Source organism: Amphibalanus amphitrite, unplaced genomic scaffold, assembly GCF_019059575.1.
Source record: "Amphibalanus amphitrite isolate SeventyFive unplaced genomic scaffold, NRLGWU_Aamphi_draft 000073F_arrow, whole genome shotgun sequence".
NCBI classification, from domain to species: domain Eukaryota; kingdom Metazoa; phylum Arthropoda; class Thecostraca; order Balanomorpha; family Balanidae; genus Amphibalanus; species Amphibalanus amphitrite.
In genome coordinates this window covers 643,290-781,456 of record NW_024881569.1, presented here as the reverse complement: position 1 = coordinate 781,456, position 138,167 = coordinate 643,290, and the positions used below count along the sequence as shown (strand labels likewise).

Genomic DNA, 138,167 nt, shown 5'->3' with positions numbered 1-138,167 from the left:
TCGCCACTTTCTTCTGCACAAGACAACGCCTAGTTTGGCTGCCGAAACTTGCCTGAACACGGAATATTCACATTAGAGTATCTTAACACCCCACTCGAAGAGCGCTAGGGCAAACAGCACGATATAGGTATGTTCCGGACATAGGCGAATAATTTTACTTCGTGATTTATATGATGCATATTTTCTGAGACACATTCATTAGGAATAGGATGACAAGCGTAAATTATACATACCGTAACCTTATTAACCATCGCAGTTGTGGGGAGGGGGAGGGGGAAGGGGTCGGATAAAACCCCATGGTTTTCCGCAAATTACTCGCGCAAAAAGCGGCCGATCGCGCCGAAACTTTCGGTACCCTCGAGATCATCAATTTTACATCTAACCTAAAATTTCATGACTCTGACCCAACTGACCTTTGACCTGTGGCATATTTCTCGAGACCATGTTTGGCCGGAATCGCGATTCGGCGTACTTGCCAGCTCACATTATCCGCGGTTTCCAGTCTTTTTGTGGTTTTAAACGTTCAAATATGTGAAATGATGTTGGTGCCATGCATAATGGTGGGTGTCAAGGTCACGTGAAGGTCAAGTCAAGGTCATTGACCTTTTGATGACCTTGGTTCACTTTTTCGAGTTTTACTTGTTTCTAGGGTAGTTTTTGGTGCTGATTTCGATTTTAGCAGCCATTTGAATATTTACGAAGTAGTTCTGGTGCCTTCGTACCATGTTACGAATCTATCAGTAGTAGGTGACACTTCTATGGATGGCCGGCAGGACGCCTACTAATTGATCTAACCTGACCTGACCCGACCTGGCCTAAATGCATAAAGACATCGTCTGTGATCAAAATTAACATGAAATTCGTGATCAGCACCCCAAAATACCCCGTAACACCCTAACTTTGCGAAGTTTCAAGAGGTCTCGATTTCCCAACTTTAGTTGGGTCATTAAACTGACTTGGAAAGTCAGCTTATGACCTTGGACTTTGAAATTGGATATATTCGGCCTAATTTCGTCATAGGCAGCACGCTTGACTTTTCCGCGAAGCTCTAGCTTGATCAGGGGCCAAACGGCTGAGCGGGGGGGGGGGTCCAATTGAACCCCCTATACTATGTTGATTATGCACATTTACAGGTAAAATTCTCACCAGGACACACCAGCCAACATCTGTGCACAATCTGGCTACAATTCTACCTATGGTTTGCCCTCTACGAATAAATACGTGCTAGATCGGAAAAATCCCCACTGTGCGCTGGGCCGTCTTACCCCACCTTCCCCTACCTATGCATGCATTTAGGCCAGGTCGGGTGAGGTCAGGCCAAAAAGAAGACGTCCTGCCAGATAGGTATTCTATTAGGTGTCAACCACCTCTGACAGCTCTGTAACATGCTACGAAAGCACCAAAAGTACTTCGTAAATGTTCAAATGGGTGCTAAATACAAAATATCCTGAAAAAACTCCTCTCCTCTCCTAAAAAAGGAACGTGTAAATGTAATACTCGATAAAGTGAACCAAGGACACCAAAGATCAATGACCTGACCTAGCCTTCACGTGACCTTGACACTCCCCATAATGCATTAACCGACATCATTTCACATATCTGAACGTTTAAAACCACAAAGACTGCAAAACGCGCGGATAATGTGAGCTGACATGCGCCGAATCGCGATTCCCACCACAAATTGTCTCAATAAATAGGTCACTGGTCATAGGTCAAAGGTCATTGGGGTCGGGTCCTGAAATTTTCAGGGGATGTGCAAAATTGAATAAATCGAAGGTACTGAAAGTTTCGTCGCGATCGACCGCTTTTTGCGCGAGATACTTCGCGAAACACCGAGGGGGGCCGTTCGACCCCCCCCCTAAATCTGGAAAGAAGAAGACCACATGAATAAAAATCACGAGAGCATTAAGTCCGATTAAAATTCAAGATGCTGCACGTGCACGAACGAGTTGGTGCACGAGGTGCACGAAAAATATCGAAGTTGGCGCAAGGCCCTAAATACAGGCGCGAGCAAGGCCGGCGCGAGTGTCAGGGCGCCGTGAATCAGGCGGAATTGATTCCCGTCCGTCCTTCAGAATATTTTTGCATTAACAATTGAAGTTGGTATCTGAATACTTTGCTTGAGCTTCATAGTAATAACAGCGGTAACTGCAAGAAACGGATACCCGCTGCCGCCGTGAAGTTGAAAACATTTCCGAGAATATGAACGGTGGGAAGAAAGTCAGCCGTTCTCAGTCGCTAGTCTGTGCGGCACAGAGGAATTCCGAAGACATTCCGGAAGCCGAAAACACGGAGAAGAAAGCTGGCAATGGCGATTTAGTCACAGGAATGACAGAACTTCAACTGTCGAAGGAAAAGGCCGCTGCGGAGGACCGCAAGCGACGCGAGGCCTGGGAGCGCGGGCAGATGGACTACATGGGCTCGGACAGTTTTGAAAACATTTTGCGCAAGATTAATCAGACACTGGCCCGGAAGATTCCCATTGGTAATGGAGACAAAGAGTGAGTCAGGCATGAACTGAAGAATGGCGGTGGTGACAATCGACAAACGATGTCACGCTTTGCAGAATGAGGTCGAGTTGCATAATAAGTGAGGCCGTCACAGCTAGCGTGACGGACTGGCGAACAAGGAAGACGCTGTCCTTTGTGAAACTGAGTGAATTCTTGGAGTTATCTGAGGCGATAAGCGGCAAGTTGATGGACCACTGCGCCAGTCAACCTGTGATCGGTGTCAGCATTTGACCGCACTCAGGAGTCAACGCCGTGGCTCGTGGTTGGCACTGTTGCCACACATGGCTGATGAGCGCTGTAGCCTGGTGTAGGTGCGAGCGATGCACCCGTTGCGTAGCCTTTTACCGGAAATGAAAGCCAATCTAAGGTTTTCTGTGAGAGTACGAACTGTTTTTCCACTTCTGACACGACATAAAACGGTGAAGTGGCTTTGTGCAATGATTTCATGTCCGCAATTGTTCTCACTACAAAATGAACCATAACGATTTTCGTGGAAAGGCATTAAAGATTAGCAAGGCTTAACAGCTAAAAATCACATTCAACAATAGTTGCAACTGGCTATCATGGCCCTTAGAACATAACAATCACTTTTACTACTTCCGGATTTAAGTTCATAGATTCTGAGCCTCAGCTTGTCAGTTGTCTTGTCTAGTTTTCAGAAAGCGCACGTCTTTCATGCATGAGGCATGAGCCAAGGGCATTGCGGCACAGCATAGTTGCAGGCGTTCTGTTACTGCCATCTAGCGGCAAAATATGACAATAAGTCATTGCGGCACAGCATAGTTGCAGGCGTTTTGCTACTGCCATCTAGTGGCAATTCGTGAAGATAGCAGCACAGCGTAGTCTTGCCGCCGTTCCTACGAAAATGTTATCTGAACACAATGAGTAGCTGCATTAAGCCGCTCCACGTGAATACCAGACTGCAATAATTATTGCCCAAACACAACTTAAGAAATCCATTCGAAATTAACAACAATGCTGTGAGTGCCTGAACCGAAAGGACAAAGAATAAGACATTTCAACCTGAATCCTGAGAAGTGTGTCAGGTAACTTAGCACGTCTGTCTGGCCCCTTATGGGTTCAACAATGGCAATGCAACAATGAAAACAGCTCCAGAAATGAAATCCACATCATATGATTGATACCACAAGAAGGTAACTGCATTAAAGTATTCCTTCCCTCCAGTCGGCCCAATACCAGCCCTCAGTAGCTAAATCCACATCGAAAAAGTCAAATGGCAATGTCTTTTTTATATAAATATCCGATACACAGCTAGGAAACTTGGGCATGGCACAGCTCACAGTAGCAAGAAAGCACCCAAAAACTGGCTTTGCCGTCTTGCGCGCTACGGTACGGTGGTTATCCGTATTAAGTACGGGATATATTGCTCGTCACTCCAAGTACGGACCGTGTTATATCTACTGAGAAAGTCATGTCCCGAAACTCGGAACCGCGTGACTGCGTCCCACTGAGAAGGGTAGCTACGATAGACTAGCAAATCATTCGCAGACGCGCGTTTGGTTTCTGGGAAGGTAGGCAATCAATCCAGGGCATTTGTCTATCGCCTTACACTTAACCCGCGCCGTGCTGGGGGGGGGGGGCGTTTTTACGCCCCCCCTCAGGTTTTTCGCGAATATCTCAAAAACGGCGGCGCGCAGCGCCGCCGTTTTTGGTACACGTGTTCCTACATCATTTCCGCACATGTTGTGAAAATTTCAGACCTAGGCCGTTCAAGGTCAGGTCACCAGGTCACGTCAAGTGACCTTACCTCAGAAAAAGTTCAAAGGCTCGCTATAGCTACACCGACTGAACGATCACTTTGAAACTTTCAGCGATTGATATGAGTAACAGTATGTATAAAATGTATATCTCGGATTTTTGATATCTGTGACCTAAGGTCAGGTCAATTTTGCGACCTCTCCATTATAAGTCAATGGGAGAAAATTGAAATGCGCCTCTTTTGGACGAATGTCGTTCAAAACGCTCTCAAACATCGGTTCATAGGTAAACATGACACACTGAATAGGAAAAATGCACCTGTGACCCCTCTGTGTGCCCCTGAGGTCATCTCAGGTCATGAACGGTCGCCAGCAGTTTTTTGGCTATAACTTTTGATAGAGACGTGCTAGAGCGGTGAAAACACGTCAGATGTGTTCAGCTCGACGATACGGATCGACTGATATGCAACATGACCCTTTTCGGTCAGGTCATGACCTTGACCTGAGGTCAAATTTTCAAAATGACCTTTCAAGGTCAACGAATAGTTCATTCGACGCGTCTCGACGAAAGGAACACGATGCTGGCAAAAGTAATGTCATGGCGCTTATGAGTCAAAAGTTATTGACGAAAAAACGTTTTTCGTAAAAACGGCTATTTTTGGAGTTTTTGCCCTCTGGAGGCTAAACCGTTGACCTGAGGTCAAATCTGAGAACATTACTCAGAAAGGTCTGTAAAAGGGCTATCGAATGCGCTTTTCCGCGGCGCTGTAGCTCTATCGGTTCCCGAGATAGCCGTTGGCAGTTTCCAAAGTGTTGAAATAGTCAACATTTTACCTTTGGTGACCTCTGGTGACCTGACCTTTGACCTGACCCAAAAAATGACCGAAGTGTTTTCGTCCTTATTTTTGACGCTCTTTCGATTGCCGCTTTTCGCGTGTCGCTACGTGGCCCAGGAGCCGAGTTAGACGGGGGGGGGGGGCGTGAAAACGCCCCCCCCCCCAGCACTCGGCGGAAAGTTCAGGCCACCAGCACGGCGCGGGTTAACAAGGCAGAAGCTGCGCAGTTGGTTTTGTTCTAAAAAAATAAAATATCATGTTTACTCCCAGGGTAACGTCGGATGTTACTATTTAACAAATAACAGATGAATTCGAAAGACGTGGACCTAGTTTCTCACTTGTAGCTGGCAAGCATATAGCAGAGTGCGCAAACCCACCGTGTAAAGCCACCATGACATTGCAAATCGGGCAACTACAGCCTGGCATCCTCCACAGCAAAGGCCACACGCCCTGCACTATCCTATCAGTCCAGCGCACTCCGCGGCATAAGATCTTCTCACTCTGGCTATAATCAGACGAGATGTGACAAAAGCGGCTAGCCGGTGTTGAAACTACGCCAGTAGCATCTGCACGCGGCTCACTGCGGCAGACAGCCACCCACCCCGCAGGACGGTACCGTGTGAGCTGCTCGCCGGCCGGTGCTCTGGGTCCATCAGGAGTCGAGCACCTCCCTCCACAGCGGACGGAAGCAGAGCTCGCTCTGGGCGAGCACCACACTCTTCTGCCACAGTTCGTCCACCTCGGGCTCCATGTAGAACTCTCGCAGACCGGCGGTAAGCCGGAGTCGGCGGAACGCTCGCAGACAGAGCAGCGCACGGCCGCGCTGGGCGACGCCCTGCGGCCCGGGCGACAGACGGCGCAGCGCCGACTCCGCCTGGCGCGCCGCCTGGCGCAGCAGGTCAGACAGCTCCAGCTGGTAGTCTGCCGGCAGCTGTCTGACCAGCGGCAGCGGCTCCAGCTGCCGCACAGACAGCAGCAGCGGCTGCTCGGGCAGCTCCGGAACCAGCGAGAGCAGCGCGCCGGTGGCCGCGCGCGCCAGTAGAACGTCCTCGGAGAAAATGTTCATCTCGCCCTTGTCGAACACGCGCTCTTCGTCCTCCTGTAGGACAGGTGACGGGGAGGAGAAGGTTAGCGGAAGGTCAGACTGAGCTTGAGCGCGCAATCCCACAGCAGCTGAACTGGAGAACAAAACAGCCCCGCCGGGGCGCAGCTACCGAAAATTGTTGACAAAAAAAGCAGAAAACACAGGCACATAAACAAAACCATCGAACCTAGCCGTACAATCCCACCTCAAACCGTCACATTAAACCGTTACACGAGCTGTGATCCCATTGAACAGTTATATTCTAATGCTTCGCCAACGACTGACCTGCGCCCGACCCAGCTGTCCACCATCGTCGTCCGTGAAGATCCAGTGTAGCAGGGTGAGCACGGTGAGCTTCAGGTCCCGTGGCGCCATCCTCGCGCAGAATACGGCCACCGCGCGGTGCAGGACGCTGTCGATCTCCTCCTCCCAGCTATCCTGGTCGTGAGCGACGTGCCACTCCTCGTCTGTATCCAGAGCGTCTACCACCTCGGCAGCGGCGTCCCGCACGTCGGCCTCGTCATCAGCGAGAAGCGTCATCAGACAGCGCCAGAGGGTCATCTCCTGGCCCACTGTAACCGAGACAAGTCATCAGACAGAGGCAGAGACATCAGCCGTCAGAGAGCGCCACAGCGTCATTCCATGACCCACTGTAACAGAGACGCAGACAGCACACAGCGTTATCAGACATCAAACAGTCATTAGAATTATACAGAGGTACAGAAATCACACAGCGTTATGGGACAGAAGCATAATATCGATCAATTAATAATCAAGAATATCATGAAGCGGATAACTCCGATGGCTGCACCGGTTAGCACACTCACCCGACAGTTGCCTGGTGGGCCAGAGCAGCGCCGAGGCGGTGGCGTGGCAGGCGGCCTGTCGCAGCGTCACGGTGCCATCCACGGAGCAGCAGCGCTGCACCAGTCGGCACCAGTCGTCCAGCACCGCCGAACCAGCCGGCACCACACTCTCGTCCAGTATCTGCGGACTGAGGCGGTCCAACACACCGGCCGCCAGACGCACCAGGTCGGCCCGCACGTGCTCGTGAGACGCAGCCGCGCGGCATAGTGCGGAGACCTCGGGAGTGGGCGGACCCAGATCTGTGTCCTTCGCTGCTGATGATTCGTTTGATACGGTTCCCTGAGCGTTCGTAGTCACCTGAGTGTTGTTAAGCTCAGCCGTCACAGCCTCAGTTACCGTCTTCTCCACTGTTACCGTAACTCTATCCTTCTCCAACACAACTTCCTTCTCAATTTTTGCATCCGGATCATCCTTCTTCGGCTTCTGCTCGGCGTCTGTCGCGGCAGTGACTACAGCCAGTCGTCGTACCACCTGTAGAACTGTGCTATCCCAGACTGCGGCGGCTCCGTTCATCCTCGTCAGCACTCCCAGCACTGTCTGCAGACAGGGAGCCGGAAGGGGACGCGATGTGTCCGCCAGCCGCCGGAGGAGCGCTGCCGCCGTCTCCTCTAGCCACTCGTCCTCCCCGGCTCCGCTCGATCCAGCAGTCTCCTCCGGCTGTGGGGGCCGCTCCGGCTGCACGCCTAGGTCCGGTACGGGCGCCGGCCGAGTCACTGGGCTCAGCCTGCTAGGCGGGGTGGTCGGCTCGCCTCCACCTGCCTCCAGGACCAGTTTCTCCTTCAGTAGCTGTAGGTGACGTTGTAGAGCGTCGTATCCGTCCAGCCGGGCTACGTCTACACCCCGTTCGGCACCCAGCGTCCAGAGGAGACCCACGGCCGCCACGCGGGCGGTCTCCGTGCCATACAGCCCCGCTGATGGACGCGTTAGTAGCTCGCTGGCAGCGGCAACCACTGCCGGCGGTGGCGGCGGAGCTGAGAGTAGAGTTCCTAGTCTGACGGCGGCGGCCAGTGCGTCAGCAGCGGCCGCGGCAGTGACGGCGCACGGGTTCTGGGGTCCGAACAGACTGGCCAGCAGGAGCGCGCGGTCGGCCACCGGCCGCCAGCGCAGCAGGTCCGGTGCCGTGTACATGGATGTTTCCAGGACGCAGTGGCGCAGCATGTGTTGGACCTGTGAGAAAGAACACTCGGTTATACCACCGCACCCAGTCACAGATCGTGTCATCCTACGACAGCAAACTTACCACAACCAGGAGCACAATAAAAATAGAGCACGGTGTACAAATCCAAATGGTCACAGGTAAGCCAGTCGAAACCTCAGCAATTGTTATCAACAGAAATGTCACAATGCAGCAGCATGACTGTGCGTTTTATGACAGGCCACAGTCTGCACTGTGACCTGTCACACAGTCTGTCAGTATGACAGGCCACAGTCTGTACTTGATCTCAGCCCAACTACCCCTGCCCCTGCTCCCCGGTACGAACCTGCAGCAGCCTCCCATGCAGCTGGTTCTGCCGCTGTGTGCCGTCTCGTTCAATACTGTCCAGGAGAGCCAGCGTGGCCTCCGGGTATCCCGAGTAGGGCACCAGCGAGCAGATGGCACGTGCCGCCAGTTTTCGCGCCTGCAGTACCGGTGAGGCAGCCGCCCGCTCCAGGGAGGGCAGGAACGCGCGCAGCTGCGGGAAGGAAAGGCGGCCGGCGGTCAAGTCACAGCCATACGAATCACGGTCGGTATTCGGTCGGCACTACATACTCGGTACTTCGGTACTCGATATGGTAGCAACAAGGCACACAAAACGACCCACCGTCTGTCCCAATGAGCCTGTATTGATCATAACTCAATTGTGATTTTAAGTCGTAACATCATCCACTCACCGGGTACTGTGAGTCGGCGCCTTCCACCGGTGACGGGTACAGCCGGGCCAGCAGCAGCAGCACGGGGAACGGCTCGCGCGCCCGCGCCATCTCCTCCAGCAGGAAGGTGTACAGCTCCGGGTGGCGCAGGAAGAACAGCCGGCCCGTCATACAGTTCTTCTTGGCCAGCGTGTCGCGACTGCGCTGTACGCCGAACACGCGCGTCACCAGCGCCGAGAACAGCAGGGAGGCAGAGTTCCGCTCCTGTAGGGAGAAGAGGGTAATGTCAGCAACAATGAAGAAACGAATTCGCCACCTTCTTTGCTGTCAACGGACCCACTTAGCCCCCCCCCCCTCCATAAAGGAAAGCTCCTTTGTTACGCATCATCCACCCTGCCTCCATCAGCAATTCACCCGTGCGAGTGCGACCCCTATCGTTCCTCTAAAAATAGACACCGAAACGACCCATTCCATGCCTCTCCAGTAACTTAGATGATCAGTTCCGCCTCCTTCTCTGTAACACCAGCCCGACCTGTCCCCTTCGTCCCCTCTTACCCCCCCCTCCCCAACTTACCGACGACGTGGGAGCTTTAAAGCCGGTGATGGCCGCCTTGATTCCGGCCGTCACGTGCACGCCCACGCTGTCACCGAGACGGGCGTCTCGGAACAGAGCGCGCAGCACGTTCATGGCGTGTACCGCCGTCTTCCCGCCGGCCTCAGCCGCCGACAGCAGAGACACCATGGCGCGGCTGAAGTATGCCGAGCCGATCACAGATGGCTCTGAGGTCAGCAGCGCCTGCAAAGGAGAGTAAGTCATATATCCGCAGCTGGAGAGCTAGAGTGTTGGGGGGGGGGGATAACCAAGTGAGCTCTTCCACTGGGACTATCGTCAGCGCATCCGGCGTTGGAAAAGCATTGACTTTTAAGACGATCCATACACATTACACATTCCTTTTTACATTTTACTGTTTAATTGAAGTGGAGATGATTCGACAAAACAATGCACTCATGATGAACGGGAGTCGAGACCTCCCTCCCGTTGGACGAGTCCACACCTGCATGAGGAAGGGTAGTCCGGCGCTGCGCCGCGTGGAGCAGAGCGTCTGTCGCCCCTCCCCTCGGATGTCAGCAATGACCTCGTCCAGCCAGCGGGCAGGCATTTGATTCAGTTCCGGCAGCGGCGACCTGACGGAGAACGACGGTCAATGGCGAGGAACATAACGCAGAAATAGACAAGTCAGCTGCAGAAAAAAAAATAGGACACATGATAACAGGGCACATATATGAATTCAAAATTTGCACAACGTTGTGAAATATCGAAAAGAACCGTATTTTACCCTAACATACCCAGCACCCTATAGAGCCGTAATCCCATTCCCATTGTCCCCCAAGCCTCACCTCCAGAGAGTGGCACACACCCGACTGAAGCCGACGTGCGCCTGCTCGAAGGCCCCGCGGTGTTTGGTCTCAGCTAGCAGCGACATAAAGTGCCGACCAATGGCCAGCAGCTGCTGGGGTGTCAGCTGACCGCCGGCCGTTGGGGGGCCGGTGCCCGGCGCGGAGACCGGCATACGCTGGCCAACGTCGCCCAGAAGTAGACACAGCTGTAGGTAGGAAGACGGAGATAACACGTCAGGGCAGGGAACGGAGATAACCGGTCACGACAGGGTAGTGGCCAATCCAACATTACGGCATAGAGAAGCACTGACCAGCCACAGGCTACAGGCCGTGCACAAACTAAGCTGTTTAGATCGACAGCCAAATGTACGTTTCGATCGACATACATTTGGCCAAATACCCTTCGGGTGTTACATTCTCATTAAACTAAAGCATCGGCCCAAGCTAAGTTAACGATTGTTAGACAAGCTATGGGCAAGAGAAAAGTACAGGCATCCTTAGAAGTCAAGAGCCAATTATAACAATGATACGTCTTCCTACATGATAAAAAATCACGGTCAAAGTCAAACTACTTAGAAGATTTAGAACTTCAAGCAAAGAGCGAGCAAAACAGGTGTAGAGCACCTCAAGCAGCTCGTATTCTACAAGGTACAAGGTACAAGTTACTATGTTATAGACAATAGTCGTTGCCGAGGGCATAAGTTAAAGAGCCTCCACACTCCAAAGTCACCCGCAACGTCGAAGTCGCCGAGGAAGCGGCGGCAGACACGCCCCACTCACCTCCTTCATTGTTCGCCAGCAGCAGACGAGTAACATCTGCGAGGTAACGGCACGCGTCTTGCCCGGCTCGGCGGGCACTGGTGCGGGGGCCAGCGCGCGACTCAGTGCCGCGTCCACCTTCAGTACGACCTCCGACTGCAGGTCCATGGGCAGGTGTCCCTCGGGGGAGGAGCTGCTGACGACGGGAAGGACGACGGCCGAGGCGCGCCGGCAGAGCGACACCAGCCGGCCGCCAAGACCGCGCCAGCTCGGTACAGACCTGGCGACAGACAGCGACAGACAGCGATAAAGCCAGGTCATACAGAGGAACATAAGGGCTGTGTGTGAAACGAGCGAGCATCGTACGATGGGCACAGATTCAGGTAATACTTTGGGTAAAATTTTGACTTTGTGTAAAACGAACCAGCAAACGCCGGGAGAAACCACAGCGCCACTGGGATATCACGCTTCATTCAACAAAGACAAGCAGTTTCCTTTTTTAATAATAGCTAGTCGGCTAAGCGTCCTGTGCGGCTTGGCTCGCTCACTGTTCGCCGTTCCGACTCACGTTCCGTTGGCGCCGGCCCCCTGTTCCGCCGTCAACAGCAGTCTGACACACAGCAGCAGGCCATGCATGGGCGCCGTGGCTGCCGCCGCAGTCAGCGCTGACTCTGCCAGCGCCAGCTCCGACTCCAGTCGGCTCAGCAGCAGCCGCAGCAGCAGCCGGGCCGGCTCGTCAGCGCCCGCTTCTCCAGAGCTGGGTGTGTCTCGTGGTTCGCTGTCTGACCGAACATCTGCGTCAGACGCTACAGGCTCGATAGGCGCTTCAGTCTCGGCAGGCGCCACCGTCTCGCTGTTCGAAGCTGGAGTTTCGCCAACATCGGTGCTCGCCGGAGTGGTGTTAGCAGGGTTGGTGACTTCCTTCTCATCAGTCGAGCTGATCGAATTTGATCGCTCCGGGCAGATGATGGCATCACTTTGTGAGTCTCTGCCGGCATGAAAAATAATTATTACATTTAGGCATATTCACTTGCCTGTGATGAGATCGTTTCAAATGAACATCGCGACAAAAGCATTGGATGTCTTGGTTACGGTTATTTTCATAAAATATCGCACACATGTCTATGGATGGAAGAAACGTGCTGCGGTTAAATGGTTGTCGAACATATCACTTCCATTAATATTGACACTTTGACTTAGTGAACGAGCGCCGGTCAGCGGTCAAGCAGTATCCACAGCTCCTTCCCTCTCTCCCTTTCACCCTCTCTCCCTCACCTCCGCGGCGACTCCCTCTGCTGCTCGGCCAGTTTCCGCCTCAGGGCGTCGGCTGCCCCCGGCAGACGTACGAACGCCCTCAGCAGGTAGGCGGCGGTCTGGGAGTCTGGTGGCCGAGCACTACTGGCCAGAGAGAGGGCCGAGCTGAGCAGGCCGTCCAGGTCCTCTGGCTGCGGAACATAGGCGGTCAGAGGGTAAACAAAACAGCGTGGTTGGGTTGGTTGGTGACGATGCCTACCGATCGATTAGCACCTTCATTCGCTTATTATTGAAGTCTCAGGGCGCGCCAATTGCTATTTCTTATCTTTTTGCGTACATAAAACGTCCTACGGTCCCGTATTCATGCATATTGCATACAAAATTAGCCAAGGCTAAAGCTTGACAGCGGATTGTTTATTTCACTGAGACCGTACCCGTAGACAATTCAAAGTCCGTTATTATACATCAACACAAGCATACATTCGAGAAACGCCTTCCATGAAAGAAAGACGGTCAAGTTGAAACACCTCCCGATTACGTCTAGCAGCCCGCAATAGCGGACGAGCGTGGCTCATGCGCCCGTCACTCACCTGAAGGTTCAGCACGGTGAGGTCGTGAGAGCAGAGCAGCTGCAGCGCCAGCTCCTTGTTGTTCTCGTAGCAGTCGGTGAGGCAGTAGAGGAGGGCGAACATCTGGTCGGGACCCCACCAGCCGGCGGTGGTCATCACCGGTCTGTTCAGAGTGGGACAGCAGCGGCGGGTCAAGGAGCGAATCAGCCGACCGGAATCAGCACAGGTGACATACGAAGTTTTCACTCGCCGTGAGACATCATTAACAAGATACCAAGATTCGCTAAGCTTTTTACTGAATGTTCGTTCGGCAATATGTAAATGTCAATGAGTAGGCGACAGAATGATTCCTAAGATGTCGACATAAATGGGAAACAGACTGTTTAGCCGACCACATCTTGCCTTCTAGGTAAATTTCTATCCACATAAAAGAGGCATCTTGTGTTTCCGGACCAGACTGCCATGATCGGTGATCGTTATCGGAGCGCGGCGAAAGAAACTGGAGAGACCACGAGAGGAAGTATTCTGACCTGTCATGTCCGCCGAACAGCTCATCCACCAGGGTCAGTAGATGCAGACAGGTCGTGCGCCGCGGAAAGTTGGCTCCGGGGAACAGGCCGGTGAAGGGCAGTTTGAAGAGCCGCCGCAGGCACGACTGGTAGTGCTGCAGCCGCTCCAGGGCCGGTAGTTCAGTGGGAGCCGCCGCCGGCCCGCCGGCAGTCGGTGAAGAGGGCGACGCGGCGGTGGCGGGGGGCGCGGTGGGGCCCTCTGAAGGCTCGGCGGCGGGGGCGGGGGCGGGGGCGGGGGCGGGGGCGGGCGAGGCGGCCCCGATGGAGGCTCGCCGTTCGGCGCCGCCAACCTGCCTCAGCAGTGCCGCCGTGCCGTCAGAGAGACGCACCAGAATCTGCCGGCGACACAGGAAGAGAGTCAGAACACGTCGGCTGGAGAATACTCCACAACGAGCGCGGGCCCTGCCGAGCACAGCGGCCACAGGCTGGGGTAAGCTGTACTTTATGGACGCCATTTAATTGCGTCCCAGAAAAGCTATTTCTGGCACCTAAAAGCTGACACGCCCCAAAATTGGTCCTCAGCACCTATTTGGTGGATACCAGCACCAATCATGGAAAATGACCTTAATTAGCTGTTTCTGGCACCTATTCATCGGTACGCCTTACTCTTTTTTCTGAATCTGGCACCTAAATGCTGAGCGTAGCACCAATCTAGTAGAAAAATGAACTACTGGCTGGTAGAATCATGCCGTTCTGGTATAATGACCCCTGGAGTCTAGCCTAAAGGTTGCCAGTGCAGCTACACTCTAAGACAGCCCCGTAGTGATCTCAGCATTGTATATGACGTTTAAGTAAGCAAATAATATTGATTTGTTTGAAAAAACAATGTCATTTAAATATTTAAAAGTATTTATTTGTAATGCTTAAACGGAAACATTTTTGTGAGTAATTGTCTCGATTTTGACCATTAAAACGGGTATTGTATTTTTTGACGTCATCAAATACCTCCAAAAAAGAAATGTAGTGTTTTCATTCCGTTCAAGGCCGCTGAAGAAACGCGGGATCATGCGTGGGACATTGTCCGTTGTTTGCCGCGCAGAGTTGTGCCGTGGTTGTGCCTTTTCTTGCCTTTTTCATCCGTTTCTTACTTATGTCATATGTGTGCATGAAGCTTTGATTTTGTTTTTGGTTATTGTGTGGCCGGTCAGTCAAACGCCCCTGTAGAAACCGGATGCTGCGTTTGATCGAGATGGAGTCAGACGATGATTGCAGAAAGCTAATAATATTGAAAAGAGGGCCGGTTGCGTGGCATGTCTGTTCAGAGTTGACATTTTGCTTTACTCCAGTATATGACCTGAGAGCCTGGCTGGAAGTGACGGATCCAAACTTTTCACGTTAAAATGGCTGAGGGTGCAATAATCTCTAGTCTCTAAATAGCGGGCTGGTATAGGAGCGTCTTGCTATGCTGCACCATAGCTGGCTAGTGATTCTCTTTTGGCTAGAAATGGCATTAATCATTATCTCCACTGGCGAAAATGGCACTTGACATCACCGAATGCAACGTTCATGTCGTTAGGATACATAAAATCAGGAAGATTACGCGAATTAGGTAGGCAAACGTGGAAAAAATAGGTGCTGGATGTTTTGGTTTTGGTGCTGAATCAGCAAACAGCAAATACGGAGTTCAACTAGACGATCTGGCAACTTTAGGCTGTGTGGAAGCAATTAGGTGCCAGATTCAGATATTAGGGTCGAATAAGCATTTTGGGGCTGATCAGCAATTAGGTGCCAGAAACAGCTTTTTAGGGACCAGAAACAAATATTCCCCGTACTTTATTATCTACTGTATATATTTAAAGACGTATAAATGCATACATACCAGCCACGCAGTCATATTGAGCAATCACAAGGTGGGATAAGCTCTACTTAAATCCTCAAACCTCGGTACAAAACCTAAATAAACAAAACAATTATAAATATAATTATAACAACAAAAACTTATAAGTTACGCGCAAGAGTTTTTCCACTAAGGAAAGAGTGGGTGGCAGCCCAGACCAAAGAAATGGCGCTAGAACTCTCCAAAGGCTAATCTCATGTTAAAAGTAGCGACTTAAAGACCCCAACATGACACTTGTGATCCCGAGCATGAGTTATTCAGAGAATGCCTCTAGCTCTTCCGGAGCCTCTTTCTCGCCGATAATAGCACCATCGGCAGTTCACAAGCCCCATTTTACGGCTAACATACTGTCTGAGAGCAGGTGGGAAGCATCCTCATGCCGACTCTGCCTGGCTCATTCAAACACATATTCCTATTCCTTGAATATTGTGTAGCCAATAGCACCGCTAAGCTCCATTCCCAGAGACGCCCTCACAGCGGCTGAGCCCGCAGACCTTTTTCATGAGCGCTAGCAGCTGCTGGCGAAACGCCGGCGTCTGATTGGCCAGATTAGCGGCCACGAAGCGCACGATGAGCCGCAGCTCAACGGGCTCGAACAGCTCGGAGGTCTTCTTGCTGTCGGCGAGTACGGTGAGGGCTGCGATCCGCACCTGAAGAGCAGCGTGGAGGTCAGAGCATTGGTCAAACGGTAGCACGGGACACGAGACAGGTTACACAGCAGCAAAGGCTGGTCGCACACACCAGCAGCGTTCAAGGAGTAGGTGTTTCTAGAACTCCCTTGGCTCACAGGTGATTGCACTGTCGACCTCAGCCGGCTGCGCACCGCGGTAATACGCGACTAACTATACTCACAAGTGGAAATACCAATTAAGCACAGTCTAAAGGCTATTCCAATCAAACTTTTACCCCTTTCCAATTACTATACACAGGACTGCAGAGTCGGAGTCGGAGTCGGTCGGAGTCGACCATTCTGAACGGAGTCGGAGTCGATTTTGGAAACCGGAACCGGAGTCGGAGTCGAAGTCACCGAAAAATCCATCGACTCCACAGACATGGCAAGGCTACGGAGTCGGAGTCGGAGTTGGAGCCGGTCGGAGTCGATAGTTCTTCCCGGAGTCGGAGTTGGTTTTTGGAGGTCGGAGTCGGAGTCACTGAAAATCCATCGACTCCGCAGCCCTGACTATACGCTCTCGTCCTATTTCACTCCATTAATCACCTATGCATCCACCCCGTTCCCATTCCCCAATACCCACCTGATCATCTCTGTGCTGGAGCGCCTCTCGGAGCCGGGCGACCGGCAGCGCGTCCCTCCAGTTCTCGCCCGCCGCTCCCTGTCTGTGCGCGGCCTGCACAGCGGTGAGCAGTACCAGCCACAGGTGGCGCGGCAGCCGGCGCCGGCAGGCCACCCGCTGGGTCACGTAGGCCGCCGAGCCGGGCGCCAGCTGGGCGATCCGTCCGGTGATCTGGGCCAGCGCCGGCGGCGGCACGGCGTCCGACTCGAACAGCGGCTCCACCCACACCGAGAGCCAGGTGTCGGGGTCGGCGGCGCGCCGGTGCTCCGAGAGCAGCACGCAGTACAGCTCCACCGCCTGCGAGACGCGGGGAGGGGGGCGCCGGTCAGAGACTGAGCGCCTCTCACAGGGCGGCAGTGGTGGGCAGAAACGGTACAACAAAAACGCTGGAGACAACATGGAACACAAAAACTCAACAACCGTATCGTGCGAGTGGTAAAGCATACAACTATCACGGAATATATAGTCTACGACATGGAATGGACAAGATCGAGATTTCCTGTAACTGCCGAGTTTTTGGCGACCTGATGATTTAGTCGTGCGGATTCGCTGTGGTTACTTCCTTTACGAGGATGAAAGTATAGTTGCCAGACCTATAACTAATAGGGGAAGGTGGGGTACCGGGGTACCGGGGCAATATGAGAAGGTGCATTTTATTCTAATCAGGTATTGCTGTCTGGAATCACTTCTGACAATTTAAACTTCGCTCGTTTGCCGCCCTTTTCCGGTGGACGCCGGCGGGAGGCGGCGTTGCTGAGCATGGTGGGTAAGGGTTTTTTCATGGTGCTGATGTATTTTTCAACATTCGTTTGGTAACTTCCTAGGTGAAAATCCGATCGAGTAGGTTTGTCATAGTCAGTGAAAGCAATGACTCTCGTCCTAGCCAACCTTTCGCTGCGATAGAAAGTTGCCGGCTGTTTTGATAAACATGAACGATCCTGCTCTATTGCCAATGTCCTTCGGGGGTTAAAACGGGTTTCCGGTAGAGGCGATATGGGGTGGTGAATTTTACCACATTTTACCACATTTACCCCATTTACGTGCCCAGAAGTGCTTTTTTGTTACAGTTAAAACTAGTTGCCTTTATTGGCCCACTCACGTTTCATAAATGCATTTAGAGGAGGGGTTGTGTTAAACGTTTCAAACGTTGTCATAATGTCTCTTCATTATAAGTAGGTACACAGGCACCGTGTATGTGCCTAATATGTATTTTTGCCGAGATAAACTCTTTCATTTTCAGTAGCTTGGATCTTTGTTTAAGCGGCGAGTGCACAGGAACGTGCACCCAGCAGCCTGACACAACTGTCCCAGATTTTCACCACGCCTTTTATATCGTTTGTCGCAGTCCTCGAATGGAGTCGATGCTGGCGCCGCCACCGACCGTCCACCGCTGCAGCCAGGCGTCGCTCTCCTGAAGAAACTGCATGTGATCTCCCGCCGTTGCTGGATGGAGGCTGGATATCGCGCGTCGCTTTGAGCAGGGGTCGAACCGGGCGGAAGAGTTTAGCACATCGAGCAGGTCGTTGAGGCGCAGCAGGAGAGTAGCAGTCGGGAGTGCAGTGCGCGGGAGCTTGCCGTGAGTCGCATGCAATGTGATTGCTGCTGCTACTGTCCGGCTCATCACCTGTAGGACATAGCTGACTTTCATTTTTCAAAGCTGTTTGGCCTGATGTGTTTCTGGCTTAGTTTTGGAGCAGCCCGTGGGGAAGAAGCGCGTTCCAGTGCGTAGAGTGTTTCTAAATGACTCCAAGAGGCTTCTTCACCGTCTACTTCAATATCGTATTTCATTAATGCATTTCGTATGCATTTGAAGATGTGAGGCACGTCATACAGAGCAGCAACCTCGTGCCCGTCCACGGTGAACAAGCCGGTTTCCGCAGCTCCGAGCAGTCTGTAGATCGCCTGGTTGTTCTTTGACATGTCACAAGTTGTAGCTAGCACAGTGAATCCCGCTGTTGTTACACGTTGGACACACTGTGTTAACAGCTGCTGCTGCACAACGGCCTTGGTCGTTCCGGAACTCAGAAAGAAACCGATGGGCTGTTTCCAGCGTTTGGTGACACTGACGCCCCGCACCATCATGACCAAGGCGTGGTCGGCGCAGGCATTGGCGTGGTAGAGAGAGCCATGATCAATTGATCAGTGAAGCCCTCGATGACGTCATCACCCCGCTGGTAGGCCAACCTTGGTTTCAGCTGCATTTCGTCGAACGAAATGATGCACAGCTTGTCCTTGGCACTTGCTCCGGCGAACTTCTCTTTTATGAGAGCCAAGATAGCGTCATGAAAGCCAGGTCGCATCTGTATTTTTTCCATCTTCCTCCGCAGAGTTCGAGGATGGGGAAGGACGTACCGTTTTTGTAGGAACCGATACGCCCTGGGACCAGGGCCGGACTCTGAAAGTAGAGCGCGAGTGCTCGCACTTCCTCATCTTCATCAAATTTTAGACAAATTTCATCGAATTTCATTTAATGTTAGACCAATGTTAAAACTGTAATGCAATGAATATGTATAAGTGCTCCCGTAACAATGTGTGCTAAAAGTTTCCAATAAAATATACGGTTACCATTTCAAAGTCACAGTCACAACTTGGCCCTTGAACGCGAATCATTCGACGATTGTTAAGAAAAAATGTATGAAATGTTAAGAAAATATATGAAAATGTAAACCCACGTGGAAAGAAATTCATCCGCATCCTCCGGATCTCCGGATATTCATCCGGCAAAATCCTTGATTTTTGGTTACACACGTGGCAATGCTAATCGAAGCTCCTGTCCATTCCATGTCGTAGACTATATATTCCGTGCAACTATGCTCTAAAGTTAGTCAAAAATTGAAACATAGGCCCCAACAAATGCATCGTAATAAGAAAACAAAGCATTACTTTAATTTCTCCGGCGTCACCTCAATGCTTACAGACCACTCACCAGGTACAACCAGTGAAGAAAAAGAGCAAGTGTCTACACAAAAAGATAATCAATGTAGTCATACAACTCACACACAAGTGACAACAAAAACATGAGTAGACTGCAGATTCGCAACCTTGCAGTACTTAAAGTTTATTGCCATTACGATTTTGCAGTACATTAACCCCAACAAAATTTTGCAGTGATTTAACGCCTGTTCTGTCGTGTCGACATTTCTGGCGAACCTCACACAGTTTTCATGTTTCTATTTTGATTTTGAATGTTTTATCGTTTGGGGCCTTTGATAGTTGATAATATTTGTAAGGACTAATGAATTTAATTCTAAAAACGAATATCTTTTACCAAGGATATTAGAAAAGGTATGTATCAGTATGGTTATCTTGTTCCATGTTGATGTTAGGTTCTTGTTCTGACTCTGGTGAAGGCACTGGTCCATGGATCCCCAGTTCACATCATTTTTAGCAGCTCAGTAGGCGGAACTATGGTCAAGCGTACCCATTTTCGGGAACGCATTTTCGTTCCCATGTTTGGGAACGATAAACCCAAATATGGGAACGCCATGTAGGCATTATTTAAAACAAGAAAAAGAACCGTTAAATGACGTCCAAAAAATATAAAACGATCGTGAACCGCCTGATAGTTGTCTCAATATTGTTGGGAAAGAGTTTGATATTGTAAGGCCCATCGTAGTTTCAAATCGTTCCCCTATTTCTAAAGCAGTCCATCACCCGGGCCGGGAGCCCAAATTTGGGAACGCTCTCGTACACTGGCGCTGCAAGCGTTCCTTATTATGGGAACGGCGTACCCAAAATTGGGAACGATTTCACCGACGCCTTTCAGGGGCTCTTTTCATTAACAAGCATCACGTCCAACGCCGCAAATTATTGTTAACGCAACAATCATCAGATGACCTTTCCGGCAAGACCGTTGCACGTTTCGCCCGGTCTTCTGCGCTTTTATTCCCGTCGATCTCGCAGCGGGCACGCCCCCCTCTGCAGGATTACGTAATCCACAACGCTCAGCGATGTTCAACAAGGTCTTCCATACCTATATCCACCGTCCGCGCCGAGGGTGGAGACATGTCAAGCACCTGTCTGCTAATCACCGAGAGTTGACGAGCACAAGAAGTATCCAAAAATGGGAACGCTGAATATGTTACACCCTCAAAACACCTAGTCCCAATGAAAATCTAGTTTTTTCCTTTCTTAAAGGAAATAGTTCACTTTTTAACATGGGTTTTGAACTGGAATAGCAGTTCCGTAGCCTGGGCTGAGACGAGCATAAATCAGGAGCTTTTACAGCCCAACGATCACCCTAGGCAAAGATATTCTATTTCTCGTCCCGAAAAAGGTGTCTTGCGTTGAGGATGTGTGCCTTGCATATATTCGCATCCAGTATGAAAAGAGCATGGGTACCGAGAATTCTTCAGAAACTAGAGAAATTATCTACGAGAACTCTAGAGAAATTCTCGTACTGATCAATAAGGACATTCAGCAGCAGCAGATCGCCCAAATGCCGGTGGCCGCGATCATTTCTCTAGTTTCTGAAGAATTTTTGGGACCCATGCTCTTTTCATACTGGATCGCCTGTGCCTTACAGAAACTGAAAAGTTCTTCTTATTATCAAAATATAGAAAATAATCTTTTGTTATAAATAGGTTTTATTTTCTTTGCTGATCATTTTGAACATAAAAAATCATAAATCCATTGCAAAAAAAATAATTTCGTGAAAGTGAACTATTTCCTTTAATGAGTGTAAGTGGCAAAAGACCTGGTAGGATGGACACGAGGAATGATCGAAATCAGCATAAAAATTATAAATAAGCCACACAGAGCGACCTATATCAGAGAAATTCCCCCCAAACGATCATGCTTAGAAACGCCGAAGACAAAAACCACGCTCATGACGCTGCTTATAAAACAACGCTAAACAGCTAGCATCCAAATAAAATATGTCTTTCAGGGCTGATAAAATACAGCTGAATGATTTTAAACCACTGAAACTGAGTTTACAACAGTAGTTCGGTAAAATCACTGACGTTCCACGCGGTCGATCGCCCCGACACCAAAAGTCAACAACATTACCTCGGGACTGTCCGCGTGTTCGCTTGCATATGTCAGCATCTGGTGTCGCTAGAATGAAACTTCATTACCAGGCGAAAATTATTATACTTGACCTCAAAATGTAAAAAATGCTTCATTTTCCTTAAAATTGCATGTTAAATGTCATATAACCCATATTTCCACCATTCTGTCATTTTTTAAAAATCATTAAAAATATCATTCCACGGTCAATTTCCTTGTTCCACGGTCAGATTAAAGATAACTTTATGGAGATTTAGTAGATACTTAAATCAGCGTGCACTTTTTTGAGACGTGATGCACTTTTGAGTTTTAGTGGGCGAACGGCCGAAAAATTGCCTTCCGTTCTCATAAATGGGAACGCCCGTTCCCATATTTGGGAACTCCGTTCCCAAAAATGGGAACGTTCCTATATTTGGGTACTCATGACCATAGTTCCGCCTACTGAGCTGTAGTAAAAGTGGCTTAGGTTAGCATGAAATTCATTGGTCTACTTACTTCTTATATTCTTAAATATGACCTGAATCTGGTTCCAAAATACAAACTATGAAGCGAAGTGAAATGACCATGGCATGAGTTTTTTACTTTGCAACACAAGTATGCCCAATTGGAAAGAAACTATTTTCTTTTGCTATACCTACAACTGTACACAATTTTCATAATGAATTTCGGGAACGGGTCCATCTGGTTCCAACGCTGACTTAGACCGGGTCTGACCGGTTCCAGAAATGTGCCAGTCAGACCGGGTCCGGGTCCGGGTCCCAAAATTTTCCAGTTTTGCCACCTCTACTGCAGACCTACTATGTAAGTACAACAGCTGCATAAGAAGCAGCCAAAGAACGCGTCAGTCATCCTTACACGGACCACTCCACTTGCTGTTCCTTTACTTATTTAATCGTTAGCTGCAAATAACTACTCTTATTCTCCACTTTAGTTGAGTCACAAATGCACGCAGACAGCTGTGGAGGACAGACTGCGGAACCTGAGTCCGTAACTTAGATCCTGGTGGCGAAGGCCACCAAAATTCAATTCAAGTAGAAAATACGCCGAGTGCTTTGGTGTGCCATAAAAAGAACGTGGTGATGGATGTGCTTATCTTTTTAGTTAAATAAATTAGAGCAGGGCGATTCCATTATCTACATGCTGAACATTACGACTACTGAAAGCTACTTTGCGTAAGAACAGTAAAATTAGAAAAGGCGAGGCATGCATCTGAATTTGCTGCCTGTTGTTATGGTGCTGTCTTATCTTCTTGACATTGGTGACTCAACCAAAGATGCTCAATATAACTGTATTAAGTTTCGAACCGCTACACAGGGCTGTTGAAATCACAGCACCATCGGCTTGACTTATTTCTAAGAAGGAAGTACAATATTTCACGAGCAAGGTTCATTATTTCTGTTGCATTCATTCAGCCCGCAATCAACTTCGCATGCTCAAAATACGCTAATATTGTGGCTGCCTCTCAAAATAAGCACCATTTTCACAAATCGTCGAAAGGTGAGCAAAAGTGAAACGCTAAGACATCAGCCCATAACCAGCGCCTTATGAGGCTGAGCCTCAAATTTTGAAGGCGTTCCCTCCTCCCCCCCCCCCCCGTCACTCACGTGCGTGCTGACGGCCGGGTCGCCGATGACGCCCACCAGCTGTCTGGGCAGCGCCGGACAGGCGGCCAGCAGTCGGGTGACGCCCAGCGCCGGCAGCAGGCAGCGGAGCGCGCGGCACCGGCGGCGCAGGTGCAGCGGTAGTGCCAGCACACTGGTGGTCAGCTCACGCAGAAACGGACCGTCCGGGAAGCCTGGGAGACAGGGAGGGCGGTGCAGGTCAGTGGTGCCGCCGCCAGACTAGGTGCGTGGTAAGGTTAAGGAAACAAGTTCTCCCACCGCCGACAAAGATTCCCTTTTCTTAGTGTCTCGACCGTTTTTCAACGTCTGGTTTACTTTTGCATTCTTTCAATCAGTAGTTTACAATGGCCAGCTGCGCTGAAGAAGATGATGGTAGGTGGTCACCTCCTAGCACGGATGGGCGCATAATGACCTGCTGTTGACGCGCCCCTAGGCCGCAACAAAGTCGTGAATGATGAGGAAACCCTGACGTGGTTGATGTAAAAATTAGTAACAGCGAGGGAAAAGCTAAAAAGTGTTATCAAAATAAATACAATGTAAATAAAAAGTAATAAAAATAAAAATATAAATGCAAAAAATCAATATGTACCTAAAAAGTAATAAAATAGAATAAAATTATAATGCAAAAAATCAATATGTATCTAAAAAGTAATAAAATAGAATAAAAATGTAATCAAAATAATAGCAAAATAATGAGTCAGCTAAGCTGGCTTTCTAAGCAAAACATAAGCCCATTGATAAGCTTCTAAGCATTGTAGTTCCGAGAAGGAGAAAATAAATCATGAATGAAAACATTCATTAAACTCTTCTAAGTACAATTATCGTTCATGGATAAAAATAAATAGCAACGCGCGGTAGGATAACTAATGTCCGCATCAGGTAACGGGAAAGCCCCTCACCGCTGACTGGATGCAGCTGAGCATCTATAATCTATATTACTATTTGAGGTGACGTAGTTTCTGTCTGTAACCGAGGTCGCGACATGGTGCTACGTAGCGCGGGTTACAGATCACACCGTTGCACCTACCGCGCTGAAATTTGCGCAAGTTATAGAACAAGGATGGACAACGTGCCTTTGAGCGGTCTCGGCTCGATCGGATCGATAGCGAGCGCGTGGCGCGGGCCCAAAAAGTGCAAATTCGCGTCATAGACTTTACATGTATTAATCGGCTGGCAAAAGCGGGCGAAAATGGCTAAATTTGCCCGACACGGGTCCGGTTCCCGTGCAATATCTCGGTAGCCGTGCGCCCGATCGGCACGGGGAAAACAGCATCGTGTGGAGAATCGAACGGGCAATCGAATAGTGTGCGGTGCAGGGGGTGACACGCGCCACGTGCAAGTGTGAGGGCAATTTCATTTCAAAATGTGCCGTTTTAAACGGATTTTGGATTTTATTTTCTTTTCACGTGACCGTCAGACTGAAAGAGTTGAAACAACGCCTACTGATAAGAGAAATGTACCGTCTCTCATGGAAAAATTGTAAAAAGCTAATTGATCGAAAACAAGGTGGAACAGATCGCTGAAGAAAATGGTATTTGTCCATAATGTGCCACTAAATAATTACACGGGGTTTGCTGCTTAACCTGATACGTTTGACAATTGAAAATGCTATCATTAGAAAGAGCATTCAATTCTCTCCAAGATCCAACCATCACGTTTGCATGACAAGCAACAGTATTCTTAAAAATATAAATGTTTTAAACCTCTGCAAAACAATTTTTAGCGAACATTATCTACGCCTTCCATTTGTCTTAAAACTACGCACCTCAATTATAAAGCACATTTGACAGATTCTGAAGTGGAAAGCATGCTTATCAGACACGGGCACCTCGATGCGGTGGATATTTTTTCCACAAACCAAAACGTTTAGCCGTCAAAAAGCAATCGACCGAAATGGATAGATAACCCAACCGACACAAGAACAACCGAACACCCGCCGATCGGAAATATCCCTTTTCGCGTTGCGGAGCACGCGGGTCACCCTAGTGACCGCTATTTATAGTTGGATAAGCGACTGACCTGCAAACAGCGCCACCAGCGCAGAGAGCATATCTCCCGCCACACTCCGCACCGACTGGGCGTCATCGGCCATCAGTCGCCACACAAACTGCAGCAGGTCCTCGACCAGCACCTCGGGCAGCAGCGAGGCCAGCGAGGCGGGCGAGCCGGCCGGACCGTCCGGCGGGTCGGCCGGACCGTCCGGTGTCAGGTCCGGGAAGGTGGGCGACGCGTCCGTGCCGGACGGAGAGTCGCCCACGGCTGAGGAGAGCTCGGCAGAGGCCGAGGACGGTCCCGGGAGGGGTGCCGAGGGGTCCGGTGGGCCGGGGGAGGCCAGCGCGCCGCGACACGCCTCGGTGATGCGGCCCAGGGCGGAGAGCACGCCGCGGGAGAAACCGAGTAGGGTGGCCGTGTCCGAGACACTGGGGAGAGACGGCGGGGGCGGGGGATATTGACACAGGCACGGCTTCCATCTGACACAGAGACATATAACACGGTCACAGTCACAGCATAATCAATCACAATTATATCATACTTCTTTCTTCTTCTTTTTTTTGTCAAACAATTCAATTATTACAGTAACAAAAACAAACAGCTGTTCGGGATACGCCGAAAGTTCTAGTTAAAATCAAACTCAAATCCCAAGCCACATCTGTCGATAAACTGTGGTTGATCATTTCTCGTAAACCTGTCAGATATTCCTACTGCACTCCCGGCCGCCACAACACACAGACCTCATGCCGGTGTGCAGGAGCCAGCCGAGCAGCAGGCTGAGCAGCGCCCCGCCGCCGCCAGCCGGCAGCAGCAGCTGGTCAGAGGGCAGCGCGTGCACGCAGCCGGCCAGCAGGGCCAGCTGGGCAGCCAGCGGCCAGTCGGCCAGCGGCACCGGACCAGCGTCCGAGCCGCACAGCTCCGCAGACGGAAACGCCGCGTTCAACACCTGGGCACGGGCGGAGAGCGGTCAATGTCTGATATGGTTAGAGAGGACAGATTAGCGCGGACGGTAATTGGAGGACGGATTAGTACCTCGGGCAGTCATGTACAACAGCAAATTGTCTAGAAAAGAACGGAAGGACAGACCGCTGTCCAAGTTTTATCGCACGATGTTTAAAGGAACGAAGCGCGGTTCCTTCGTCCCCGCAGGTCACCCTAAACATTTCCCCAGCTACAACAATGAGTCGGAGTCAGCGAGTCAAATATATTGCTAGATAGAAGACATTCACCATGACGTCCCCTCCCCACCCTTGCCGCTTCTCCATTCCGTACCGTGGCGTGTAGGTCTCTGTCGCCTCCGATCAGACAGAGCAGTACGTAGGCCATGCCGCAGTTCCCTCGCAGGTCCCAGGGCAGCGCCGGCAGTGTGAGGAGCCGCTCCAGTGAGTCGCGCGCCGCCCGCACCGTCTCCAGATCGTACTCGGGCGACAGTGGCTGTAGAACCTGTGAGATACAGAACAAAGGTGATAACAGAGTAGAGAGCTGCCGTGGGGACTGAACATACCTACTGGGGCTAAACGGACGGAACAGCGGCTTAGCTGGTACAGAGAGAAAAGGGTGTCAGAGCCGTAAGGAACAGGGTGGGGGCGCGGACGTGGCAGTACAGTCGGGGCATTGAGGTTGCAGTGCGGAAACGATAAACGCCGAGGGTGGAAAACACGGTCTAAGGACATCGAAGCTGTTAGGAGACGGAGAAGGGGATGCTGGACTCGTGAAGGACACAACAACTAAGGATGTGAAGACCATGAGAACGAGTGACTAGGATCGTCATTGGTTTATTACGGAGCGAGCGAAGCGAGCGTAGTCTTTCCTTAGATTAACGGAAATTTCTGAGTATGAGCGGCCGGCCGGCCGGCCGGCCGTGGGGACGCTTTTGCGAGGCTTATATCTCAGCAACCACTTGACCGATTTACATGCGGTAAATTTTGTAGGGTAGCTTCATTCCTTCTACCAAGTATTGGACTATTCCCGATGCATGTGGGTGACCCCTTATGCGCGTGCCACGTGCAAAACGAAGAGGTGTCAGTTTTGTAATTGTTGCAATATCTCGGTAACTACTTGGCCGATTGCGCTGAAAGTTGGCATGTAGGTAGGCACCCACTAGGCACTGCATATCCATGTGCCAGAGTTGGGGTGCTGCTGCACGTGCGCACGTGCAGGGGTCGTTTCCAGATCTCGAGAACGGCTCGACCGATTGCGCTCAAATTTGGTACACAGTTAGGGACCGGTTAGTAGGGTGCCGTGCACAAGTCAGTTGGGACCCATTTTGCACGTGCGCACGTGCAGGGTGCCGCTTCCAGATCTCGAGAACGGCTGGGCCGATTGTGCCCAAATTTGGCACATCGCTAGAGACCGGTTAGTAGGGTGCGGTGCACAAGTCAGTTGGAGGTACCCCTCGCAATTTCGTACGTGCAAGGCCCACCCTCTCGCTCGCTCCGTTAGTCGCCCCAAAAGGCGTTATACTGGTACCATAGGTCTAGTCACATGCTCTGTCTGCTGTTAATCCACACTGACCTGAAGGGTGACCATCAGCAGTCGGACGGCCCGCTGCCCGGGACCGGCGGCCGCAGCCAGCTCCACCGGAGACACCATGGCGCTGAAACACAACGGGGAGTCAGGGTCCCTCGTACCTTACACGTTAAAAATAGCACGACAGCGGGCTGGCACGGGCGTCCTACACCTACACACGACATTACAGGAGGCGATTTGGGACAGATGACACTTCTGTACGCGTAATGACGGCAATAAAGGCGTTCACTGTGCCAGCTCGAATCACAAGAGATATGCGACCAAGACTAACAATCGCCTTCTTACGAGTGACCTTAGGAGCTCCCAGGCCATCCTGGACTCCTCATTCGAATAACTTCCTTGAGTAGCACGATGCACTCTCATACCCGCCCGCACGTCCACATCCCCAGCTCACCACATGGTCTGGCAGTGGAAGCCGAGCTCCTCCTTGAAGAACAGCATCAGCTGCGGCAGGCTGTCCAGCAGCAGGCGGCGGCCGAGCGGGTGGTCGGAGAGGAACTCCAGCAGCTGCAGGGTGGCCGGCGTGGCGGGCGCCGGCGCCGCCAGCTGAGCGCGCAGCCCGGCCTCCAGAGGCGGACAATGGTCGCCCAGAGACGCCTGGATCCTGACAGGACACACACAAACACCACTCAGCCGGGGATACAAGCGCTGGAGAGATATCCCGCGCCCCGCTGGGGGGGGGGGAGGGCAGAATCTGCCCCCTCCCCTCCCGTTTTTCGCCAATAACTTCTAAACGCGTTACGCCAGCGACGTCAAACTTTCAGTACCTTATCATACATCAATTTGACACGTTCCCTGAAAATTTGAGCGAAATCCGTCGGAATTTTTTTGAGAAAATGACGTTTTAGTGACGTCATGTTCGCCATTTTCGCCTCAAAAACGGCAAAATTTCAAACGCCGCTAACATCTTCATTTTTAAAGGAATCAAGACGTTACAAAAAAGGTTATACGTGATTCTACTTGGTCTATGAAATGGCTATCTTGGTTTTTTGAAAAAAAAATTGGATTTTGGCCCAATTTTTTTCTTTAAAAAAACTGACTTCTTAGGAAAATAATTATAAGATCCAAAATTTTGAGTGTATCGAAAACCGGAATATATGTCAGAGAAGTGGTCTATGTGCACCTACATACCAATTTTCAGAAGAATCGGTTCAAAAATGTGGGAGTTATTAAAAAACTTATGACGTCACGACACAAAATTTTGAAAATGATTTTTTGGAAGTTCTACACCTCGTACGGAAACGAAAATATCACCATTCGATTCGCCGTGAAAAACTACATCAGATAGACACCTTTTTAGGCCTTAAAGGGACCCTCCCACCTTCAAAAAAGTTAACGAATTGGCATGAAAGTGATGTCGCTCGGTTCAGAAAGAGCAAAAACGAATATCTACCAAATTTCATCGAAAAATATTCACCGGTTTTCAAGATATTAGACTTTTACTTTTGTTTACTTTTTGGGATCTCCGCTGTTCCTAGCGACTTTATTTGAAAGTGCGGCATTTGTTGCGCGCTAAGCAGCATATATCACCGCGTGCTACAAAACGTTTTAGTCAAACATTTAAAAATCGTTAGATATCTGCGCTGACGTCACACATTCAGAGGGGTATGCCTATGCATTAGCCCCTCTGAATCAAAATGCTGCAATTTTGAAATTCAATATTTCCGATTTAAGGCATTTCTCGATGTTGTAAGTGCCGAAACCGGTAATTGTGAGCCAGGGACCCCATTTTGGCTATCTCAACTCAAATCTAATGTTAAGGTGGGAGGGTCCCTTTAACAACCAACTTCAAAATTTGACCTCACTTGACCTGACCTTGATCTGACCTCGACCTGAAATTCATCCAGATGTGGTCCACATCACTAATTGAGTGTGCCTATTGAATTCTATGAATAAAATGACCCATTAAACATGTGTCGCACATGCCCTTTTCTATATTTTGTTTTTGGTGACCTGACCTGACCTTGACCTTTAAATGATATTGTATGCAACGAATATTGTCCTGGTAGCCTAAGAACACGTTTTGGGCAATCAGTCTCAGTCCATTCTTCGGCAACTACGATGCAAGGCCGATAATGTAGAAACTTGCATTTTGTACCCTTGACCTGACCTTGACCTGACCTCTGACCTACTTAAGCAAAAAAAAATTGAGCTCTTAAGATCCGCCTTGTTGAGAGCTTTCGATTGCCGTTTTCCCGGTCTTTCTACGACCATCGGTTCGGAAGTTAGACGGGGGGGGGGGGGCAGAATCTGTCCCCCCCCCCCACCCCCAGCAGGGCGCGTATGGCTGAATAGCCCAGCGGGGCGCGGGTTATATAACAACGAAGCAGACGCAACAGCGGGCTTGAGATACGGCTGCTTGGAGGCTGAATTGATCAGGAGACATACTGAGGCTGTCTGAAACATGGATGATTCGGGGAAAACGGTTCGACTTGTCTGCAAATCTGAATCTGGATCACATCACCCTGGACGTCCGGACCTTCTCCTCAATATGTTACACCCATTCAACGCAAACATTGTAGGAGTTGCGACTTACTTGATGATGACACTGCGCACTTGTTGCGAGGAGTCGGGGTTGAGCAGGAGCCATGCCAGTGCCTTTTGAAGGGCGTCTCGCTCGCCTTCGCTCAGAGCTGTGTCATCTTGGAGAACATACTTGTTTATCTGGATGCACGAAAATGGGAAAAGTGTTCAACTAGGTATACAGCGCATGAAACTAGCTGCTTTAGACGTGACATTGAGTATTTGTAGATCGTGACAGTAACTAGTAAGCAATGTGAAAGTGTCTCATTGGTAGTAAACATATGACAGCCAAAGACGAAACCTTAGACTCACCTCTTTCAAGCAGGCCAACTGTTGTTTGGAGCTATCAGCTGAGAAAAGCTTATCCCAGAGGCTCTGCAGTCCCGAAGACACCGGCGTTTTTGATAGTGAGTCATCCTCATCTCCTGAATACAGTAATATACGTTATGAAAGAAATAATGAGTACAGATAGATGCATTATTATTGTAGTCTGTCAAATCTAAAAATAACTGTGCGGAGTGCGGACAATAACAAAACGATGTTTCCGTACACAGCAGACATGCACAAGCATAGCTGATGTGACGGCCAGGTCAAGGTGTTATACACAGATGCGAATAAATCGGACGGAAAAGCCGACAGATATTTCAAGTAACTTCTAGAAAAAGAAAAGAAAAAAAAGATCCCGGACATCATATTACTGCCCAAATTTGGCCATCGGCTGAATCTGTGCCCAGACCCTCCGTATGAGTTTACGATGTACCACCAAGACCGCACGTCGTGCGATACTCCATTTATACCTACGCCTATACGGACCTCAGGGACCTTACCAATCTGAGTAGCAGGTCGGGAAATGTGGGGACTGGGTCAGAACTAGACCACTTATGCGGCCACTTGGGGTTAGCAAATCATTAAGGCATTTTTTTATTTTTTTTTATAAATTTTGTCCGAACCTTTTGATGGGAAGGATTCACAAGGACAGAGCCACCGCTAAGCGAAGCTTGTTGCGATGACCCTGCCCTCTACCCTCCGATCGCGCAATTCCGATTTATGGCAGAATTTAGAGTCCAAGGTTTAACGTGCGCACAAAGCCCTGCCGCGCACGGCCGGTCCCCTCGCTGACTTCACCTGGCTACGGCCTGCCACCAACCGCAACCATACCTGTCAGGAGGCCCATAAATGTCGAGCGCCCGTCGCGCTTCGAACCCGGACTGTTATAACCGGGAACGCGTGCTCTCACCACGCGGAGTCCAACGCTCTAACCAACTGAGCTACAGGACCGGCTACGTGACCGGCAGGCATTGTTCCTCACATGTAAATTTAAGTTACAGGTTTGTAAGTGAAATATATTGGTTGAGCAATGCTTGGTGCAAGATGGATGCATGATTTTCAAAGAAGAACCATTTGCAGCTGATAAAGAAACCTATCAGGCAAGCAGCAGACTCTTACCTTGAAGAAAATTCAAGGTGGCATATTCTAAAGGAAGTATCACCAGAGATGACAGTCGCCTTCTCCTTGTCTTCTTCCAGCCTGGCTGGGACATCATTCGAAATCTTTCTGAAAATAAGACAGGATGATAAGATTCACAATTGTATTATATGGATTATATACTTTGTGGTGATTACCTTTCTAACATGCAAAGGCAAAAACTACTATGTGAGGTCAGTGTCTGAATGACCTCACATAGTAGTTTTTGCCTTTGCATGGCAGCTTTGTCCAGGTGGTGGGGGAAGGCATGTTCAGCCACACAAGCCAGTTTTTTAAGTGTTAAGAAAACTTGTTTGTTTATTGGGGCTTTAGGGGTGGAAACTGTTAAAAAAATTGGTACCTTTACCTTGTCATGCATCAACATTGCATTGTTTTGAAAACAAATACCTGGACCCCAGGTCACCTGGGGTCCGGTCACCTGTTCAAATTGAATAACTATGCTTTAAAAACTTTGTGATCCTGTCATTCCTACAGCTTATCACCTAAAAGGTTGAAACTTGGTGTATTGCTTGAGGATATCAGTACTGATTATTTGTAAATCAGTTGGGCAAACTAGACTTTTGGAATCAAAATATGGAGGCATCAATAATTTGATTCTGGTGGGAGGAGCCATGACCAAATATGGGCATGGAATCAATTTTTTGATTCATTTGGGTACACTTTTGACTTCAAATGAATCGTTACGGTTGAAAAAAGGCCCATGACGGTGGCATATTTACGTCTGGACAACGAGTTGCGGGGAAAAGTGCTGATTTTGTTGCAGTTTTAGGAGCCGGTGATTAGGCTGGATTTTTGGGTTACTTTTTCGTTCCGATTCATGTATTTCATAGTGTTTGTCTTTTGAATATTTTAGTTCTTTCAGATAAATATTACTTGCCTTACAACTTTTGTAAAAACGTTTCATTTTTTATAAGCCGACGTTCAGAGTCCTAAAAATACATCAGCACTACAATCATTGTAAACAAACAAATGGAGCACCACTTGGCTCTGTTCCAAGGCCATTTTTAGTTTATCTGGTGGTTTTCTTACTCTCGTACGTCGTTTTGTTGGATGTTTTGAATATTGACTTATAGGTATCATATTTAAGAAGCATGTTGACTGAAAACAATCCGAAGTATCCAGGAGGCTGACAGAGGTCCTGACTCCTGAGCAATGATTGTTCAATACAATACAATGCAATACAAGTTGAACAAGTTATGAAATTTTGGTTGATAAACGCAAGGTGATCGGGCTCATAAATCAGCAAGAAAAAGTAAAATTAAAAGAGCTTATTGGCCAAAAACAAGCTATAATATTGCAGACCTTGGAACAATACCTACTGAAGAGCACGCTGAGCAGGATCATGCCAGAAAATGTTGACTGGTGAGCGCATATTGATGTATGGGTATGGATATAGAATGATAACTTCCAACAGCAAGATAAATTAGTGCTAACTTTCAAGTTAAAAATCTAGAATGAATGGACTTGGGCAGCTTAGATGCTTCATGCTATGCAGATTGTAATGTGCATCAGGTACTCAGTGTCTGGCAAATGAAACATGCGATCATTCTATTGCTACTGGAGGAGAAAGCTTGGATCACTAAATCCACTTTATGTTGATTTTGATGTTAATCATCACTGTATTTCTTGAAAAAAGGATTATAGTAGAATTGTCAATGTGACAATCCATGCAACGATGTGATCATATAATGTGTTCATAGTCATTTGTGATAGTGATTATTGGTCCAATATACAATGGCAAAGCTCTCAGTCTCAGCGTTTCTTCCTGTGGATGGCCAGCAGTGACTCAGAGCTTTGAAGTATTAGTTTTCTTCACAGGGCTGGGATAAAAAGTACTGAGGGTAATCTTCCACCAAGGAACTCTACTTTGACATGGTATGAGATGTATGCACAAGTAGGTAGGTGCTTAGTTCCTATAGTCAGTCTCAGTAGTTGTGTATGTTTAGTCGGGTTAGCTTAGATTAGATTGTTAGTTTTTTAATTTGCCAAGTGTCCATAAAAAATGTGACCTGAGCAATGATCATACTCCTGACTAGCCTGACAGCTGACCTAGCCTCAATCATCACACATATTTGCAGCCTACCCAAGACCTGCATAGCAGTAGCACCCAGTTATAGGTAGGTACTCACCCTAACTCAATCTTACCTGCTAACCTTCAACTTGCCAAAAGTTAGCTCACATTGCCAAGCTGCATCCAGGGAAACAGTCAACTGAGGAACTGGCTCATTGGGTGGCTGGTGTGAGGCTGTGCATTTAAAGTGTTTCTTCTCTGAAGCTGCTCTGCACTGCTGTATGTCATGTTAGATGCTCAGAAATGTGGGAAATGATTACTTAGCTACTTAAGTGCTTTGTTAATGCTCGAGACATGAACAAGTACAGATCCTGCAGGGTACAGCTATGAGTTAGGTGCTAGGTGAGTATGTTATGTGAATGTGCTGTTACCTGTTTGACCATAGTAAGTATACAAACAAGCACAGGGTCACAGTTATATTCAATCTCCGCATAAACATACAACAAAAACGGCCATATGGCCTAACTCAGAACACACCACATATAACTTGGGCCTTTGCAGGCACAAAAATGTTTTGATTAACAGGACAGGTATACAATATATCCTCTGTCCTTGGGGGATCTTGCTGCCAAGTTGAGGTATGATGACTTAACTTCAGGATTGATCAACCTTTTCTTAGCCACTGCTTATATACGAGAAAGACCAAATGCTTGTTTCTTTGATTTACAGGACATGTATACAATATATCCTCTGTCCTTGGGGGATCTTGCTGCCAAGTTGAGGTACGATGACTGAACTTCAGGATTGATCATCCTTTTCTTAGCCACTGCTTATATACGAGAAAGACCAAATGCTTGTTTGTAAACTGCGTTGAAAATTTAATGATCCGCCATCAATTCTGACATGAAGGCACAAATGAAATAGTTCCCTCTCCTTTTGGAATACATAAAGCAAAATATTTAATAAATTTTAGTGGATGGACAAGAGCAATTAGCATAGCTTCCCCTCAAGTTCTTAACTTCTGGCACTAATGAATTACACTGACGCTTGTTCGCGTCATATTTTGTAACAAACGCGCTAAAACTGCAATATAACGGCACTATATGCTTCTTGACAAAATGCAATACAAGCAAAAATTTAGCCCTGATGGCATTCATTCTTGGTGGAAACGTAATTACAAAATATTTTGTAGTAACTATTAAATTCCGGCTGAAAACAGTCCACGGTTTAAAAAAGAATCATTCCATGACGGTCCATTCTTGCGGTCCTGAAATCAAGATACCTATAAGAAACAGGTAGGTCCGATGTTTTGAGTAAAGCCACAGTAAAGCCCTGGTGACGTCACAGACGTTTCTTAAATGGAGAATTTCGCCTATAAGAAAAATATTTTACAAACGAAAATGTGTGTTCTATTAGGAAAAAATATAATCTTTCAATTTCATCATGAAACTTATATAAATTAATTACAAAACTTGAAATCCTGTGAGTGTTTGTCCCAACCCCCTGCTATACCTTTGGTCACGTGACTCCCATGATAAACTTTGCGTTTTGCAATGTTATGACTAAAACTTTAGTAATAAATGTTACACGTGTAATATTTATGATGTCTTAGGCAGTAATCGTGTAATTATATTCCTAAAATATATACAATCTGTTGAAAAGAGGTCACGTGATGTTACCAAATTGTGCTCGGACAGCATCTTCTTGAACTTCTATTTTGAGTACTTTGTACCTTCATTGAGGCCTAATAACTGACGTTTTTAGTTATGAAATGAAGCAATGAAGCTAACGAGGGCAAAATTTAATCATTTTTGCACTTTCAGGCCGGGCTATCCTGGAATGAACTTCAGCCAGTTTGTGTGTTAAGCCTATGGTGAAGGGAAAACTTCACGCCCGGCTGACGTCACAGACCTCGGCTACCAAATCGTGTCCGGTGGGGGTCGCCTGAAATCGCCACTATTTCCGGCCTCTCCAACGCAACTCGTTGTCCAGACGTAAATATGCATGACGGTGAGATTTTTCTTTTAAAAGGTAGAAAAATGTGGTAGGTTTGCAAAAAGTGTTACCTCAAAGCTAAGATATTGTCCCTTTGGCCTTGTGAATGGGAAAAAGACAGAGCCACTGTCCATCACGTAAAAGCTGTTTTGAGGAAATCACACTGTATGCTATTTTTGTATCATGAATCACATACTAACCAATCAGTATTTGTGTAAAATGGCAAAATGAAATTTTTAAACCCCCAATTATCATTGTTGTAGTGCTTTTATATTATTTATATGGTTTTTACCTGTTGCTTCAGTTTTTGTATTTTTGACATTTAAAAATTGTGAATTGTTATCAAATGTAGTGAAGGTAAAGTGCAACAATGCTATAGGTATCAGTTGTGGTGCTGAGGATACCACTAAATGAGAATAATAGCAAGATAAATGCTGTATTCTTGCAAGTCATTGTTGCCTATCTGTTAACATTACCTGTGAATCAAAATAATGATTAGCCAGCTGATGAGGAATCAATATTATGATTATCTGTTTAAAGTGAATCAATTCCTTAATTGCCTTTCACTACCTATATAATTCAAATTGTTATTGTGATAATGGATTCCGGCTGCATGTAATGTGGATGGTTTGTGCTGTGTGCCTGGGCATGCTCTGGTGGGATTGGGCCCCTGCATGGCGCTGCATGTGACGGGCGCTTGTGCATGTCTGCAGCTACTGATTTGGGGTCCCTGTTTCCAGGATAGCTTGAGCGTGCTGGGCTGCTAAGTAAATACAGTTCTTAGAAGAAGAGGTCTTTACTACATTGGTGGCAGCAAGAGCAGCCCAGCGGAACCCTTCGCCTTCGCCATGGTGAATGAAGACGACAAGGAGATAAGTGGGGTGAAGGAGAGGATGAAAGATGACGCAGATGGGCCAAAGAGTGAACAGCGTGGTGCTGTGTCAATGGCCCCGCCAATTGTGAGTATGGCTGGTGTCCGTCCAGATCGTTACGATGGTCTCGGGGACTGTGGACGTTTTTTGGACCACTTTAACATAGTTGCCAGGGCCAATGGATGGACAGATGAGGTGAAAGCCATGCAACTCCCTGCATATTTGTCAGGGGCGGCATTTGATTTCTTTCGGCGGCTACCAGATGCACACACGTTGAAGTTTTCTAGATTGGAGCAATTGTTGCTGGAAGAGTTTGCTGCGACTGGCGTTCCAACAGAATGTGCCAGGTCCCTTGCTACTCTAAAAAAGCAGCCAGAGGAAACAATCAGCTGTTTCAGTGACAGGGTACAAGAGGCAGTGAAGAGATCTTACCCAAAGTTCAGTTCAGCTGATAGAGAGGAAATCTGCAGGGTGCACTTCATCAATGGGCTTCCTGACGACCTGCGTCTGCAGGTAATGGTGGATCCGGGAATGGCTGATGAGGCCTACAGGAATGTAGTGAGAAGGTCTAGACAGCTGGAGCAGGTGATCAGGAGCTCATCAGGCGTAGCAGGGATCAGCTCTGGGTTGCCAGCTAGTGGTGTCCGAGCTGTGGGACACCAGAGCATTCCTTCTGGCCACCTGGAAGGGAAGGTCGACGAGCTGTCATCTACTGTCAAGGCCTTGAGCGAACAAGTTGCAGAACTTCTCAAAAGCAAATGTGAACGCAAGGTCACGCCTAATATCAACCAGAACTCGAAAGGAAAGAAGGTTCTCTGCTACAACTGTGGACAGGAAGGACATTTTGCTAGAGGCTGCGCCCTGCCCCGGAAGCCGGCGGCCTGACGCCTACGGCGCGGCGCGCCTGGCGTGGCCGCCGCCGGCGTGCTGGGCCAGAATTCCGGTGTGTCGTGGGGCGCGGCGCCGGGACTGCGCGCGGGTTTGTCGGGCGGTCCTCGCGTTCAGTCGGTGGCATGGGAGCCTACGGGAACGAGCGGCGCAGCCGGTCCGCCGAATCCGATTGTGGCTCCGTCGGCTGAGGGTGCCTTCGGCAAGTGGGCGTCGGCGGCGGTTGGTGGCTGGCCTGCTGCGGCGGCCGGCCAGACCGGCCTGATGGTGGCGCCGGGGCCTCCGGCGGCTGGAGACGCCTTCGGTGGGCGGCCGGCGGCGGCGGCTGGTGGCTGGCCTGCTGCGGCGGGCGGCCAGACTGGCCTGATGGTGGCGTCGAGACCTGCGGCGGCTGAGGACGACCTCGGTGGGCGGTCGGCGGCGGCGGTTGGTGGCTGGCCTGCTGCGGCGGGCGGCCAGACCGGCCTGATGGCGGCGCCGGGGCCTCCGGCGGCTGGAGACGCCTTCGGTGGGCGGCCCGCGGCGGCGGCTGGTGGCTGGCCTGCGGCGGCGGCCGGCCAGACCGGCCTGATGGTGGCGCCGGGGCCTCCGGCGGCTGGAGACGCCTTCAGTGGGCGGCCGGCGGCGGCGGCTGGTGGCTGGCCTGCTGTGGCGGGCGGCCAGACTGGCCTGATGGTGGCGTCGGGACCTGCGGCGGCTGTGGACGACCTCGATGGGCGGTCGGCGGCGGCGGTTGGTGGCTGGCCTGCTGCGGCGGGCGGCCAGACCGGCCTGATGGCGGCGTCGGGGCCTCCGGCGGCTGGAGACGCCTTCGGTGGGCGGCCCGCGGCGGCGGCTGGTGGTTGGTCCGCTGTGTCGGCTGGTGGCTGGCCTGCTGCGGCGGCCGGCCAGACCGGCCTGATGGTGGCGCCGGAGCCTCCGGCGGCTGGAGACGCCTTCGATGGGCGGCCGGCGGCGGCGGCTGGTGGCTGGCCTGCTGTGGCGGGCGGCCAGACTGGCCTGATGGTGGCGTCGGGACCTGCGGCGGCTGTGGACGACCTCGATGGGCGGTCGGCGGCGGCGGTTGGTGGCTGGCCTGCTGCGGCGGCCGGCCAGACCGGCCTGATGGCGGCGTCGGGGGCTCCGGCGGCTGGAGACGCTTGCGGTGGGCGGCCCGTGGCGGCGGCTGGTGGTTGGTCCGCTGTGTCTGGCGGCCCGACCGACACCTTCGCTGGGCGACCGGCGGCGGCGGTTGGTGGATGGGCTGCTGTGGCGGGCGGCCAAACCGACCTGATGGTGACGCCGGGACCCGCGGCGGCTGAAGACGACCTCGGTGGGCGGTCGGCGGCGGTGGCTGGTGGTTGGCCTGCTGCGGCGGGCTGCCAGACCGGCCACACCGGCCTGATGGTGGCGGCGGAGCCGCCGACGACTAAGGACACCTTCGGTGGGAGACCGTCTGCTGCGGCGATCGGTCCGCCTGTGGGACCTGTGGACGTCGGGACCTGTGGACGGGGAGGTGATCCGTGGACTTCCGTCGGGGCGGCTTTCCGAGGCAGAGCGTGGTGACCTGGTGGGTCTGCGGGTGAGTACAGCGACAGTGTCCGCTTCTTCGCCCCCGTCGTTCACTTTGGCGAGATGTGAACAGCCTCTAGTTGCCGAACCTGAGGACCGAGCGCCGGACTCAGTGAAGGATGCTCGTGATGGGTTGGGGGAAGAGCGGGTACATACCTCTGTGTCAGGGTCTGGCTCTAAAGCGGGGGGCGGAATCGCTCGTGTCATTGGGCTCAGGTCCTCGGCTGGGGCAGCAGGTGGCTGCCGGAGTGCGACGGCGGGATATGTGCCCTCTCAGACTGTCTCCGGTTCTTCGGGGTTGGGTTCAGTGGCTTGTAGCGGGGGACGGTCGGTTGGGGCACGAGCGGTGTGCGGCAGGGGAATTCTTCGTGTAGTGGGACTAAATTCATCAGTTGGCATGTGTGGGAATGAGTCCGACACGGCAGTGAAAGCGGGGACTGACTGCGAGATTTTTGTTACTGGCGCTCTGGCCCACAAATCGGTACAGTGGCTGCTGGACACGGGTGCTCAGTGCACCGTCGTGTCGGAGGATGTCGTGAGGGACCTAGATCTCGCGGAGGTGGTGCCAGAGCGCTCTCCGGTAACCGTGGACGGGAGTGCGATGCCGTTGGTAAAAGTGGTGTCATGCGACGTGACAGTGGGTGAAAAGACTGTGCGTGACCACCCCATCTATGTCGTTAGGAACTTAGACCCTCACTGCCTGTTAGGTATGGATGTGTTAGAGCGTATGGGATCACACGTGTCGATTGACTTGCGAAAAAAGGTTGCAACCGTGCGGCGTTGTCAGGTTTTGGCTGATGCTGGTCGTGTCAAAATGTCTCATTCGGTGTGCATTCCTCCTAAACATGAAGCCGTTCTATTGTGCTGTGTCCCCGATACGGTCGCAGTTGGAGATACTGTGGTAACTGAACACTCACCAGTGCTGTCAGATAAGTTTGGGATCATGTCGGCTGCCGGTGTCGCAGTGGTGGGTGAGTCACGCACTATACCCGTTAGAGTGGTGAACCCATCAGAGCGAGGAATCCTTCTTCCCGCTCAAACAGAGGTTGCGATGATAGCAGAGAACGCTGCGCTACGTGAGGTGGATCACATTACGAGTAAGGAGGATGCTAAAGTCAGGCTCCTGGGAGTCGATGATACTGCTGTCACTGCTTGGGTAGAGAGAATGGTGAGCAAATCTGATTTAGTGAGTGACGCAGACAAAAATGTGTTTCGAGACTTGTTGCTAAAGAATGTTCACGCTTTTTCACTGAACGGGGAGCTGGGACAATGTGATCTGGTGACACACTCGATTCCTCTAAAGGAGTCCGCTCGTCCGCTTACTCAGCCACCCAGACGGCTTTCCTACCACCAGCGCGGAGGGGTGGAAACTGCTGTGAGGGACATGTGGAAACAGGGGGTAATAAGACCCAGCTCTTCGCCGTGGTCTTCTCCCATCGTGCCCGTTCTTAAGAAGGATGGGTCACTAAGGCTTTGTGTGGACTATAGACGGCTAAATGATGTGACTCACGGAGACGCCCACCCAATCCCGCGGGTGGATGACTGCTTGGACTCTCTTTCTGGCGCAGTGTGGTTCCACACGTTAGATTTGCGATCCGGGTACTGGCAACAGGGGTTAGAGGAAGGGGACAAGGAGAAGACTGCCTTCTCCACTCACTTGGGGCTTTTTGAATTTAACAGGATGCCGTTCGGGCTGAAAGGGGCACCTGCTTCATTTCAGCGCCTGATGATGGCCGTGTTGGCCGGTCTCACGTGGAGAGAGTGCCTAGTTTATTTAGACGATATAGTGGTCTTTGGGAAGTCTTTCGGTGAGTCTCTGCAGCGTCTTGAGCATGTCCTCGAGGCGATAAGCGATAGCGGTCTTAAGCTTCACCCAGAGAAGTGTGTTATGTTTAAACGGGAAGTCAAATTTTTGGGGCATGTGATCAACGAAGGAGGAATAAGTACAGACCCAGAAAAGGTTAGGGTAGTGCAGGAGTATCCCCGTCCAGCCAGTGTCCATGAGGTCAGACAGTTCGTTGGACTTGCCAGCTACTTCCGTAAGTTTATTCCGTCTTTTTCGGAGGTAGCAAAGCCCTTATTGAGGCTGACAGAGGCGAAGGCACGCTTTCAATGGGACGATTCTTGCGAAGAGTCGTTCCTCGCGTTGAAGGGCTTTCTTATGAGTGCTCCGGTGCTCGCCTTTCCAGATTTCCAAAAGGATTTCGTTCTTACAACAGACGCCAGCACTGTCGGCATAGGAGCTGTGCTGAGTCAGCGGGTGGACGGGCTGGAGCGACCCGTGGCCTACGCCAGCAGGTGCCTGTCAAAGGCCGAGATGTCATACAGTGTGACTGAGAGGGAATGTTTGGCAGTTGTTTGGGCGGTCCGCCACTTCTCAGTTTATCTCCAAGGGAGATCATTTACGCTTATTACCGATCACTGTCCACTTACCTATCTCCGATCCTGCAAGGATCCTCGAGGGCGACTGGCTCGGTGGATCTTGGAACTGGAACAGTACTCGTATACCATGGTGTACAAAGCTGGACGGAAGATAAGTCATGCTGATGCTCTGTCTCGGGCCGTTCGTGAGGTACACTTACGCTCAGATACGCAGGACTTGTTGCGTCTCCAGATGTCAGACGCTGACTTCTTGATGATCGCATCGTGTCTTGCGAGCGGTGTCCCGTGTCCATCGGACGCCTCCTCGGTGGTAAAGTTCTATCTGAGTCGCCGTGACTCGTTGGAGGTTGATCGGGGGACGGGACTTCTGTTCACGACGCACGAGGGCCATCGCCAGTTGTTGGTGCCTCCGGCGGGTGTCCGCCAGGTGCTGCATGAGAGTCATGACACACAGTGCTCGGGACACTTGGGCATCGACAAGACGTTGTCCCGTCTTAGGGATCGATTTCATTGGCCATCCATGGCTCGGGATGTCGCGACGTACGTGAAGTCGTGCGTTCCATGTAGCCAGAGAAAGAGTCCGGCACCTCAACCCCGGGCGTCTTTTGGCAAGATGCCCGTGCCAAGTGGTCCCTGGCAGTGGGTGTCAGTCGATGTGACCGGACCTTTCCCTGTGACTGCAGATGGCAATCGATACATCCTGGTGGTGACATGTGGGTTCTCGAAGTGGGTGGAGGCGTTTTCTATGCCAAACCAGGAGGCTGGTACGGTGGCACGTATTCTGGTTGACCGCCTCTTCTGTAGGTACGGCTGCCCAGAAACCATTCATTCTGACCAAGGTCGGAACTTCGAATCTCGCTTGTTTCAGGCAGTGTGCAAACACATGGGTATTTCAAAAACAAGGACCTCGGCTTACCATCCCCAGGGGAATGGCCAGGTTGAAAGATTCAACCGTACGCTCTGTTCGATGCTTTCCATGTTCGTGAGTGAGGACCAGAGGAACTGGGATGAGGTCCTCCCAAAGGTTGTGTTCGCATACAACACGAGCGTACACAAGTCTACGAACATGACGCCCTTTTCAGTTTTCTTTGGTCGGTCAGCTCGTCTCCCGTTGGACGTCGTTTGTCATGCTGACAAATGTCCAGCAGCGCCAGTAGCGTGCGGTGTCGATCAGAACCAGATTCGAGAGAAGGTGGGCAAAGCAATCCAAGAGGCAGCAGCTTTGAGGGCAGCGAGTCGGACCGATCAGGTCAACCAGTTGACTTACCAGGTGGGTGATTTCATATGGGTCCACAAACCGGTTAGGACTGTCGGAAAGTCCCCCAAGCTGCAGCGGCCGTGGTCGGGCCCGTTCGTGGTTATGGAGATCTTGTCTCCCCAGTCCTATCGCGTTAAAGAAGAGGGCAGCCGGAAGTCGTTTGTTGTTCATCATGACCGTATGAAGCCATGCACGTGTAGGGAAGATGACGGCTACGTGGTCTTGGCACAGTCACCGGAGATCCCTCACGATGCCTCCACTGGTGGTGCTGGGCATTCATCGTTGTCGGATGGCCAGCCTGAGGTCCCTGGCGCTCAGTCGGATTCGGATGGTGAGATCCCTGGCGCTCGGTCGGATACCGGTGACACGCGTGCGCGTCCATCGGGGGCTGGACCGGCGCATGATAGCGACTTGGAGTTGACTGTCCCACAGTTGACTGTGATGGGTTCTGTGCCCTCAACTGCAGTCGGGGTGCCTGAAGACTCGACTGACGGTCGTGTTCAGGCTCTTGTGGACGCGGGGCGGACGGAGCTTCCTCGAGATGACGAAGGGACCGGTGGTTCGTCGCCTGTGACTGGAGCCACGCCGGTAGCTAGATGCGGGGGGTCTGATCACGACGAGCCCGGGTTAGCGTTGATTGGGGAGGGGGCTGTGATTAGGCGCGGAGAGGATAGTAGAGACGCTGCGGAGACTCAACCGGGGGAAGCTGAATCTGTGCCCGAAGCTGTAGGAGAGGCTGGAGGGACTGATTCTCACTCATCGGTGAGCGAATCCCGTCCCGTTACTGATGTACCAAGGAGGGGGACAAGGAGCAGGGCGTGTCCAGACCGGTTTGGAGAATGGATTTATTTCTGATTTTGGTGTGTTTGCTAGTGTTAAGTGTCCCAGTGTCCGATGTGAGAATGGGCCCGCGATTGTTTGCATAGCACAGGCCTTGAGCCGATCGCTGTGGGACGTTGTCCTTAAGCGTTTAGGATGTGCCACGCTCGTGGAGCGGGGGTTGGCGCGTGCACTGTGTTCACCCCGTCAATGTGCCTTGCCTTTGCTGCGGGGAGAAATGTGATAATGGATTCCGGCTGCATGTAATGTGGATGGTTTGTGCTGTGTGCCTGGGCATTAGGGTGTGTCATACTAAGGGTTTTTCTCTTTGATCTTGAGGAGACAGCGATTTTTTATGGCCTATGGTATTATGAAATTGATTTATTAGCACCAGAACACTTAGCATGCGTTAATTGAGTGCCGCGAACGATTTTTGGCGGATGGGCCCGAACCGACCTAATCTACCCCAGCGACATCTGTAATGACGGTTTTTGTTGGTGGCGCTACCTAGGACAACCGTATTTTTGATGTGACTGATAGTTGACGCCCTCGCGTTTGGCCCCTGATCGAGCTAGACCTTCGCTGAAAAAACGAGCGTGTTGCCCGTCACGAGAGGAAGCCGATGATACCCAATTTTAAGGTCCTAGGTCATCGGGTGACCTTCCAGGTCAGGTCAATGACCCGAAAACCGGGAAAATCGGGACCTGTTAGAAAGTCGTTAAGTTTGGCTTCTTTGTGGTTTTCCGGGGTGCTGATCACGAATATCGTGTTAGTTTTGATCAGAGATGATGCATTTAAGCATTTAGACCAGGTCGGGTCAGGTCAGGTCAGGTCAACCGGTAGGGGTTGTGACGGGTATTCGTAATACGTGTCAACCGCCTCTGACAGCTTCGTAACATGTTACGAAGGCACCAAACTACTTCGTAAATGTTCAAATGGTTGCTTAATTCCAATTCAGCTCCAAAAACTAGCCTAGAATCATGTAAAACTCGAAAAAGTGAACCGAGGTCACCCGAGGTCACCAAAGGTCAATGACCTGACGTGCCCTTCAGGTGACCTTGACACCCACCCTAATGTATGGGAGCAACATCAAATCACATGTTTGAACGTTTGAAACCACGAAAAGCTTGCAAACGCGCGGCTAATGCGAGCCGACATACGCCGAATCGCGATTCCGGCCAAACATGGTCTCGGAAAAGATGTCACATCACAGGTCAAAGGTCATTTGGGTCAGGGTAATGAAATTTTCAGGGTAGGTGTAAAATTGATTAATGCGAGGGTACTGAAAGTTTCGTTGCGATCGGCAGCTTTTTACGCGAGTTATTTGCGAAAAACCTTAGGGGGTTGCATCAACCCCCTGTACCGGCGAGGGTTAATGCAACTGGTAAATATCCTACTTTCTATTTTAATTACCTTCTTCTAAACGAATTTATTGCGTTGGCAGAAGCACGCAATAAACAAATATTGGATACAATATTAGTTCTGTGTGAGGGATATATGTGGAAAAAGGGTGCCGTTTTGCGTGTCTTATGACATAAGTACGGCACAGCTGATCTCCGATGCCGAAAACCCAATCTAAAACAACATTTTGTGTTGGGTCCCAGGTCGGGAGAGAGACCCTGAGACTGACAGAGGCCCTCAAGTCGGATAGAGGACCTCCCCAGGTGGGGAAACGCCCCCCCCCCCCGCCGATTGATGTAAGACCCCTTGGACGAACAAAGAGCCCCTCAGGCTGACGGAAGGCCCTCTCGGTCCAAAAAGGGCCCCTCGCGCAAATAACGGTTCTTTTACACTAGCAGAGGACCCTTCAGATGTTAGTCAGAGAACCCCATCATGTCATGAGCTCACCTCATAGGGCAGCTTGGAGCGCCCGACAACAAGCCTCGCTTCGTTGGGTGCTCTGGGAGCCCGGGCTACCTTGCTGCTGACATACGCTGAACTGAATCTGACCTGAGTTTGATGATGACTTGGCTATGACTGTGAATTCCCCTCTAACTAACCTGCCCCAGTGGACTTGGACACTTTCCCCAAACGTGTATGAATGTTATGAATGTAATGGATGTGTGAGTGTCCTGATAAATGGGGTGGGCTTTCAGTAGTGGGCAGTCACCACTGGGCCTCTTCACTAGCTCTGAAGAGGGTCCCTTGGACTTCAACCAAACTATAAGAAATAAATATAAAATAAAAATTGAAAAAGAGGCCGATCAAAAATAAAGTGGGTGAAGTCCGCCCTAAAAAATTGGGTAGGGTATACGTAGGTAAAGCCCCCATACCTAGGTACATGTGGGGTCCCCATTTGAAGCAGCCCAACCCGGAACTTTTGAAACGAAACTTCGAAGGGTCCTGCCGTCAGCTTCGGGGACAGGGGCCCATGGAAGGCCCAAGGAGGGTCCCTAGGGACCATTAGGCCATAGGGGCCCCCTTCGCTACGTTACTGGCCAGCTCACGAGTTGTGGGCGATGAGGCGCGGCACGGCCATATCACGGCAAGCTTCAAACACCGCAAAATCATCCCCGTATTCAACTCCAAGCGAGATGTGCTGACATAAGCTCGTCATCATGACTACACGCTGCAGCGCCAAGGCTTACCGTATACCACCATCCATGATCCAACTGTGCTATTGTCAAACTGCATTATATTGCGCAAACTTGCATTTGATTTATTCTGTTAAATAACCCGCTAAGCTGACTGTGCAACGTGCGTATTTGACAAACTTTCGTAGTGCCTATTCCACCACACGCGTCTTACACTGTTATATCGCTTCTAGCAACAAGCAAATCAGCATCCTGTCAGAATCGTTCGTGTGCGACTGCATTGCCTAATGCCTGGTCGACTATGGCGCCACCTATGTAACTAAAGCTTTCGGAACGGCCGCTACTGTATAAGCTGGGGGCGCTAGTATCGCCAGAAAGGGACCAAGTCGGCGAACAATTTTGCCTCGCGGGACTCAGTTTCTCATTTTTGACTGGTAATTTTCGAAGCAATCGTCTTGCCATGCTATTGGGCCATAAAATATAACTGTCTCCACTTGATTCTTTGTGGTCGACACACCCTACTGGGCATGCTCTGGTGGGATTGGGCCCCTGCATGGCGCTGCATGTGACGGGCGCTTGTGCATGTCTGCAGCTACTGATTTGGGGTCCCTGTTTCCAGGATAGCTTGAGCGTGCTGGGCTGCTAAGTAAATACAGTTCTTAGAAGAAGAGGTCTTTACTACATTATGATAGGAGCAATATTATTTTGCTTAGGAGATAGTTCAAGCATTTCTGTTCAAGATCAGGCATGCTCCTTCTTGAAACACTCTCTTATTTTTATGTGATTGGTAAGTTAGAAATGGTCTGCATTTATGCCCAAAAGGAATCAATCTTTTGATGCCTCCATATTTTGATTCAAAAGGTCTAGTTTGCCCAACTGAAATCTCTGTAAGGTAAGGTAAGGTAAGGTAAGGTAAGGTCAAGCACACAGTTTGAACATCATTTGACATGCAGAAAGGGCCCAGTCTGCAAAACGTGGCAGGCTTCGACGAGATCTCGTCGGGGCAGACACCACAGGTCGGGGCAGAAATAGGGGCAGGTTTCAGAAACATTGGGGCAGAAACAGGAAAATCTGGTGGAGAAGTTAAAAAAAAATTCACAGACCAGTCTGCAAAAGGTGGCAGGGAGCTTGACGAGATATTCGGGGCAGACAAAATTAGGGGTGGGAATTGGGCTGCCTCTGACTCAGCATTGATTCGGGGCAGGATTTTGTCTGCCCCGAAAATCTTGTCGAGCTCCCTGCCATGTTTTCCAGACTGGGAAAGGGCTACCTAGTCTTGGTCTGGGCCTTGGGTGGTGTTTCACGGCTGCTGCTAGCATACTGCCAGCAGATTATGTGAGCTGACGCCAGGACTGGGCAAATTCTGGTGCATGATTGCCGGAATATAGAGCAATGTCATCAGCCTAGAAGTAAAATTTGATGCTGTTGAGGACGTTCTGGCTTCAACCTTAACAACTTAACTGAGGATGTCCCTCAATATTGTGACAATCATGCACAAGAATTACCCAAGTGTGACATCACATCGTCTTGCAAAATACACTGGCACTGGCAGTGTGCTAGCAGTGGACCTGAAACACCATCTTGCCCTGGGACTGGCCATTGCACATTGATTGACTTACTAGATGGGTGAAAAGCACAAGATTGCATGATCAACATCAAGATCAAGATGCGGCCAAGGTATATAAAAACACTGGATGCGGCAAAAGGCAAAACACGTTTTCAATGTTGAAACTGGCTGAAACCATCACCAACCGTAAAAATGAAAAGTCACTGGACTTACCGAAAATAAGTTTCTCAGCAGCAGATTCGTATGCCCAAATCGAAATGGCTCACCCCGCGTTCGATGTCTCCCGGGCCCTGTTTCACCGGTGATAGCAGCAAGCTGCTATCACGTTTCGCGAGCTGACGTCATGTCGTGACGCCATACTGTTGTCGTAATGGGTAGTTCCGGCGCACGATTGCCGTGACCTTGGCGGCGGCATTAAGTGACGTATGAGCCTAAAAGTAAGAGTTTACGCAGTCATGATAGTAAATATATTTTTGATATATATTTTTTCAATATGATGTATTTAAAAGAAGTTGGGTTTAGGAAAAATTTGGACATTAACTTCGAACATTTAGCTGATGACGTTAAACAATATTGCGGCAATCGTGCGCCAGAATTGCCCCTTACGTCAGCAGTATGACGTCATCACATTACGTCAGCTCGCGCAATTTGAGAGCAGCGTGCTGCTATCACCGGTGAAACAGGGCCAGGGCCCAGAGCGCCAAAGACAAACTAACGGGAACCCTCGGACACCCTCGGGGCATAAACCGCGGAGTAGCATATTGAGCGAGTCTTATAAGGAAAATTCATATATTTTCGTTTCTCAAATGATAATCAGGGTGTCTCTTACCTTTTTACATATCATTTTGGCTTACTTAACACTTGAGTTGCCAAACATCTGCAATTTATTCAAGCGGAGGTATTTTCAGTAAATATCAATGCTATAGAACGAAATCTTTTGAATAAAAACTCCAATCAACAGAAATAAAAATAACTTAATTTATTCCAACCCTTTCCTCCAAATAAACAACGTAAAAACTCACTTTTACACACATCATAATAAAGCATACTAACACGCCGCTTTAGACAATTGCGGCGTCGAGTGGCGCGCTGCTAGCGCTCTTTTTCGATCGCAGAGACCCTGCACGCACGCGAGCACACTACGTCACGTCCGGGGGGCACAGGTATATGAAAAATCGCAGTGACGTAACACTTTTCTCGCTTCTCATTGGTCAATAGCCCGTTGCCGGGGTAACGTGCACGTATGTGAGCGCGGGCAAGAGTACTAGCCGGCCGCCGATCAGGGCTCAGATCAGTTGGGCAAACTAGACTTTTGGAATCAAAATATGGAGGCATCAATAATTTGATTCTGGTGGGAGGAGCCATGACCAAATATGGGCATGGAATCAATTTTTTGATTCATTTGGGTACACTTTTGACTTCAAATGAATCGTTACGGTTGAAAAAAGGCCCATGACGGTGAGATTTTTCTTTTAAAAGGTAGAAAAATGTGGTAGGTTTGCAAAAAGTGTTACCTCAAAGCTAAGAAATTGTCCCTTTGGCCTTGTGAATGGGAAAAAGACAGAGCCACTGTCCATCACGTAAAAGCTGTTTTGAGGAAATCACACTGTATGTTATTTTGGTACCGTAAAACGGGGTGTTAAGGGACAGTTTTGAGGTGTTTTGTTATATAACTCAAGAAGGGTTGGGGATAGAAGCATCAACTTGTAAGCATTTTATGTGGAATTTGGTGCTTTACATGCCTGCTACATTAAAGTTTTAAAAATATAAACATGCATATTATTTTTATTATTTTTCATCACTGTCCCTTAGCACCCCAATGTGGGGTGTTAAGGGACACCTATATTATTCCAAGAAATGGTCATCAAATGCCCACGATTGGGGTGTGAAAGGGCACACAATTTATTTATTGAAATGTTTTGCATATTCTGTCACAAAACAAGTCAGGTTCATTCACCACTAATGGCCTTTTTAGCCAATTATACGTAATGCAGTTTACGCTTCTGGAAAACGTGCTTATAATAAGGTAAACAGAACCAAAAAGTACCCTTCTGTTGTCAACAAAAACCCATTTTGAAGCTAGTCACTTGTCTTTAAGTGGCCCTCTTTGTTTTGGCCTTTTTATGATGATATCACATTTACCTACATCCAGAGCTGGGCAAGTGCGTTCCTTTAGTGCGTTCCTGCGTTCCTCCGTACGTACGCACCGCCCTTTTTAGGAACGCAAGAACGCAGGAACGCAAAGTTTTTCAAAGGAACGCAAGTAAGAGGAACGCACCACCCGAAATTTTGAAGCGTTCCTGCGTTCTTGCGGAACCACCCGAAAAATGATATTGCTGCCAATGACCTCTGTGTCAAATGTTTGAATCTCGAGTACGTGTGTTTGCCGGTAGAGGCGCCACTTGTCGGTCGAATCGAGGAAGGCTTGCTTAGATTTAGTGGTGATGTTTACTATTCGATTCGGTTTCAGGCATTAAATGTGTAAAGTAAATATGATAACTTTTACTAAGATACATCTTTTAACTTAACTATTGTTTTTAAGCAGGTCGTATTTTTGTTGAAAACCCTACGGATGATATTGGTAAAACGTATTTCAGATATTCGATTCGGAAAAGAGATGTCGAGTTGCTTTTCGGCCCCACGTCGCCATTCTGGGTATTCTGTGATCGATTCGCCCCGTGTTTGGTTGGGCCCGCGCCGCGTGGTTCGGCGGTATTTTTGAAGGAGGAACGCAGGAACGCAGGAACGCTAACGCACCGAGCGAAAAAAAATTGAGGAACGCTATTCCAAGAACGCACTAACCGCGGCCGGAGGAACGCAGGAACGCTAACGCACTACCGAAAATCGAGGAACGCGCCCAGCTCTGCCTACATCAGTCTTCATTGACCCATCATTGTAAAAGAGAGTGTTAAGCGAGTTTTGAGGTGTTTTGTTATACAACTTAAGATGTGTTAGAGATGAAAGCATGAACTTGCCAGCATTTTATGTGGAATGTGGTGTTTTCCATGCCTACTGAAAGCAAACTTTATGAAATTACATTAACATATTATTTTTTGTTTTTTCTTCCCTGTCCCTTAGCACCCCACATCCACCTCAAAATATGCATGTGTCCGGAAAAGAGGAAGAGGATGATGAATGAATGGGTGGATTTGTATAAGTTTTTCAGGAAACATGTGCAATACATGTGACAATACACCTATGCATTCATTTTACCTGTACACCTACTAGTTTATGTGGTACACGCAGAGTTTTGGAGATGTCTCAGTTTTGTGAAAATGTAGCATGATTTTCAAAACCATTTTTGAACCAAATTACTTGCATGAAAAACCATGCCATTTTGTCCTATAGCCAAGAACAAAACAGTGTCAACTACCACACTCAAGTTTTTATTTAACCTTCTCAAATTAGGAACTTAACATGACTCAAAGTTTTTCCCATGCAACTGTCCCTTATCACCCCACTGTCCCTTAACACCCCATTTTATGGTATCATGAATCACATACTAACCAATCAGTATTTGTGTAAAATGGCAAAATGAAATTTTTAAACCCCTAATTATCATTGTTGTAGTGCTTTTGTATTATTTATATGGTTTTTACCTGTTGCTTCAGTTTTTGTATTCTTGACATTTAAAAATTGTGAATTGTTATCAAATGTAGTGAAGGTGAAGTACAACAATGCTGTATGTATCAGTTGTGGTGCTGAGAATACCACTAAATGAGAATAATAGCAAGATAAATGCTGTATTCTTGCATGTAATTGTTGCCTATCTGTTAACATTACCTGTGAATCAAAATAATGATTAGCCAGCTGATGGGGAATCAATATTATGATTGTCTGTTTAAAGTGAATCAATTCCTTGATTGCCTTTCACTACCTATAGAATTCAAATTGTTATGATAGGAGCAATATTATTTTGCTTAGGAGATAGTTCAAGCATTTCTGTTCAAGATCAGGCATGCTCCTTCTTGAAACACGCTCTTATTTTTATGTGATTGGTAAGTTAGAAATGGTCTGCATTTATGCCCAAAAGGAATCAATCTTTTGATGCCTCCATATTTTGATTCCAAAGGTCTAGTTTGCCCAACTGAGATGTACCTAGGTACCCTTACACTTCACTCATCTCAAGCTGTTCAAACACCCTTGACAAAGTCGATTAAGATGAAACGTTGGGTATAATTTATACTGTATTTTCTCTGCATTATTAACATTCATCATATATACAATATACGGGCCACATGCTTTTTACAGGGAGACATGTCAGACAGTCCAGTAGGATGAGGCTTCGTCAAGCGTCATTTTTAGCAAAGCTTTTCTTGCTTAAAATCCAGTCTGCAAAACATGGCAGGGCTTACACTTTGGCTTACACTTGACTCCCAGCTGTTGTGTCTTTGCTATGCGATGTTAAACATATAAAACATCTTACTATTCATGTATGCGCCATGACTCATGTAATCTTTTCACAGCCAAGACGCTCCTAAGGTACTGGGAATGTGGGGAGTGCAGCAGCATCAGTGCAGCACCGATGGTCGGATGCGACGGCTGCGATAAATGGTACCACTTCCGTTGTGCGGGACTGACTAAGGAGCCAGGTAAGCGCAAATGTTTTCTGTCTCAGTATTTTTGTTGCAGCTATAGTGATCAATGAAATATTTTCCGCACTGTTCAGCCAAACATGTATTTCAAACAATCTGCTTCCCAGCCAAGGGCGTCGCCACGGGGGGGGGGGGGGGACGGAGGGGATCTCGTCCCCTCCACTTTTTAAAATTTTAACAAACGCCGTTGCATGGAAAGAATCAACTTGAAATGGTCCTCGTCCCCTTCAAAATGGTCAATGTCCCCTCCAGTCGTCGCACCGTGGCGTCGCCCCTGTTCCCAACTACACAAATTTAGTCAAACAATGTGCCAATGTGGAATTTTCAGGTTCAGTTGAATGAAATAGGAACAATGATAATTGTAGATTACGTATACCTGCAAGAGAGGAAAACAGAATACATTGTATTGCTTGTCCTTCACCGATACTGTTATTTTTCCATTTCTAGAAACACCGACACGGCGATGCAGGTGGTACTGCCTGGTGAGGCCGCGGTCTCCGGAATCGCCTGCAGACGAAGTCACCTGGCGTCCATCTGCACATCACTTGCAGCAGTGAGGCCTGCTGACAGCGTCTGGCAGTGTCGGCAACGTGCCAGACAGCTATCTGGAGTCCTGCTCACCGCAGGTCGCCGACAGGAGGGGCGACGCATCGTCTCCGAGGTCGCCTCAGCAGCAGTGAGACCCCACTGGCCGTCTTCTTAGGCTTCAACTAGATTGCGAACAACCTATGCTGAGACAACGCCCATGACGTGTGATCCGGTACCGCTACCGCACTGCGTGCCTGTGCCCGCCGTGAGCCGCTAGTGCATGGGTTCGACCGGCATGAGAATATGTGTTTATGTTGCTTTTACTATTGTTTATACGTTAAAGTGACGAATTGTTTATTTTTCGCAAGCCTCCGCTGTCCGGTTGCCTGCAGCTCCATGCAACGCCAGCTGTACTGTTGTTTTAATGTTGTCTCTCCGCTCAGCTGTACTGTTGCCTCTCCGCTCATAACAACCTATGCTGAGACAACGCCCATGACGTGTGATCCGGTACCGCTACCGCACTGCGTGCCTGTGCCCGCCGTGAGCCGCTAGTGCATGGGTTCGACCATTAGAATATGTGTTTATGTTGCTTTTTATACTATTGTTTATACGTTGAAGTGACGAATTGTTTATTTTTCGCAAGCCTCCGCTGTCCGGTTGCCTGCAGCTCCATGCAACGCCAGCTGTACTGTTGTTTTAATGTTGTCTCTCCGCTCAGCTGTACTGTTGCCTCTCCGCTCATATATGACACGCTCTATATGAATGGCACTACTGATTGTCACACCCACTGTCCGTAGTGGTGTCTACGCCCATGTTAATACAGCGTGCAGAATCCAGATTCTATTGAGGAGAGTTGAGCCAAGTCACCTAGGCTCGGGAAGAGAGCAACGTGGAGGCCCACTGCCCCTTCCCCGGCCCCCACTGGGGGCGCCAGCCACTCCAACTTTTGACTGGATGTCAAGAGCGTCGCCACGAGGGGAACGAGTCGCCGGCCAGCCAAGGTAGCCAACGGCGTGTGAAGGTTGCCTGACCTCGAGGAAACTGAGATGGCACCAACGGAGGTTTTGTTAAGTAGGCGACCAAAATTCGAGCGGCAGCAACCTGGGCACCTTCACAGATAGCAGTGCCGCGTATCAGGGCGCCTTCGACGTTGAGCTGGGCGCCGATCATCAGGACGCCGGGGGAATATGACCCAATATCCCCCGTAAATATGTGCCTCGGAAGGGAGACCCAACCATAAAACTGAAAGCTCGCCGTATTTTATCCACTATTTTTCGAGCAGGTCCATAGATTTCCGTCCTCAAAAGTGCGGGGATATTCCCCAGTGTTTGAGTTGGATGGGACTATAGTGGCGTTCAGAGGTGGAACTTTTTGTTTTTCATTGGGGTTGTAGTTTGCCGGAGCCCAGGGTATACCCCCACCAAAACCCGAAAAGTCCCCGGATTCGGCCCACTATTTTTCGGGAGGGGCCCACCTTTTCATTTACAAAAAAAGTGGTCCATCTTCAGGGAGAGACGGCTGACCCTGTCGTCCCTCCATTGGCTATGTGCCTGGTTGTAGGTCTGTAGGTACTCGGGTATCGCCACCATGGTCGTGGCCATAGGCGGCGGAACGGGGAGGGCACCGGGGCACCTCGCCCCCTTTGATTTTGGCATTTTAACATTAGCCCTACCTATGGGCGTTGCATGGAAAGAATGGGACCAAAAGTCGGCAGTGCCCCCTTTCATTGAGGGTGTTCCGCCGCCACTGGTCGTGGCGATTCGGAAACGGTAGGTAAACGCCCAAAATCACAGTCCCTATGAATGCTTGTTTCTTTCCACATTTGACACAAACATTACTCAGTATTGGAGCAAGGCTCTTTCCCTACGAGTAACAATTTGAGCCACTCGTGGCAATTGACAAAGAAGACCTAAACAGGAATACGTTATTTTTAGACTAAAAAAACTTAAAACGAGTCCATCTTTGTATATTAATGCCACGGTCGTCTCACGTCTGGAATACGTCTATTACGGAAACGGGTAGTAGAAACCGGAATAGTGACTGATCAGACATGAGATATTTTGCAAACGAGGACAACATACCGAACACAATGCCGCAAAGGAACCTAACACTGGATCTAAATAATCTCAATCTGAGGAAATTAAATAATAAATGCCACAGCCTTTTCATATCACCGAATACTTCAGATGATCTTCTTTTTTCAACGAGCAAATGTAGGTATTATGCATTGTTTGGCGAATCGTAAACAAAACTCATACTCTTCACAGCCACGATGGCTAGGAACACATCACGGCTTGTCTGTCTGCCCCTGAGACACTGAACGTACACCGATTTTCAGCTAAATCGAAAGACCCCGCCGTTTACCGTTAAAATGTAAATTGGCCGTTAATTCGTTAACGTTGCAAAATACCACCCCAAAGAGGTACATTTTTGGAATAAGCGCATCGAGGAGGCCCTGTACACCGATTTTCAGCCAAATCGAAAGACCCGTCGTTTCCCGTTAAAATGTTGATTGGCCGTTTACTCGTTAACGGTGCAAAATACCACCCCAAAGAGGTATATTTTCGGAATCAGCGCATCGAGGAGGCCCTGGATACCGATTTTCAGCCAAATCGAAAGACACCGAAATATGCTGCTGTGAGGCTGATATTCGTTGCTGCTGAATTGACAGACGTCGCCAAAACCTTGCATTTGTATCAGATGCGTCATGTTGGCTTACATGTGACTTAGTTTGCATTCTGTTCGCGAACCTGTCAGTAAGATTATCAGCACTAATTATCGCACAGGATTGGTTGTTATGGTCGTCAACGTTGGTTTTAAGTGTCGTCATTTTAACCAAATATTCGTGCTGATTGGTGGTATTGTGCCAACTGACAAAATTGCGAACAGAGTGATATTTCACTTTAGTTCTGTGGTTCTGTGGTCGTTGACACGCAATATTATGGGACGCCGGTGAAAACAGGGCGCCGGAGGGCATATTAGTCATGTGACATTTGGAGCTTCTCCCCCTCCCTGGGCCTTCTACATCCTAAACGTCACGTGTAAATTTCACGAACCTTGATCAAATCGCCCCAGGCGCCCTGTTTTCACCATACTCTGGTTTTCACCGTCGTCCATATTATGGTCAGATTATGGTGATAGAATGCTACATAGGGTGAAGGCTTAGGTTAGGTTAATTTATTTCTGAAGCTTCCTGTTGTCTGTCAAACTTTTCATATATGCTTATCTATTTGAAAAGCACAGCCCACAGGTATGAAATGTTTAGTGAGAAAACCCAAAAGTACAGTGGCGGATCCAGGGGGGGGGGGGGGGCAAAATGGGCATTTGCCCCTCCAAACGGCATAATTTAAACATTATGCCTATGGACGAGGCATGGAAAGAATCGATAAGTTGTTATGGTTTCCCCCCCCCCAAAAAAAAAAACTGAGCTGGATCCGCCACTGCAAAAGTATGATGAATGTTATGATTTGTTTGCTTCACACTTTCATGTTACATGTTAAGATTTTTTGGAACACTTTCAATATGATTCACTTAGTATGCTTAAGAAGTGTGAAGTGATTAACTTTCATATCATGCTCACTGTCTCAGTCTCAGCGGAATAATATGTTCTTAACAGAGCACTTTCAATGTTTTTAGCATCAGGAATTCAAAAAGATGTCCTAATTTATTGATATCTTCACTTTCTTGATAGATATATCTCAATTATCTGCTTCTGTATGATACATATTTTGTTCATTTTCATGTGTTTGAGGCTGATTCTTAATTTTCCAATGTTGGGGTTGTAGTTTTGCCATTGGGGTTGTACTTTTAAAAGTTGGGGTTGTAGCTACACCCCCCACAGTATATAAAGTTCCGCATGTGGTGGCGTTTACACCGACAGATTCCCATTGCCGGCTGTGGGAAACTACTGTCGGTGTAAACGCCATTCATATTTCCTGCGTCACCCCTGTGGGGACGCCCTTACTACATGGTGCCGAGCTTATCAATTTGGATTTCAATGGAATCAAAATCTCTTATCGATCGATGAAGAACTAAATTACCCCGACCCGGAGAGCGTCTTTGGATTCAAAGCAGTAGCATATGACGCAAGACTTCAGGCAAATAAATCCTTCTTGTCTGAAATAAAACATTTGTGTATTGATAAGCACGTTTTATAGGCAATGGTAGCAAGATTCTCCATGTATTTGGTTTAAATGATAATTTAGTAGCAGATACTTACCGTCGCATTTCGTTTTTTTTTTAATTAATAATTTATATTGTCAGAACTAGCAACATGTCTCTTCACTCAACAATAATTACAAAAGTGAAAAAGAAATGATAAATTGCTTATATTTTGGTGAAACTAAAAATTAATTCAGCACATATTTTTTTTACAGCGTTGAAGTCCAGCTCCAAAGGACAGCTGACGATCGGAGCCGAGCATAGATATAAAGACTAGATAGGGGCCCTGTTTCACCGGTGATAGCAGCAATCTGCTATCACGTTTCGCGAGCTGACGTCATGTCATGACGCCATACTGCTGACGTTATGGGCAGTTCCGGCGCACGATGGCCGCGACCTTGGGCGCCGCATTAAGTGACGTATGAGACTAATAGTAAGAGTTTACGCAGTCACCATAGTATATTTATTTTTATTATATATTTTTTTAATATGACGTATTTAAAAGAAGTTGGGTTTAGGGAAAATTTGGACGTAAACTTCGAATATTTAGTTGATGACGTAAAACAATATTGCGGCAATCGTGCGCCAGAATTGCCCCTTACGTCAGCAGTATGACGTCATCACATTACGTCAGCTCGCGCAATTTGATAGTAGCTTGCTGCTATCACCGGTGAAACAGGGCCAGGGCACCCCCATGTCGGGAGCGACTCGCGAATACGTAGCAGCGGCCGCCATGTTGGTGAGGGCGAGAATCTGCGGCGCTGTGTAAACACTATGGGAAGACGGGGGTGTTTGGGACAGATTTTGTGGTATTTTTCGACCGAAAAGTGTTAATCTTTTTTACCTATGGCATTCTTTGGAATGAGTAGATTGTGAAACAACGGCAGAAACATGTGTATTTATAGTAATGTAATTACATCAGCCCTAGACATATAGCCCTGAAGACGCTGATAAAGGATATGCGGCACCGAAGGTAGATGCAATTGGCATGCTAATTTAAGATTAAATTCGTTTCCCATTATGGCTACCATACTTTATATCTATGTATGCAGTATGCAATGGACAATGATCGACAATAAGTGCAATTTTAGCCCTCACCCGTTCGTAGTTTGTCAGCGTCTTACGAGTAGGGGAAGCCAGGGTGAACGCCGAACGGAGTGCTCCAGCCGTTCGCCCCTCGACGGAGCAAGAACGGAAAAAATAGGTATGCTGTCCGCGATGTGAGTAAACCAGTGATACCAAATTTCAGGGTACTAGGTCAACGGGTGAACTCAGAGGTCAGGTCAAACACTGGAAATCGAACCAGTAAAGTCACTGGAGTTTGAGATCTTTCGCTATAAATCGACCAAAACGCGTGAACTGTCGGCGAAATGGGTTACATCATTCCCAATCAACCTCATCTCGAAATCTAGCGAACCGGGTCACATAAGGTCATACAAGGTCAGCGACCTTAGATGACCTCGGATGGCCTTGACACATGGCGGGTCATGTGAAGTGTATTTATGGGCGCCGATCTCGAATCCCGTGTCAATCTTACTTTAAAAAATGATTTGCGGGCACAAATCCGCAAACATAATTAAGAATTACGAATGAAATGAGCAAGATGCTCCGAAAACTGCCCATATGAAGCGCAGCCTTGACCTCGAGGCAAATGCACGTTATCTAGACATCAACACTAAAAAAAAACGCATGTAAAATGCATAAACATGCACTAGAAGGCAAGGAAATTCACCCGGATGCGGCAAATCGCAAAATCCGCTTATTTTAGACGAACATGACCTGACCCGAGCTCCGATGACCCATTCCTCACTTTTGAATCAATCCGCGCCCCCTACAGGCACCGACATCGCCCTTGCAGACAGCACCGACGATAGTCGCACAGGCACGTGGCGAGCTAGTGTAACTGTAGCCGCGCCTTCAGCCACGAACACCAGTTTGTGCCGGATCAGCCAGCCACGGAGCAGAGACGGCCGGCAACGAATCGGCAATTAACAGTGCTACATATCGACACGGTCACAAGAGGCGAGGCGTTAACCCAGCGCCCACTGCATTGGTCGCCAGTGGACCCACTCAGTCACTAAGCAATCATCGACAAAATACGTCTTTTATCGGCCAGACATTGATCTGTTCATTAATATGAAGTGTCCATCCAAATCCACGCTATCCGCCACACAGCAGCTATCGACGGTAGATACCCACTCCAGCGGCAGCTGGCCGCGACTCACTGACACCGGCTAGAGACAGCTGACCGCTGAAATCACCAACACTTCGGCAGGGTATGAGCGGGTCTCAGTCAGATCCCAGGCATGTAACCCGTCCCCACCTTAGCTCATCTGGCAGAGATGATGAAGAGGTGGTAAAGCTGTGTCATGTCGTCCGGCTGGATGTCGCTCACCAGGGCCTCCTGACAGGTGCTACAGCTGACAGAGTCGAGCGCCTTCTTCACCACGAACCCTGCGATGTAGGTGACGATGTTGCCCACCAGACGACAGCCCAGGCTGGAAGTCGTGCTCCGTGATGATGTGGAGTGCCGTGGCACCGTTGTCTGAGGTGGTGGAGGCCGAGGTAGTAAGGCTGGCTCCCCGTCCGCTGGTCGTGTGACCGACTGCCAGGATGCTGGTCGGGTCGAGGGCTGCCACTTTCCCTGTGCTGCCGGGCCGGACGCCGCAGCGGTGGAGCAGGTGCCGGAATATCCCGCAGAACTGTGCGGCACTGGGGTTGTTCCAGCCACCTGGAAGGTTCGATTAGTATCAATAAAATATGGCTAATAGTGTTTAGTGTTAACATACGCCAGGCACAATTGTGTTGTATTTGTTGTTAACACATTGTTGACACACACGCACACGCACACACACACACACACACACACACACACACACACACACACACACATGTTGGCAATGGTAAAGCAGTCTCCGGGCATTTGGTAATAATTTTTTGCACTTATTCTGGTTTTAGTGACTGATGGGCCTTTACCCACGCATGACTGGAGGGTGGGGCTCTACAGAGCCCCTCTCCCGTTTTCTGCAATAAAATATTTACATTTATATATTGAAAAAATTAAAATATATATTTGTTGCAATATTTCTAAACCACTAGACGTGTCAATACGAAACTTGCAGTACCTTCGGCTGCATCAATCTGAAACATTTTATAGAAATAAAAATTGTGTAGCTACCATAGGTCGGCCGTAAATGACGTCAGAGTGATCAGTGAAGTCATATTCTGCCAATTTTGATGCAAGAAATTGAACTACAGTAATCGCTCTCGGTGACAGATAACCTGTAACAATATAAAAAATCAAGAGTCTGTAGCTTTTACTTGCCAATGCAGGGTGATCTCTTGACTCTTGAGCCTCATCCCTGGTTTGTCAGCAATCAAATCCTGCACATCTATTTGGCATCTTGATTCTTGAGAGACTGAGAGGCAAATTTCAATTTCAAAAGATACTAGTCTTTAAAGCTGAAACATATTAACAGTTAGTCAGATCAAAACAAGGCCTGTAGCATACAAGTGTAGGATACTGGATTTGCACAAAGTACACACTACAAAATACACATAGCAAACAGTGAGATTACAGTCATGGAAAAGCATCAGGTTTTTAAAATAATAGTTTACACAGACTTAAATACAAGAATTTAAATGAGCTTCAAATAAAATGAGAAGTGGAGTGAAGTACCTAACAAATAAGGGTATCCATAAATCTGGTGCCACCGTCGGCACATAAGGTTGGTAGGTTGTAGGTGGGTAGGTTGTAGGTATGGAGGTTATGTAGGTTGAGGTTTGTAGATTGTAGGTTAGTTAGGTTAGTAGGTAAGGTTAGGTCAAGTAAGATTATGATTTTTATCTTCCTTGGACTTCATATTTACTTGTTAGCACTTAGCATTGATGGTAACGCCAGATTTACTAATACCCTATTTACTGATACTGATAACAGGTGAGCCAAAAGAGCATGAAGTGTAGTTTAAAGGGACCCTCCCACCTTAACATTAGATTTGAGTTGAGATAGCCAAAATGGGGTCCCTGGCTCACAATTACCGGTTTCGGCACTCACAACATCGAGAAATGCCTTAAATCGGAAATATTGAATTTCAAAATTGCAGCATTTTGATTCAGAGGGGATAATGCTTAGGTATACCCCTCTGAATGTGTGACGTCAGCGCAGATATCTAACGATTTTTAAATGTTTGACTAAAACGTTTTGTAGCACGCGGTGGTATATGCTATTTGCGCGCAACATCTGCCGCAAACGCCGCACTTCTAAAATAAAGTCGCTAGAAACAGCGGAGATCCCAAAAAAGTAAACAAAAGTAAAAGTCTAATATCTTGAAAACCGGTGAATATTTTTCGGTGAAATTTGGTAGATATTCGTTTTCGCTCTTTCTGAACCGAGCGACATCACTTTCATGCCAATTCATAAACTTTTTTGAAGGTGGGAGGGTCCCTTTAAGCTTTACAATGTGAAAACTAATTAGGTAATGACAATCTGAGTTTAGGTGCTCCAACTAACGCACATTTTTACGTCACCCCTGTGCTGTTCATTATTGGGATCAAATGTGCGACACGGTTCACTGGTGCAGATATCACAACGTCTGGCATTTTCACTATCTATCAGCTCTGGTTGAGGGTGAGCGTGGTATGCCACTGCACTCTGAACCCAGAGCGGATAAGAGCCCCCGAGGCATCTGGCATAGTGCATGGATTTTTCGTTTGGCACTGAACTACTATTTAATACTAACTGATGACATTAAGTAAAGTACTTATTTAAAACCTATAATCATAAAACCTTCTTACTTCATAAATATTGTCCATTGAAGGCAACAGTAGAAAGTGAGCAGGCAAAGCAAGTGTAGGTAATGAGTCTGCTTTCCGCTGCCAATGTTCTGGTACCTATCTAGGTAAGCTTTCTTTGTGAAAAATCATATGACTGATGCTCTATCCATGCAAGAATAATTAATGGATTGTGGTGTGCACAAAAAAAAACATGGGAACTGAATTAAACCTAAAACAGGCATGCCAAGTAAATCTACCTTTGGTGCCGCCTATTCTTCATCAGCGCAACAGTGCAACATGTCTAAGGCTAACGTAGCCAAATTACAATAGATAAGCGTGGTATGCCACTGCACTCTGAACCCAGAGCGGATAAGAGCCCCCGAGGCATCTGGCTACTGCATGGGTGACACACAGCTGGACCAGACCTCGGTGGAGAAGGACCTCGGGATCTACGTCGACCATCAACTCAAGTTCCGCGACCAGGCAGCTGCAGCGATTACGAAGGCTTCGCGCATCCTGTCCGTGATCCGCCGAAGTTTTGCCCTTCTAGATGAGAACACTCTGCCTCTGCTGTTCCGAACGATGGTGCGGCCTCACCTTGAATATGCCAATTCCATCTGGGGACCCTTCAATCGGGAGGACCAGAGGCGCGTAGAAAAGGTTCAGAGGAGGGCCACGAAGCTGGTCGCCACCATCCGAAATCAGCCGTATGAGGAGAGGCTCCGGATCCTCGACATGCCGTCTCTCTACCACCGCCGTCGCCGTGGTGACATGATAACTGTCTACCAGGTGCTGAGACAGGGGATCGACCTCGAGGCGGAGAGGTTCTTCGCGGCGGCGGTGGCAGGCAACACCCGCGGACACCGATGGAAGCTGTCAAAACCGAGGGCCGTCTCCCGAGTGCGTCGAAATGTCTTCTCCGTCCGCGTCATCAACGATTGGAATGCACTACCGCCATCAGTCGTCGACGCTCCCAGCCTAAACGCATTCAAAGCCAGACTGGACAAACACTGGGCACATTCGAAATACACAACTCATCTTAACGACTGAGTCAGGGCATTGCAACTGCAAGGAGCTCGATAGGACCGGATCCTTGAGGCCAAGTGGCCTTTCAAAATTCCGCACTTAATAAGTATAAGTAAGTAAGTAAGTATAAGCATATTTCAGCACTTGTTCCACAATCTACACATTCCAAAGAATGCCGTGAGCAAAAAAGATTAGCACTTTTCGGTCGAAAAATACCACAAAATCAGTCTCAAATACCACCCTCCTCCCGTAGTGTTTACACAGCGCCGCAGATTCCCGCCCTCACAAACATGGCGGCCAGTCGCACGCACTAAAACACTGCCAATGTCCCATCTAGTCTTTTATATCTATGGAGCCGAGCAGGCTGTTTGGTACTTCTTCACTACTTCTTAGAAGTACCCGTTGGTACCGATCATGTCTCACATAATAAGCTATTGGAACAAAAATATCCATGTTCTTCTAATTATTCTCCTTTCACACTTTAAATAAATACTTTTGAAACGCATTTACTAATTAATTTTACAAAAACGGCTTGAAATTTTACAACGTCAAAATACTTATTCCAATTTCCACCATCAAACCACCACTATATTACTTGCTTACAGAACCGTGCGCACAGTGCGCGCAGTTTTATGGTGACGTCAGAGGGTGCTTCCTCAGTGGCGCCCCCTGGCGGGGAACGCGTGCAAAAAGTCCAGCTCTTAGGCATGTCCACAAAATGGCCGGTCTCGTCGTCCGCCTGTGTGCTTCATCGAACGCAAAATAGAATATTCTGCGTAGAATGTTCTTCGTCCGGTGAGACATCGAACGCGGCCTTAGTTACTTAATTCAGAATTAGCTTTCTTGAGGAGTTTCATCCAGTTTCATGAGTGACACCCGCTGCTGAGCCTTCAGAGCCTTCAGAAATCAGAGCCTTCAGTAATGCCAAAGTAATGCAAAGATTTCTTCATTTGGTATTAATCTGGTAGCAATTTTTTCTGAGCCAATCTGACGCAGCCAATACATTCAACTTTATGTTCAGCGTGAAAAGCTACTGCTCGTGCAGAACTGCTCGTGCAGTAAAGTAATTATTTTCATTTTTTTGCCACATGTTCATAACATAGAAAAGAGCGAAATACTTAACTACGTGAATTTAAAGTCGTTTTTCAATTTTTAGCCGAATTTCAAAACATTTACTCAATAATTCTTGCGCATGAAAAACGATGAGTTTGTTAGCGGTTCATTGCATATCTAATAAAACACTGGTTATATTTTTGTTACTTTGCAATAAACACGTGCGCCAGCAAGCCAGCAAGTGAGTGAGTGCGTGGTTTCTTATAGGTATCTTGTGCGTGATCTCACGTTCCGCAGGTGAGGTAAGCCTCTATAGCCTTGGAGGAGTTCTATGGCCTTGCGCTGAGCCTGAGCCCTCTCAGAAGTCAAGTTCTATTGTTTGGACGGCTTTCTAACTTACACAACCTTTACCTGTGTGGCTGCCTCAAGGAAAAATTTGTGGTAGCCATTTGACACTTCCCCAGACTGGAAAAAATACCTGCATGGCGGAATATAATGTCCAGCGTAGTTGTGGGCTTGTGCCAAAAAGTTCTGCGCACGTCCTGCGTAACATCCCATGTGCTGAATTCAGCGCATGGCGGCCGCTTAATTTTTCGGGGCAGGCCGGCCGCATAATTTTTCTCTGAATGGTGGCCACCATTTTTTTGGCATGCTGGCCAAGCTAGCAGCAGATTCACCCTGAGGGGGGCTCTGGAAGGGTTTGGGACGAGATGTCCCTCACCCCGGGTATTGCCGTTGAGTGCTCCTAATCACGAGCCGTCCCAACTTCCCAAGTTCTCAGCGAAGGAGCAGCCGCTCAGGTGAGGCCTCCACCCTCGGCACGGAGATAGGTATGAAAGACCTTGTTGAACATTGTCAGGTGTTGTGAAGTAACTTCTGCAGTGGGCTCGGTAAAACTCCTGCCCACTGCTGGATTTAGGGGAATGAGAGATCTGACAACCTGGCAAAACAAGTGCCCTCGGCCTCAGCCGCCTGCTCCGCGCTTGCCAACTCTGCTGGTTCCTTGTGCGGCCTTGCGTCAATATAGTCAAGAAGGTCTCCCGTCTCACCAGCATCTGCCATCTGGCCTGGCGTAGTGTATGGAGTATGGATGTTTTACAGTCTGGATGCTTCCCAGCTTCCAACCCAAATTTGCACAGTTCAAGTTTGGTTGGAGCCTGGAATTGATGAATTATATTTTCTGTCAAGTTTTTTCATGTTTTGGTCATAGCGTTATCGACATTATGATCATAACATTAGAGACGTGTTGGCTGTTGCTGGTTTTATTATTTACTACAAAGTACTAAAGCTACACTGCAATCCTACATGGTTTTCACCTGAAAAGCTCTAGCAGCTTATAAAGCCTTGATAATGACCAATTAACAATATCTTAAGTGCTTAAAGGGACCCTCCCGGCTCCCACCTTAAAGGAAACAGTTCACTTTCCTGAAATTAGTATTTTGCTATGGATTTATGATTTGTTATGCTCAAAATGATCAGAAAATAAAATAAAACCTTTTTGTAAAAACAATTATTTTCTATATTTTAATATAGGACGAACTATATTCTATCTAAAATAATGTTTGACGCGGAAGCTTATTACGCGTTGACCAATCATATTGCGTAGTTCAAACCTACGCATGCTGCATTGGCTGTAAGCAGCATGCTGATTGGCTGACGATGACGTGGCTGCATTCCTGTGCAAGGCACACATTCCTCTGCAAGGCACTCTTTTCGGAACGAGAAATGGAATATCTTCGTCTAGGGTGATCGTTGAGCCGTAAAAGCTCCTGATTTGTGCTAGTCTCAGCTCAAGCTACGAAACTGCTATTCCAGTTCAAAACCCCATGTTAAAAGTGAACTATTTCCTTTAATATTAGTTTTGAGTTGAGATAGCCAAGTTTGCGGCCAGGCTCAGAAACCACCATTTATCCTGGTCGCAACCCCCGCAGCTTTATGGTGTTCAAGAAATTTCTTCCCTTTACTTGCAGGGTGGGACCAGCGTGGTCCCTATCTCTTAACCATTACGGGAATCTGATGACGTCATCAGGCTTTCGAACGTCCGTTAAATGTTTGACTAAAACGTTTTGTAGCACGCGGTGGTATATGCTGCTTTGCGCGCAACAAATGCCGCACTTTCAAATAAAGTCGCTAGGAACCAGCTAGGAACAGCGGAGATCCCAAAAAGTAAACAAAAGTAAAAGTCTAATATCTTGAAAACCGGTGAATATTTTTCGATGAAATTTGGTAGATATTCGTTTTTGCTCTTTCTGAACCGAGCGACATCACTTTCATGCCAATTCATTAACTTTTTTGAAGGTGGGAGGGTCCCTTTAAGAAGTTGTTCTGTGCAGTCAAGAAGCTGATATTGATATGCGAAGTCAGAGAAGATGCCTGATGTGATGCAAGACTTATGTGATGTCAGACTTAACCCGCGCCGGGCCGGTGCTCTGAGATTCCGCGCCGGGCCGGGGGGGGGGTGTCTGAACACCCCCTTCTAACTCGGCTCCTGGGCCACGTAGCGACACGCGGTAAGCGGCAATCGAAAGAACGTCCAAAATAAGGACGAAAACACTTCAGTCATTTTTGGGTCAGGTCAAAGGTCAGGTCACCAGAGGTCACCAAAGGTCAAATGTCCACTATTTCAACATTTTGGAAACTGCCAACGGCTATCTCGGGAACCGATAGAGCTACAGCGCCGCGGAAAAGCGCATTCGATAGCCCTTTTACAGACCTTTCTGGCTAATGTTCTCAGATTCGACCTCAGGTCAACGGTTTAGCCTCCAGAGGGCAAAAACTTAAAAAATAGCCGTTTTTACGAAAAACGTTTTTTTCGGCAATAACTTTTGACTCAAAAGAGCCACGACATTACTTTTGCCAGCATCGTGTTCCTCTCGTCGAGACGCGTCGAATGAACTATAATTTGACCTTAAAAGGTCAACTTGAAAATTTGACCTCAGGTCAAGGTCATGACCTGACTGGAAAAGGTCATGTTGCATATCAGTCGATCCGCAACGTTGAGCCGAACACATCTAAGGCGTTGTCAGCGCTCTAGCACGTCTCTATCAGAAGTTATTAGCGAAAAACTGTTAGATTCTGTTCGTGACCTGAGATGACCTCCGAGACATAACGAGAGGTCACAGTTGCCATTTTCCGGTTCAGTGTGTCCATTTTACCTACATCTCGATGTTTGAGAGTGTCTAGAAGAGCGTTCGTGCAAAACAGACGCTTTTCAATTTTCTCCCATTGACTTATAATGGTCGCAAAATCGACCTGACCTTAGGTCACCGATATCAAAATTCCGAGATATACATTTTATAGATAATGTTGCTCTTATCAATCGCTGAAAGTTTCAAGGCAATCGATCAATCGGTGTAGCTATGACGAGCATTCTTATTTTTTCTGAGGTGAGGTCACTTGGCGTGACCTGGTGACCTGACCTAAGGTGACCTGGGTCTGAAATTTTCACAACATGTGCGGAAAAGATGCACAAACAGGTGTGCCAAAAACGGCGGCGCGGAGCGCCGCCGTTTTTGAGATATCTGCGAAAAAACCGCAGGAGGGGGGGGGTGTTCAAACACCCCCCCGGCCCGGCGCGGGTTAAGATTGTCCCATAGCATAGGATTAGGCTTCCATGCTGATAGCATTGATTTTTTTTTCGTTTATTTACACAATCATCCTCTATATCTGAACACAGTATCGGATTCTTCCCCCCCCCCAACCCACCCAAACACACGCATAGATGCACCCGCACACACTTCAACACTTCCGCGTGCGGGGCTGTCCCTCTGCTGCGGGGCGACATTCGCTCCGCCGAGCGGGCACGCGCGCCGCGGACAGCCGGCCGGGATTTATGGAATCAACGACCGCGGACTTCATGCCCCGTTTCACCCAACACCCGCCCGGCACCCCGGGGGCGCGCACCCTCCCGGCTACCTTCGTTGTAACGCTTCAGGGCGTCAAGGATTGGCTTAAATGATTGGGAAGCCGAATCATTGCCTGCCAGTTTGCTAATATAGTGTTCGACTTTAAATTTAGTAAAAATGTTAGACGCCAGCCCCTGTATTTCAGGCTTCATTGATCGCCTGTGGCACTGCCAAATATATTGTTTTGTAATGAGAACCAGTAGATTGATAGATCGCGCAGGAAATGTGGCTGTGCCTTCTGATATGTTGAGCAGCACTTGAGTCGCGTTGAATTGAGACCGAATATTGCAGACTCGACCCAGGGTATCCCAGAGCTTCTGTGCCTCGGGGCATGACCAAAATAAATGGGTTATATCTTCCTCAACCGATGGGCAATGCTGGCACCGATCCGACTGCAATATCCCGAACAGTTTTAGGCGTTTGCTAGTTGGGATGATTCTGTGGATTATTCGCAGCTGCAACCATCGTAATGATATGTCATCGGATGTCGCGTAAATTCCTGCAAAAACCTTTTCCCAACTTAAGTTTCTCGGTATATGTAGCTCACGTTACCACTTTGCTATTGCCTTCTCAGGACGACAATTGAATTTAAATAGTTCACTGTATGCCCATTTTGCCACTCCTGTTGCAGCCATCAGCCGCGAGGTAGTCTCCGGTTGCTCAGTGGAAACGCTCGGCTTGTCTCTTTGTAGAATGTTTTTCCATATGCCCGGTATCGACTTCAGTAAGGCTGATGCCGTCATCGGATGAATCGTATATTTAACCGAAATTTCAGAAGCGGTCAGTAGACGTCTTTCTAATAGGTTGTAGACATGCTCTATTTGTTTTATACCTTTTTGGAGGAGATTGCGTCTGCTAAAAACTTTTTTTCTCTCTACATTCATGTTTTTATTTAGCCAGATTGTTTGTTTGAGCACTTGTTCCCCTGTCTCTGGATCTGGTTGGCTTATATAGGCCCAAGCTGCGAGTACCTCTCTCCAGAAAGTACTTGTCGTTGTTTCGTGAATAACTTTCTTTGATAGATTGCAATCGAAAATATCGAATTGTTGAAACGGCGTGAATTTTTTCTTCAATACTTCCTTCCAGTTTGCGTTAATATCTACATCTTTATACTTTTTAATCCAGATCATCTTCAGGCTGTTCGCCTGCGAGCATATGTCCGGGACTTGGAGTCCTCCAGCTTTGTATTTACTACGGAGTGTTGCTCTTTTGATTTTGTCTCTCTTTCCGCCCCAGGGCCTCGGCTAACATGTTAACTACTGGGGCAAATGCCCCAGTAGAGTCGAGGAATGCCCCAGTAGTGGTCAGGCTTTGCCCAACCTCCACAAAATGAGAATACATCAATATTAACGCACATTCTTTCATTCGGGAGCGGTTGAAGACGTTTATGGCAAGAAATCAGGGGCGGCGGAAGAGGAAGTGCACGGCGTGCAGCTGCACCCTCAATGTCTATAAAAACATAGGCGTGCATTGGCAAACATATCTTTTTGCACCGCATAATCCATCTTCATTCGAAAGAGCGTCAAAAATAATGACGAAATTACTTCGGCCACTTTTTTGGTCACGTCAAAGGTCAGGTCATGGTGAAGGCCAAATTTCGCCGATTTTCAGGTCGAATATCGACAGTTTACAAGATGCCGGCGCATAACTCGGGAACCAATTAGAGCTACAGCACCGCGGAAAAGCGCATTTGATAGCCATATCAGCATGCTTTCTGGTTATTTCTCTTAGATTTGACCTAACGTCAACGGTTTTGCCTGCAAGGGGCAAAAACTACCAAAATAGAAGATTTCATGCCTTGCACGAGTTTTCTTTTACCGACATCGTGTTCCTCTCGTCGAGACGCATCAAATTAACAACAATTTCACCTTGAAGGTCAACGTGAAAATTCGACCTCAGGTAAGGTCATGATCTGACCGGAAATTGTCATGTTGCATATCAATCGATCTGCACCGTCGAGCCAAACACAACTAAGGCATTTTCATCGCTCTAGCATGCCTCTTTCAAAAGTTATTCGCGAAAAACTGTTAGATGCCATTCGTGAACTGAGATGACCTCAGGTGCATATAAACAAGGGTCACGGGTGCTATTTTCATGTTCAGTGTGTCAAAGTCACGTACAGTGTTTTATAGTGTTTAGAACGACTTTCGTCCAAAAGAGGTGGTTTTGAATTTTTTCCCATTGACTTATAATAGCGGTCGCAAAATTGAGCTGACCTTAGGTCCCCGATATGAAAATTCCGAGATATAAATTTTGTACATGCTGTTGCCCTTATCAATCGCTGGAAGTTTCAAAGCGATCGGTCACTCGGTGTAGCTACGACATTCATTGAAACATTTTATGAGGTGAGGTCACTTGAAGTGACCTGGTGACCTGATCTTGAATGACCTTGGTCTGAAATTTTACAACACGTGTAAAATTGATGGATGCTGGAGCGCCGCCGTTTTTTGAGATATCTGCGAAAAACCGCAGGAAAAACTGCAGGTGTTCAACCTCCCCCCCCCCCCCCCCAGCAGGGCGGCAACACACTTTGACGATATGCCCCAGTAGTCAAATTTCCTTAGCCGAGGCCCTGTTCCGCCCCATATAAAATTAAATGTTATTTTCTCGATCGTGCTAATTAACGGCTTGGACGGACATGGCAATACTGTCATTAGATATATCAATTGAGAGAGGGCCTCGGTCTTCACTAGATGAACCCTTCCGTATGGAGTAAGATATCTAGTGGACCACAGTGATAGGCGAGCCTTCAGTTTATCAATCTTAGCAGCGTAATTAAGCTCTCCTATGTTGACGGCGGGATCTGAAGGTATTGTTATACCTAGTATCTCGACCTCTTTATGGCCCCAGTCGAGGTTTAAATTCTCACATATGGGAGGCATTCTGATAGCATTGAATTAAAGGGACCCTCCCACCTTCAAAAAAGTTTATGAATTGGCATGAAGGTGATGTCGCTCGGTTCAGAAAAAGCGAAAACGAATATCTACCAAATTTCACCGAAAAATATTCACCGGTTTTCAAGATATTAGACTTTTACTTTTGTTTACTTTTTGGGATCTCCGCTGTTCCTAGCGACTTTATTTGGAAGCAATAGTTTGGCAGCTGAAAGTGCGGCACTTGTTGCGCGCAAAGCAGCATATACCACCGCGTGCTACAAAACGTTTTAGTCAGACATTTAAAAATCGTTAGATATCTGCGCTGACGTCACACATTCAGAGGGGTATTCCTATGCATTAGCCCCGCTGAATCAAAATGCTGCAATTTTGAAATTCAATATTTCCGATTTTTGGTATTTCTCGATGTTGTGAGTGCCGAAACCGGTAATTGTGAGCCAGGGACACGTGCATATAGTTGCATCATATTCACATTCAGATTCGCGTGCACATTCGCGGACCCCTTCGATTTGGCTGAAAATTGCACAGCAGATAGACCATGAGCTCCTAAGTGCAAAAATCATCTTTTTATTTACCGACATTAAGTATTTTCCAAGTTATTCACGTTTGTTTTACTAGTACAATATTCTGGTTAGTAAACTTCCCGGAAAAATCGGACCTCATCAAATTTCAAGAAAATTTCAGAAATGATTAAGACTCAGTAGTTCTTTCCAAAAAACTAATTTGCATCAAACGCGGTCGCATAGTTTTCTCAGGAGAAGTCTCTAAAGTTCAAGGTCGTTCAAGGTCATGCAATTTTTCTCACTTTTTGGAGTCGTTTTACAGGTGACAGCTTCGTATTTATGAAGGACATTAGCTATACATACTGCAATAACAATATACTTAAGCACCAGAGGCATTGTTAGACCAAAGGGCGAAAAACAGTCGATAAACCTATTGAGCAAAGCCAAGAGGCAAATACAAGTGATATTCAGATTTCTCGTCCTAAAGTGAACTTGCCGGACCCCTCCGATTTCGTTCAAAGTCACAGGAATCATGCTCCTTGACCTCCTGAACACGAAAATAGTGCTCCTTTTGACCGACATCAAAGACTTTTCCAGATATACGCATGCGTGCACATTCAAATTGCATATGTTGCATATGGCACGTTGGGCGGACCCCTTCGATTTCGTTCAAAATCACAGGAATGATGCTCCTTGACCTCCTGAACACGAAAGTAGTGCTCCTTTTGACCGACATCAAAGACTTTTCCAGATATACGCATGCGTGCACATTCAAATTGCATATGTTGCATATGGCACGTTGGGCGGACCCCTTCGATTTCGCTCAAAATCACAGGAATGATGCTCCTTGACCTCCTAAACACGAAAACAGTGCTACTTTTGACCGACATCAAAGACTTTTCCAGATATACGCATGCGTGCACATTCAAATTGCATATGTTGCATATGGCACGTTGGGCGGACCCCTTCGATTTCGTTCAAAATCACAGGAATGATGCTCCTTGACCTCCTGAACACGAAAACAGTGCTACTTTTGACCGACATCAAAGACTTTTCCAGATATACGCATGCGTGCACATTCAAATTGCATATGTTGCATATGGCACGTTGGGCGGACCCCTTCGATTTCGTTCAAAATCACAGGAATGATGCTCCTTGACCTCCTGAACACGAAAATAGTGCTCCTTTTGACCGACATCAAAGACTTTTCCAGATATACGCATGCGTGCACATTCCAATTGCATATGTTGCATATGGCACGTTGGGCGGACCCCTTCGATTTCGTTCAAAATCACAGGAATGATGCTCCTTGACCTCCTGAACACGAAAATAGTGCTACTTTTGACCGACATCAAAGACTTTTCCAGATATACGCATGCGTGCACATTCAAATTGCATATGTTGCATATGGCACGTTGGGCGGACCCTTTCGATTTCGCTCAAAATCACAGGAATGATGCTCCTTGACCTCCTGAACACGAAAATAGTGCTCCTTTTGACCGACATCAAAGACTTTTCCAGATATACGCATGCGTGCACATTCAAATTGCATATATTGCATATGGCACGTTGGGCGGACCCCTTCGATTTCGCTCAAAATCACAGGAATGATGCTCCTTGACCTCCTGAACACGAAAACAGTGCTACTTTTGACCGACATCAAAGACTTTTCCAGATATACGCATGCGTGCACATTCAAATTGCATATGTTGCATATGGCACGTTGGGCGGACCCCTTCGATTTCGTTCAAAATCACAGGAATGATGCTCCTTGACCTCCTGAACACGAAAATAGTGCTCCTTTTGACCGACATCAAAGACTTTTCCAGATATACGCATGCGTGCACATTGAAATTGCATATGTTGCATATGGCACGTTGGGCGGACCCCTTCGATTTCGCTCAAAATCACAGGAGTGATGCTCCTTGACCTCCTGAACACGAAAACAGTGCTACTTTTGACCGACATCAAAGACTTTTCCAGATATACGCATGCGTGCACATTCAAATTGCATATGTTGCATATGGCACGTTGGGCGGACCCCTTCGATTTCGCTCAAAATCACAGGAATGATGCTCCTTGACCTCCTGCACACGAAAACAGTGCTACTTTTGACCGACATCAAAGACTTTTCCAGATATACGCATGCGTGCACATTCAAATTGCATATGTTGCATATGGCACGTTGGGCGGACCCCTTCGATTTCGTTCAAAATCACAGGAATGATGCTCCTTGACCTCCTGAACACGAAAATAGTGCTCCTTTTGACCGACATCAAAGACTTTTCCAGATAAACGCATGCGTGCACATTCAAATTGCATATGTTGCATATGGCACGTTGGGCGGACCCCTTCGATTTCGTTCAAAATCACAGGAATGATGCTCCTTGACCTCCTGAACACGAAAGTAGTGCTCCTTTTGACCGACATCAAATACTTTTCCAGATATACGCATGCGTGCACATTGAAATTGCATATGTTGCATATGGCACGTTGGGCGGACCCCTTCGATTTCGTTCAAAATCACAGGAATGATGCTCCTTGACCTCCTGAACACGAAAATAGTGCTCCTTTTGACCGACATCAAAGACTTTTCCAGATATACGCATGCGTGCACATAGTCGTTTTGAGTCTAGAAGCTTCTAAGGAGGCCAATGTTTGGCTATGCACCCCGTAAGTGGTCTTTAGGCATACGAGTCAATGCAGAGGTCAACTTAACGGTCTCTCCTGCCTAAACTAAGGAAGATACAGAAACCCGGTTACCACCATTCGATAGTCCTTGAATGTATCTACAACACATAGGAAATTCAAGGTCTTGACGTTTTTGGTCTGGCCGCCAGATGACGCCAAAGTTGACATATATTTGCACCACCTGGTGGGCAGTTGTAGAAGCTCGACGAAAATGCGGTTCTAATATCTTATAGCCACATCCATTCTGCACCGACTGAAACTAGAAACTTGAAGATCGGTGTAGTCGTATTGAATGTAGAAGCTTCTAAAGAGACCTATGTTTGTCTATGCACCCCTTAAGTGGTTTTTATGCATGCGAGTCAATTCAGAGGTCAACTTAACGGTCTCTCCTGCCTACACTAAGAAAGATACAGAAATCCGGTTACCGCCATTCGATAGTCCTTGAATGTATCTATATCATATAGGAAATTCAAGGTCTTGACGTTTTTGGTCTGGCCGCCAGATGGCGCCAAATTTGACATATATTTGCGCCATCTGGTGGGCAGTTGTAGAAGTTCGACGAAAATGCGGTTCTAACATGTTGTAGCCACGTCAATTCTGCATCGACTGACACTAGAAACTTGAAGATCAATTCAGTCGTTTTGAGTCTAGAAGCTTCTAAAGAGACCAATGTTTGGATATACACCCCGTAAGTGGTCTTTAGGCATACGAGTCAATGCAGAGGTCAACTTAACGGTCTCTTGCCTAAACTAAGAAAGATACAGAAACCCGGTTACCACCATTTGATAGTCCTTGAAGGTATCTACAACACATAGGAAATTCAAGGTCTTGACGTTTTTGGTCTGGCCGCCAGATGGCGGCAAATTTGACATATATTTGCGCCACCTGGTGGGCAGTTGTAGAAGTTCGACGAAATTGCGGTTCTAACATGTTGTAGCCACATCCATTCTGCATCGACTGACACTAGAAACTTGAAGATCGGTGTAGTCGTATTGAATGTAGAAGCTTCTAAAGAGACCTATGTTTGTCTATGCACCCCTTAAGTGGTCTTTAGGCATGCGAGTCAATTCAGAGGTCAACTTAACGGTCTCTCCTGCCTAAACTAAGAAAGATACAGAAATCCGGTTACCACTATTCGATAGTCCTTGAATGTATCTATAACATATAGGAAATTCAAGGTCTTGACGTTTTTGACGTTACCAAGCGAATAACAAAGCTAAGGTCTCCAACGATTCCCCGATTCACGGACTACCTTCGCCAAGGTTCGTGACCTACAAGGTCATAACCTTCCAGGTCAATATCAAGGTCAAACGACGGGAACCGCTCTGCACGCCGAAGTTAGCGACCGATTTCCAAAGTTAAGGTGTCAAACGATTCCCCGATTCACGGACTACATTCACCGAGGTTTATGACCCTCAAAGTCATGACCTTCCAGGTCAGCACCAAGGTCAAATCACAGAAAGCGCCGTACACGCCAAACTTAACGACCGATTACCAAAGTTAAGGTCTCAAACGGTCTCAAACGATTCCCCGATTTACGTACTACCTCCACCGAGGTTCATGACCTCCAAGGTCGTGACCTTCCAGGTCAACATCAAGGTCAAACGACGGAAACCGCTCTGCACGACAAAATTAGCGACCGATTACTAAAGTTAAGGTCTCAAACGATTCCACAGTTCACGAACTACCTTCTCCAACGTTCATGACCTCAAAGGTCATGACCTTCCAGGTCAACACCAAGGTAAAATGACAGAAAGCGCCCTACACGCCAAAGTTACCGGCCGATTACCAAAGTTAAGGTCTCAAACGAATCCCCGATTCACAGAATACCTTCACCAAGATTCGTGACCTCCAGAGTCATGACCTTCCAGGTCAACATCAGGCCAAACGACGGAAAACGCTCTGCAAGCCAAAGGTAGCGAACAATTCCCAAAGGTAAGGTCTCCTGACTAGTCTCGTATGCCTAAAGACCACTTAAGGGGTGCATAGCCAAACATTGGTCTCTTTAGAAGCTTCTAGACTCAAAACGACTGAACCGATCTTCAAGTTTCTAAGGTCAGTCGATGCAGAATTGATGTGGCTACAAACATGTTAGATCCGCATTTTCGTCGAGCTTCTACAACTGCCCACCAGTAGGCGCAAATATATGTCATATTTGGCGCCACCTGGTGGCCAGACCAAAAACGTCAAGACCTTGAATTTCCTATATGTTGTAGATAGATTCAAGGACTATCGAATGGCGGTAACCGGGTTTCTGTATCTTTCTTAGTTTAGGCAGGAGAGACCGTTAAGTTGACCTCTGTATTGACTCGTATGCCTAAAAACCACTTAAGGGATGTATAGACAAACATTGGTCTCTTAAGAAGCTTCTAGACTCAAAACGACTGGACCGATATTCAAGTTTCTAGTGTCAGTCGATGCAGAATTGATGTGGCTACAACATGCTAGAACCGCATTTTCTTCGAATTTCTACAACTGCCCACCAGGTGGCGCGAATATATGTCAAATTTGGCGCCATCTGGCGGCCAGACCAAAAACGTCAAGACCTTGAATTTCCTATGTGTTGTAGATACATTCAAGGACTATCGAATGGTGGTAACCGGATTTCTGTATCTTTCTTAGTTTAGGCAAAAGAGACCGTTAAGTTGACCTCTGAATTGACTCGCATGCCTAAAGACCACCTAAGGGGTGCATAGACAAACATAGGTCTCTTTAGAAGCTTCTACATTCAATACGACTACACCGATCTTCAAGTTTCTAGTGTCAGTCGATGCAGAATGGATGTGGCTACAACATATTAGAACCGCACTTTCGTCGAGCTTCTACAACTGCCCACCAGGTGGCGCAACTATATGTCAACTTTGGCGTCATCTGGCGGCCAGAACAAAAACGTCAAGACCTTGAATTTCCTATGTGTTGTAGATACATTCAAGGACTATCGAATGGTGGTAACCGGATTTCTGTATCTTTCTTGGTTTAGGCAGGAGAGACCGTTAAGTTGACCTCTGCATTGACTCGTATGCCTAAAGACCACTTACGGGGTGTATAGCCAAACATTGGCCTCTTTAGAAGCTTCTAGACTCAAAACGACTGAATTGATCTTCAAGTTTCTAGTGTCAGTCGATGCAGAATTGACGTGGCTACAACATGTTAGAACCGCATTTTCGTCAAGCTTCTAGAACTGCCCACCAGGTGGCACAAATATATGTCAAGCTTGGTGCCATCTGGCGGCCAGACCAAAAACGTCAAGACCTTGAATTTCCTTTAAGTTGTAGATACATTCAAGGACTATCGAATTGCGGTAACAGGGTTTCTGTATCTTTCTTAGTTTAGGCAGGAGAGACCGTTAAGTTGACCTCTGTATTAACTCGTATTCCTAAAGACCACTAAAGGGGTGTATAGACAAACATTGGTCTCTTAAGAAGCTTCTAGACTCAAAACGACTGAACCGATCTTCAAGTTTCTAGTGTCAGTCGATGCAGAATTGATGTGGCTACAACATGTTAGAACCGCATTTTTGTCGAACTTCTACAACTGCCCACCAGGTGGCGCAAATATATGTCAACTTTGGCTGAACAAACATAGGTCTATTTAGAAGCTTCTACATTCAATACGACTACACCGATCTTCAAGTTTCTAGTGTCAGTCGATGCAGAATGGATGTGGCTAGAACATATTAGAACAGCATTTTCGTCGAGCTTCTACAACTGCCCACCAGGTGGCGCAAATATATGTCAACTTTGGCGTCATCTGGGGCCCAGACCAAAAACGTCAAGACCTTGAATTTCCTTTGTGTTGTAGATACATTCAAGGACTATCGAATGGTGGTAACCGGGTTTCTGTATCTTTCTTAGTTTAGGCAGGAGAGACCGTTAAGTTGACCTCTGCATTGACTCGTATGCCTAAAGACCACTTACGGGGTGTATAGCCAAACATTGGCCTCTTTAGAAGCTTCTAGACTCAAAACGACTGAATTGATCTTCAATTTTCTAGTGTCAGTCGATGCAGAATTGACGTGGCTACAACATGTTAGAACCACATTTTCGTCGAATTTCTACAACTGCCCACCAGGTGGCGCAATTATATGTCAAATTTGGCGCCATCTAACGGCCAGACCAAAAACGTCAAGACCTTGAATTTCCTATATGATATAGATACATTCAAGGACTATCGAATGGTCGTAATCGGATTTCTGTATCTTTCTTAGTTGAGGCAGGAGAGACCGTTAAGTTGACCTCTGAATTGACTCGCATGCCTAAAGACCACCTAAGGGGTGCATAGACAAACATAGGTCTCTTTAGAAGCTTCTACATTCAATACGACTACACCGATCTTCAAGTTTCTAGTGTCAGTCGATGCAGAATGGATGTGGCTACAACATATTAGAACCGCATTTTCGTCAAGCTTCTAGAACTGCCCACCAGGTGGCGCAAATATATGTCAAGCTTGGTGCCATCTGGCGGCCAGACTAAAAACGTCAAGACCTTGAATTTCCTCTAAGTTGTAGATACATTCAAGGACTATCGAATGGCGGTAACAGGGTTTCTGTATTTTTCTTAGTTTAGGCAGGAGAGACCGTTAAGTTGACCTCTGTATTGACTCGTATGCCTAAAGACCACTAAAGGGGTGTATAGACAAACATTGGTCTCTTAAGAAGCTTCTAGACTCAAAACGACTGAACCGATCTTCAAGTTTCTAGTGTCAGTCGATGCAGAATTGATGTGGCTACAGCATGTTAGAACCGCATTTTCGTCGAACTTCTACAACTGCCCACCAGGTGGCGCAAATATATGTCAACTTTGGCGCCATCTGGCGGCCAGACCAAAAACGAAAAGACCTTGAATTTCCTATATGATGTAGATACATTCAAGGACTATTGAAGGGCGGTAATCGGGTTTCTGTATCTTTCTTAGTTTAGGCAGGAGAGACCGTTAAGTTGACCTCTGTATTGACTCGTATGCCTAAAGACCACTTAAGGGGTGTATAGCCAAACATTGGTCTCTTTAGAAGCTTTTAGACTCAAACGACTGAATTGATCTTCAAGTTTCTAGTGTCATTCGATGCAGAATTGATGTGGCTACAACATGTTAGAACCGCATTTTCGTCGAACTTCTACAACTGCCCATCAGGTGGCGCAAATATATGTCAAATTTGGCGCCATCTGGCGGCCAGACCAAAAACGTCAAGACCTTGAATTTCCTATGTTTTGTAGATACATTCAAGGACTATCGAATGCTGGTAACCGGGTTTCTGTATCTTTCTTAGTTCAGGCAGGAGAGACCGTTAAATTGACCTCTGCATTGACTCGTATGCCTAAAGACCACTTACGGGGTGTATAGCCAAACAATGGTCTCTTTAGAAGCTTCTAGACTCAAAACGACTGAATTGATCTTCAAGTTTCTAGTGTCAGTCGATGCAGAATGGATGTGGCTACAACATACTAGAACCGCATTTTCGTCGAGCTTCTACAACTGCCCACCAGGTGGCGCAAATATATGTCAACTTTGGTGTCATCTGGCGGCCAGACCAAAAACGTCAAGACCTTGAATTTCCTATGTGTTGTAGATAATTTCAAGGACTATCGAATGGTGGTAACCGGGTTTCTGTATCTTTCTTAGTTTAGGCAGGAGAGACCGTTAAGTTGACCTCTGCATTGACTCGTATGCCTAAAGACCACTTACGGGGTGTATAGCCAAACATTGGCCTCTTTAGAAGCTTCTAGACTCAAAACGACTGAATTGATCTTCAAGTTTCTAGTGTCATTCGATGCAGAATTGATGTGGCTACAACATGTTAGAACTGCATTTTCGTCGAACTTCTACAACTGCCCACCAGGTGGCGCAAATATATGTCAAATTTGGCGCCATCTGGCGGCCAGACCAAAAACGTCAAGACCTTGAATTTCCTATGTTATAGATACATTCAAAGACTATCGAATGGCGGTAATCGGATTTCTGTATCTTTCTTAGTTTAGGCAGGAGAGACCGTTAAGTTGACCTCTGAATTGACTCGCATGCCTAAAGACCACTTAAGGGGTGCATATACAAACATAGGTCTCTTTAGAAGCCTCGTACATTCAATACAACTATACCGATCTTCAAGTTTCTAGTGTCAGTCGATGCAGAATGGATGTTGCTACAACATACTAGAACCGCATTTTCGTCGAGCTTCTACAACTGCCCACCAGGTGGCGCAAATATATATCAACTTTGGTGTCATCTGGCGGCCAGACCAAAAACGTCAAGACCTTGAATTTCTTATGTGTTGTAGATACATTCAAGGACTATCGAATGGTGGTAACCGGGTTTCTGTATCTTTCTTAGTTTAGGCAGGAGAGACCGTTAAGTTGACCTCTGCATTGACTCGTATGCCTAAAGACCACTTACGGGGTGTATAGCCAAACATTGGCCTCTTTAGAAGCTTCTAGACTCAAAACGACTGAATTGATCTTCAAGTTTCTAGTGTCAGTCGATGCAAAATTGACGTGGCTACAACATGTTAGAACCGCATTTTCGTCGAGCTTCTAGAACTGCCCACCAGAAGCTTCTAGACTCAAAACGACTATGTGCACGCATGCGTATATCTGGAAAAGTCTTTGATGTCGGTCAAAAGTAGCACTGTTTTCGTGTTCAGGAGGTCAAGGAGCATCATTCCTGTGATTTTGAGCGAAATCGAAGGGGTCCGCCCAACGTGCCATATGCAACATATGCAATTTGAATGTGCACGCATGCGTATATCTGGAAAAGTCTTTGATGTCGGTCAAAAGTAGCACTGTTTTCGTGTTCAGGAGGTCAAGGAGCATCATTCCTGAGATTTTGAGCGAAATCGAAGGGGTCCGCCCAACGTGTCATATGCAACATATGCAATTTGAATGTGCACGCATGCGTATATCTGGAAAAGTCTTTGATGTCGGTCAAAAGGAGCACTACTTTCGTGTTCAGGAGTTCAAGGAGCATCATTCCTGTGATTTTGAACGAAATCGAAGGGGTCCGCCCAACGTGCCATATGCAACATATGCAATTTGAATGTGCACGCATGCGTTTATCTGGAAAAGTCTTTGATGTCGGTCAAAAGTAGCACTGTTTTCGTGTTCAGGAGGTTAAGTAGCATCATTCCTGTGATTTTGAACGAAATCGAAGGGGTCCGCCCAACGTGCCATATGCAACATATGCAATTTGAATGTGCACGGATGCGTATATCTGGAAAAGTCTTTGATGTCGGTCAAAAGGAGCACTATTTTCGTGTTCAGGAGGTCAAGGAGCATCATTCCTGTGATTTTGAGCGAAATCGAAGGGGTCCGCCCAACGTGCCATATGCAACATATGCAATTTGAATGTGCACGCATGCGTATATCTGGAAAAGTCTTTGATGTCGGTCAAAAGGAGCACTATTTTCGTGTTCAGGAGGTCAAGGAGCATCATTCCTGTGATTTTGAACGAAATCGAAGGGGTCCACCCAACGTGCCATATGCAACATATGCAATTTGAATGTGCACGCATGCGTATATCTGGAAAAGTCTTTGATGTCGGTCAAAAGTAGCACTGTTTTCGTGTTCAGGAGGTCAAGGAGCATCATTCCTGTGATTTTGAACGAAATCGAAGGGGTCCGCCCAACCTGCCATATGCAACATATGCAATTTGAATGTGCACGCATGCGTATATCTGGAAAAGTCTTTGATGTCGGTCAAAAGTAGCACTGTTTTCGTGTTCAGGAGGTCAAGGAGCATCATTCCTGTGATTTTGAGCGAAATCGAAGGGGTCCTACAAACGTGCCATATGCAACATATGCAATTTCAATGTGCACGCATGCGTATATCTGGAAAAGTCTTTGATGTCGGTCAAAAGGAGCACTATTTTCGTGTTCAGGAGGTCAAGGAGCATCATTCCTGTGATTTTGAACGAAATCGAAGGGGTCCGCCCAACGTGCCATATGCAACATATGCAATTTGAATGTGCACGCATGCGTATATCTGGAAAAGTCTTTGATGTCGGTCAAAAGTAGCACTGTTTTCGTGTTCAGGAGGTCAAGGAGCATCATTCCTGTGATTTTGAGCGAAATCGAAGGGGTCCGCCCAACGTGCCATATGCAACATATGCAATTTGAATGTGCACGCATGCGTATATCTGGAAAAGTCTTTGATGTCGGTCAAAAGGAGCACTATTTTCGTGTTCAGGAGGTCAAGGAGCATCATTCCTGTGATTTTGAGCGAAATCGAAGGGGTCCGCCCAACGTGCCATATGCAACATATGCAATTTGAATGTGCACGCATGCGTATATCTGGAAAAGTCTTTGATGTCGGTCAAAAGGAGCACTATTTTCGTGTTCAGGAGGTCAAGGAGCATCATTCCTGTGATTTTGAACGAAATCGAAGGGGTCCGCCCAACGTGCCATATGCAACATATGCAATTTGAATGTGCACGCATGCGTATATCTGGAAAAGTCTTTGATGTCGGTCAAAAGTAGCACTGTTTTCGTGTTCAGGAGGTCAAGGAGCATCATTCCTGTGATTTTGAACGAAATCGAAGGGGTCCGCCCAACGTGCCATATGCAACATATGCAATTTGAATGTGCACGCATGCGTATATCTGGAAAAGTCTTTGATGTCGGTCAAAAGTAGCACTGTTTTCGTGTTCAGGAGGTCAAGGAGCATCATTCCTGTGATTTTGAGCGAAATCGAAGGGGTCCGCCCAACGTGCCATATGCAACATATGCAATTTCAATGTGCACGCATGCGTATATCTGGAAAAGTCTTTGATGTCGGTCAAAAGGAGCACTATTTTCGTGTTCAGGAGGTCAAGGAGCATCATTCCTGTGATTTTGAACGAAATCGAAGGGGTCCGCCCAACGTGCCATATGCAACATATGCAATTTGAATGTGCACGCATGCTTATATCTGGAAAAGTCTTTGATGTCGGTCAAAAGTAGCACTGTTTTCGTGTTCAGGAGGTCAAGGAGCATCATTCCTGTGATTTTGAGCGAAATCGAAGGGGTCCGCCCAACGTGCCATATGCAACATATGCAATTTGAATGTGCACGCATGCGTATATCTGGAAAAGTCTTTGATGTCGGTCAAAAGGAGCACTGTTTTCGTGTTCAGGAGGTCAAGGACTAAGGAGCATCATTCCTGTGATTTTGAGCGAAATCGAAAGGGTCCGCCCAACGTGCCATATGCAACATATGCAATTTGAATGTGCACGCATGCGTATATCTGGAAAAGTCTTTGATGTCGGTCAAAAGTAGCACTGTTTTCGTGTTCAGGAGGTCAGGGAGCATCATTCCTCTGATTTTGAGCGAAATCGAAGGTGTCCGCCCAACGTGCCATATGCAACATATGCAATTTCAATGTGCACGCATGCGTATATCTGGAAAAGTCTTTGATGTCGGTCAAAAGTAGCACTGTTTTCGTGTTCAGGAGGTCAAGGAGCATCATTCCTGTGATTTTGAGCGAAATCGAAGGGGTCCGCCCAACGTGCCATATGCAACATATGCAATTTGAATGTGCACGCATGCGTATGTCTGGAAAAGTCTTTGATGTCGGTCAAAAGTAGCACTGTTTTCGTGTTCAGGAGGTCAAGGAGCATCATTCCTGTGATTTTGAACGAAATCGAAGGGGTCCGCCCAACGTGCCATATGCAACATATGCAATTTGAATGTGCACGGATGCGTATATCTGGAAAAGTCTTTGATGTCGGTCAAAAGTAGCACTGTTTTTGTGTTCAGGAGGTCAATGAGCATCATTCCTGTGATTTTGAACGAAATCGAAGGGGTCCGCCCAACGTGCCATATGCAACATATGCAATTTGAATGTGCACGGATGCGTATATCTGGAAAAGTCTTTGATGTCGGTCAAAAGTAGCACTGTTTTCGTGTTCAGGAGGTCAAGGAGCATCATTCCTGTGATTTTGAGCGAAATCGAAGGGGTCCGCCCAACGTGCCATATGCAACATATGCAATTTGAATGTTCACGCATGCGTATATCTGGAGAAGTCTTTGATGTCGGTCAAAAGGAGCACTACTTTCGTGTTCAGGAGGTCAAGGAGCATCATTCCTGTGATTTTGAACGAAATCGAAGGGGTCCGCCCAACGTGCCATATGCAACATATGCAATTTGAATGTGCACGCATGCGTATATCTGGAAAAGTCTTTGATGTCGGTCAAAAGGAGCACTATTTTCGTGTTCAGGAGGTCAAGGAGCATCATTCCTGTGACTTTGAACGAAATCGGAGGGGTCCGGCAAGTTCACTTTAGGACGAGAAATCTGAATATCACTTGTATTTGCCTCTTGGCTTTGCTCAATAGGTTTATCGACTGTTTTTCGCCCTTTGGTCTAACAATGCCTCTGGTGCTTAAGTATATTGTTATTGCAGTATGTATAGCTAATGTCCTTCATAAATACGAAGCTGTCACGTGTAAAACGACTCCAAAAAGTGAGAAAAATTGCATGACCTTGAACGACCTTGAACTTTAGAGACTTCTCCTGAGAAAACTATGCGACCGCGTTTGATGCAAATTAGTTTTTTGTAAAGAACTACTGAGTCTTAATCATTTCTGAAATTTTCTTGAAATTTGATGAGGTCCGATTTTTCCGGGAAGTTTACTAACCAGAATATTGTACTAGTAAAACAAACGTGAATAACTTGGAAAATACTTAATGTCGGTAAATAAAAAGATGATTTTTGCACTTAGGAGCTCATGGTCTATCTGCTGTGCAATTTTCAGCCAAATCGAAGGGGTCCGCGAATGTGCACGCGAATCTGAATGTGAATATGATGCAACTATATGCACGTAAATATGCAAAGGACCCCATTTTGGCTGCATATTTACGTCTGGACAACGAGTTGCGTTGGAGAGGCCGGAAATAGTGGCGATTTCAGGACCGCAAGAATGGACCGTCATGGGAATGATTCTTTTTTAAAACGTGCACTGTTTTTAGCCGAAATTTAGTTCTTACTACAAAATATTTTGTAATTAGGTTTTGGCCGAGAATGAATACCATCAGGGCTAAGTTTTTACTATCATTGTATTTTGTCCAGAAGCATATAGTGATGTTTTATTGCAGTTTTTGCGCGTTTGTTACAAAATATGAAGCAAACCTGCAAAAAGGTTCCGAGGTAACGTTGATGTATATCGCAAAATATCATATTGACCTCAAGTTCATCCGTTCCTTCCATGATTGACTAGACAGATTTACACATTTCAATTTTATCTTGGATCAGAGGTGTCCGTGTGATCAGTGCCAACTGCCAGAGGTTAACTTGAAGGGAAGCTTGAGCTATGACAATGACAATTGCTCTTGTCCATGTCCCTCCACTAAGAAGAAGTTATTAAATATTTTGCTTTGTGTATTCCAAGAGGAGAGAAGTGGGAACTGTTTTCTTTGTGCCTTCATGTCGAATCAAAGATGGATCATTAAATTTTCAAGGCGTTGATCAACCAAGCATTTAGTCTTTCTCGTACATAAGCAGTGGCCAAGAAGAAAAAGTTAATCATACCTGAAGTTCAGTCATCTTACTTCAACTTAAACTTTGCAGCAAGATCCCCAAGGACAGAGGATATATTGTATACCCATCCTGTAAATCAAAGCATTTTTGTGCCTGCAAAGGCTTAAGTTATTTGTTGTGTGCTCGGAGTGAGGCTATGGGCGTTTTGTTGTATGTTTATGTGGAGATTGAATATAACTGTGACCCTGTGATTGTTTGTATATTTACTACAGTCAAACAGCATATCCAAATAACATACTCACCTAGCTCATAGCTGTACCCCGCAGGATTTGTACTTATTGATATTTCGAGCATGAACAAAGCACCAAACTAGCTTAGTATACCCACATTTTTCTGAGCATCTAACATGGCATACAGGCAGTGCAGAGCAGCTTCAGAGAAGAAACACTTTAAATCGGCACAGACTCACACCAGCCACCCAATGAGCCAGTTCCTCATTTGGCTGTTACCCTGAACGTGGTTTGGCAAGGTGAGCTAACTGTTGTCAAGGTGAAGGTTAGCAGGTAAGATTGAGTTAGGGTGAGTAACAAGTACCTATAACTGGGTGCTAATGCTATGCAGGTCTTGGGTAAGTTGCAAATGTGTGATGGTTGAGGTTAGGTCAGGTTAGTCAGGTATGAATTGATCAGGTCACATTTTTTATGGACACTTGGCAAATTAAAAAAAAAAAACTAACATGACCTAATCTTAGCTAACCCAACTAAACCTACATAACTACTTAAGTATAGGTACTGAGCACCTACCCACTTGTGCCTACATCTCATACCAAGTCAAAATAAAGTTCCTTTCTTTAAGATTACCCTCAGTACTTTTTATCCCAGCCTGAGCCCTGTGAAGAAAACTAATTGTAATACCTCTAAGTTCTGAGTCCCTTCTGGCCATCCACAGAAAGAAATGCTGACAGCTTTGCTTGTGTATATTAGACCAATAATCACCATCAGGGCATCACGATTCACGAATGACTATGAACACATGATATGATCACACCGTTGCATGGATTGCCACATTGACAATTTTACTTAAATCCTTTTTCAAAAAATGCAAAGTAATGACATGGATGAGATAATAATGGATTGGTGTCTTCGCAGTTTTTGGCGACATTGAGCTCAGGCCTGCCATCTAGCGGGAGAATTGTCGTAAGTTAGGAGCAAGCCGAGTGAACGCCGCTGATTAGCATTGTGACACACGGGAGTGTGGTGTAGTAGCAGGCTTGTTGTGCAATTTTTCAAAAGGTTATATCTTTATATGTCAGTAAAAGCGAAGAAATTAATAGATTTATGTGCAGGGTCAGTAATAAGATAAGCAGTTCCATGTTATTTCCTCATTAAATCGTGAAACAGGGAGTTATTGGAGACTTCGCCAGCACGTGTCGTTTTCACTATTTTTCACATGAGTCTTTACTTGGCCTAAATCAAACAAATTGTCCGATCAAAGAACAAAACGAACGTAAGTACTATTTATAAGTCTAATGAAAAACTTAAACGGAATTGCTAACGTCATTGCCGCTCAAAATGTCATTCAAGACGCTCTATGAAAAGGACCCAACCGGTGGTGCGTAGTCGATGAAATTTCAGTAACTTTGGCTCCAACTACGATTCCGGTATCCAAATATCGACTCCGACTCCTCCGGGCAGAACTGTCAATTCACACAGACTCCGACTCTGACTCCGACTCTGCAGCCCTGGTAAGTCTGTGGAGTGATGACTTTTCGGTGACGTTCGACTCATACTCGGGCTACAGCTTTTAAAAATCAACCGACTCCGAGTCGGAACAGAACCGCTGGCTCTGACTACAACTTCGCAGCCCTGGCCCAAGATAGCCGCCTAAAACAACTTTTATGTGTGATCTTCGTACATTGTTAATGTTATTTTAAACAAGGGATGGAAAAGGGAGACGAAGCCTTCGCAAACAAGGATCTCCTGTTGCGAATCACTCAGCTGCTGGAAAAGAAAGGCATAAACACCACGCATCTCATTTCATCGTTTTCCTAACAGCTCTGCACCAATGTAAGCACTGATCAATGCAGTGCGAGCATCGATGTGACATTTGTGTACCAAGTTTGAGTGTTATCCGCCCAGCCGTTCTTGAGATATGGAAGCGGCACCCCGCACGTGCGCACGTGCAGTAGCACCCCCATAGTGACACATGGAAATGCTTGGACACTGGGTGCCTAACTATTGACGAAGTTTTACTGTAATTGGCCCAGCCATTGCGGAGTTACTTTATGTGGAACACTTTCGACACCCCTAAGTTGGCACGTGACACGTGCCGTAACATTAACTAAGATGAAGAAAATCGGGCGAAATTCGGAGAAGAAGGAATAAGCCTACCAAATTTTTAAGTGACATATTGTCAAACTGCTATACCATTGTGAGTAAATGGCCATATAAAAGGTCGTACAAGCCGATGGGACTGGGCGTTTCAATGCACACCATTTTACGCATTTTATTTTCGTTATTACCTAAAGGCTGCTTGACGTTTTTGGCTTTCAAGCATTTAAGACGTTTTTTGTCGTCTCAGGTCCAGTAAGATTACCTCCAACTCGTGGGAATATGCACTTCAAGCCAACTAACACACCACTCCCACGTGTGTCATAATGCTGAGAGATGGCGTTCACTCGGCTTGCTCCTAACTTACGATAATTCTCTCGCTAGATGGCAGGCCTGATCCCAATGTCGCGGATCCCAATGTTAATTTCCACGAGACACCAATCCAGTGTTATATCATCCATGGTAATGATGAACATCAAATTAAACATTAAGCTGATTTAGTAATCCAAGCTTTCTCCTCTAGTAGCAATAGAATGATCGCATGTTTCATTTGCCAGACACTGAGTAATGCGCACATTACCATCTGCATAGCAAAGTAAAGCTGCCCGGGTTCATTCATTCTAGATTTTTTCACTTGATAGTTAGCACTCATTGATCTTGCTGTGTAAGTTATATTTCAATATTCATACCAATACATCAATACGCGTTCATCAGCCAACATTTTCTGGCGCGCGTGCTCCAGCTCTTCAGTATTGATCTCCTGCAATACCTATTATAGCTTGTTTTCGGCCAATAAGCTCTTATAATTATACTTTTTTTCTTGCTGATTTAAGTAAACCAGATCAACTTGCGTTTATCAACCAACATTTCCTAACTTCAACCTGATATTACTCAGGACTCAGGACTCTTTTTAGCCTCCTGTATACTTCAACTTGGGATTGTTTTCAATCAACATGCTTCTTTAATATGATATAATTCAGTCACAAGGGATTCAAAACTTCCAACAAAACGACATACAATAGTTCGAAAACCACCAGATAAACTCTAAAAAGGCCTTGGAACGGAGCAGAACGGAGGCAAGTGGTGCTCCATTTGTTTGTTTACAATTTGTAGTGCTGATGTATTGTTTTAGGACTCTATCGGTCGGCTCATAAAAACTGAAACATTTTCACAAAATCTGTAAGGCAAATAATATTTCTCTGAAAGAACTAAAATATTCAAAAGCCAAACACCATGAAATACAGGAATCAGAACGAAAAAGTAACCCAAAAATCCAGCCTAATAACCGGCTCCTAAAACTGCAGCAAAATCAGCACTTTTCCCCGCAACTCGTTGTCCAGACGTAAATATGCATTTTGGCTATCTCAACTCAAATCTAATGTTAAAGGAAAAGGGCCACCTTCGTGAAATATGAAGATATCGTTGTTTTTCATTTTGACATTATTATTTTTCATTTTCTTTTTAAAAGTGGTGCCAGAAGTGCACAATTCGCTAAAAAGTATTTAAAACTATTTAACATATTGGTACTATGTTGATACTCTCTACGGCACCTACTGTATGATGGCATAGCGATGACGTCACACTCAAGCCAATCAGCGTTCAGCAGACAGACTCGTCGGATTGTGTCAGATAAGCTGATTGGTTAAAGCTGAGCTGGTTGGAGCTGATTGGTAAAAAACCAAAGCCTCGCCGCGGGTGTCTGTATTGTCGGATAAGAACGCATTCCTGGGATAAGGACGCATTCCTGGCGTATTTTCTTTTAAAATTGCCGATAACTACAAATGGAGGCCGAAATCGGCCGTAAGGAGGTAGACAGATAGGTTTTCGGACACGGGCTACAAGATGGCTATCTCAGTTTCAATCCCCATGTTAAAGGTGGCCCTTTTCCTTTAAGGTGGGAGGGTCCCTTTAACCCGCGCCCCGATGGGGGGGGGGGCAGAATCTGCCCCCCTCCCGTTTTTCGCCAATAACTTCTAAACGCGTTACGCCAGCGACGTCACACTTTCAGTACATTATCATACATCAATTTGACACGTTCCCTGAAAATTTGAGCGAAATCCGTCGGAATTTTTTTTTAGAAATTTACGTTTTAGTGACGTCATGTTCGCCATTTTCGCCTCAAAAACGGCAAAATTTCAAACGCCGCTAACATCCTCATTTTTAAAGGAATCAAGACGTAACAAAAAAGGTTATACGTGATTCTACTTTGCCTATCAAATGGCTATCTCGGTTTTTGAAAATTTTGGATTTTGGCCCAAATTTTTTTCTTAAAAAAACTGACTTTTTTGGGAAAATAATTATAATATCCAAAATTTTGAGTGTATCGAAAAAACCGGAATATATGTCAGAGAAGTGGTCTATGTGCACCTACATACCATTTTTTTAGAAGAATCGGTTCAAAAATGTGGGATTTATTCAAAATTTTATGATGTCACGACACACAAAAATTTTGAAAAATGATTTTTTTGGAAGTTCTATACCTCGTACGGAAACAAAAATAGCACCATTCGATTTGCCGTGAAAAACTGCATCAGATAGACACCTTTTTAGGCCGTAACAACCAACTTCAAAATTTGACCTCACTTGACCTGACCTTGACCTTACCTCGACCTGAAATTTATCCAGAGGTGGTCCATATCACTTATTGAGTGTGCTTATTGAATTCTATGAGTAAAATGACCTATAAAACATGCGTCGCACATGCCCTTTTCTATATTTTGTTTTTGGTGACCGGACCTGACCCGACCTGACCTTGGCCTTGACCTTTGAATGACATTGTATGCAACGAATATTGTCTTGGTAGTCTAAGAACACGTTTTGGGCAATCAGTCTCAGTCCATTCTTCGGCAACTACGGTGCAAGGCCGATACTGTAGAAACTTGCATTTTGTACCCTTGACCTGACCTTGACCTGGCTTCTGACCTACTTAAGCAAAAAAATGGGCTCTTAAGATCTGCCTTGTTGAGAGCTTTCGATTGCCGTTTTCCCCGTCTTTCTACGACCATCGGTTCGGAAGTTAGACAGGGGGCAGAATCTGCCCCCTCCCCCCCCCCCCAGCAGGGCGCGTATGGCTGAATAGCCGGCCAGCGGGGCGCGGGTTAATAATATGAACAATTTGAGATGTGTTCGTATACCTTTTCCTAATGTTTGCTTATCTTTTTTCAGGGACACTTCCATTATTGTTAATTATTAATTAGTAGGTGTGGAAGCAGGCACCAACATGAAAGCAATGAAGAGAGCAATGATTGAAGATGTTGCAGATTCAGATGTTTCAGCAAGGGCAAATTTACCTAAACTTGGTGAGTGGTCTGTCTAGAGATATTTTACTTTATGTATCTTTTAATTAACTAAAAGATGTGAATCCTTTTGCAAGTGTCAGTCAAACTTATGAATGTGCAGAGAACCTTTCTACATCACAAGAACCTCTGCATCCATAACCATCAAATTTGGTGCATTCTTGGGGATCGACTGGAGGCTGGCTTGTCCAAGTCGTCCAGGTGTCTCAGGCCGCACAGGCACAGGTGCATGGCTCACGATTGTGCAGTGCTCACTCATTTATTGCTCTTAAAGGTGTCAGTGTATTGCAAATACCTGGTTGTTGTGCATACATCCAGGCCTTTCTATTGATGCTAGGGCAAAAATTGATGAACTATGGGTCAGCTATGATCAAACCTCCATGGTGCATAATGCTATTTGCTAGTTGGTACAACTTAACATATTTCTCTCAACGGATACATTAAAACTGACAAAATTGTGCATAGATTTTAGGTACATGATTGATGAGAACAGTAAATAGCTAATACGTGTATAACTGATGTGTATCATCCTACGCTGTCAGTACAGGTAGCACAAAGGTGGCTGTCACCACTCACCATGCTATACTAACCCTCCCCTCTCATCCAGTCACGTTCGCCAGCAGCGACAACGTGCCCGGGGGCGCCAAGTTCGCCTCGTTTCGTAACACTGAGGACGGCTCCCTGCTGCTGACCGCCAACACTGACCGTCTGAGTTACGTCAACAAATCGCAGCCCGAACAGCTGATGCTGGCAGTAGTCAGTAAATCCACAGGTGGGTCGCCTGATTATCGTTAGCAGTGCGGGGCAGAGATGTTTTACGCCCACCCTACGCGTTTTTCGTAGCTGTCTCGGACTTTTATTTCTCACTTCTCAGTGACACATGCCCATTGCTCACCTTTGACATTGAATGCCGTTTTTTCATAGGTCAGTTGGTAATGATCCAGACTTCATAGGGATGTCTGGCGTACATAAATATCCAGCAATTTCGGAGCGCTAAATTTTGGCATGCATGTATTATCCCGACAACCGGAATTTTGCGTTCGGACGGTAGAGGTCACGACCTGCAGTCTGCATTCAGTTGACCTGTGACCTGCACTAAGAAAAGATCAACTTAGCACACGCTCTGCCGTTGTTAACCTGTCTATTCCAAAGATGCGAGGTTATGGCAACTTTGCCGCTTGAAAACGGCAGCAATCGCCATTATCGCCGCCACCTGTCATCACCACATCACTAGCGCTGTGTTGCGTGCTTCACTGACCAGCTATCCCCATCTCCGCCTGCAGGGAAGGCGCGCCTGGTGCCGCTGCAGTCCTTCCACCTATCCCCGGCCCTGGAGCCCGCGGCGGCCGAGCCGGAGGGTGAAGAGACTCCCCAGTACACCTGGACAGACGTGGGTCGGGCGTTCGGGCTGGCACGCTGGCAGAAGCAGCACCAGCGCAGCACGCGGCTCGACGTGGGCAGCGGGTCCCGATCGGTGGCCCAGTCGCTAGAGGTAGCCATGGACCATGTGAAACCGGCCCAGCCGCCGGCGGAAGGAGACGAAACGCCGGCCGCTCGGGACGGCCAGATGGAGACGGGGCTGGTGCCGCCGCAGAACTTGGAAGCCACAGAGCCGTCCGAGGTTTATAACAGAGAGGACGTGGTGCCCGGATGGCTCTACAAAAGACTGCAGAATACGGCCGATAAGTTCGAGGAAGCGCTGAAGAAGCTGGACAGGTGGGTGATATGATATGCACTGGTATGGTTGTAAGGGGATGTAGGCTTCTTGTTAAGCCACTAATCTGATGGTGGAAAACGCAGATTCGTACCTTTTAGCGTTTTAGGTAGGTATTTAGTAATCCTACTTAGACCCTTACATAATTACAGTACAGGATCATGTTCTTAGCGTGTTTTGCCTGTGCCTGTCATATACGCCCTCCTCCCTCACAGCCATGACTGGCCCCATATAAGTGCCTGTGCTGCCTGTGACCGCTCTATTTCACATTGGCCGTTACGCTTCCCCGCCCTCCACAGGACCGACGAGTACCTGGTGACCCAAGCGGCGAAATGGAGGGACTCTGACGAGGACAAGTTCACTCTCACCATGTACCTGTTCTACATGGTGCGCCTGCTGCGCAACCTGCAGGACATGTACGTCACCAAGTCCTGGAAGCGGCTGATGATACCGGAGCCGGTGCTGGAGCACCTGCGAGACGCCTTCATGGAGAGGTCCCACAACGGATGGTGAGTGTGTTGTGTCGAGCGGACAGGACGGGGTGACGGAAAAGGGGGTGGTGCGGCAACGCACGGTACACGACGGAGAAATAGTTGTGTGGTAAATGCCCGATGTGTGACCGAATTTGTGTTTCCTGAGGCAGTTATCAAATAAGAATCAGGCTGCTTCCAGTTACGCCGAGAACGCGGCAAGCCCCAACTCACGAACTAAATGCATGGAAAACGAGCAGAATAATTTTTGTGTCACCTTTTATATCTTTGTAAATATCGTGATAGAATGTTTGTTATGTCGCTTTGCCCATCTAAAACGGTATGGTGAAAAAGTTCCTTGGAATATGTTCGTATGTCTATCGGTCCTCCCTCGGAATGGAATGTTTTTTCTTTTCTTTTTTCGACAAAATTTCGCCTTCTTCCGTCCCATTTTCCATGTTCTCTGCCCGCGTGTGTCACCAGGGACCGGTCGGAGCGCCTGCTGGACAAACTGGCCTGCCACATCATAGTGGTGTCCCTCTGGATCCACGACTATACGATCCGACTGGAGGATATCACTGGCATCACCAGAGTCAAGCTGAAGAAGTGAGTCAGACACCGGCCTGTCACCTGATGTACTGTGCAATACTCTTTACGGTTGCTAAACCCCACAAGACGATTGTCATGTCTAACCACCTCTTGCTGTAGATGTGCGGCCTCCCGATGTGAAGTATATTGGTATTGTAGGTACAACAGCATCGGCCATCCAATTATAAATATCTTACTTAGTAAGTGTATAAACAGAAATTCGTGGCATCAGGTGGTTGGTTTTTGTTACGCTGTATTTTGACGTTTTTTTTTGTGTGTGTGCATGTCTGCGAGCATCATCACGTCAGTGTTTCGGATCAGCTGAACTACACACAATACGGCCACCTCCGGTTTTCTGTGAAAAGTGGGCGACAACTTTTTTCCAGTTCTGTCGACAATGCTCACTGGACGCTGTCACTCAATATCAACCCTAAATAACTTACCCAGTACGAGTTCCAAATAATAACCCTTCGAATAGTCCTAGTCTTGTATCACTGAACCAAGTTACAAGCCGCAACTACAATTAGTCGCAGACTGCTGACATTTACACTTAGCGAACGGCTCCGAACCACTGATCCCAGGCCGAAATCCGATTCCTGACCACTCATCGTCGACCTCAGACCACTGGCTACCAACCACCGACCCGGCTGTCTGACTTCTGACCTCTGACTCGGCTGTCAGACTTGACTACTGACCCGGCTCTTTGACTGTTGAACGCAGAATGGCATCTCTGGCAGTTCCCATTCCGGCAAAATGGTCCAGCACTGCTCGGTCTGACCCTGTCTTATGTCCCAGTACTGCTTGGTCTGACCCTGTGTTATGTCCCAGTACTGCTCGTTCTGACCGTGTGTTATGTCCCAGTACTGCTTGTGTTATGTCCCTCCCTTGTTCCAGCATTGCTTGGTCTGACCGTGTGTTATGTCCCAGTACTGCGCGGTCTGACCCTGTCTTATGTCCCAGTACTGCGCGGTCTGACCGTGTGTTATGTCCCAGTACTGCGCGGTCTGACCCTGTGTTATGTCCCATCTCTGCTCGGTCTGACCCTGTGTTATGTCCCGCCCGGCAGGCTGGTTCAGTACTGCGCTCTGCTCGGTCTGACCGTGTCGTCAGGCGACAGGGCCATGCTGAAGCTGCCGCTGAAGGTGAAGGCGCCGCCAGTGACTTCGCGACGTACCAAGAGGGTAGCGGCCATGTGAAAGAAGCGCCGAGCATTTCGCGGTAGGTCCGCAGGTTGAATGACACCTCTGGAGTCCCGGTGAATATTGGGACGCCGTGATAATGTTATGTCAGTGGAACTCGAGAGGCCCATAACGAGGGTTTTTGACGAAGTGTGCGTTTTTTTTTGTAGGTAGGTATCTAAATTTATTACTGCACTTACCTGCATTTGAAACGGATCAAGACGATCATGATTACGGCATCACCATGAAGCTGTCGTCTACTCAATCGGTGGCTGTTGCGCGGCTCGTCCGCCGTCCCGGCGTGCACTGACAGTTTTTGGCGCACTGACTGTGGTGGCTGCGGCATGGGCAGCGCAGCCGCTTGCACATGCCCTCGCAGTTATAGCGCGACGTGTTTCGCAAGCTATGTGAACTGGTTGCCCATGATGCGTTCAGGATTACATGTGTCTGTACATATTTCGAGAATGTTCCGAGCGTCAACCCGTTGGCATGGAAAAAGGTGTCTACTCCTGGTTCATAAACGATATTGTTAGGTCGACAGAAATACCACGACGCCGGCTAGTGTTACTCCACCGGAAAGAAGTCAGTCCGCCTTTAAGTGCCATCTGCGAGCGGGGAGACTTGTGTGCAGTCATTCGATCTATCCCCTGGAGCACTCAGTTGTCTGACCGGCCACTTGGCCGATTCTCAGTACCTACTCTCAATCGTCAGACCGACACGATCATTGGCGGTGCGGTAAAGGCTGGAGTCGCCTGGTGGAATAAGCTGCGGGCTCTGTGCGTCCATAGTTAGCGTCGAAGTCTAAAGATCAGTGTCTTCTGCCGGTCTGTCTAAGCTGCCTGGTTCAACGACCGCGCGTTTTTCGTATTCCGCCGTCTGGGGCTATTGGCTGTGGCTGTGCAGTGTTGTTTTTGTGGTGTGTCTGGGTGTTTCTTGCCTGGGGTCCGAAAATGCTGAAATACGATTTCTATGAAACTTGCTGCGGAGTATTTACGCCATCATGTCTGGTTAATCCGTGATTTGCCGGGTTGATTCAACAAATTATACTCAGGGTATGCTATTTTCCGCACCGCCCCCGATCTTTCGATAAAAAACTTGATCAATATCTTATGATATAACGGCGCCTGATAATCTTGTGAAAGGCCGTCGAAACCATGCCCGTAATTAATGTTATTCCCAAGAAACTTTCTGTGGAGCATTACTTTGGGGGAAGCAGGGCAGCCCATTTCGGACACTTCGCCCAAAAAGTTTGCCTGGAGAGATTATTTGACATCGGAATGCAAGCTTGTGCATATTCCGTGGAAATGTAACGCAGCGGGCGACTAGGTTGAAATCCTTTTGAAAAGGCGATAGGATGCTTGAAACAGAGATCGATCTATGTCTTGGAGTTATGAGAACAGTGACACAGTCTTTCCGCCATCTTTACGTTGTAAGAGGCTAAAACTGAAATATCTGTCATAAATTTTGGTGAGAAAGGAATCGTTTGAAGTTTGAAGGGCTCATCACTGTACACTGTACAGTGTACAGTGTGCGAAAGGGCTACTTTAATTATTTAAATTTTGATATTTATTTCATAGGTACTGGCGTTTTTAGGCGATCTGACGAGCTTACGCCGAGCGGCGTATGGAAGTCAGCTGTGCGCCAGGACTTGAACTTTTCAGGGGACGTGAATGAAGGATGCCCCCATAGAGTATGCCAATGTTGGCGTTTCTACATCCCGCGGCTTACACGCTTTTATAACCCTCAAGGCCAGGTCGATTGGCCTCACCCTCATAAAACTCGTAAGGTAGGTTAGGTATCATATGATTTAATAAACAAATAAACAGGTAAGCAAGAGGATGGCATCAACCCCTGGCCGGCGAAGATTATGTATGCTCACTTGCCTTGCCACTTGGTTAACCATGAAATCTGGTTCGACTTACCCACACTATTGCATCATTACGAGCGAGCGAGCGTAGCGAAGTCTTTTCAATATAACGGAAAAAAATCAGTATGAGCAGCCCGGCCCGGCCTGTAACGCTTTTGAGAGGCTTATATCTCAGCAACCGCTGGACCGATTTGCCTGCGGTCTTTTTTGCTGGGTAGCCCCATCCCTTCTACCCCGTAATTGACTACTTTTGACACATCTCAGTGACCGTCGTGGCACGCGCCACGTGAAAAGTCAAGGGTGTTCAAGCTGTTTTGCAAAAGTAGTGATTTTGAGAGGCTCATATCTCAGCAGCCGCTTGGGCACACTATCATTTATTATTCTTGCGGTAATTTTTGTAGGGTAGCTGCATCCCTTCTACCAAAGGTCGGATACTCTATCTGTAAGAATCTTGGGATACTCTTGATCTATGTGAGTGACCCCCACTGCACGTGCAAAATACAAAAAAGAAGAGGTGCCAAATTTGTTCCCATTTCAATAACCCGGTAATTACTGGGGCGATTTCGCTGAAACTTGGCATACAGGTAGGCACCCACCAGGCAATGCATTCCCATGTGTTGCGGTTAGGGTGCTACTGCACGTGCACACGTGCAGAGGGCGCTTCCAGATCTCGAGAACGGCTGGGCCGATTGCGCTCAAATTTGGTACACGGTTTGGGACCGGTTAGTAGGGTGCCGTGCAAAAGTCAGTTTGGACCCCGTTTGCACGTGCGCACGTGCAGAATGCCGCTTCCAGATCTCAGGAACGGCTTGGCCGATTGCGTTCAAATTTGGCACACCGCTAGTGACCGGTTAGAAGGGTGCTTGGCACAAGCCCCGTTGGAAGTACCCTCTCGCTCTTCCATACGTGCAGGGCTCACTATCTTGCTCGCTCGTTCTTCGCCCAAAAGGCGTTTTACTGGTTTTATTGCTTAGGAACGAAGTAGGACCAAATAATTTTTATACGACTGTGCACAACCACGACACGTGGATTCGGTACCCCGTGTAATACATCCTTATCGCCGTGCGCTATTCCTGCGCCATTGCCTCGGTGATGTGGCTACGTGCACAAATGTGTGTTTATTTTAGGCAACCCTGTCAGATAACAGCTGCCTGATGCGTCGCTGTGCGCTAAGTATAAAGCACTGCATGAGACAATCCCTATATAAATACTGTCACTTGATGCGACAACACCAGACGCTCCCCACTTAGGCATTCTCGTGAACTGTGAGTAGACTTTTCACGGCTCAGTTGACCCTGATCCACAGCCGAGACAAGAGTCTGCCGGTCTGAGGCGCTGGTATTGGCGGGTATGTACCAGTGTCTACCGTCGCGCCGCCGTACTATACGGAATACGGATACAGACGGCAGAATGCAGCCACACGTGAATCGGCTGTCATGCGGACAGCGAAACCAATTTGCTCACGGGTAGACTGCTTATGTTGTGGCTTGACTGTTGTTCCGCTCACGAGAAGCGTTTAGCCAGTGGAGAAAAAATTCAACTATACGGAAAAAGTTGGATTTTTCCGTATAGTTCGTGGAGAAAAAATCCAATCTCGGGGGCCCGTGAGGAGGGTTTTTGTCGCCCCTGCCCAACTTCTCATATAGTGAAGCTTATGTGACAAAAGTGGTTCCACAGGAGAGCAATAGAGGCACGATTGTCACGGGTGTAATTTTTCGATTCAGTGTGTCATGTTCTGTGATCCGATGCTTGAGAGTGCTTGAGAGTATTTAGAACTACGTTTGCCCAAAAAAGGCGCCCTTCAATTTTCCCATATTGACTTATAGAGAGGGTGCATAATTGACCTGACCTCAGGTCACCGATTTCAAAATTCCTAGATATGCGCATTATGCATTCAGTTGCTCTTACCAATCGCTGAAACTTTCAAACGATCGCGTCTCTCAGTAGTTAAAGCAATGGCGAGCATTCTAACCTTCTGAGGTAATGTCTTTTGACGTGATCTGGTGACCTGAATTTGAGCGACCTGCGTCTCAAATTTTCACATGTGCGGAAAAGATGCATGAACAGGTGTATCAAAGATTGCGGCCGCGCTCCGCGCCGATATCTGCAAAAAAAAACGCAGGGGGCTGCTCAAACAGCTCCCCCTGGCCCGGCGCGGGGTAAAAGATTTGTGTCGCTAAGCGGGAATTGAATTACGATACGACCCACTAGTCACTGGCGATAGAAATGATGCTGAAACTTCCAACTTCCATCCGTTCCCAAGCGAAGTTCAAACAGCAGGTTTCGATTGCGTGCAACGAATTACTTATCCGTCTAGCCACTTTTATTTGCCATATTCTCGTCATTCGGAGCCATTGCGAGCACATCTGCGATCTCAGTGGCGCTTTTTATCATGAAATAGCATGAAACTCCTTAAATAGATAAGTAAACACTTCTCAAATGTCCTTATAACACCATTTAACCAACGAACATTAGGTAGTGATGTGCTTGCTCTTGTATCTTGACATTGTCAAACGGGGGATATTGCACATTTTATGAGCACCTAAATTATTTATAATATTTGTAGCATTTAGTAGAAATGTGCAACTTGCTATGTTAAAGATATTACAAAAGTCAATTATATAATACTGAATCAGCTGCTGTAACAATAGAAATACTGTAATCATTATCACTTGCTAAGCGCAATGACTAGAACTCGTTTGTTTGGCCATAAGTTGGCACATTGCTAGTACCACGCTGAGATCTGTGGGTCCCGGCCGTAGCGGCCTGGGTCCCCGGGGTGCTGGCCGGCCGGCCGTCCCTCGGGCCGGTGACCGGACTGTGTCCGATCGTCGACCCGCCAGCCACCGGGGCAGCCGCCGGCCACGCCACAACACACAGCCGACACAGCTACATAACACTGCCAGTCCTCCAATCCTCGGACTAGTCACAGACAACGCGCCGACAAGGTATCCACACACAACAAATAAATCACACTGATTCAGCACAGAATCAATATCGTTGATTATCGCCAACAAATCGGCCCGATAACTAAACGAGACAATGCAAACTCGATCAAGCGGCGAGGCCGATGAGGCGGTTCCGTCAGGTGGTCAGTGTGTTCTGCGGTGTGTCGTTTTCGATTGCCGGCGACCGAGAACCCTGCAAGACGGGCTCAGTCTTTCAGGGCGCGTCGGCCGGTCGGTCGGTCGGTCGGTTGGTCACTAGCCGACGACCATCAGTCGCGGACGAATGTCGTTGCTCTGCGCTGCCCGCTGCTCTGACATGTACTGCAGCGACAGTGACAGCATTGCGCTCGTATTTTCCAGCACCAGGCAGTTTCTGAAGATGGAGAAACATCGAATGTATAAAGACGCATGCGTAATGGTCGATTAGATGTAATAAACGCCATCCCTTCTTGTCCTTGTTCGATGTGGTCTCTAGAAATTACGATAATGCCATTTAAAATTCGTCCGTTTTATTCAATAATTAAATGGCGTGTGAATTTCAGTAATGCAATGCATTAGGATCAAGAGTCACCATTCTCCTGTTTGTCCAGAACAACTTCACTTAATGTTCGCTCTGACCCACCTATCACTCGGTAAATATCTCTCATCTTATCTATCAAAACTGGAGGATTATTTATCACCCTGACTCTGGACTCTCTGACTCTCGACTCACCTCATGAGTCGCCGGTGACAGTTTCGGTATTTGCTGAGCCCCAGGTCAGGCACCGAGTTGAGAACGGTCTCCAGATCCGGGCGGTGCACGCTCTCGGAGATAACGCAGAGAATGTTCTGAAGATGGCCCGCCAGCCTGAAAACGATGACAAGGAGTACAAGGAGTGAAAATGCGCAGCATAGAAGGAGCAGTTTTGTCAACACCTCTCACTAAAACGGGTCACATATATAATTCCTATCAAGTCCTTGCTGTTTAAACGCCTTCTCTGCTTAAACCGGGCAGCTCGTCATCTTCCAATACTCACGAGAATAGTTCGTCGACGAGTCCGCGGCTCTCGTTCCCGCACGTTTGGTGCGACTCGCGTATTTCCTGAGCCATTAGGTAGAGATGAGCTGTTTCTATGAGAAACACGCGGTACATCTCGGGCATTGCCTCGTGACGCTGTATCGGACACAAAGGGTGGCAGTTAGTGGGAGGGCACAGAGGTATAAAGAGAATAAATTCTCATGGTCGATGGGCGGCGGGGGATGGAAATGGGGCGTGGTTACGGCGGTCGGGAGTCGGGACGCGTGGTCTTTGGTCGCTGGTAACCGTTTGGGGGGGGGGGGGTCACGGAAGTTGGGGACATAATTACTGGTCACCGGTTGGAGAGGGGGTTGTTGTTACAGAATAAGGTAGTCCACTGACGGGGTCTTAGTGGGTCTCAACAAATTCACACTTAACAAACAAACTCAACCTCAGACATCACCCAGCAGCGCAGAGAATGAAAAACAATGACGCCCGTAGTTGCCATGTCGCACTGGCTAGTGATGTCATGTTACAGCTGAAGGCGTATCCAACGTTTAAAATCACGTCTCAATTTCATGTATTGCTGAGAAAATGAGCTCATTAGATAGGTGTAGAATCTAATGCCAATTATGAGGAAGTTGGTAATTTTATACGAGCGTGAATCGTTGACTCGTTAACTTACCGTCCGGCCCGAGAGGCTGGATATACTAGGCTGGCTCTGTAGGCTCATACCAGTACACTCCGGGACGCCCTGTAAACGGAGACGCAAAACTATGTAAGAAAAGAAAAATCGCTGATTCTGTCGCTTAGGCATAAGGCACTCGAGTTATCTGTGGAAAAAAAAACTTTGGCGTAGCTGTTCTTTTAAAATTCATGCAAACATGTTTTATTACGGTGAGCGTAATGACTGATATTGAAATGACTGGCACTAACACTGTGGCCGACTTTGCCCTGACCTGACACTGACCGACTGTGATCTGACACTGACCAACAGTAACCTAACAGTGAGACCGACAGTGACCTGACACTGACCAACAGTAACCTAACAGCGTGACCGACAGTGAGTGGCGCTGTAATCGACAGTGACCTACCACTGACCGACAGTGACCTAACAGTGACCGACTGTGACTGACGCTGTAATCGACAGTGACCTGACCCAACACTGACCGATGCTTCTCGCACGAAGCGGGCGAGGCTGCTGGCGAGACGCAGCTCGATCTGCAGCTCTGAGTCTCGCCCCTCCTGGCGGCGATTGGTCGGCAGCGGCCTTCCCGTGTTGGTGATCTGGCACGGGTTGGTCAGCTTGTCCAGGAAGTCGAGGTCGCGCAGAAGTACAGTAGTCTCTAGATGTGACGCCCCGCTGACCCGAACGGCTGCCAGCAGCCCTGCCGGCGAGCGAACGGTCAGACATGGTACACAGCACACCGGAACGGTCAGACATGGTACGCAGCACACCCGAATGGTCAGACATGGTACACAAGAGACCCGAATGGTCAGACATGGTACACAAGAGACCCGAACGGTCAGACATGGTACACAGCAGACCCGAACGGTCGCACGTGGTGCACAGCAGACCCGAACGGTCGCACGTGGTACACAGCAGACCCGAACGGTCAATAACAACAAAACCGAACGGTCAGATATGGTGCACTATAGACCCGAGTGAGGGCCAGACGAACGGTAAGAATAAGCGCACACATTTTGATTTGCTATTTATTGAGAGTTAAACGTCAAGTTATACACATGGCAAGTACCAACACATACGAGGTGGATATTTAAGTTTTAACTCCGTTCTTTCGGTTTTAATTGCTAACAATACGAAAAGTGTACGTATTCCCTTTATACACGTCCATTGTGCATTAAGTTAATGACTAGTAATAACTAAACATTGTTCGTGGGGTGACAGGAACCTTAGTTTCCTTTCGATTAATTAAGTTACGGAAGATGAAAGTGTGCTTATGTGTGCCGTATTTTTACGAATGAGTAACCACAATGGGATTGCAGTGTGCGATCATACTCTCTCGCTATCACCTCGTTTAATGCACTATATTGTAAACCGCATTCTACCTATGTATAATTCCTGCGGATGGGGAACACGTCATGAGTGTGAAATGTGTGAGCGAATGGAAGGCATAATAGTTTCCAAGATGTGAATGCTGCGTAAACGAGCAACAACTTTACATGCACGCATCCAGAATCCGTCATTCAAACCCACTTAGCTGTCTATTGGTGTTATTCCATGATAACTAACGAGCTGTCTTATTCAGGCAATTCCTCAATAATTGGGATGAGATGAGATGCCCCTCGCTCTTTGACAATGGATGAGCCGGACTGAGGCTTGCAGGACCCAGACCGAGCGTCGGACAAGGAGCTACGGCTTCTTACGCTCGGATAACTGAGCGTATTTTGTTGCGAACTAAAGAAAATAACAGGAGGCTGTGTCTGTTGTCTCCCTCCAAACAAAGATCAGTATATATCTGAGTCTTAACTGGCGATATAATGATCTTGAAATAATCTTCTAAGAATGAACTTAATTGATAATTCGATCGAAAGCAATGAATTTAAAAGTGACATTTGAGTAACTGAAAATGCATGCCTAGAAATGCATCTTAGAAGAAATCATTTGCCGGTCAGGCCACTATGAGGTTTTGTCCATTTGCAGTTACTCCATATTGATGCAATATCGTTCCTGTAGTTGAAATCGTGCTCATCTAGTGATGAAACTTGTGGAATCGAAAGAATGATAAAAGATGAAATTCCAAATAGTTTGGTATTTATTCTAGGTCACCGTTTATCATGAAATTAAATTGGGAGATTTTCTGTCGTAATTCCGAAAGTTCAGACCAAGCTCTGAATGTCCAGTTTTTCTATGTAGTGTTACCTATCACTCTGTCACATTGATAACCGAATTTTGAATATCTTTGTGATATAGAAAGATAGCAAACAAATACAAATGATAAAAAAGGTATTGTGATTTGCCGTTAGCGTTCTGGTTAATGATTTCTTACCAGAGTAGATTTAAAGATAATTGAGTAAGAAAAAAAACGAAGAGAAGAGCCTTATGTAATGGCTTACCAATTACCAGAACTCCTCACGTTCAGGTCCATAGGGCACATTCATCTACAAATGGTGTGCTCAGAACGATCCTTTAGCTGGTTACGCAGTCTGATAATAGTCAGTGTTGATTATAACTCGTAGATATCCGTTTCCTTTTGAGCCTCCGCATCACGAACAGGCCTTGCCTCGATTCCAATGGTTTATGCATGGCGAGTTTTGTACATGAGAAGTGAATTTTAGAACTTTTGATGCTAGTTTTGGCTTTTTAAGCGTATTATTAAATCTTTCCCTTGCAGTTTAGCATGCTAACCGTTCTGCTGAAATACCGCTGTTACCAACTTTTGTACATACGTCCGGTGAGGTGTGTCTCAGTGCGCCTTACTAAGCTGGCCAGCATTGCTGCTCGTTTCCCTGTCCTGCTCTCATGGCCCAGGGAGGACAGAGGTGAGAAGTCGGCGCCGGTACCGCTCTACCTACCTAGGAGCAGCGCGGCCGGCCGGGCGGCTCCGGCGCGGAGCCCGAGGACGCTCCAGCTGCTCATGGCGCGGGCCGGCGGCTGGGACGGCACTGCAAGACGGGCACGGACGCTGCTGTCGGTCGGCCGAGCCGCACCGGCGCTCTTATACGGGCAGGTAGCGCTCCTCCGACGCACCTGTGATCCGGCGTCGGACGCGAGACGCGCGCGCGCGCGCCGCTAACCCTCTGAGAAGCTGCCGCCCCCGCCGGCGCCGCCCGCTCCCAGGTCACGTGATCGGCGGAACACCCCCGTCGCCATCGTCGCAGCGGAGGAGTCTCACCAAGGCAGTGAAGTGGCCTCAGCAGAAGGCCACTCAGCACCCGCACAAATCGGCTCCCGTGTATGGCTTACGCTGTCGGCGGCGCGTCAGGAGCGGGTGGGTGGTTGATCCGACTCCAGCGCGATTGTGACCGTTCTTGAACGCCATGGTTTGTCGCAGTTGGGCTGTCTCCACCCGTATTGCGTTACCATGATGCCGAGTGCTACATGTGTGGATAAATATGGTTTTAGGCATCACCTTCTCACCGCACTGGAGTACAATCAGGCCAGAAATAACTCGAACCAATCGGAAGTTGTTGAGTGAACGGAATGAGCTGGGTATGAGTCGCTGCATATCTGTATCCAATCTCCCGCGCCTCAAATTAATTATTATAATATGAAGTTTCTAACACCATTGTTATCTCATCGGTTCAGGCAGCTACAACGGGTGGGGCGTGATTCTATGTTCACTTTAAGATATATGTATTACGGTATGTTACAGCTGATTCAATGCTGGTTAAAAACGCGTTATTGCGCAAGCTTTGCTTTTCGTGGAGCATAGTTAAGAGGACTTGTAATAAACATAGGTATTATCGTTTTACATATTAGGTACATCACTCATCAGACTTTTAATCTACTCGTCATTGCCAAGACAACTTCTGTTACAATCGGCTGCCACATTTCAGTCGTCAAATAATTGGGTATCAATACGCTGTGTGTTAACGTCACATACGTCCTTTTCCCACGAAGCGGAAATAAGAAGCGAAACTCATAGCCCGGGCGGAACTATAAGTTACCCGTTTATATAGAAAACCTGTGTGCCGGTATGTAGGAAACCGTTATAAAGAAAAACAATAGGTTCGACGAGGGTTAGATTGCCCGCACTTTGTATGCTTGGTTGTATTCGTGTTGTAGGTGCTATTGTACTCGCTGTTATTCGTATGTAAAGTACACGAAAAGCTCCGTCGTTTTTATCAGTTGTTTGAAGTGTGTTCAAATCAGTCCACCACATTCCCCAATGTCTCTTTTTAAATACGTTATGCCAATTTATCCCGCACCGTAGACAGTGTTTACAATTGCTTCACGTGCAAAAAGAGAAAATTTTCAGATGTCGATTAACTGATTAAACGTCTAGTAGACTTTCGTCTATTCTGAAAAAATCCTATGTCGTATTTTTAACATAAAATGTATTTTTTACCTTTAAGCGCTCGAAAGATATCGGCGGTACGGGAAAAAATTATTAAACCGCTCGTAGGTAAAAAAAAAATATTTTAAACGTCTCGCCTATCGGCTCGACGTTTAAAAGATTTGTTCTACCTACTCGTGGTTTAATATATATTTTCCCATACGCCGAGATATCCCTTTAGCATAATCCTAGCCGTGCGGTAAACATTTGCACGTGATCTTTCCTGCACTGTTTTCCGGCACGGGTTGATGGCCTACAGTTCTGGTGATTTTTTGATAAAAATCTTAAAAAAGGTGATTTCAATAATTAAATTGTGAGTCTCTGAATAGATATTAAACGACGTATGGGAAATATCTTACTGAACTTGCTCTGGGAAGAAAAATGGAAACCTCGGTCTTCAAAAAATCTCCGGCACTCGGCTACGCCTCGTGCCTACAATTATTTAAAGACCTCGGTTTCCATTTTTCTTTCCCAGAGCCGTTCAGTAATATATAATCCCGCACCGTAGACAGTGTTAACAATTGCTTCACGTGCAAAGAGAGAAAATTATCAGATGTCGTTTAACTGATTTGTTAAACGTCTAGACGGTATATAGGGCCTTGGTCTAGACGTTTAACAAACTGTTGAACGTCTAGTTGACATTTCGGCTAGTCTGAAATATGTCGTATTTTTTACATAAAATGTATTTTTTTAACTTTAAGCGCCCGAAAGATACCGGCGGTACGGGATAAAATCAATAAACCGCTCGAAGGTAGAAAAAATATTTTAAACGTCTCGCCTATCGGCTTGACGTTTAACAGATTTGTTCTACCTACTCGCGGTTTAACCCGGCAGGCGGTGGGCCTCCCGGCCACCTTCCGCGCGGTGGGGGGGGGCATTTTTTGCCCCCCCCCCGTATCTCCGAAACTACTGGACGGATCCGTAAAATTCAAACGGCATTCGATAGCCCTGTCAAATTTGTCGAAGGAAACCAAATTTCATTGACCTCGGGGTCACCGATGACGTCACAGGTCAGGTCAAAGATAAAATGTTTCACCGTTCACGGGGCTTCTAGGGAAAGCGCTATAACACCGAGTAAAACGCATTTTGTCGAAAATCAGGGATAGGGCGTCAGTTGTCTAGTACATATGTTGCTATTGAAAGTCACTGGTCATACCAGGTCAGGTCACAGGTCAGGTCACCAAAGGTCACCAAGGGTCACCACATGAACCCAACTTTACTAAGGTTGTGCGATGCATGTTTTATGGCCAGTTTTTCATTTCAAACTCAATGGTGTTGGTTATAAGACCATCAGGTACGGTTTAGGTCACTTTCTGGTGGAGGTCAGGTCAAGGTCAGGTCAAAAAAGGTCAAATTTCAAAGTTGATATTTTTGCATAAAATAGGTATTGATTCGATGCAGCTCGTCACGGGGAGTCTAATGGTGGTCTTTGTTTTGCGCTACGAGGTCTAGAATTGCTAAAAATTGAGTTTGAAATTTTGACGTCATCAATTTTGAACAGTTTTTTTCGCTATAACTTGGCCCAAAAAAGAGGTATCGATCTCAAATTTGGTATGTGGATAGAAGGTGGTAGGGACTATCACATATCTTCCGGTTTTTCGAAATTCAAAAAACTTGTTGGGTTTTTCGGCTATTATATTTAAAAAAAATTGGGGGGTCAAAATCCAAAACAAATCAAAAATCCGAGATAACAGTTTTGTAGCCCTCTAAATTCTACACCTTTTATGGCCAAAACATTGTTCTGTATCTCTAAAGCTGTAGGCCTGACAGCTCTTCTCGCGAAGCCTTTTTTTGGGTCGAAAATGGCGGAAATGACGTCACTCTGACGTCATTAGCGTCCAACCTGTCATAGCCTTTGGAAAAATTTTTGGTCACAATGTGCAATAGCTATTCACGGGAGGGTACTGAAAGTTTGGTGACGATCGGCGCAGCGGTTCTCGAGATATATCGAAAAAACTAAAGGGGGGGGGGGGCAAAAAAAAATCTCCCCACCGCCTGGAATGTTAATATATAATATACTATCTCGCGACACATCAGACAATGTTCTTTAGCGTTAAGTTAACATATATTTATGACATCACAATTGCATTAAAACCAGAAGGCAAGTAATATGCGTCATGTGGTTATTAGTCATACGCGTGCTAATCGATCTAAAAAAAACTTTCTATTCCGCCCGACACTCATTCATCCCCAACCACCCTCAACAGTCCACTCCCAGGTCCTTTTTCGTAGAGCATAGTTGAGAAGATGGCGTCGACGCCCATTCGCCCCCCCCCCCCCCCCCTTCCTTCCTCTACATCAGATATGTACAGCTCAGAAGAGGCTGCCGCAGTCCTGCGGCGTCACCGACAGCTGGCTGGTGTCCGAGCCGGCGTCAGCCAGGATCCGAGTGTACTCGTCCTGCACCGCCTGGTCCATGGTGGGCTCACGCGACAGGAACCAGGCGTACTCGAGAATGATGTCCCCCAGCGGTGTGCAGGTGTAAACCAGCGCCGAGGCGCTGTAGTCGGTGCGGATCACGTTGTAGGAGCCCTGGAAGCCCTCGTCGAAGAGCACGCTGAGCTCGGCGGGATGCGCCGGGTCCTCGGCGCGCGCTGTGCCCGTGATGGAGTCGATGACGCCATCCGGCTTCCTGCCGCGGTTCTCCAGGCGGACAGAACCGTCGGCCTGGAGGGTGTAGTTGGTCTGGACGCAGGTCTCGCCCACCTCGCCGATCAGAGGGTACCGCTGGATCTCGTACCAGTGACCCGCGTACTGCAAACATGACAGAGAGGCACACCAGCCCGTCAGAATGGCGCGTTGCAACCTATCGTCGAAACAGTAGCCTACGACTCATGTTAATGCAGTTGCGTCATGCTTGTCTCATTGATAGTTGGCATAACTGCTTCCGGCAAGACTATCGTCGGTTATTGGTTAGCAAACGTCACAACACATTTATATTCCTCTCTTCCCCGATTCTTTCTCTCCGTCTTCAGATCCAGATGCTTCTGGTTTGGGAAGGCCTTTCCACTAAAGAATAAAGCCAGTCATTCGGTCATGTTTACAAACCTGCACACCCTCACAAATCTAAACTAAACTGCCAGAACCATTGATGCTCATCCGATTCAATACACTTGGTCCCAGCTGCTGAGGAAGCTCTGCTCACCTGCGCTGCTTCGAACACCTCCAGGGAGGGGATGTCGGGACAGGCGGCCATCCCGGAGGCCACCAGGCCGCAGACGGTCAGCAGGGTGGACAGCATGGTGAACGTGAACCTGTTGGAGATGACGTGAGGAGTGCCTACGAGCAGCGCGGTAGATACGCACCTTTATAGGCGCACAGTGTCACGCCCAGACGCCAGATACGGGATTATATAAGGTGTTACAGATATCGCTGGGAAAGTTCACGGATGGCCACATCTGTACAGGGAATCAGTGTGTCGCCACCGAAGTTAAACACAGTGATGTGTGCCGGTGCCCTTCGAAATAGCACGAATCACAAACTGATTGGTGTTTTTTTCGTCGGTTAAGCGCTTAACTTTCAGCGTACATCGATAATGATCATTTCTTTGGCAATCCAAATTGAGGTCGGACAGCATTATACGGGATTTACCTATTTTGGTGAACTTAATTCGCGAGAAATTACCTTAACGAAAAGGTCTACCGTTTAGGTACCAGTGTAGGACATTTTAGGTACCAGTGTAGGACATATCCAAGTCATGATTTCATACCTTCAAGACACTGTGATCCAACCTACGCGAATTATAGTTTGCGTCGCAATTTTCCTTTGTGCGGCGTTTCGTCGGTTTGGACTTCTTGGACGACAGCGCGACACCATTCAGCCCATTGACCTCTCCATTAGCAGTGATTTGCTCGATATTTTGAGTTCTCAGGTCTGTACCGGCAAGCGGGCCGTACCACAATGGACACATTATTCAAATTTCACTTCAAAGACAGTGTGGAGCGACGGTGTCGGGACGGGCGCCGTCTGTCGTGGAATCCGATCCCAGAGGACTGTCTGGCCGCAAATACCTGTCGGCCCTGTGTGCGGGTCGCCTAACAGACGCCCATGTAGCCTTCCTCAGCCGGATGTGCCGTCCGCCAGTCGCTGGTGCGTTTGTGCGAGTCCTCCACCCCCGGCCCCCGTCCTGCTCCTGTCCCCGTGCGAATATATTAGTCGGATATCAACACGAGGCAGCAGCGGCTTACCGCGCCACGCACCGACGTACCTTTACATATAATACAAGTAGGCACATACATATAACGCGGCCAACACCATTGAGGAAAGGCCACTCGCAGCTGGCCTGTCATTGATCCAGCATGGGATGGTAGATCATGCATGGTTCGCGGAATGCTTCTTAGCTGTGTCGTAAAGTGGCGATTTGCTCCCCTCCTGGAGAAAATAGAGGAAAGATCAGCAACAAATAGTCTAAGCCGACCAGCATAAGCTACGAGTAATGGTGAAAAGCCGCCAAGGCGTGCGATGTGGAACATTACACGCATGATGCGATGAAAGAAAGCGCGCAACTTTCCTGAAGGTAGGTAATGGCATGGGTGGAGTGCAAAATATTGTGTCAAACGCACAGTGCGAACTAAGCAGCTTTTGTTTGTTTGGTGTCTTATCCTGGTGTTTAGTCTGAATTGCTAAGCTAAACGTGTGTTTGTATAATGATTAGGTATCATAATTCAGGGATAACAAATTTGAATGTTCACAGAGGCATATCGATATGAATTGTGCCTCGCTGCGCTGTCCAAGTGGCTCCTTATTCATTCATTCATTCATCCATTCATCCATCCATTCATTCATTCATTCTCATTCATTCATTCATTCATTTATTCATTTCCACATTTCAATGCCTTGATGGAAGCACTTGCGCAGTTTTTGGAAGTCTTTAACTGAGCATATAGAGCACAGTGACGTGACGTCGACGCGGAGGTCGGGGTCGGGGTCTTTAGGCTGAGGTCGAGATCAAGGACATCGCGCTGCACAATGGACGTCTGTGATCTCGTATTAATTACGTAGTTATTCTTATTCATGCATTTGTATTACGAGTATAACAGAGATGCAGCATTTATAACCGACATAAAATACATCCCATCTGAATGTATGCATCGCAATTTTGGCTATGGCGTCTCTCAGCTATCGTGTCTGAGCACGCCCGTATTTTCGCAGCAAGAGCAGTTTTGAATCGTTCAGTTACTATTATCAATGTCACGGCAATGAATAAAATATGAGATTTATGATGTGTGTGTGTGTGCGTGCGTGCCATTTTTTAGGTTATTCAAGCCGGCAAATATGAAGGTCGAGGACGTTTATATCAACAGTTCCTGGAATTGGCGTGCCATAACGCTTTGAATTTGCCAATCCTATACGTAAAGCTGCACGCCAGTTGGCGTTTTGTGATACCTGTATACGTAAATCATCGGTGGATAAGTATACCTATCCACGGATGATTTACGTAGGTACTTACCTATCTTGTACATACCTATAGGTACAGGAAACAGTGTCTTGTATGTACATCTGGCTAATTCCTTATCCGGAAATAATTCTGCAGTCGAAATGACTTACAGGTCAGGTCACTGACAAATCAGTGCACACATTCCCGTGCAGCCTTATGAAGTATATAAGGACAGAAAAGATGTTTGGTCTGTCAGGTGCCTTATGCATTGCGCTCACGATACACACACTCGGGGAGTCAGCGGCGGTTTCTGATGCCTCACACAAAAATAAGGGACGGGAAGATCTGCCCTTTGCCCACTGACAACGGTCCGGCAAAAGCTTGCAATTGGTCCACGTGATTTTCAGAAGGCAACGTTCCTGTTTTGGCAGAGCACATCCTTGATATGACTATCATATTGATAACCTTTGGTAGCGACTGTCACGCTGTCCACACACATCGACTGGGTTCGAGGACTTTTAATCGCTGGCCCACCACCTTACAACACTATGCAACAATAACGCTGCATTTCCGACAAGGTCTGAGCTGTAGAATGATGGTCCATTTGTAAATAAACCGCGCCAGGTGTGCGCGCCAGCGCTGCTGAGGCCAGCTGAAGTACCTATGGCTTACAGCGAACGAGTGGACGGGGTCACCTGTCATATCATTGCCAATGCATGCCAACGCCATCATTGCAGTGCTGCAACGTGTAATTATTGTTATTGTTTGATTGTTTTTGCTATTCAGCGTGTTTCCACAGTCTGATGAAATCTGGTCACTTGTGACCAATAAATGAAGCTTGTAATAATACTTTGTGCTTCTTGATTTGACAATGATTTTCCAGTGCCCTCTTGTGTCATGCAAAAGTTGCCTGCTTGTTATGTTGGCTGAAAGGTGTGTTGACTTTAACCTATAGGTAAAAGACGACGACTGGTGGTAACAACAAACATGATTGAATGATGCACTGGTACACTCGTAGGTACTCATAGGCTGATAGGCTTTTTGTGGAAATTTTAATTCAAACTTTCTTTACAATCGTGATCCTATAATACCTATAGAACAAGACTGATGATATTGCATTGCCGTCAAGGCCACCGCTGCGTGAATATTTTCCGCGCAACTGTATGACGAATATTGCATTTTTACAGCCAGTTTCACTGGAAATGTAATATTCATTTTCTTTATCTACACGGTACGGTGTAACATGAAATAGTGCCATGGATTGTAAATAATGTCTTCATTATTTCCAGGCGACACGAAAGCATGCCAAAGTTTCATTAATGCCGCAATGAATTTTATTTAAGTGGTTTCACAGAAACATCGCCAATAAACATTTAACACCGATATGGTTATGAATACATATAACTATGTGGTTGCACACACAACTACAGTGGCAGGATATAACAACAACAGCATGGAATATATGAATTATCACTTATCACGATTGACACCAAGTACTCCGTAGTTCGCACTACTAAACCACACAGTACACACTACATACACATGATTGGTATGCATACCTAAAAGTGTTGCATTAAACCGTGCACACATCGCAAAGTTATGTGTATTTCAATAAAAGGATGCAGCAATTGTTGACTAAACACCCACTAGGTTACTAAAGCTAGCATCTGAACCCTGAAACAGAAAACTCCGATGAGAAAGCAGACACGACTTGAATCACAACCACATTCTCACAATAAGTAATGTGGCGTTGGCGTATGAAATTCACAGCTACATAGGGCGAATGGGTTTGAGGCGTTGTTATGGAGGCGCGTTTATTTTTTAGGCTTTAAAACAACGAAGATTCTATTCGCTTTTTTACTTTTCTCACATTATTACCCATGCGTGCTGGAAATCGACACAGCTTTACATACTGTGATAAACGAGACTACCATTTAAATAAGCCTGTTCTTTGCCTATCTTGCTAAATTCATCTGAATAGTTGCAAAGATGTACAACACGTTTCACGCTCTTGCTTTAATAAATAAGAGCCGTTCAGTTTTGTCTTTGCTTTTGCTTTATTTGCCATCTAGGCCCAAGACTTGATGATGGCCAACAGGCACTTGCGGTAGTCACCCGAAGTGTCATCAGCCACCGCCGCCGCCAGGCTCTTTCCGTAGTTGAGCTGGTACTTCTCCTTGACATTCTCCAGATCGATCTCGGACCGCGATACCAGGATCCTAATGAGGGCTCCGTCATCGGTACCCAGCCCGCGCATCGCCCGGTACAACTTCTCGGCAAAGTAAGCCGGCTGGTCAGAGATGCACTGCACCATCGTTAGCAGGCCTGTCTTCATGTCACCGCTGAACTCGGACCGGATCGCCTTCTCGATGCTGTTGGCCTTGGCGCTCACCTGCGGATAGATCTCGAACACCCTGCGCAGCAGCGCGCAGCCTGTCTCGCAGAAGATGCGCACGAACACGGCGGCGTCCTTGCCGCGTCGCGCCTCTCCGGCCGCGTGCAGCTCGACGGCCAGTTCGCGGGCGCGGTTTTCTCCCACCAGCTCGTCTTCGTTGCGACCCAGCTGGACGAGCCCGAGGATCAGCTGCCTGAAGTCGCCGCTCAGCTCCGACCGAAGCTCGGCCTCCAGAGAGCGGCCGTGCATTCTCTGGTAGGCCTTGACCACGTTCTGTACCTCTGCCTGCGAACGGCCGCAGAAGATCTCGATGAGAGTTTTCTCGTCCGTGCCCAGACCCTTCATGGCTCGGCGTGTCCAGCTGGCCAGGAACTGGTTCTCCCACTGCATGAGGGCCAGCAGGGTGGCCTGCAGATTCGCAGAGGTCTCACGCCGCAGCGCCGCATCGAGGTTCTCATCAAACTGGACATTATATACGTCCTCGAGGTACTTTCTCTCTTCGACGGTGTATTTGGTGAGGATGCTGATCACGACGGCCATGTTAACGGGTTTCTGCAGTGCGCGATGCAGCTTCTTGGCCTGGCCGGTGGCTGCTTCCTCGTCAAAGTCCTTGTGTGGCTTGATAGTCCCACGTGGCGTTGTGATAAGCGGCTTGGCATTGTTCGAGCTCCTTTGTTTGACTTTGCTACGTCCAGGCATTGTGCCTTCAGACATTGACACTATGGAGAAAGTAATTGGTTTCTAATGGACAGTCATGTGCCGTGGATGTTTCTGTAACACTTAGTCATAATATTTTGTAGTTGGTGTTGAAGGCTAAATTATTGGCTCAGTTTCAGCACATCAAGACGTTGTAGGACCACAAAAGCAGCCAGCCACGTTTTTACGTAAGTCAGTGCTGCTCTCCTCCACACCTGAGTGACAAAATATCTTGGTGATAATTGGTTGGCACAAACACCACTGTATATCCTTTTCGCACCATTGCTACACTGTATGCTGCTCGATGTCACCAGTCACCAACTAATGTCACTGGGAACCCCGCCACTCAAAGATGGAAGACTCGGACTGTGCGCACCCGCTCGGCAGCACAGGTAACCGATGCACTGACCCAGGCGTCGACCTCAGTCCAGCCCTTGGCTCCCAAGTCCCAATCAACGTCTGTTGTTAGCAACATGGGCTGCCCATCCCCACCCCACCTCCCCTGACCCCTAACACAGCTGAACCGGACCAGCAGCCGCCCGGAAACACATTAGGCAACGGTAGCGTGTGCGAAGGCCAGTGCAGGAATAGGCGTAATAGTTTAATCACTATAGCCAGCCCGTGCATGTATGCATGGATAATTATTGAAATGCAGCAATGACCGGCCTACAACCGTTTATCGTAAAAACGTTAATAAATCATGCACCGTAAGCGATAGCTTAGGTATTGTTAAATAAAATTGCACCCATGGATGGCTCAGCGTATCGCTATATTCCCATCCTCAAACGTACAACAAAAGTAAGCAAGCCGAACAATTACAACATAACAATTGCAATGACAACAAGAATAATTCCCTAGAACAATTAAAGGAGCTCTTGAGCATTTTGTAGGAGCTCTTGAGGAAGCAAAGATGGCGATGAACAACAGCGGCTCCCACAAGTCCCTTCGTCAACCGGCTAGTAAAACCATCAACATTTCAACGGCGTCATTGTTATATGGAGGTCATAATCCTACAATAATGATAATAATACTAAAAATAGGTACATTGTGCTTACCTGCCTTTTGTTATCAAATTAATCGGGGTACGATTGGTACGAATATAGGTAATTGTTTGAACTTGCATGAGTTTTACTAACGGCTACGTTTTGGGAACAATGGAGTTTTTGTATTATCTTGAATAAAGTGTACCTAATTTGAATTTCTTGTGACATTTACAATGCATAAGTATTTTATAAATAAATAGGTTTCTTTGAAGTGGCGAAATACGTATATGATTATTTACTAGCCTACTGGTAAGCAAAAAAAAAACTATAGTCTATAATCACCTGAAGAAACACAACACATTTAGAAATTCCTGCCATTTTCATTTCACTTATTGCACTTCTGCCCGACGCTACGTTTCTTCGCGTATGTTCATCGAGCGTCAGGTGTTTGTCAGTGTAACTTCATCGGTAATAACAGGTTTGAAGTCGCTAAGGCTCAGAGCCTTGCCTGCACTCAGCTATTCCGAAGGTTGCGTTACAACTGCTCGTCACTAATGCGTTTCGTCCAGCGTACCGATTGGTGGCACGCTTCCCTATGTAAGTACAGCCCACCGCTAAAGTAATGTAGGGTTTTACCAATCTCAACGGTTGGTTTTGACTGGCGATTCTTTAATGCGGAGTGATCGAAAAGAAGATGTCAATAGCTAAAGTTGCAGCTGCAAGGGTGACGATACATATAAGCTACATTCAAAGTTTCATTGTAGTCTGGTTAATCGTTCCTAAGCTTCAGAAGCAGAACATACCCATGACTGAAACCGCACATTACTTCTGCTGTGGACTGTACCACGCCGAAAAGGTGCTCACTCTGTGCGATTGATAGGGGGCGCCCAGCGGCGTTCCCTGCTGGTGCACGTTCACGGTCGCGGTTGAAGAGGTATCGCTCACTGTTGCCGCACACGCCAATCACGACAGGGGTCAATGTATGTATGTATGTATGTAGTATGTACAGAGACATGTCACGGAATAGCGGGGCGGGTGCCGCTGGCGGGCTCCCAGTCGAATCAATGGCATTGCTTGGAGACGGTGACACCACACACAGCTGCGGCCGGGCCCCAAACACTGAAACGAAACCGATCGGGGCCGCTGCTGTCTGCCTACGCCCTTGTGGCGCTCAATGCGCATCGTTGTGGCACCACCTATGCATGTAGCTTTGTACACTACATAGCTTTACTGTGGCGGCAGATCCGGAGACGGTCTCAGAATACTCACATACTTTTCCAAATTTCTTCAGTTTTATGACTCGCAACTGACTCCGACGCACTCAGTTGTGCATGTGCAGTATGCAATCTATTGGCTGCGTTTTTGTCTTTTCGGCGGGATACCTGCTCGGCCACCTACTCTGCTTGGCACTCATTTGTGCAATACGAGTGACTTCGCATTGATCGTGCTGTATCGACAAAAAGACTGGGTCGTTCAACTCAGGCCTTATTCCATACCCCGACTTATACTTTGCAGCCCCATGCTAAAAAGCTGCCCAAAAAGCTGCCCGAGAATCCCACGCATTGCTTTTTGCGGCAAATGGCGTGTATCCCTAGAGCTCCGGGGTTTAGACTATGCTCCCAGACAAGGGATCACTGCTCTCTGTTCTGGCCATTAGCTATCAGACGCCGGGCCAGACACACAGACGTCTGGGCGTCTAGACACTGGGCTGATTTGGTTGGTTTGTCTGATTTAGTTGTAGGTATCGTAAGTGTTTTGTTTTGGAAGTATAGCATTAAAACGTAGTCTACTATGTGTTTTTTGTTGGTTTTGATAATTTTTGGGCATTTGCCTCTTCCGCATCGTCTGAAATATCAAATATATATATCATTTTGCCTTCAACTTTGCGATATAAAAAAACGCTTTATTAAAATTGCACGGTTACACAATCGCATAAGGAAGCAAAATCCGAGTTTTTTTTATAGAATAGCCCTTACTTGGAGTCCCCACCTCTCTCTCTCTCTCTCTCTCTCTCTCTCTCTCTCTCTCTCTCTCTCTCTCTCTCTCTCTCTCTCTCTCTCTCTTCTCTCTCTCTCTCTCTCTCTCTCTCTCTCTCTCTCTCTCTCTCTCTCTCTCTCTCTCCTCCGCAGCGTCCGCCTTCCAATATCTCATTTCCCTTTCAATGGTACGGCTCAACAATCAACATGGCCAAACGTTCCTTGAACGTTGCGACAGCATCGGATAGCTAGTACACGGCTTATTATGTAGACAGACAAGTCTTTGAATCGGCAAGCTGTTTGCATTAAATTAAACCTATTTTTCTTCCTTAATTAATGACATAAACACGGCATCATTGATGCAGTCACTTCACTTTCTCCACGCATAAAATGTGAAAATTATCAGGTGGTTAGGGTCTGTATGTACCTAATTTAACCCGGCAGGCGGTGGGCCTCCCGGCCACCTTCCGCGCAGTGGGGGGGGGGGCATTTTTTGCCCCCCCCCCCACTGCGCGGAATCCGGAATCTCCGAAACTACTGGACGGATCCGGAAAATTCAAACGGCGTTCGATAGCCCTATCAAATTTGTTGAGGAAAATCAAATTTCATTGACCTCGGGGTCACCGATGACGTCACAGGTCAGGTCAAAGATAAAATGTTTCACCGTTCACGGGGCTTCTAGGGAAAGCGCTATAACACCGAGTAAAACGCATTTTGTCGAAAATCAGCGATAGGGCGTCAGTTGTCTAGTACATATGTTGCTATTAAAAGTCACTGGTCATACCAGGTCAGGTCACAGGTCAGGTCACCAAAGGTCACCAAGGGTCACCACATGAACCCAACTTTATTAAGGGTGTGCGATGCATGTTTTATGGCCAGTTTTTCATTTCAAACTCAATGGTGTTGGTTATAAGACCATCAGGTACGGTTTAGGTCACTTTCTGGTGGAGGTCAGGTCAAGGTCAGGTCAAAAAAGGTCAAATTTCAAAGTTAATATTTTTGCATAAGATGGGTATTGATTCGATGCAGCTCGTCACGGGGAGTCTAATGGTGGTCTTTGTTTTGCGCTACGAGGTCTAGAATTGCTCAAAATTGAGTTTGAAAGTTTGACGTCATCAATTTTGAACAGTTTTTTCGCTATAGCTTGGCCAAAAAAAGAGGTATCGATCTCAAATTTGGTATGTAGATAGAACGTGGTAGGGACTATCACATTTATTCCGTTTTTTTCGAAATTCAAAAACTTTTTGGATTTTTCGTTTTTTATATTCAAAAAATCTATTTTTTATTTTTGAAGGTCAAAATCCAAAAATTTCAAAAATCCGAGATAACAGTTTTGTAGCCCTCCTAATTTTACACCTCTTATGTTTGAAACATTTTTCTGTATCTCTAAAGCTGTAGGCCTGACAGCTCTTCCCGCGAAACCTTTTTTTGGGTCGAAAATGGCAAAAATGACGTCACTCTGACGTCATTAGCGGCCAACCTATCATAGCCTTTGGAAAAATTTTTGGTCACCATGTGCGCTAGCTACTCCCGGGAGGGTACTGAAAGTTTGGTGACGATCGGCGCAGCGGTTCTCGAGATATATCGAAAAAACTAAAGGGGGGCAAAAAATGCACCCCCACCGCCTGCAAGGTTAAATTAAGTATATTATGTACTCTATGATTAACTGTAATGGTTTAGCTAATTATAGTTTATAGGTACTTTTTAGTTTTGGAATTGCGTTTACGCAATTGAACTGCTTTAACCAGATTTTGATAAAACCTTGATTGTTTACGCTGCCCAGTTTTGATGTTTCATCGCTGCCAAACAGTTAAAGGGTATGACCCGGACACATCAATAGCACTGCTTGTCGATTAGGGAAAAAGTCTCGGTATCATACCTATATCGTAATATGAAGTGCGAATATCCAGCATGGTACTTGACACTTGACCAAAGAGTGCAGTCCTTTGTTATTTGTCCTTTTAGAAAAGAAAAGACAATCGTTTTCTTCGAAGGCTTAAATGAGAAAGCTTGATATAAAATTTATGGCAGCCTCAGGCACCATGACTGATGACAAGTAGTCTACTTACTGCACTTGCATTCCATTTCATCGCCCAACTGTTGCATGTTCTTTGGTGAGCTTGCATTCGGCCGACTTCTTTGTTTTGACCCTACGACTATATATATATATATATATATATATATATATATATATATATATATATATATATATATATATATATATATATACGGCCTTGGTTTTGACGCTAGCCCTTGGCAAACTGACAGATGATAATAATAATAAAAACAGATCAGTGCGCTCCGCTCATCTATCGCCTGTGAGTGCTGTGTACCGACTGGTGAGCCGGTATGATCGTATGTCAGCCGCCTGGTAAACAGACGGTATTGCTGTCCCCCGTCTCCTCTGAGCCCGCCCGCGAGCTCCTTGTGCCGGTCCGCCGCCGTGGTTAGCGCCCCAGGGCAGCCAGCCGGGCAGTCTTATTACCAATCGCGCCAGCACTCAGCATGTACTCGAGACGTACTCCGCCGTCTTCGAGAGCCCTCCGCGGCCGCCATATAGCTTCGAAGAAGGATGCCGACTGAAATTGAAATCCTGTTTGAAGCTGGAGGTAACATGAACGCAAGGGTTTCTCAATGGTGCTTCCGTACTGAGAATCTTGTTCGTGTCCCGCCATCGATGTTTCTTTTTTTAAAATGGACAATGGGGATGTAGATCCTGTCTGATCACTGATTATTATGCTTGTGCTCAGTTCAGTCTTGTTGTTTTGTTGGGGCTATACATACGTATCTTAGTTGTTTGATTACGCAAACATGAAGGACGTCTTGCCACCTAATTAACCAGCGCCCCAGTGGCGGTCTCAGCTAACTTCGCCCTAGTGGGGGGGGGGGGGGGCATATGTTACCACCCACCTCTAACTCAAAAACTAAGAGGGCTAGAAAAAAGACGCGGTAAAAAGCAGTCGATAGCTCTCAATGCGTACGTTTGAAAGTATTTCGGTCATTTTTCATCTTAGAGCAATATTGGGGTCACCAGAGGTCATCAAAGGTCAAAATTTGCCAATGGTCATTATATTTTTCAGAAAACATGCCGTTATCTCAGGAACTATGGTAGCTAGCAATCGATAGCTTTTCAACTCTTCTTTTTATAAGGTCATTATCAAAATTGACCTCAGGTCAACGGTTTAGCCTCCAGAGGGCAAAAACTCCAAAAATAGCTGTTTTTACGAAAAGTGTTTTTCGACAATAACTTTTTACTTAAAAAAAGCTAGGGCATTTCTATTGCCAGAATCGTATTCATCTCGCCGAGACGCGTTGAATAAACTATAATTTGACCTTGAAAGGTCAACTTCAAAATTTGACCTCTGGTCAAGGTCATGACCTGACCGAAAAAGGTCATGTTGCATATCAGTTGATGCGTCTCGGCAAGACAAACACAATGAGGCCAACCCCATGAGCGTTCTATCTCTTTCCAATCGAGAGTTATTGGCAAAAAGCTGTTTGTAGCCTCAAATGACCTCGGATGACCTTTCTAGAGGCTATCAGCAAAAAAAGACACCTTGGTCGTCACAGGTGGTCCAGATCATTGTCCAGATTGTCCAGATCTGAAATATTTGGACTGTTCCTATGCGTACACACGGATCTAAAGGCATTTTCGTTTTTCTCCATTGACTTATAATGGAAAGGTCACGCCACTGACCAGACCTTAGGTCACGCATATAAAAAATCAGAGATATACACATTGTAGGCACCCATAACATCATGCAATCCACCAAGTTTAAAACCTCTCTGACAAACACTGCAGGCTGGACATGATTGCAAACTTTTTAGGCTTGGTCAGTTAACTTGACCTGGTGACCTGACCTGACACGACCTGGGGTCAAAAATTTCACACATTGTCCAAAATTGATGTGCAAAAAGTTACCCCAAGCGGCGCGGCGCTACGCGCCGCGGTTTTCTATTCACACGCAAAAAACGCGACAGGGTGGTAACATATGCCCCCCCCCCCCACTGGGGCGAAGGTTAACCCGCGCCCCGCTGGGGGGGGGGGCAGAATCTGCCCCCCTGCCGTTTTTCACCGATAACTTCTAAACGCGTTACGCCAGCGACGTCAAACTTTCAGTACCTTTTCATACATCAATTTGACACGTTCCCTGAAAATTTGAGCGAAATCCATCGGAAACTTTTTGAGAAAATGACGTTTTAGTGACGTCATGTTCGCCATTTTCGCCTCAAAAACGGCAAAATTTCAAACGCCGCTAACATCTTCATTTTCAAAGGAATCATCAAGACGTAACAAAAAAAGGTTGTACGTGATTTTACTTTGTCTATCAAATGGCTATCTCAGTTTTTTGAAAATTTTGGATTTTGGCCCATTTTTTTCTTAAAAAAACTGACTTTTTGGGAAAATAATTATAAAATCCAAAATTTTGAGTATATCGAAAAAACCGGAATATATGTCAGAGAATTTGTCGCATGGTGGCCGAACATGAGTGCGTCAGTTACGTTAGTCCTGCCTGAGGTAAAAATGAAAGATGAGGTCATCAAAAATAAATTGATAATACCATGAAAGGTCAGGTCAATATTTTGTGCAATCAAATATCACCGCAAGATTACTTTTCTTTCACTGTGCAAATGGCAATGGTCGCAAAGGAAATTTACTCTAATGAAGTGGCGGCCATGCTACCATATTCAAGAGCTACCAAATAACCTTGAATATTTTTGCTACGAAAATGACGCAGGATCAGCAGGAGGAGGATGTGTGGGAATGCTGCGTTTAAATGGTTATCTTTTCGCGTTTCTGACAACTTGGCGCCTCAAGATACACTATTTTGTGGGGATTTATTATTTAAGCTCCTATAGTATTGAAAGTGCCAGTTGATATTGGCATTTAATGCGAGGAAGATGAGCCAGAGCCGGCGAGCCATTTTGTCGACGTTCATCGTTACACCATCATAGGTAGGTAGGTAGGTACCCGCAAATCAAAATTGGTGGATTCATAAATATCTAGGTTTTCAAGGCTGTGGTACACACTCCCAACGCACTCCCCAAAAACTCCCCAAAAACTCGCAAAACCTATGGATTCCAATCCCGGCATGAGCAGAGCAGACATCGCTCGAAGGTTTTCCAATCTTGATCTTGGGTTCTCCAACCTTACCAAGGAGAGGGCTGTAGGTTTTTAGGTTTGTAGGTTATAGGTTGCAGGATGTATGTTAGGTTAGGTCAGGATAGGTTTGTTTTGTTTTGGTTAGAATAAGCATTTCTGGGTATGGCGCCTGTCCTTCGTTTGAGAACCTTCGTGTGATGTCTGCTCTAAATACCCAATTCCTTCCTTGCTATGATGCAGACATGCACTGTGGTGAAATGCAAGTTTTAAAAACAAAAATTACTGAGTTTTTTCTTGTTCAAGATCATGAATTTTGCCTTTTTATTATAGGCAAAATTCTTATTAGAAAATTATATTTCACTCCAAAAAATATGAAAATAGGTTCCAGTTGTCCACTTGATTTGCCAGTGCTTTTGTTGCCTGGGTTAACAATGAAATGTGTGTTCTTCATTTGTTTGTGCAGACCACACAGCCGAGATGCAGGGTGTGGTGACTGGTGCTTTATTGATGTGTTTTAATGGTCTTATTCTGATTGCGCATCTGGTTTGTAGAATTTAAACAAGATGTGGTGTTTAATGACATGGTGACACCTGACGTCTACCTATGATTTGCCCATGACTTGTAATGAGACTCTGAAACAAGCAAAACTTAGCTCAAAATATAACTTTTACTAGTAGAAGCATTGCTGACTGTAGAGTATCTAGCAAGTACCTGTTAATGCAGTATATAGGTAACAGTGTGATAAAGAATGCCACATTAGTAGAAATACAGTTGAAAACCAATGCCTGCAGACTGCAGAGTGGAGGCATATTTCCAGGATTGTAACATAACACATCATTAAAGGTGCTTAATAGAATGCCTTCATGCAGGGCTTCCAGCCTGCTGCTCAGATTTGGAACCTAAAGCTCAGCATATTGTAGGTAGATGATGACATTATCATTGTCCTCAGTTTAGAGTTGCCCTCTCACAGTTTGCCAGCTGGCCTGAATAACAATGCAGCTCAAAGAACAGCCAGTTTGCACTCTCCTGGTCTCAGGTTCACTGCTTCTGAGTGACCATCAGGGTCCCTTGGCATCAGGTCACAAAGAGGACAACTTCAGCTCACCATATGTTGAGATAGATCCTAAACTTAATCCAGCAGGAGATCTCATCTCACTATCATCTTTCTTACTTAATAATTGTGTGGCTTGATTCTGAAATCAACCATTTTTTCCTTTGCTAATTAATTATAAAAATACTGGTCATCTCTCCTGATATTTGAAAGTGTGTGTTATTTTGACAATTATCCAAATGCATCTGTCCATGTTTCAAGATGTATTGATACAATTACCAGCACTTCATCACAGTTCTTTGATACACTGACACAACTGGCCACACACCTGATAATATGCATCGTTAAAGTCACACATATGCTTATGAGGATAGCGGCAACTATTTACCTGAATAATGGACTAAACTAGCTACCTTACTGCCAGCCTGTTCTTCCATGTGATGCGTCCTTTCAAACATACACGATGATATGAATCAGGGCTTGCCTTGGCCACCCCTCTTTGGGCGACTCGGGTGACAGATGCTAACGCAAACACGGGAGGCAAACGAGAAACGCATTCATGTGGCCTGCTGAGAGGAGCACGGGTTCTGCCGAAAGTCGAGCTGAAAGCCGGCTCCGGTCCGCTGGTGATTGGAGACAAACTTGACGACGAACTGGCCAGCGGAGTAGTCTGTCGGAAAGACGGCTGAGTTAGGATACGGTTAGGGCGTGGGTCGTGGGCGTGATTTGGCTGTTTGTGCACTGCTAACTGTTTGGTTCATGGTATATATGTAGTTTACAGTAGGTTACGGTCTAGAAGAGGGCCTAACCTAAACGATAGACTGAATGCGACGCAGTGTCTTTGAGAGCGAGAGGCAACCCTTGGGGTGGCCGTCCCATCCGACTGTTGCTTTTAGGTTCTGTATTTAACGGCAGCGAGCGTTAGCTAAAGAACCTAAGAATAAAGTTATGCTTAGTGTCGAGTTCTTTTTTGTTCTTATGAAGCTCATGACATCGTTTCAAATTTCATCCAGAGATTTGCATGTAACTTCGCTTGCACTTTTCAGTCTGTTAACCCGCGAGTTGCTGGGGGGGGGGGCGTTAAACGCCCCCACTTTTTTCGCCGGGCCATAGCATAAAAACGGCGCGCCGCAGGCGCGCCAAATTTTGGGTACCTGTAGGGAATTGATTGAAGTTTATTGTGACAAAGTTTCAAAAAAATCGGTCGGAAATTTTTTTGAGATATCGAGGTTTTAGTGACGTCATGATTTCTGAGTTTTCGACCAAAAACCGCATATGTTCAAACAATCATATAAAATCACAAAATAGACATACAGACATGCCGTAAACGCCATTAGACTGCCAATACCATGAAAAATCAAATGGCTATCTTCGATTATTGATTATCGTTCCGCATTTTCCAAAATCTTGAACTGAATCTTGGCAATTTTTCGTGACTACTTCGCGACCATGATACATGCATTTCTTAAATTGAACTTTTTGAGCCAAACACGTACACATATGATAAAATGAATGTCACCATCGTGTTCTACGCCCCAAATTACCCATAAAACATGTGTCACAGGCTGCGAATATCAGTTTTGATTTTTGGGGATATGTGCCTACCCGGTTGACCTGACCTTGACCCTGACCTATGCTTGACTGACCCCTACATGGAGCTGACACTCTTGTAGGCCTTATACGATGGATTGTGCACCGTTTTGACAGAGTTTATGACGAGAGGCGCCCATTGCGAAGTCCTGAAGTCAATGCTACTGAAAGCCCGATTTCAGGTGTTTGACCTGACCTTGACCCGACCTGTGACCTCAAAATTCAACTTTAAAGTACTCATTTGAAGCGTCTCGTCGCGTTCTTTCGTTTGCCGCCTCGTGCGTTTCGCTGCGCCTATTGGTTCTCGAGTTATCGGCTGGGGGCGTTTAACGCCCCCCCCCCCCAGCAAACGGTGGGTGGCGAAATACCCCAGCAACTGCCGGGTTAACAGCTGGACTGTTCCCGGGTTGGGGACGGGGCAGGTATGGTGGCCCGTCACGCTCGCTGCATGAATGCATGAGCGGGGTTAAACCGCACGCCGCTTTCTGAGACCAAGGTCGAGGCACATCCTGCTCTCAAGGGCTGTGTAATGTGTTGACTGCGAGCATGTCGGCGAGAGTGCGGTGCTGGCAAAAGCCGCTTGCTGCTAATCATGCGACAATCCAGGTTAAAGCGTGTACTGTCAAGTGTCATGTAATTATGGCGTACACCGGTGTAAGCTATTCGCTTGTGATCTGATTTTGAGACGATATTACGGTCAACTCATATCTAATCAACGTTACCAATGTCCAAGCCATAACGGCAAGGATATTGAACAGCATTTCTGATTGGCCCCATGCTGTCCGCGGCCGAAGCACCGCCTCCAACTGGGCCCCGCCGCGCGCCACAAACCTGTGACGTCGGCGTTGTCCGTGAGCGTGCTGCTGGCGGCCGCGTCGTTGAGCCGCTCGCCGCAGAGCCGGTCCAGGCTGAGCACCAGAAAATCGTGCCGACATTTGATGGGTCCGACGCCCGCCTGGCCGGCTGGCACGGTCGGCGTGCCACCGGTAGCTGTGGCCACGATCCGAGGGTCGATACCGCCATCTGACTCGGCACGGTGACAGACACACGCACACGCGGCCACAGTCCAGTGTCGGTGCATGCAGTCGGTCAGGGGGGGGGGGGGCATGTGTTAGGGTGGGGAGGGGAGTCAACAGTATTGGGTTTGTCGGTCAGTTCGTCGCATGTCAGTTGAAAAACGTTCTTAACCAGTTAGGGTATTTCCTTGCTATATGCATAGATGTTTGCAATATTTATGTTTGTCGGTTTTTTTGCGTAGTTCAACATCCCTATGAAAAGTTCAATCGCAGAGTGGCATCACCAATTTAGCACACCATATACGGCTGATAATAATTCGAACTTTCTCGTGTTACTCTCACCTGATTCCTCATTTTCAAAGTTAACAATGTTAAACTCATTTGCCATAGCTTGCGATCCAAAGTTGTCGGTGGAGTAGGTAATGCTGCAGAAGCCCGACTCTTTCCTGATACATATCATGTAGTTGAGGTTGTTCTGCAAAAATAGTGGCCATCATCAGATTTCTGTGAAATGCTTAGGGAGTTGAACGAGTACGACTTCTTAGTAGAGGCGGGTGCAAAACATAAATGGATGCGACGCCAGAACGGCAAATATGTAGAAGAAGTCAGACATGTGCATGGATCCGAGTGATGGATCTATGATTTCAGTAGTGGATCTCGAAGCAAACTGCACGTGAGGATCTATGATCCCATCGGATCCGGCGTGAAGAATATCTTGGATCTATGGTCTCATACGATCTGACGATCACCCAAGAACATGGATCTTTGATCTGAGTGGGTCCCACCATGCACAGCAGCTAAACCATGTTTCAAAGAGTTTCTATGTCAATAAGTGCCACAAAACTATGGATTATGACGTGCAATCACATAAAATGACTAAAACAGAACGTTTGTGGGTTGCAACAAATGTTTTTTATTTCTGTGTTCACAAAAAATAAGTGAGGATCTATGGCCTCACTGGATCTCAAGCAATGTAAATGAGACTCGGATCTGTGATCCCTAGGGATCTCTCGATAAGCTCAAGAGCTGGATCTAAGATCCCGTCGGATCCGAGATCAAGATCCGTGGGATCAGATCCCAGATCCATTTTTTGGGATCCATGCACATGTCTGAAAGAAGATGAGCCCGTTTTACGACCACGCAATATTAGCAGCCTGGCTTTTATCTGCTCTACCGTTGATGCCTGGAAACGCTAGCACTTTGCCTTGTCGCTTTGAAGGGAGGAGTATGCAGTCAATGATTGGCTGGTGAGTGAAAATTTCTAGCAATTGAAGGTCTCACGTGTAAACATGCATCATACATGCATGGATATTCTAAGGCACATTGGATGAACAACTCGGCTGATGTCTATTTGTGACACAAATCTTGCAGCAATGACTAACTCATCTCACCATATACCCGCCGTCCGTCGGCTGTCCAGCCTGGCCCTGTACCGCCGGCCTGTAGTTGAAGCTGGCGATTCGGCCGGAGCGGCCGGTCAGGTACTGAAGGCACAGCGGCGGCGCCCGGCCGGCCTCGGTGCGGCGCAGCTGACTGATTCTGACCCGCCAGCGGTGTCCAGACGGTGACGAGGTGACTACCCGCAGCTGCACGGGTCCCGTCCGCTCGCCCACCTCCAGATATACTGCCGCGTTGAGACGTAAGGTGGTCAGGGCGATATATCATCAGACGGACTGGGCTCGTCAGCTGGGCGTCTGGAAGGATTGTGTTTCAAGAGTACCTAAATTTTGGCATTGTCATGAACTTTGATGAGCGAATGATTCCACACGAATAATCAGTACCTAACAGGAAAGCAACTGCAAAAAAAACCATTGCCCTGCGTTCTTAGCTGTGGAACAAATACCAAACTATCCATATGAATCCTGTCCTCCATTCCCTCACTAGCAATGTGATTATAAGCAAGTAACACCTGGTATTTTCACCTTAGCCTGACTCTCGACAATACTCACAGTGTTGACCATGGTTCTGGCCGCAGAGTGCCGGCACTATGCTGTTGCTGTCCTGACCGCTGACGCTGAACACGTCTCGTTTGCAGGTACCGCTCGTCGGTCCCGCCATCTAGAGACATAGTGCATAGCAACATATCAGCAGCGAGTACTCGGGTAAGAGAAAAGGGCATGTTTGTTAATGTTTTAGTTAATTTTTGCTGCCATGGAGCACGTGATGCTTGCTATCGACAGTCATTGCGATTGGTCCAGATACACCGAATGCAACATGGCATGCATCTTTCGCTAATTATAAAAGCATTTCTTGGCGTTGGCTAATGTTCTTAGAATAGGTGTCTAGAAATTGGAGATATAATAAGCATTTCTAGTTTCCATCTAAACTTTTCGCGGAGTTTCCTGTTTTCCATGTCACGCTGTTCTTGAATGATTGCTATCCCAAACGTTTTCGAATCATCGTATTGTCCCATTTATTCCAAGCAATTTGATACTTTGACTTTAGTTTTAACTTTTAATCACCTCTTATTTGCTCAATTTACATTCCTCCACAACCTGGTTTTCATTGCGATGTCGAATGTGAACGGCGTTTTCGTATAATTGTCCATGTCAATTAGCACGTGCTCATCCCGATTATATGGCTCTCGTTTCAGGATGGGCTCTGAGCCGCCGGCGGTGTTGCGCCAGTGCTCGGCGGAGCGGGGCGACGCCGGTCTGGCTCTGGAGCACACCATTACTCTGCTGGGACGTGGCACGGCCGTCACGCGCTTCTGCCTACGTCGGCGGCCCGAGCGAAAGTCCCTGGCCGTTCGCCGCGAGACGGGCCAGCTGATCAGCCTCAAGGCGAGCGTGCCGGACCGGAGCCGCGGCGACGACTCCGAGGTGCTGCTCGACTTGCGACTGGTGAAACAGGTGCGCCGCGGCCGGGCGAGCCGGGAGTTCGAGCGCTGGCCAGAAGATGCCCGCCGCTGCGAGCCAGCAAAGTGTTTTGTCGTCAGCTACGGTGCCGCATTCACGCTCAAGACGCTCTCGGTGGCGTGCCTGTCCGAGCGCGAGTGCGACACGTGGCTGCGCGGGCTGGAGGCGCTGGTGCGAGAGGCGCAGCAGACGCCCTATCCATCACAGGTGGTTCGCTGGCTCTTCAAGGAGTTCTACGGAATGGGCGGCTCAGTGACTCTGAAAGATCTGAAGGCGTTTTTGCCTCGTGTCAACTGCAAGTTGTCCACAGCACGGCTCAAAGAGCTCTTCCAGGAAGCAGATGGGTCGAAGAATGGTCGCATCACGTTCGACGATTTCCTGCGGTTGTACTACCGGATCGTGTGGGACCCCGCTGTGCTAGTTGGTGGCGTCGAACGGTACGTGCGTGCGGAGGAGAACGTTTCCGTGTCTGCGTTCTGTCGGTTCCTAGTCAACGAGCAGCAAGATCGGCTGGGCCGGGACGAGGCTCTGGCCGGCCAGTTCATGCGCGACTACCTACAAGAGCCGCAGAGGGACGTGAAGGAGCCTTTCTTCACTGCTGATGAGTTCGTCAGCTTCCTCTTCAGTAAGCAAAATGAGCTGTGGGACATGAGGAATGACACAGTCACGCAGGATATGACAAGGCCGCTGGCTCACTACTGGATCGCTTCCTCGCACAACACGTACCTCACAGGAGACCAGTTCTCGTCGGATAGCTCCGTAGAGGCGTACGCGCGCTGTCTTCGCGCTGGCTGCCGCTGCATCGAGCTGGACTGCTGGGATGGTCCGGACGCGACACCGCTCATCTTCCACGGTCACACGCTGACTTCCAAAATCAAGCTAGTGGACGTGGTTCGGTGCATCCGCGACAACGCGTTCGTCACGTCCGAGTTTCCAGTGATCCTGTCCATCGAAGACCACTGCAGTCTGCCGCAGCAGCGCAAGATGGCGGCCGCCTTCCACGAAGTGTTCGGCGACATGCTGCTGACGGCACCTGTCGACAAAACAGAAAGTGAGCTGCCCTCACCGCAGGCGCTGCGTCGCAAGATTCTGATCAAGCACAAGAAGCTTCCCGAAGGGTCAGATGAGGTGGTAGTCACCAGCCAAGACGACGGCTTCGATGGCCTTGACCTCAGCGACAGTCTAAAGAACGGCATTCTCTACTTGGAGGACCAGGTGTACGGCGATTGGACGCCGCATTTCTTCGTGCTCGCCAATCAGCGACTATACTTCACTGAGGAGCACTCAGCTGACCAGAACGACGAAGACGGCGAGGATTCAGAGCCGCTGCCACCGAAAGCCAATGTGCCCAATGACGAGCTACACTTTGGTGAGAAGTGGTTCCACGGTCGGCTGCAAGGTGGTCGTCCACGTGCAGAGCAGCTGCTCCGCGAGTACTCGAACCTCGGTAACGGCACCTTCCTAGTCCGTGAGAGTGAGACGTTCGTCGGCGACTACTCGCTGTCGTTCTGGCGAAACGGTCAAGTCAACCACTGCCGCATCCGCACACGACCCGAATGGGGTCAGAACAAGGTGTACCTGATCGACACGGTCACGTTTGACTGTCTGTTCAACCTCATCAACCATTACCGCACCAACCCGCTGCGCACACAGAACTTCACCATGCTGCTGACGGAGCCTGTTCCGCAGCCCAACCAGCACGAAAGCAAGGACTGGTACCATGCTGATTGCTCGCGGGACAAGGCTGAAGAGATGCTGCAGCGCGTGCCTCAAGAAGGTGCATTCCTCGTGCGACCCAGCCAGCGTGATGCCGCGGCCCTGTCTCTGTCGTTCCGGGCTGACCGCCGCATCAAGCACTGTCGCGTGCGACGCGACGGACGTCTCTACGTCATCGGCAACGTCCAGTTCGAAAGTCTAGTCGAGCTGGTCAGCTACTATGAAAAACACCCGCTTTACAAGAAAGTGCGCCTGAGGTACCCGGTGACGAGCGAGTTGGTGGCGCGTGCTGCACTGGAGAAGAACGCTCCTCCAACTGATGGACATGCTTCTGGTACCTACATGGACCCAGCCTCCTTCGCAGCTAAGGTGACAGTCAGGGCACTGCATGACTATCGTGCACAGCGTGACGATGAGCTGACGTTCTGCAAGCACGCCGTCATCACGAACGTGAGCAAAGAGAACGATGGCTGGTGGCGCGGTGACTACGGCGGGCGTCGCCAGCTCTGGTTCCCCAGCAACTACGTGGAAGAGGTGGAGGCATCGGATGAGGCTGACCCATCCGTGCTGGGTTCGCTACAACAGGGATCTGTGGCGCTTCTTCGAGCACAAGTAGAACTCCTCCCGGCCGGTCCACCGTCCGATGGTGCTCCGTCCCTAGAATGTATCGTGCGCGTACTGCCTGCCACATCTCTGACGCCGGTGGACCTCGGCTGCGCCAACTGGTCAGAGGGTCGCGACTGGGAGCAGCGGATCCGGCAAGTAGCAGAGAGCGGTCAGGAGACTGGCGGTGCTCGGAGAGACATGGAACGCATCAAGCGCATCGCCAAGGAACTGTCGGCTCTGATTGTGTACTGTCGTACAGAGACCTTCCAACCGGAGCGACTTCGCGAGTCTCGTGCCTTCCAGGAGATGTCCAGCTTCCCGGAGACCAAGGTAGAAAAGTGGCTGAATCCGCCAAACGTCAAGTTCTTCCTTTGGTACAATCAGCTGCAGCTGAGCCGCGTGTATCCCAAGGGACAGCGCATCGATTCATCCAACTACAATCCCGTACCGATGTGGAATGCCGGCTCTCAGATGGTGGCACTCAACTACCAGACTCCGGACCGGGCGATGCAGCTGAACCAGGCACGTTTCATGCAGAATGGCGGTTGTGGCTACGTGCTCAAGCCGGCGTTTATGCATGGCGAGTCGTTCGACCCGTTCGACAAGACCACGCTGCCATTCCCGCCGACTGTGTACGCGCTGCGCATCATCGCCGGCCGCCACCTGAGCAAGCAGGGCCGGGGTATCGTCAGCCCCTTCGTCGACGTCGAGGTGATCGGTGCCGAGTACGACAACTGCAACAAGTACACGACGCGTGTCGTGCCGGACAACGGACTGGCGCCCGTCTGGAACGAGACCTGTGAGTTCACCGTGCACTGCCCGCCGCTGGCGCTACTCCGCTTCGCCGTCCACGACGAAGACATGTTTGGTGACCCCAACTTCATCGGCCAGGCGACCTACCCGCTGCAGTGTGTGCGGCCCGGGCTGCGCAGTGTGCCTCTGAAGAACGGCTACGGAGAGCCGCTGGAGCTGGCTTCGCTGCTGGTCCACTTGGAGATTCGTCAGACAGAGCGGCCGCCGCCGTCGGTCAGCCAGGCGCTGGAGGGACTCGTCCTGCCCTCACCCGATGGTGGTTCGGTGATCGCCCCTCTGCGCGCGCAGTGAGCCGGCTCGTCCAGTCCCTGCGCAGACTGGACAGCCCGGCGACGCCGTGCGTGCCGCGAGGTGGTCGCTGGTGGAGGATTAGGGGCTCGTCGAAGCATGGGAGGAAAGCATTGCAGTTGATAACTGAAGAACTTCGCGGTGGAACCGCGGTTGCGAATTTACTGGAGAAGTCACCTGACCGCTGATGCGCTGTGGCAATGGGCCCATATCCCCTTGAAGTGTGAGTGGGTCCAGACAAGAGTACACAGAATAGATTGTGGTTGGACCAATGACATGCGAGCTTCAGTGTGCTTTTAATGAAGCCGCTTTGACGAGTGTCGTGGACCTCAGTGGGTCGCGAAGGGCGCGGTGTCGACCAGCTTGACGGCTGTACAGGGTGTTGATGGACGGAGCGTCTGTCTTTCCACAGATTCGTGCAACTCTTGGCGGGATTTGTACCATATATTTTCTACTTTGTTCCGCTTTGTGATGCATTATATATTGTTCTATAAGTGGCGGTTCATCCACTGTCGCGACGGCTACGCTGAGGTAATACTGCTGCTGGTGAGACGACGGAACATGCCCATTTCGGACGGGTTTTTGTAGGGTCATTAGGGATTTTGTGAACTATTTTATCCTAGGTAATGGTGAAGATCAGAAGCTGGAGCTTCCGTAGCCTGTTTTTGCTAGTTTTGTTGGGTTTTGCTTAAGCTGTCGCTACCGCAATGTGCATGCTAGGAAAATTTCGTTTTTATACCCGATGAGCATTGGAGAAGGTATTTGTTTGCTATTATTACGCTTTGCGCCGCTCTACGGCATGCTGTATATGAACTGTTGGAAATGAAAACTCCTGACTCGCCACAATGTTATGGGCTACTGGGTGCGGGCGAACGAACGTGTTTCCTGTGGCCGCTGCGCAGACGCCCTCAATGGGACGGTGGCGGGGAGCGTGTCGTGCCTTCTGTCGTGGCTGACGCGGTCAGTCGGTGTCTCTGTGCTATGAAAGCTTGTCGAGCAGGAGCCGCATGGAGCGCGGGGTAGGAGCGCAATAGAAACCCGGCCGCTGCCATCTACTGTGATTGGCGATATGGTGCTACGCGAAAAGCTAACCGAGCGAGAGAGAATGGTCTGCGGCGAGAGGCGACGACCATGGGCTTTGGTCGTCCAACTGCCGCCGTCCGGGTGCTGCCCGGTCGGTGCTGAGCAGTGCTGGCAATCAGCAGCCCTGTCGGTCCAGCTATCGTTATTTGTCGTAATATACACTATGCATTATTACTGAGTGTTTCTGTGTCAGAAGTTGGTTTGGCCTGACGATGATCACCTGGCGCGATCAATTACCTGGAATTCGGTGAGGTCAAGTCGAATCTGCGTCACATCCGGCGCTGCTTTGTGCACGGTGAGGATGCACGATCGCACTGCCACGCCCGCGACCGGGTGCTCCGGGTTGACAAAGTACGTGTTGTTGACGCTCGTCTCTCCGCCGCACGTCTCGCTCTCTGAAAAAAGTGTCAAAGATTTAGGTACGATGGGCAGAAAAGAGTGTTAATCATTACATCAGCCTTAGCTTGAGGTGTTAATGCAATGTGCTCCGATACGGCCCCATGTTATTAGTCCTCAAGTTCACAGCTCAACTCACTACTTTTGAACGTTCGATAAGGTGTCTCGACTCACGGACACAGCAAACGCCGAAGCCGTGCGCGCAGGCACCGCTGGCCACCCCACGATGTCGGCTACACTCTGAGGGCAGCAGACACGTCCCCCAGCCTCCGCCAATCTCCGAGCCGCACGCGTCGTTCGCGAACCGCAGAACAGTCAGCACCGGCAGACCTGTGAACGGGACGGGTCAGGTCAGCCGTGGTTGACGGGCACATTTGTTCGACGTGTGGTGATGAACGGCTCTATTGTGGAGTGTTATGACTCGTATGACTTCAACTCGAAAGAGGCCATTATTAATTAACCTTCGGGGAGGGGGGGGTGTGCCCCCGGCGTTTTTTGCAATTGCTCGGAACCCGCTGCCGATAGCTGAAAGAAGGCTTGCGTGACTCCAGCCTGATTTTTAGGTTAGGTCAGAAAGTCAATAAGTGAACCTGTATACGGCACTGGTGTCGCAAATTTGCAACGTCATCAATGCCAGGGAGCCTTTCGCACGGGGATTGCACATTGGTACAGGACTTAATTCTTAGTAGGCCTCCCAAGTCCCGAGCTCTCATAGCTTGTGGTATCGGATTTTTCGTAAGGGTCACCCTAGGTCAGGTCAGTCACGTGACATCACCATTGATCAATAGAAAATACAGGGAAATACTCTGATCCTGTTATTTTGGCTCGAGATATGATGACCATCGCAAGCACATGGAATCATGAATTCATAAGCTCCTTGCAAGGTCCGACGTTTAGCTTTTGGATTGTTGACTGCTTGACGTCATGCACGACTTAGATGAGTTCACCGGAGGTTTTCGTCAATAACTCAATAGAACTGAGCTAGCGAGCCAAGAAAGCCACCGATGGACTCGGGAAGATCTGCCAAATCGAAAAATATGCGACTTGAGCTCCTTCGACCAGCTTCGTGACCTGAGAGGCTGTGACCTGCGTCCTGACGTAACCTGAGTCATAGGCGGCGGAACGGGGGGAGCACCGGGGCACCGTGCCCCCCTTTGATTTTGCCATTTTAACATTAGCCCTATGGGCGTTGCATGGAAAGAATGAGACCAGAAGTCGGCAGTGCCCCCCCCCCCCCCGGCTCCCCTTAATTGAATGTGTTCCGCCACCACTGACCTGAGTCAGCTGACGTAACCTGAGTCCTGACCTTGACCTGAGTTTTATGGTCTAAGCTTTCCTCGCCCAAACAAAAGGTATATCATTACCATTTACCTACGGTCTAATAACGTTACTGAGTCATGGTGAACATGATTCCCATTTCCCAAAACGCAGCTCCGCGACCAATTTCGGGCAAGTTATGTACCAAAAACTGAGCCCGTACCTACTTTGGGTCAGTTCAACAAACTTCAGAGGTCACCGGTTGACCTGAGACCTTGAAATCGGGTACCAGACCAGTGCCTGCGTCTCGTAACGGCGCACACGCTCGTTTTACCGGGAGACTTAAGTTCAGTTAGTTTCAACTTTTAAACGGTTCCACCCCTCCCCTTCGGTGTATAGAAAACCGATAGGTCCGGTCACACTGTACCTACCTATATAAATAGGCCCGGTACGGGTTAGACTATAGGCTCACTGTCAACAAATACTTACGTCGGCGGTGAGCTGCTTGGCGGTGAACTGGTGAAACATGGGCGAATTTAAATCCTAAAAATAGCCGCAACCGGTTATTTTTTATGTTGATAAGGCTGACCTCAGCTCTCAAGTCTCAGGTCTGCTAAAACGGGCACGCTCATGAGCCAGTTACACGTGTGCCAAAGGGAGTGACACGTCGGGCCGAGGACTTTTCTTCCTCCGTTCGCACTGTGCTACGCCTGTTACGTTCTCAGAGATCAACGATCCGCTTTGGGTCGCTCACCTGCACGACGTGGCAATGTCGGTAATGTGATTAGAGCTCGGTACGATTTTTCCGCATCATGGCCCGGCGGCTGTCGTCTGCTCGCGTTCCCCGGGCACCCCCGTGGTAGTAAGCGGGGGCGGATAACACTGAGCACAGCCGCTACTGGGGAGGAAAATGGCCTCTGCCGTGCAGGGACCGGTGTTGCTGAGGGAATGTGTCGCAGGATGGAGCACGGACTCGAGGGACCTGCCCTCTTCCGTGCGGGAGCCGCGCGACCTTTCGGTAAGACAAAAACTGGCGGTCCGCGAATCGCCCACACACCGATCCCATGCCACGGGATTTTGGCGAAATATTTACCCACGCACCAATCAACTGCCGCTAATGGCGGCGACACACGGCGCGAGGCATCCCGGCGGAGACAGGCTAATGTGCTGCTTCCCATTCACTGGTGGTATTTGCGAGACAATTCGTACAACACAGTCATGCATTTATCTTTATCTTGATGTAACCTTTCACGGCTTCTAGATATACCATAAGCATGTTACTGTATGTTGTACCTACGTGCATGTGCCGGGCCCGCCCACCTACATTTATAAACATTCCACGAACGGGAGCAAAAGCCACGCTGAAAGATTGCAGATGCGTCACCGGTTCAGTCATTTTTAACTAGACACAACGTAAACGAAAACGTACCAAAACGCAAAACGTGTGCCTGACGTACAGGCATATATGTGCAAACATCCAATGTATATATAAAGTCGAGCAATTATCTATATGAATTATAAGAGCATTAAAGTGATTTGTTTATTTTCATTCACGTGACCCATATTTTGAATGAGCGGATTAACCGGACTTTGTGTGCAGGTCGTGACGTCAATGCTCTACAATCAGTCCTTACGCCGCGCAAGGCCTGTATCAGGCTTAATGTACATAAGGCCATCTATAAGTATATAAGTTATAGTAGTTCCGTGATCGTTAAGATCGCATCGGGTTGACGGTTTCTCCACAACTGCGATCTTCACAAATAGAGACTTTATTCATCATGTGGAGGTAGAAAAATAAATATGCCTAAATAATGCCATAATCTGAAGGCTGTCCTGTCACCGTATAACCCGAAGCTGGCAGATCCGTGATGTCCATCCGTGTAAGGTATGCGAAACTCGTGAAAATCGGCCGGTTCCCCGCATATTGCAAAAAAAACATCTTGTATGACAGGTTGTTCCCCCGGAGACCAGACACATACATTTTGCATCAGTGCATGCAGTGGGGTGGAGCATTGGTGCAGCCTTCAGCCTATATTATTATTGGGGCCAATTTAATCACTATTCGACGGTAGTGGAATTCACATATGGAAATGCGGTCACTCGACAAAGCACAACCTGTTGAGGTATGTAAACCAAATTTACGGTCAATGAAGAATGAAGATACATGACTTCCAAATGCACATAAGTAAAAGGCCGTCTAAACCAACTGTCGCTGATAGTTATTACTTACGTTTGCATGTTACTTACGGACAAACTTTGCCTGTGGCCACTGCCGGCTGGCTGTGTTCGTCGCACCAGTGGCGCTAGCCCCGCCGAAATGTTCTCCGTCAGGAGGACGTCTTGCCGTCGAGGGAGTCGCCGAGTCAGGCCTGCTCCCCGGCTCCTGGCGGGTAGCTGAGTCTCTCAAAACTGACTCTACTTGAGTCACCGCCACCGACTCATAGACACTCGTGTCAGTTGAAGGGCGAGACGTACCGGCAGAGTCCGGTCGGCTAATGCCCTTCACGCCCTCACGCTTCGCAGCTGCCGAAGAGCTGGCACGGAGCACTCCGAACTGTTCACGTTTTAGCACCCCCACCTCACCCCGAACCATCAGCCCGGCTTTCAGCGATCGGCCGGGCCCGCCGATGGTCACATTTAGTGGCGCTACCGTTGACCTCGTGTCCTTCCACTGGAGGTACCCCTCGTCTCTGTTGTCCCGGCCATCCTCAGCCGGAGGTGCAGTCGGTACCGGACCCCGTCTCGGCCGGCCCTGATAGCGGCGCTGGTAGTACTCGGCGCTGCGAGCTCCTCCTGCGCCGCTCCTGGCCACCACCGGCGCCACCAGAAGGATGGACAGGAGCAGCACTGACAGGGCGGGCAGGGGCCGCAGGTAAGCCGCCATCAGCAGGGTGACGTCATCTCCTCCGCTGCACGCCGCAAGACAGGGACGGATTTGGAGCAGGCGGGCCTCGGTTAAGGTCCATGCCTAACCTATTATCCGTGAGACCATTCAAAGCTTGCCATTGCCTTGCTTGCTGACAGTTGATACTGTTGTCAGTAGTGACGCATCCACAGGTGAACTTTACGAGGCTCGTCTTTTCTGAGGCCTTCAACCTTCACCATTTTTAGCGCTTACCAACTGGATCAAATCTCGATGTAATCTCGGTCCATTGTAGCCAAAGCAGGCACTAAAACCACTGTAGGCAGCAGCAATCCAGCAGAAGTCAGAACTCGAACACCCGGCCTCGATCGGTGCACCCTGGCGACTGGCTCCTCATTGTCCTCAGAGCCTGGCGACGGCATCTGCCGGTCACGGCTGGTGACCCCGGGTCACGCCCGATGAACCTGGGTCACGCCCAGTGCGCGAGCCCAGCCGACGACAGGCCGTCAACAACAACTGGATGCCAGAAAAACGCAGC

At 47.8% G+C, this 138,167-nt stretch overlaps 8 protein-coding genes and 1 long non-coding RNA gene across 18 annotated transcripts; 2 read left to right on the top strand and 7 right to left on the bottom strand.

Annotated features, from left to right (window-relative positions):
• Nucleotides 1-5,277: 5,277 nt before the first annotated feature.
• Nucleotides 5,278-47,872, bottom strand: LOC122379220. The gene is made up of 25 exons (XM_043361226.1): nucleotides 47,796-47,872; nucleotides 31,667-31,774; nucleotides 30,533-30,645; nucleotides 30,234-30,361; nucleotides 28,092-28,301; nucleotides 27,683-27,764; nucleotides 26,441-26,611; nucleotides 25,909-26,114; nucleotides 25,196-25,596; nucleotides 23,159-23,349; nucleotides 16,506-16,841; nucleotides 15,747-15,902; nucleotides 13,377-13,750; nucleotides 12,868-13,009; nucleotides 12,299-12,468; nucleotides 11,592-12,011; nucleotides 11,045-11,303; nucleotides 10,265-10,470; nucleotides 9,922-10,051; nucleotides 9,441-9,662; nucleotides 8,888-9,130; nucleotides 8,497-8,688; nucleotides 6,976-8,182; nucleotides 6,434-6,720; nucleotides 5,278-6,163 (listed from the first exon to the last, which is right to left on the bottom strand). Exons 2-25 carry the CDS (start codon nucleotides 31,761-31,763, stop codon nucleotides 5,717-5,719), a joined length of 6,390 nt encoding a protein of 2,129 aa, XP_043217161.1. The 5' UTR covers nucleotides 31,764-31,774; nucleotides 47,796-47,872; the 3' UTR covers nucleotides 5,278-5,716.
• Nucleotides 38,079-46,086, bottom strand: LOC122379218 (proline-rich protein 2-like). The gene is made up of 2 exons (XM_043361225.1): nucleotides 46,070-46,086; nucleotides 38,079-38,829 (listed from the first exon to the last, which is right to left on the bottom strand). The coding sequence occupies exons 1-2, from the start codon at nucleotides 46,084-46,086 to the stop codon at nucleotides 38,079-38,081; spliced, it is 768 nt and encodes a 255-aa protein (XP_043217160.1).
• A 10,477-nt stretch (nucleotides 47,873-58,349) lies between the features above and the next one.
• Nucleotides 58,350-62,976, bottom strand: LOC122379187. 2 transcript variants are annotated; one of them, XR_006256140.1, is made up of 3 exons: nucleotides 62,926-62,976; nucleotides 60,188-60,328; nucleotides 58,350-59,597 (listed from the first exon to the last, which is right to left on the bottom strand). It is a non-coding gene; the product is annotated as an uncharacterized LOC122379187 (long non-coding RNA). The 2 variants fall into 2 exon arrangements; XR_006256139.1 differs by lacking the exon at nucleotides 62,926-62,976 and adding an exon at nucleotides 61,381-61,875.
• Nucleotides 62,977-63,377: 401 nt separating this feature from the next.
• Nucleotides 63,378-95,706, top strand: LOC122379186. 7 transcript variants are annotated; one of them, XM_043361157.1, is made up of 7 exons: nucleotides 63,378-63,460; nucleotides 90,648-90,781; nucleotides 91,386-91,550; nucleotides 92,062-92,494; nucleotides 92,792-93,001; nucleotides 93,446-93,568; nucleotides 94,617-95,706. In XM_043361157.1, the coding sequence occupies exons 2-7, from the start codon at nucleotides 90,703-90,705 to the stop codon at nucleotides 94,744-94,746; spliced, it is 1,140 nt and encodes a 379-aa protein (XP_043217092.1). In that variant the 5' UTR covers nucleotides 63,378-63,460; nucleotides 90,648-90,702; the 3' UTR covers nucleotides 94,747-95,706. The 7 variants fall into 7 exon arrangements, with proteins under 7 accessions (XP_043217092.1, XP_043217093.1, XP_043217099.1 ...); XM_043361158.1 differs by lacking the exon at nucleotides 63,378-63,460 and adding an exon at nucleotides 63,903-64,015; XM_043361164.1 differs by lacking the exon at nucleotides 63,378-63,460 and adding an exon at nucleotides 63,958-64,020.
• Nucleotides 95,707-98,853: 3,147 nt separating this feature from the next.
• LOC122379184 lies at nucleotides 98,854-104,303 on the bottom strand. The gene is made up of 6 exons (XM_043361156.1): nucleotides 104,078-104,303; nucleotides 101,711-101,928; nucleotides 101,226-101,294; nucleotides 100,560-100,696; nucleotides 100,256-100,390; nucleotides 98,854-99,916 (listed from the first exon to the last, which is right to left on the bottom strand). The coding sequence occupies exons 1-6, from the start codon at nucleotides 104,139-104,141 to the stop codon at nucleotides 99,799-99,801; spliced, it is 741 nt and encodes a 246-aa protein (XP_043217091.1). The 5' UTR covers nucleotides 104,142-104,303; the 3' UTR covers nucleotides 98,854-99,798.
• Nucleotides 104,304-107,852: 3,549 nt separating this feature from the next.
• On the bottom strand, nucleotides 107,853-108,852 carry LOC122379183 (apolipoprotein D-like). The gene is made up of 2 exons (XM_043361155.1): nucleotides 108,707-108,852; nucleotides 107,853-108,315 (listed from the first exon to the last, which is right to left on the bottom strand). Exons 1-2 carry the CDS (start codon nucleotides 108,800-108,802, stop codon nucleotides 107,875-107,877), a joined length of 537 nt encoding a protein of 178 aa, XP_043217090.1. The 5' UTR covers nucleotides 108,803-108,852; the 3' UTR covers nucleotides 107,853-107,874.
• A 4,154-nt stretch (nucleotides 108,853-113,006) lies between these two features.
• Nucleotides 113,007-114,032, bottom strand: LOC122379217 (annexin A13-like). The gene has a single exon (XM_043361224.1). The coding sequence runs from the start codon at nucleotides 114,030-114,032 to the stop codon at nucleotides 113,007-113,009; it is 1,026 nt and encodes a 341-aa protein (XP_043217159.1).
• A 7,677-nt stretch (nucleotides 114,033-121,709) lies between these two features.
• On the top strand, nucleotides 121,710-133,284 carry LOC122379182 (1-phosphatidylinositol 4,5-bisphosphate phosphodiesterase gamma-1-like). Of its 3 annotated transcripts, none has more exons than XM_043361154.1 (3): nucleotides 121,710-121,769; nucleotides 127,785-127,851; nucleotides 128,343-133,284. In XM_043361154.1, exon 3 carries the CDS (start codon nucleotides 128,344-128,346, stop codon nucleotides 132,031-132,033), a length of 3,690 nt encoding a protein of 1,229 aa, XP_043217089.1. In that variant the 5' UTR covers nucleotides 121,710-121,769; nucleotides 127,785-127,851; nucleotide 128,343; the 3' UTR covers nucleotides 132,034-133,284. The 3 variants fall into 3 exon arrangements, with proteins under 3 accessions (XP_043217089.1, XP_043217087.1, XP_043217088.1); XM_043361152.1 differs by having other exon boundaries at nucleotides 121,718-121,944; XM_043361153.1 differs by having other exon boundaries at nucleotides 121,741-121,948.
• Nucleotides 123,394-137,650, bottom strand: LOC122379216. Its single transcript, XM_043361223.1, has 8 exons — nucleotides 137,242-137,650; nucleotides 133,684-133,839; nucleotides 133,351-133,508; nucleotides 127,699-127,807; nucleotides 127,141-127,373; nucleotides 126,092-126,224; nucleotides 125,565-125,723; nucleotides 123,394-123,813 (listed from the first exon to the last, which is right to left on the bottom strand). Exons 1-8 carry the CDS (start codon nucleotides 137,648-137,650, stop codon nucleotides 123,701-123,703), a joined length of 1,470 nt encoding a protein of 489 aa, XP_043217158.1. The 3' UTR covers nucleotides 123,394-123,700.
• Nucleotides 137,651-138,167: the final 517 nt, after the last annotated feature.

What these genes read in the sequence shown, in the direction of transcription:
- LOC122379220 (XM_043361226.1), bottom strand. Translation starts at nt 31,763, where the DNA reads ATGATGTCCCAGCCAGGCTGGAAGAAGACAAGGAGAAGGCGACTGTCA. An exon ending in AGTTGGCCTGCTTGAAAGAG is followed by an intron (nt 30,362 to 30,532) that starts GTGAGTCTAAGG and finishes TCGTGCATCCAG; the next exon opens with ATAAACAAGTATGTTCTCCA. An exon ending in GCGCCGACTCACAGTACCCG is followed by an intron (nt 8,689 to 8,887) that starts GTGAGTGGATGA and finishes TCCTTCCCGCAG; the next exon opens with CTGCGCGCGTTCCTGCCCTC.
- LOC122379186 (XM_043361157.1), top strand. Translation starts at nt 90,703, where the DNA reads ATGAAAGCAATGAAGAGAGCAATGATTGAAGATGTTGCAGATTCAGAT. An exon ending in GAGAGGTCCCACAACGGATG is followed by an intron (nt 93,002 to 93,445) that starts GTGAGTGTGTTG and finishes GTGTGTCACCAG; the next exon opens with GGACCGGTCGGAGCGCCTGC. An exon ending in ACCAGAGTCAAGCTGAAGAA is followed by an intron (nt 93,569 to 94,616) that starts GTGAGTCAGACA and finishes CCCGCCCGGCAG; the next exon opens with GCTGGTTCAGTACTGCGCTC.
- LOC122379184 (XM_043361156.1), bottom strand. Translation starts at nt 104,141, where the DNA reads ATGAGCAGCTGGAGCGTCCTCGGGCTCCGCGCCGGAGCCGCCCGGCCG. An exon ending in CCAGCCTCTCGGGCCGGACG is followed by an intron (nt 100,697 to 101,225) that starts GTAAGTTAACGA and finishes TGTCCGATACAG; the next exon opens with CGTCACGAGGCAATGCCCGA. An exon ending in TGTCACCGGCGACTCATGAG is followed by an intron (nt 99,917 to 100,255) that starts GTGAGTCGAGAG and finishes CTCCATCTTCAG; the next exon opens with AAACTGCCTGGTGCTGGAAA.
- LOC122379183 (XM_043361155.1), bottom strand. Translation starts at nt 108,802, where the DNA reads ATGCTGTCCACCCTGCTGACCGTCTGCGGCCTGGTGGCCTCCGGGATG. An exon ending in AGGTGTTCGAAGCAGCGCAG is followed by an intron (nt 108,316 to 108,706) that starts GTGAGCAGAGCT and finishes TCATGTTTGCAG; the next exon opens with TACGCGGGTCACTGGTACGA.
- LOC122379217 (XM_043361224.1), bottom strand. Translation starts at nt 114,032, where the DNA reads ATGCCTGGACGTAGCAAAGTCAAACAAAGGAGCTCGAACAATGCCAAG.
- LOC122379182 (XM_043361154.1), top strand. Translation starts at nt 128,344, where the DNA reads ATGGGCTCTGAGCCGCCGGCGGTGTTGCGCCAGTGCTCGGCGGAGCGG.
- LOC122379216 (XM_043361223.1), bottom strand. Translation starts at nt 137,650, where the DNA reads ATGGCGGCTTACCTGCGGCCCCTGCCCGCCCTGTCAGTGCTGCTCCTG. An exon ending in CTTCGGCGTTTGCTGTGTCC is followed by an intron (nt 133,509 to 133,683) that starts GTGAGTCGAGAC and finishes CACTTTTTTCAG; the next exon opens with AGAGCGAGACGTGCGGCGGA. An exon ending in GGACAACGCCGACGTCACAG is followed by an intron (nt 123,814 to 125,564) that starts GTTTGTGGCGCG and finishes TCTTTCCGACAG; the next exon opens with ACTACTCCGCTGGCCAGTTC.